Raw genomic sequence first — 144,179 nt, 5'->3', positions numbered from 1 at the left:
CAGTACCGGGAAGACCCATTGTGTCCTCGATAAGAAGCACCTTTGAGAACACTTCAAAATATATTGATTTTTACCTCCAGGAATTTGTAACAGCGTTACTGGCGTACATCAAGGATACAACTCAGTTTTTATATCTCTTGAATGATTGTGAATGGTCTGAAGACTTTTTGTTTTTAACCATGGCCATATCCACCCTTTACACCAGTATCGCCCATGCAGATGGCATGAGAGCAGGGAAATTCTATTTCGACAAAAGACCTATAGAAATGTACCGCCACAACCAGATGATAATCAAAATGATTGACAGATGTCTTCATAACAATGTGTTTATGTTTGACAACTCTGTCTTCAAACAATTAAGGGGTGTGGCTATGGGGGCATGTTTCTCCCCCAGCTACGCGGGGCTCCACGTCGGCTGGTGGGAGGAACATGTCCTCATGGTACAACACGCCACTGCATGGGTCACGTACATTGTGAAATACTGGCATTATATTGACGATGTGTTCATCATTTGGCGAGGTAACGGTGAACAAGCTATTGATTTCGTCAACAGCATCAATGAGAATGAGTTAAACCTCCATTTCACTGCCAATATCGATGCTAGAATGGCCAATTTCCTTGATGTACAAGTTCAAATACAGGATGGTAAGATTGAAACATGTCTTTACAGGAAGAGTACATCAGGAAACACCATATTGCATGCTGGCAGTTTTCACCCCCAACACACTATAGCTAGCATTCCATTTGGGGAATTCCTTAGAATCCATAGGGCATGTAGCACTCCTGAAGCAAGACAACACCATCAACAGGAGGCTAAGAACAAACTAATGGCGAGAGGTTACAATTCTAGTCGCCTAGATCTAGCCATAGAAAAAGCTAATGCTCTCAGTCGCCCTTCCCTTTTGTACCCAAATAGGGATTCACCCGCAATGGATAACAATTTAGCTAGCATGGGGGAGATTAGATTGATTACTGGTTACAGTAGACAGGCCAGACAAATCAAAAAAATTGTGAAAAAGGAATGGCCTATTATTCTAACTGACCAGGTACTCAAGGAGGTAGTTCCAATGACCCCTGCAGTCACGTTCAGAAGAGCATATTCTAGGCGTAATGAACTAGTGACTAGCAGTCCAGAGACTAGACAAACAGGCAATTGGTTGTCCCCTCGCAAGGGCTTCTTTAAATGTAGCTCTTGCGGAGCTTGTAAATTCGGTGTCAATACCACATCCTATTTGACCCCCTTTTCCAGCATTCCAGTAGCTCTCAAAGACCATTACACCTGCCGCACAGAATTTGCTGTGTACGTTTTAAAATGCAGCTGCAACATGATTTATGTAGGCAGTACCAAGCTACAAGTTCATGTGCGGATATTGCAGCATTTGAGAGCGATAGTGAACTCTGATCCGGCATATCCGGTCGCTCGGCATTTTAAGACCACCCATGACAATGATTTAAATCATTTACAATATTTTGTCATTGATGCAGTGGCTTTGAACAAGAGAGGGGGCAATAGGGAAAAATGCCTAAGATAACTCGTATCTAGGTATATAGTCAATTTCAACTGCAAAGCACCAACAGGTTTGAATTTAGGGGAAGATCTTTACAATTTTTTGTAAATGAAAATTTTTTGCAAATTAAATCACCGTCATTTTGTCCAGATCTTTTTGATGCTGTTATATGACATATATTCACAGTTCCCTGTACTAATCTAAGGTCTGACCATTCACTATGAAGTTAATTATTTGCACACAGTCCCCTCCCCTTTTTTCCGATAGTTACATTCCCTCTTCTCTGCTCCAGCGTAGGCAATTAGTTATATACATTTTTTTATCACTTTGTTTTTTTTTATATTTGGGCTCTACTTTTTGACAGTTTAGACCACAGCACCACACATCACAATTAGTTGATTCACAGGGTTGCGCCATAAGGGTATCAAGGCAGTGACAAGTAGGAGAGTATGATTTGAGCCATCTAGCCATGCATTTGTACATCAGATGACATACATTCTCCCCTGTATTTTCTTTATTTAGACCATGAAATCCCATGTCTCTCCATGTATTTGTACAGACATGTTTACAGATGTGGGAAATTACAATTTAGCCTATTTGCAGACTTTGATTGTTGAATCAATAATTCAACATGTTTAAACATTAACGAATGAGGGGACATCCATCATGTATGTCTATCGGCGTATTTGTACGAGTACAGGGGCAGCAACATGTCTGTCCAACATCGCTATTTTTGCACTATCTTGCACTACATTTTGCACTACTAATGGTATTATTTATTGTTATTTGCCCGTTAATCAAAAGTTTTTTAGTACATCATTAACATTTTAGAGGGCTAGCAGTTGCCTTTTTAACATTCGTGTATTTTATGTAAATTGTAAATTGTAAATTGATACTTGTATAGCGCACTACTCACCCGCAAGGGTCTCAAGGCGCTTGTACGAATACCGCTGTGGAACCCATCCTGGCTTTCCCTGTGAGGTGTCCACTCCTGGGCACCCTCAAGGTGGAGGCCAGGCATCCTTAGCGTTGTGGGGGCCGTTGTGGAGATTAAGCAAGCTATTGCCCAGAGTTGCAGAGTGGGACTCCATGATTGGAATAGGCACCGAGGCGAGAATTATCAGGTCCGTGGAATTTTGAGCCCAAGACCCGCCGAGGCGGGGAATTGAATCCTGGTCCCGGGCTAGACTTCTGCATCAGGGTCTGCCGCTTCAACTATTGAGCCACACTTCTCACTTTTATATGAAATGTGTTTATATATTCAGTTATATTTTTATCATTGAGTAAATGCACTGTATTTCATATACATGTAAGCACTTTGCACTTTAATACCATCTATGTATATAACTATTTGGGTTAAAATGTATTGTATACAGTGCTGTTTAAATCATTGTTATAAAGGGCAAATCACGATACTTCCCATTTAACATCTGAGGACTGCATAATTGTATAAAATGCGTATCAGGTTACGTTTAAAGAGGATAAGGACAGGCGTTATAAGATGGCCGCACCTAACTGTAAAACAGTACAACAAGTTTTGTCTGCTTTTTATGTCTATACCCTACTGTGTATTGGCGCCAAATGGGTGTTTTAAATTCACTGTTTAGCCTCCTCGTTTGTTTAGTGAGCAAGGACACAGCCTCGTGTCCGAAACGCGTCTGAGGCATGCACCGTTCCACTTATATAATATAAATAAAGAAATCTGATTCCGGCTAATTCTTGAGTCCGTGTTCCTGTTTTGTGCACCAACGCACTGGCGAAGTGTGGAGTCGATATATATATATATATATATATATATATATATATTACCTACTGGCGGTCGCCAGTAGGTATATATAGTTAGGATTTTTTCTCTATGGGTTTTTTGAAAATTCTATGTCTAATAACTTTGGCGTTTGTGGACGGAATCGGCTGAAATTTTCAGGAAAATGGCACATTTTGTTTCTGAGCAGCCCTTGAAAATTTGGGGGGGGTTCGTCCAGTGGGGGCCGAGAAAAAAGGGGGGTCCCAAAACGTGTTTTTAACATTGAGTTTTCCATAGGGCGGTTGGCCTCACTTTTAGCCCGAACGGCTGAATGGATTTGCACGAAACTTGGCAAAATTGTAGGGACTGGTAGCCCGATGTGCCTTTTGTAGGTCTCAATATATGTGCTCCAGTGGATTTTGAGAAATTAACGTTTAAAAAAAGATATATATCTGTAACAGCGGACCGGTTAGCGCTCTGGTTCGCGGACTTTTCGCGCAACGGAGCTTTGTGAAGCGAAGCTGATTGGTTCTCCGGCGTCTGTCAACATTCCAAACAGTCCGTAGCGGCCGCCATCTTGTCTCTCGGTAGGATCGAGAGACAAGAGGAGGTCAAAACAAAGGGGGAAATAACTATAAGGGGGCATAGTAGATCCTCGCTGACCCCCTAGGTTTGATGTGGAGGTTTTAAAAGGGCCCCGCGGGGCAAAAAACAAACAAAATAATAATAATCGAACGGCTGAATGGATTTGCACGAAACTTGGCAAAATATTAGGGACTGGTAGCCCGATGTGCCTTTGCTAGGTCTCAATATATGTGCTCCAGTGGATTTTGAGAAATTAACGTTGAAAAAAAGATATATATCTGTAACAGCGCTCCGCTTCGCGTACTTTTCGCGTTACGGAGCTTTGCGAAGCTGATTGGTTCTCCGGCGTCTGTCAACATTCCAAACAGTCCGTAGCGGCCGCCATCTTGTCCCTCGGTAGGATTGAGAGACAAGAGGAGGCCAAAGCGAAGGGGGAAATGACCATAAGGGGGCATAGTAGATCCTTCCTGACCTCTTAGGTTTGATGTACCATTTTGCCAAGTTTGGTGTAATTCCGTTCAGCCATTCAGGCTGTAGACGTATGTAAATGTCCTATGGAAAATTGCATGGGGAAAACACATTTGAAAGTGTTGAAATTTAGAACCAATTAAAATGTTACTTTGGTTTTGTATTTGTGTGTGATGAAAGTTAATTGGTTATGTATATATGTCAAATGAGAGGAAACCACAGCCATTTTGTGATACTACTGTCTGAGGTACATTTGTGAGGAATTTTTGGTGGTGAATTTCTGGTGTTTGATTTACACAGTACTAACACTTCTGCTACTTTTAAAAAGGTGAGTTGTTAATTTGTAAGGGGAACTATGTTGTACACTTGAAGATAATTTGAAAAATGTTTTCTGTTATTTATTTGCAGTCCTTCTGTTATACTAAATACTTGATGAAGTTAGTTTTATATTATGTATTACTAAAAACGATAAATGAAAGTGATTATTTTTTTCTGCAATTTACAGCAAGCAATTTCAAAATAAAATGGCTCACAATGAAGAGACCGTGTTAATTTCTTTTGAATTGTCCACTACATTGATTGAAATTGAGAGCACCAATAATGAAATATTGTCACAAGGAGGACATGACTTGTATGATTCCATTAGATTGATTGAAATGGACAGCACCAAGAATGAAATATTGTCACAAGGAGATGACTTGAATGATTCCACTACATTGATTGAAATTGAGAGCACCAATAATGAAATATTGTCACAAGGAGGAGATGGCTTGTATGATTCCATTAGATTGATTGAAATGGACAGCACCAATAATGAAATATTGTCACAAGGAGGAGATGACTTGAATGATTCCACTACATTGATTGAAATTGAGAGCACCAATAATGAAATATTGTCACGAGGAGATGACTTGAATGATTCCACTACATTGATTGAAATGGACAGCACCAATAATGAAATATTGTCAGAAGGAGGAGATGACTTGAATGATTTTTTTGATCAATCTCTTGATGGCGAATTTATCGAGTGTTTGGAGACCATAGAGTTACAAGAATCATCATTGCAGACTTTTAATGAGGAGATTCCAGATGAGATGATTGAAGAGGAAATTACTGATGAGGACATGTTACTAGTTGTTTCAAATTTAGAAAATTCTGAAGAATAAATTTATATTTAGAAATCAAAAATTGTTTGAGACATTATTTATTTTTATTTTTAATTTATGAGGTTGTAGCGAAGTGATTGTAGTATAAAATGAGACTTATAGTATAGAGTGCAACATTTTTATGTTACATGGTAAGTTTACTCATATTTACTTCCCTTCTGCCACTATATTATCTCCAATGTGTATTTGACATGTCTTCTTCATCTCCGGCCTCCTTTCTCTCACTGTGTGTCTCCGATGCATCTTATCGCTGGTATTTTGTGTAATTACAGAAGAGAGTAAAATAAAATAGTTCGGAACGTGAAAAGGGGGCAAAGTAGAGTACTCCTCACCCCCTAGGCCTTTTTAGGCGGTCCTAAAAGGATCAGTTTCTGCTTTCCTGAGAGATTATGGTATGAGTTCCATATACCACAATAACTTGCATTACAACATGCAAGATATCTATCTCCTATTACCAACTTTTGGAGATATTCGCGCTAAGCGCGAATATCTCCAAAAAGTAACACCTGCCCTGAGCAGTTCTTAGCCATGTTATCCAATGGGAGGTGGATAACATGGCTAAGAGTATTAGCTCGGTAATGCATGAATATCGCTGAGTTTTTAGCGATATTCATGCATTGCGGCCGTTTATTATCGCATTTGCGATAAACCTTGATAATAGTAAGGTTTATCTTCGATAATTTCTGACGATGCTTAGTGGTAAAAAATTGGTTGGTAAGCATCGTTAGCGATAAATATCGCTTAACTTTGGTAATATGCCCCAACGTCTGTTAACGTTCGATTCGAAGGAAATGAGGAAGTGTTGAAAAACATTGTCTGCGCCATCTTGCCTTTTTTGAAATGCCACACTTTTGTCGTGCACGGCAGCCATTTTAGATGTCTTGACCAGACCCACTCTCTGCACGCTGTCGATTCGTAGCATGGCTCCTCACCCTCGTAAGCATCTCCCCCAGGCACTGGTCACCACCGCTCTCTGTCTTATGCATGGGCAATAAACCTTCCCCCATCTGCGCTGCTCTTCCCTGAGAATCACACTCTGTGCCCGCCCGACACCTCCCTTTCGCCCTATTCACTACCGCACCCTCTGACACTCCTCTTCCTCTGTGTCCGAATGTCCAGGCCGGTCCTAGGCTATCAGCTAGCCCTGCAGATGTAGTTTATGGCCCCAGCTGTAAAGAATCACCCCTCTTCAAAGGAGTTATAGTAGATCAAGGCCCACACCCGATGTGATCCGTCACAGCACACGCGTTCCTACTATCTGAAAACCATCCTGTATTGTGATTGGGGAGGGGACCGAGCCTGAAGCGGAAGATTCCAGGAATGACTCTTTGTACATCAAAGTTTTTACAATTATGTGTCACATTAAAAATATATAGCACTCCAACAAAGTAGTAGGAATATAAAACTTTAATAACATATAAATATATACAACAAAACAAAAACAGTAAAAACATTTAAACAACGAAGAGACCGTGGCAATTTCTTTTTAATTATCCAATAGATTTATTGAAATTGACAGCACCAATAATGAAATATTCTTGTCAGTAGCGGTCTGTTGTGCGAATAGTTCCAAGGCAGCAGAACGCGCTGAAATCTAGATGGCACGAAAGTGATGTCTAGTAAGTTGCCGCCCAGCAAAAAACGGCGTGGGGCGCCGCGGGGGTGAGTGAGTCCAGTAGGCACCACAGCTATTCTTACCGGCATTGCAGAATTACTGCTGGGGACAATGCCTGTGCTGTAGCAGGGTCACAGCAGAAACAAAAAGGATTCTGTTGAAGATGTTGTTGGTTTTCAATTTGAAAACAGTTCTGGTGTCAACTGCTATGCTAATGTAGTGGTTAATGTTTTGTTTTCTCTAGAAAATGTAAAAGAGGGGGAGGCAGTCCAAAGTTCCGTTAAAAGGGCAAAGGAAAGGATCGGTGGTTTGAACTATCAGTCAAAAAGGGGAGGGGGTGCAATAATTTTTCCTACCGGGTCACACTGTGCTTTCACCGGAAGTAAGGTCTGCAGGATTGTAGTAATTCAAAGTGAGGCTGGCGCCAGCATGGGAGCGCCGACGTCCCGCGGATACAGTTTCGTCACTCCACGGGCGATCATGTCAGTCATTCCCCATCGGGGGTCGGAGACTCCCGCGGCTCCTCTAGAATCTTCAAGGTCGTGGAGGACTACGGTGGTGGAGTCAACCAGTGACCGGGCCATTTCTTTATGTTGGGCCCGCTCTTGCCAGGTCGACCGCCATTTTGAGAGTTCGGCAGCTACCGGCGATCGCGGGGTCACATGAGCGGACGGGCTCCACCCTGCCGGGCGAGACGTTGCAGCATGGCCACAGTGGAAGAACCGTTATCTAGGTCGTTCCGAAACTGTGCAGCACTGTAGTTGTTAGGATGCCACCGCCTGGAGCGCTGAGGGTGCAGCTGGGAAGCCTCCACCTGGGGAGGCGGGAGAGGCCTGTTCGCACCGTCTCTCCCTCCCAGTGCACCCCACGGCGTCTCGCTTGAGATTTGTTATGGCCGGACCAGGCGATGAGGACGAGGGGGGGGTCGGAGGCATGTGCAAGACATCCCCCTCCAGTGTTGTCGCAGCCATTATAAAAGAAAGAAGTGTCCCGTCCGTCTTCGGGCCGGGCTTCCGGTGGATGTCGGCCGGACGCCCCTGGCTCTGGCCCCATGAACGGGTTTCTTGGTTTATCGGCTGCAGCCGGATCCCGTCGGCCTCGGCCCCCCGACCGTTGGTGGTCGGACCGGAAGAGCATGTGGCGGGACTACCTGCAACTCTCAAGGGCCACCGCGGCCGGACTGGGAGAGAGAGGGGAGGGTCGAGGAGACATTCCCCCCCCCCTGCAACTGTTCAGCGTTGTAAAGGCAATCCCCTGGCCGGGTCCCGCTGGTCTCGGCCTCTCCTCCGGCTACACCCTACGTTAGGATCTCCTGGCCGAGGCGTGGCAGCAGGACCTGCCTTATATGGGCTGCTCCCGGCTGGGCGTAGCCGGAACCCTGCCCCACCTTGGAAGTTTCCAGAGTGGGGGTGGATGTTCTACTGACTTGCATTTTCCCTAGTCTATCGATTTTTTTGGCGTGGCAGGCGGTGGGACAGCGAGGGGTGATTTGGTTTCTCTTACTGTTTTTCTGGTCTCTCACCACTGGCATAGTTTTAACGTTTTCTTGTTTCTAGGACATTAATAGGTTTTATCATTACGTTATGTTATCGTTTCTTTGTTCGTTGTTTAATAAAAGTTCATGTTCATCAGTGGCCTACTGATTTTCGTTTTCCTATTTTTTTCTTTCCAGGTTGTTTCATGGTAAAGTTTCTGTTAACAGGATACAGTGATCACTTCGTTATTATTGCATATGTCCTTTTCACTAGGGGTGCTCTCTGGTCGGGCCAGATGACGTATCTCTAGTAAATGGTCCGGGTGAAAAAGGTGCATCAATCAGTGGGGAGTAGATAGGCATGACAGATTACAACGGGGGAGAACGGTCCGCATTACGTACCCTTTCACTACTTGCAAAGATTTTCCTACGTTTATTTGCAAACAGGGAATACCTCCAAAAAGAACTAATTCCCAAACAGTCAATGTTCGGACAATCAATCAATCAATGAGGAATGAAATAGGTACGACGTGTTAAAGGCTTGCGTTACCTACCCTTCACTATCTGCAAAGGGAGATAGAATATTCCTATTCTTCCTCGTTTGCAGGTAGAGAAGATCGTTAAGAGAATTAACTTCGAACAATTCAATGCTCGATTGAAACAATCAACAAGGGGTACTGTGAACACAAATGAACGCCGCTTATATACATACGCATTGCTATTTTCAACAGGTTGTTCCTAATGTTTCTATTTTAGCGAGGTCAAAAGAGATTCCATTAGTGGCCTACTGATTTTGCTCGATTCCTTTTGTTTTTTTACACGATTTTTCGCTATCTGCAAAGACTAAACAGAGTATTGCGACTCTGTGCTTGTTTGTAAATAGAGAATGAACCAAAGAGAACAATCAATCAAATGGAGAGAGAAGCAGGCACGACGGATTACAAAGGGGGAAAGGGCTGCGTTAACTACCCTTCACTATCTGCAAAGAGAGAGTACTCCTAATAGAAATGAGGGGTGGGGGGCAGCAATCAAAGCAGATCAGTGTGCATAAACACGAAAAAAAAAATTCTTACCACGTACTTGACATTCGACAGCTTATGATATTTGCTATTAAAAAACCATTGAAATTCACTGAAAAAACCATAGGTTATAGACCATATATAGTTAGGAATTAGCATTTACAAAACCTTGAAAATTCACTGAAAAAACCATAGGTTATAGACCATATATAGTTAGGAATTAGCATTTACAAAACCTTATTTTACTCACACAAAACCATTGAAATTCCATATATAGTTAGTTGCACTAACTATATATTGCGCACCCGCAATCCACTGCTGATGATGTCACATATTACATCATTCATGACATGGTCAGTGACATCACTGATGACATCACTGATGACATCTCAAATGACATCACTGATGACATCTCACTTGACATCAATGATCACATCACTGATGATATCATTCATGTGACAATACAATGCATCTCCTCACATTTTAATATAACCTCTGTTTCACCCAGTGTTAAAAACAGAGTATAATTTTTGAAACCATTGACACACCAATACTAGTTACTACATACGTACTCACTGATTCCTACGTCTACACACACATTCACTCATTCACCCATACAATCATTCATACATACAATCACTCATGTTTACAACACAATCATATGCACTCATACACCTATACAGACACTCACACTCTGCCACTCATCCATGGAGTTACTCACACACCTAGTCAGTCCTGTAAAGAATCAATCACACTTCCATTTTCTACTCTATACAGTTAAACATAGAGCACCTTACGTTTTCAACCATATACTAACACATACTTACTCTCTTATACAATCATTGATACAAGTACACATTGATCTGTACAGAGTCACACACCTCCCATCCAGCCACACACACACTCAGTCTCCCATGCAAATACTTGGGCAATCAATCAATAACCCATATAGTTACTCATATAGCTACTGATCAACACATGCAGCAGTTTACAGAACAACAGACATAATGATGCACAAATTAAGACAGTTTAGTCACTAACCCATGCACTCAGTGAGACACATTTAATCACTCACTCATACATTCAGTCATGCACCTACTAAATCCTTCGTCCAGACACTTATACATCCACTCATTCTTCAATATGTAAGACATATTTTAACTTTACAGAAACATAGTCACTGGATGTTGTCATCAGTGATGTCATCAGTGATGTCATTTGAGATGTCATCAGTGATGTCATCAGTGATGTCACTGACCATGTCATGAATGATGTAATATGTGACATCATCAGCAGTGGATTGCGGGTGCGCAATATATAGTTAGTGCAACTAACTATATATGGAATTTCAATGGTTTTGTGTGAGTAAAATAAGGTTTTGTAAATGCTAATTCCTAACTATATATGGTCTATAACCTATGGTTTTTTCAGTGAATATATATATATATATATATATATATATATATATATATATATATATATATATATATATAATTCGATATTTTGTCCAACTATGTTTTTTACATCAATATTTTTTTCTCTCAATATTTTTGTACTTACCTGTTTAAGTATAGGGAGTCGATATTTTTACCTTCTATATTTTTTCATCGATATTTTTACATTCTAATTTTTTTAATCTATATTTTTTACTTTTATATTTTTACATCAATATTTTGTCAGTCAACCAGTGTAAGCATCTGGCCACCATCAATCCAAGCTGTTGACGACTCAAGAAAGAATGCCTTCAACCATGAGGGCAAGTCATTGTCCTAAATCGTACAGGTTCCCCTCATGTCTAGCACCTACAACATGCCCGTTCCGTTCTAATGGGCCATCACTCCCACCAATGCAGTATCGATTAGCTAGAGTGGAGTCTAACACTGTTGCCATGCCTACAGATAAGAAGCAGGAGTGAAACTTTGAAGAGTCAGTCAAACAGAGACTATCTGCTCACCTGGCCTGCATCTTGATCCTGGTGGCGGGAGCGAGTCTTGGCCATTGCCCATTTACCCCAGGGGTTGCACAAGTGACTAAGCAGTGGCTCCTCAGCGGTCTTCAGTGGTTCAGACATGGCACACATGCTGCCACAGCGCACAACACACGCAGTCCCATGGCACCCCATCCTAGGGGCGTCCGCAAGAGATGGACTTGACACTGCCCCATCTAGGAATTCCAGGAGGGAGTCAGGCCCTGCAGAGTACACTCCAAAAGAGTGCAGACAACATGACTGCCTTTAACAAGCCAAACAACATCACCAAAGTATGTTTTTGGATTAACTATTTACGGTGGACACTAAAATCGCTTGTGACATATCATGTTTTGAAACATTGACGCCAACCACAGGTCATCCCCTGATTGTCAGCAGAGTGAAACAAGTCCTGACTATGGGACATTATTCCATCCGGTATGATACCATAAGGTCCCTGACGTCTCTGAACCAGTGTTTGTGTCCTGAACCGCTCAGGTTAAATTATAAAGGCGAGAGGATATGTCCTGGATCAGACAGCTTCATCATACCATGTGTCCACTGCTATCCTGCTGATTTAGCTCCAGAGAATGATGAACCATGTGTTTCCAGTTTTACTTTTGTTTGTTTACCAAGGTTGGGCTTTGTTTGTTTTTCTTTTGAATTTCGAGAGGAATGTAGTGTCCTGATAGGTACAGGAGCCCCCATCCCTGGGGGCAGTACTAATACCCACCCCACAACTATCCAACACAGACGTCACGAGTCAGGTGACACTGCTAATAAAAGGGCACGGGGACACATGTTTGATTCGAGTTTTAGTTACCACATAAGCAGTGTCTGTGTACTTATTTATCACTCATGTGGGCCCAGAGCCCACAACATCACATATCTGCAAAACACCAAATCAAGCAAAACAAACGTTGGCATCCGCTAGGAACTGATGATTCAAGAAGCCTTAAAGACTTCTTCCTGTGCTTCTCTGCAATTTTTGAGGCTCTCTTATAATCCTTTCATACCTCTCCTTTAGTGCCTATATTTTGCACCAGTTCTTGCCGTAAAAGTTTTAAACTTGCAGACTGACTCATGTCACACAGCCCACATGAAGGAATTATTCCTGATAATTGTTGTTGGCATTTAAACATATCATTCTTCAAGGCAACTTACTGGAGAAAGTCTAATCAACTACAAAAATAGGGGAATCATAAACATCTTCATAATCTGCAACCAGGCCTCAGGCCCTTGTGGGCTACACAGACAGCGCTTGCAAACACTGGGTCCTGGCATCACACCGAAGGAAGGAAAGCACTGTACCCTCACACTCTATGATCAATATGCAACCTACAAGCCTGTGAATCACACAACCTCCTCTTCAAAACTCTGATCAAATCAACAGTGGTATCTGGTATGGCCTTGAAGCGGATCTACTTTTTTCTCAATAATCAGGTGATTATTGTTTTGGGATGATTATCAGTAAGAAACATGCCATGAGTTTTATATAGCGTGGACTAGACCCGAGACATCGGGTGTCAAAGCGCTTTACATGATCACCAGTTTCGTTACAGAAGGACACATTCATTTTTGTTAGGCACGGGAGATTAACTGATTTGCCCAGAATCACAGGATGTTGAGCGTTGTTGCCGAGATTCGTACCTGGTTCAGCAGCTTTGAGGTCAACCGCTATAGCCGTAAGGCAACATCCACTCCCCATGAAGGGACCAGCGCATCACAGCACTCAGATTAGAGGTATGCAACTTTGCCCCATGAAAGGACCAGCACATCAAAGCACTGAGGTCTGTTCCAAAGGTCACCAGTATGCAAGATCATCCAATGATGGGACCAGTACAATAAAGCACAGAGAGGTCAACTATGTAGGTCAGCAGTATGCAAAGGCTCCCCATGAAGGGACCAGCACATCAAAGTATTGCAATGTCAGTTGCATAGATCAGCATTATATAAGTTTGCCCCATGAAGGGACCAGTGCATCAAAGCACCGAGAGGTTAGTGGGATGCAAGTTTGCCCCATGAAGGGACCAGTACATCAAAGTACTGAGAAGTCAACTATGTAGGTCAGCAGTATGCAAAAGCGCCCCATGAAGGGACCATCACCTCAAAGTACTGCAATGTCACTTGCATAGATCAGCATTATACAAGTTTTCCCCATGAAGTGACCAGTACATCAAAGTACTGAGAAGTCAACTATGTAGGTCAGCAGTATGCAAAAGCGCCCCATGAAGGGACCAGCACATCAAAGTACTGCAATGTCACTTGCATAGATCAGCAATATACAAGTTTGCCCCATGAAGTGACCAGTGCATCAAAGCACTGAGAGGTTAGTGGTATGCAAGATCATACCACGAAGGGACCAGCGTATCAGAGCGCTGAGAGGTCTATTGCACAAGTCAGCAGTATGCAAGATCATCCCATGAAAGGACCAGCGCATCACAGCACTCAGATTAGAGGTATGCAAGTTTGCCCCATGAAGGGACCAGCGCAAAGCACGGAGAGGTTAGAGGTATGCATGTTTGCTTCATGTAGGGACCAGCATACAGCACGGAGGTCTGTTTCGAAGGTCAGTGGAATGCAAGATCATTCCATGAAGGGAACAGTAAATCAAAGCACTGAGAGGTCAACTATGCAGGTCAGTGGTATGCAAAAGCGCCCCATTAAGGAACCAGCACCTAAAAGTAATGATAGGTCAGTTGCATAGATCAGCATTATACAAGTTTGTCCCATGAAGGGACCAGCATATCAAAGCATTGAGAGATTAGTGGTATGCAAGTTTGCCCCATGAAAGGACCAGTGCATCAAAGCACTGAGAGATTAGCGGTATGCAAGTTTGCCCCATGAAGGGACCAGTGCATTAAAGCACTGAGAGGTTAGTAGTATGCAAGTTTGCCCCATGAAGGGACCAGAGAATAAAAGCACTGAGAGAGTAGCAGTATGCAAATTTGCCCCACAAAGGGATTGCTCTCACTAAGGCACCTAATGCAATTTGATCAGGTACGCTTGCAGATCTACTCTTGTGACACTCAAATCCATATCTGATTGTACAGTAGTTCTGGGAGCCATAATACCCCAAGGAATGCTTAGATAGACCATGATTTCACTGGATGAAAGAAAACCTCTTCTGCCTGAATGTAGCCAAAACAGAGGACATAACCCTTAATAAAAAAAACTGTCATCACTTTAGAAGCCTAGGGCCATATAGATTGGATGGCCGGACTACAGTCAAATAGTTTACTGTCATATAGTTTATAAAAGTCTCCCAAAAAGCTCAGAGACAGATTGAAAAAAGTTCAAAAACTAACACTATGCAAAACCGAAGGCTCACTGGTGGTTCCCACTGAAACCAAGAGTCGAATTCAAAACTCTGTATATCATCCTCAAATGCAATTGGAGCTAAATAACTGGATATATAAAATGCAATTCTCTTCTACACCGCCCACGAATCTTCGATCAGTTAATATAGACATTATCCAGGAAGAGACCTGCAAATGGCAGATACATGTAGACAGATTTGGGGAAGTCTGGTGCTCTAAGTTCTGTCAAAAAAATTGTATTATTTGAATTCAATTGCTTTATTTTAATTGCTTTATAAAAATTCCTAAATAAATATTGATTTGTAAGAGACAATCTGTAACTGTAAAGCCTTCATTACAAGTTAGGCGGAATAGGTGATATTTTTACCACAAATATGTGTTGTTATCCCGCAAGACATTACCCCCGATACAATCACCCCATATTTTTTACAACGCAAGTTCAATTACTACGCAATATCACCACCCCCCAAACTTTCACTCGGCATATGACTTTACCACACATGCCATTACAACGCAAAGGCATGCGTGGTGAAGGCATAAACTGTGTGAAAGTGCTTTACCTAAATAAATATATATCCTGTATAGTGGAACCATCTCCAGTTTTTTTCTATGTATTCACTGTTATGGTGGTACCTTTTCATCAAGCATTTATGCGGTGATATGGAATATTGTTTAAAAATTCAATTCAATTTCTTATATATTAGCAAATTATTTGCATTACAGAAAATGAAAATCTTTTTACTGATCAAATGAAAAACTTTATTCATCATAGTATATCTTCTATGGTTATGATCAGGTGATTGCTGTAACCAATGCACTGAGTGGGCGTGGTGTTTTGCACAAGCATTTAAAAAAAGACAAAAAATTGTAACAACTTTACATGTGACCAAGGGCCCAGGGGCCCGAAACGCGTTGTGCTGTTGTTGCCTCACCTGCACATTAAAATCTTTTGAAGTCAGATCCTGTGGTCCGTTTCTCCTTTTGCTTCGCCGATCTGGACGATTGGAAGTGGCCTGTGGAGTCTTCGTTTGCATATGATGACAGCAGTCGGTTTGCTGCTGCTCACGGACCCCCTTTCCTTTCAAGTCGGTGTTTTCTTCAAACCACCTTTGCCTTTGTGTCCTGTTGGGAACTACGGAAAATGCCCCCTCACAAAGCCGAGTAACAGTCTTCGCCGCCAGAAGGGGGAAACGAGCTGCACCTGGGTCGGAAGACGTAGGTGGGGTCGAAGTATACACCACAACGCGGTGAGGCTGTAGGGCAGAGTGGAGGTGGAAAGGTTAAGCGAGATCGGCAATTTCATCGAAGCGGTAGCTGTCAGAGGAGAGTTGACGCTACATTTGTTTCAAGCGAATAGGTGCAGGTGGGACGCAACATGTCAACAGAAGCTGTCCGTGTTCGAGCAGCGGAGGCGGAAGAACTATTTGGGAACATCACGGCGGCTGCTGCTGGTTCCACAAACGCTACAGGTCGAAAAGAAACACATGAGGAATCCAATATCAAAACTTTATTCAGAGAATTAGAGAAGAACAAGAAACTCGAAGTAACTAAATGGTGGGAGCATTATTCGCTTTCAAAATATGCCGATGTGGGGAGAGTACCAAGAGGATTAAGAATCATGCTGGCTCCCAGCTTCGATAAGCCAAATCCCCTAATGTTAAAAGAATGGGGACACAGCAACCTTGCAGCTTCAATGAACTTAGTAAAGATATTAATCAAGTATGCTGCCATCAACAGAGAGGAGGTTTTGAAAGAGATAGAATGGCTGAATGACGAAACTGGTAAAATCGGGGATACAGATGGTGTAAATAAACTCAATGACGCCATGATTGAACGCCTGAAAAAACACGAGGACAAAATCAAGACCCGAAACGTACACAAATTTGCCAGGGATCAGGCCGACTATGAACACGGCCAAATGTTTACATTTGCGCGTAAATTCAGCGCAGCAAAACGGCAACAGTACAGTACCAAAGGAGCCATCACTGTAAATCCCTCCAACACCATGGCAGTACCTAATATCAGCGAAGAAGAACCCTCCAGTTTAGATACTATTTCTCTCACGAGTGGCTCCAGCAGGGCATCGAATACGGACTTGACTATACAGGCAGCACCAATTTTGGATCTTGGAGAAGAATTAGATTTTTTAGTCAAGGAAAGACTGGATACTCTAAGGCCACGACTAAAGAATCAAACAGGAACCGCCGCAATAAAAGGAGACGGGAAAGGAAACGCATATGTCGCCAAAAAGCCGCAGCAAAAAAAGAAACCACAGGCGAAGTGGCAGCAGAAGCAAAAGTAAGTGACAATTCTGTCATTAATTTATCGGATGTTACACTCACTTTGGCAGAGCAACAACTTCTCTCACTTGGTTTAAACTACTGCCCCAAACAGCCTTTTAAATATGCTGCCACCAGAATAGACATTTTCCGGTTTATCCGAAAATTAAAACTAAAAAAGTTCTTTGGGGTCCAAAAATAAAAACCAACCCCTGAGTCTGAAATCTTACCGTCTGGGGCCGGGGGTGATGTCACTAAGACCACTGCGGGGGATGTTCCTCTCCTTATAGCACTTCATGACCTGCACGATGCCACAGATTCCCAGCCCTGTGGCCCAGACATCAATTCTAGCACACAAGCGAGATTGAAAAAAATTGATAAACCACAAAAGGGAGCAGGGTTGTCTCCATTCAGAAGTAAATCCAGTTTTGTACCCTTGGCTGTTAAAGATTCTGTGGACACTTTCCATGACTGCTTAATAAATGAGATCAATCAACTACACAGGTCCACTGTTAGCAAGGGAATAAAATACAACCAGAAACAAAAAGATTATGCCACCCTAATGAAAAAATTAAGCAATAATATTGACATTGTCATTAAAACATCTGACAAGGGTGGCAACATTGTTCTATGGCCTGCCAAGGAGTACAACGTGGAAGCTTATCGACAGTTAAACGACAGTGCCTTTTATGAGAAAACCACCCATAAAGAATATGATAAGGCCAAAGAAACTCTTCTGAAACTATTGTATAAATGGCGGAGGGAGGGCCTAATCTCTTTGGAGGAATTTAAATTCATGCACACTGATTTTACAGTCCTCCCTGTATTTTATCTCATACCTAAGGTTCACAAATGTTTACACCCTACTCCCGGCAGACCTATCATCTCTGCTATCAAAAGTGCTAGTGAACAGGTGGGAAGATACATTGACTTTTTTTTTGCAGGACTTGGTGAAGGAGCTGCCGAGTTGTGTCAGAGATACCAGCGATTTTTTGTTGAAACTTAAGGATCTTGAGTGGAATAATGACATGTTACTGATTACTTTAGATGTAGAGTCCCTCTACACCAGCATTGCCCACAGTACTGGTCTAAAGGCTATTGAGTACTTTTTGAATAAGCGCCCTGTAGAGTACTACCAACATAACAAGGTAATTCTCAGTCTTATAGACTGGTGTCTCCACAATAACTTTTTCATGTATGGAAGGGATGTATGGAGACAACTCAGAGGAGTCGCGATGGGATCCTGTTTCTCCCCCAGCTATGCGTGTTTACACGTTGGCTGGTGGGAGGAGCAGGTCCTGCTTATCCTACATCGTCCCTGGGTTAATGAAAAGATAGTGAAGTACCTACGCTATATAGATGATGTGTTCATCTTATGGCAAGGCGATGCACAGGAAGCGGCTCTTTTTGTTCAAGAAATCAACAATAATTCCTTGAATTTACACTTCACGTCCAAAATAAGTCAACAAGAAATTGAGTTCTTGGACGTGAAAGTGTATGTTAAGGATGACAGAATGGTGACCACCCTCTTTAGGAAGCCCACTGCTGGGAATACTACTCTGCACGCTACCAGCCTGCATCCCAAACATACTATCGCTAGTATCCCGCTGGGTGAAATACTGCGTCTTAAACGCATATGCAGTACTTCCATCGAGTTTGATCGGTGCCTTGCTCAGATGAATACCAGACTTAAAGCACGGGGATATTCTGATACCATTCTAAAATAAGCACTCTCGAAGGCAGAAATTCGCTCGAGGGATAGTTTGTTTGTATCCAATGAAACCAACACTCTTAATATAGAGTGTGTTGAGTCCATCCCTGAATGCAACAGTTGCCCAAGATTGATTACGCCTTCAGTAACGAAGAAACCAAAATCAGGAGTATTGTTACAAGAAATTGGCCTATTCTCCTCACTGATCCTGTACTAGGTGCTTTGCTTCCCGATAGACCATTGGTCACCTTTAGTAGGGCAAGAACTATGGGGTCGGTGCTTGATGTTAGTAGCCCTGAAATTAGACAACAAACCACATGGCTTAAAGCCACAGGCTTTCACAGATGTTCCTCCTGCAGGGCCTCCAAATTCGGGACTAATAAAACCCACTATCAAACTGCCTTTGGTAAAGATATGTTCCCTATTTCCGCTTGCTACAATTGTAAGCCTGACTTCGCTGTGTATGTCCTGACGTGCACCTGTGGCCTTAACTATATAGGCAGTACCAAACTACAGGTGCACGTCAGGATAATCCAATATCTGAGAGCTATTTTACACAGCGACCCCGCCTACCCGGTGGCACGGCACTTTAAGAGTAAACACAACAATGACTTAAATTGTCTGTCGTATTATGTGGTGGGTGCCGTCCCCAAACTGCGGCGAGGAGGTAACAGAGAACATCTACTTAGGCAGCTCGATACTACTATGATTTTACAGTTTGACAGTAGATGGCCTAATGGGCTGAACAATTCTGAAGATATGTACACTCATTTGTAAAATTGCAGTAGCAATTTGTCTCTGTCATTAACATTAGATGTACCACCCCCTCTCTAAAGATCTAGATCCATTTTTTTGCTCGCTAATTGAGAGAAATTTTGTTTAGAGACAATCAGGTTCCCTGTGGTCTATTGTTTGTGGCATATTTCCTCTTCAACTGTTTGTTCACTCTGGTGCACTTATCCTGTATCAGCAAATATATCTATATTCCGCATAGAGGTATTCAGATTCCCTGTTGCCTCTATATATGTTTCCTCCACCTTTTGTAATCATTTAAAGCCTCTAATATTGCTCACTGTTTTTTATTGGGTGCTCACTATTTATGATATATGATGTGATGGGATGTTTTAACATTTGTATAAAATAATTTTTTATGTGATGCCTATTATAACATTTTGGCTAAATACCGAATTTTTATTGTATCGACATATTTATACATATAGTTTTTAATTACTCATTGGCATCAGTTATGTGGCACTTTCCACACTACAATCTTTGCACTAATTGGGATAGCTATGTTTGCACAAATTAGATAAGTTGTTACCTGTTATTTTACAGGTTCTTTATTTATCCTATTTATATTCTATTTTTGCTTTTGTCATCCGAGAATAGTTTCTTTTGTTCTACTTGCTAGTTTTGGTATCAGCTCCCTTTTTAAGAAATTGTTTTATGGTATTTTACAGGAAGAATGCAAATCAATAGGGATTTATCCCGGAAGACTTCGACATCCTGTATAGTGGAACCATCGACAGTTTTTTTCTATGTATTCACTGTTATGGTGGTACCTTTTCATCAAGCATTTATGCAGTGATATGGAATATTGTTTAAAAATTCAATTCAATTTCTTATCTATTTATTATTCTGTTTTTATAAGCAAATTATTTGCATTACAGAAAATGAAAATCTTTTTACTGATCAAATGAAAAACTTTATTTATCATAGTATATCTTCTATGGTTATGATCAGGTGATTGCTGTAACCAATGCACTGAGTGGGCGTGGTGTTTTGCACAAGCATTTAAAAAAAGAAAAAAATTGTAACAACTTTACATGTGACCAAGGGCCCACGGGCCCGAAACGCGTCGTGCTGTTGTTGCCTCACCTGCACATTAAAATCTTTTGAAGTCAGATCCTGTGGTCCGTTTCTCCTTTTGCTTCGCCGATCTGGACGATTGGAAGTGGCGTGTGGAGTCTTCGTTTGTATATATATATATATATATATGTATACAATATATATTATATTTTTATAAATATATATCACTGATTTATTTATAAAAATATTGTATATGTTTATATGTATAAAAAAATATTTTAAAATACCCACTAAAATTCATATAATTCTAAATTACCCATACCACCCCAATACCCATACCCACTTAAATCTTAAACTACCCTTGGCACCCCAAAAACACCCTTTACCCTAATATTACCCTGCACACCCCAAATCCCAAAATCACCCTGATTCCTAAAAATACCCCCTGCACCCCAAAACCCTGCCCACCCTGACCCCTAAAAATACCCCAGCACTCCAAAACCTAAACGCACCCTGAACCCCAAAAATACCCCTGCACCCCAAAACCTAAACGCACCCTGAACCCTAAAAATACTCCCTACACCCCAAAATCATATCCCACCCTGACCCCTAAAAATACCCCAGCACCTCAAAACCTAAACATACACTGAACCCCAAAAATACCCCAGCACCCCTAAACCTAAACGCACCCTGAACCCTAAAAATACCCTCTACACCCCAAAACCCTACCCCACCCTGAACCCTAAAAATACCCCAGCACCCCAAAACCTAAACCCTAAAATTACCCCTGAACCCCTAAAACATATACCCTTACACCCCAAACCCAAAACCCTTTACTCACCTTATACTTACATATAAAAAACATATGCATTTACCATTCATGCATTTACAAAGAATTTCGTTGTAAAAACATGCGTGGTAAAAGCATATAAAATGTAATGCCATGCGTTGTAATGGGATTGCGGAGTAATAGTATTTGCGTTGCCATGGTATGCGGGGTGATGGTATGTGGGGTAAAATATTTGTTGTGATGGTTGTTTACCTTTTACCACACGTGGTAAATAACATTACCACGGAGTGAGGTATTTTCTACGTGTAGCAAATACCTCTGATCGATTCTGATGTTTTAACTTGCAAATGAGGCTTGACATGAATGGGTATTTAACACGCAGAATTCCACGTTTTCCCTTTTTTATTGAACTTTTCCCATGAAAAATTGTGGCAGATTTGACCTACTGGAGTTTATCAGGGGAAAATTGTGAAGTTGTGATAATTATCACATAACTCGAAATTTGAATGTTTGTGCAATCACATTGTCACGATCCAGTTTCCCTACCAAGGAACAATACAAGCTATATACCGGTGAAGGAATGTGGACCGCCCACTTTGATTCCGGCGTTTTCCTCTCTCTGCAGCAGGATGAGTGGGCTACTATGTCAGAGACGATGGAGGAGGATGAGACAGCTTTTTCCGTTCCTGGCCCCTTTAACTGGAAAATGGCTTGCAAAGACGCCTCCTATCACAGTGACGTCATGTGCCCTGACCCATTCAGGGAAGCCCTGACGTGGCGGAGCGAGTTGCAAAAACCCGGAAGCTGCCGAGAGAGTTTGTTCGCTGGGACCTCGAGGGAAAAGACCGAGACGCCAGCAGCCGACCCGTAGCCGCTGAGGAGTCCGGAAGAAAAGAGAATCCCAGAAGTGCTAGGAGGCGAATGCACCGGTGCTGGGCCCAGCTATGCTCCAGGAGGAGCGTGGCTAAAACAGGTTCAAGACTTCGTTGTGATGGGTCGTGAGGAGAGAGAGGGCCGACGATTAGGGCTCTACTGGTGATATCCCCTACTCCCACACATATTCACAGACAGTCCGCAGAGCACTTGTGATCCCTCACACCCTTCCCCAATGCACCAAGCCTTAAAAGTATACTGATGCCTGCCATATATTTCTCTTCTTTCTCCAAGGGACTGACTTACGACCCCTGACTGAGTGAGAAGACCTACGAAGCAATAAGGAAGATTCCAAGAAGAGCCAGGATAAGACGGATTATACTTTATACTCTTGCTTTGAACTCTGGCTTCACTACGCAGACGCGTATACAACAAAATAAAACCAAGTTTGTTTCAACCTTGTCCCAGCCACGATCCATGCTCTACGTCACACACATATTTGCACAAGGTTCGGAAGTTAAGGGGTATATTTACAAGAACGTGTGATAACTACTGCAAGAGTAGCGTAACTGAACTTTCAACATTGCTGCCTATCGTGGGAAAACAACCCTATGTCAACGTGGAATTCACAACAAGGCAGTAGCATGCGATAGACACCAGATAACGTGGCAAATGTCTGCGTGAAAATCAATGCCACGCTGCAAAAATGAGATACGCAAATGCAAGAAAACATGTGATGAGGCCAACGGTGGGTCAAAAAGTAGCGAAAACCAGCAACAGGCCTGGTAATCCCACACGTCTGGTGGGACAATGCACCATAAACCCCCCGTGAAAAATACATCAGAAACAAGCCAAAGCACGCAGCAACATGAATGCACCCTGACCAAGGCGCAGAGGCCTACTCGAACCCGAACAACCCCCACAGACCGCCTGTAAGGAACAATGGGGTCGGGGAAGGCCAAGGAGAAGAGGGAGATGAAGATGGGGTGCAGACCACAGGAAAACAAGACCAGGGTCACGGAGATGGCAGAACACTACCAGCAACTGACCCACTAGCAGAGGTATCCAGTACCCCCCAAACAGTCACAATGTACACTGCCATACAGTCTGCATGCAAACTAGCACAATGCGCCAACATAAAGCCAACACGCACCTCCCCTTCACATTGCGGAGGGGCGCAGAACACCTGCAACAGAGCACATAATACAACGCATCAGTGATGCCATGGAGGAACACCACACTGTCGACACCGACGCCCTACAACATCCCATGGATATCCCACGTAACTCCCCTCCAGGACCCGGACAGCTAAGCTATTCAGAGGAGAACACCAAGCCTGCAACAGACCACACAGCAGGAAGCACCCACAGGCACAGCTAGCTCACAACACTTCACCCACCCACACCTGGCACCCCAATGGCATGTGTCAGCACACCAAAAGGAGGTGGCCCAACAGGTGTGGGTGTGGGCCGAACCCATGGAATACGAACCAGGACACATACGTAGGGGTCTATCACCCTACAGGACCCACCCACACCCCACTAAGGAGACCGACGCTGCCATTGAGACAAATGCAGATGCACATGCACAGCACAGAACCACGGCCAGGAGCTCACAATTAGCAGTCACACACCCATGTTGGCTGTGCGTACGACGGCCCTGGCCACTCCCCTCACGAATGGATTGGGTGACGACGAAGCTACATGTCCAAGCCCCAACCTGCTGCCTCCGGTGACATGTTTGCATCCGTAGTACACCGCACAATGTAAAGTCGTAGGGCCCAGGGACCACATGCATACTAAAATACCACATGGACACACGCAGAGATCATGTTGAACTGGCTACGGGCACACGCACCCGGCCCCTTTATTGGTGGGGCCACATGACACCTGTGCTGGATGTGTGTGGGGTGAGTGTAGGCCAACCCGCATGGAATGTCTGGTGTTGGCAACCACTTGGACATTGGACACCAGTGCAACTCAAACAGATATCACATGCAAAACAGAGTCAACTGATGAGCAACATGGGGTGAGCCATATAAAGTCCAGAGGACAGCCAGCATGCAAACAGAAGTGTCCGTGAGTCGCTGTGCACTGGGCTGTGGACACTAGAGATGAGCGTGCTCATGTGCAGAAAAAGTCTCGGATTGTGTCCCTTAGATATATTCCTGATGCAGATGCAGTGGGGTGTGTCAGACTTGCATCATCTTCACCATCAATGTCTCAGGTCCCCCACACTGATTGAGGTGACATACCTGCGCAACCACTCCACAGCACAAAACACAATCAGCAATGGACAATGACCTTCAGTGCACTGAGTCACTGGCACCTGGAGTGCTGAGCAGGGTAACAGGCCAATGATGGCATCCACGACAGGCCTGAGCAACCACAAAGTCTGTCAGCACCACCGCTACAACTCTGGCAGATGGCCTTTTCATATCTTGGACCCTCCCTCTGGAACACTCTTCCACTGACCTTTAGGCAGGAAACAAATCACTTGAAATTCAGGAAGGCCTTAAAAACCTGGCTGTTCAACATCTAAAAAAAAAAAAAAAAAAAAAATCTGAATATCTCAATGCACTGAATCATCAGCGCCGGGAAACCCTTTGTTGGGTAGCTGTAGCGCTATAGAAGTGAAATAAATAATAATAATAAATAATAAATAATAATAATTTGGAGGTGGTCCTTGTGGTGGTGATGTGTGCCTCCTGCGGTGGTGCGTCATCCCCGCCGGTCTGGACTCGCTTTAGTGTGTGAGCCCTTGTGGGATGCATTTGGGCCCGGAAGCTGCATACAGCGCAAGGCCACACAGTCATGGCATTGATGAGCCCAAGGCCCACGCCTCAGGGGCCAGATTTTTGTCTCCGGAGAAAAGGTCCCGGACTTAACCAGCACAGAGTTAGTGGCCCCGGATGCACTGCAGCCGACACAGGCACCCAGCCACGGGACAGTGACTTGCGGTGCAGTCAGATGGGCAATGCGACCTAAGCGCGTATCCATCATTGTCTGAGGTGTATGTTTCAGAGTGTTTCATGGGACAGTGGAAGGTGTCCTCTAGGGCAAGACACCGAAAGGTTTGATTTTATCAGTAAGCAGCAAGTGTAGGAGTGGAATACGATAGCCTGTTGTCACCATCAATTCCGTATCAGCGACATGGGGGTGAAAACTGCCCCTTAGTCCATAGGCTCAGACGCCAACACCGTTCGACCAAAAAGTGTCCATGAATGTCGGGGAACAGACTTAGTGGCACCGGGGCTGAGTGGGGATGCAGACTGCGATGATGCCGGTACACTGAAATGGACTCCGCCATTGCTGAATCATGACTCTGTGACCTACTGGACCACAGTGTAGGCCATAGGCAGCGGTCAGCAGTAGCCTACAGCTACGTGTCTTTGGCTAGCGATGCACAGCTCTAGTGACACCAGGGAAGTTGTTGGTAGTGTACAAACACCTCCGTAACTATGATCCTTTTCTCTCCGCCAAGTTGCAAGGCGACATCCTCTTAGGCCTCTCCTTGTGTGCAATTATGTGTAATCTACCTTTGCATACTCGATGTTCAGTTCCAAATCTATGGCCTACTCAAGCACAGCCTAGGCCGAGAGCAGTGTAGGCCGGACGCAGCGGACAGCAAAGGCCCTTCACCGAGTGTTGCCGGCATAGGTTGGTGGCCCCACCAGCCTGCGTAGTTTAGGTTCAGTGGCACCACATGTTCGGTCACCTCCATGACTATGACCCGGCTTTCGTCCGGACTGAGTCGCATCTTCCTCTTACTTGTCTACGTGTATCCACTGGGGTAGACTCAGCCATTCGTGATTCGCAACTAGGTGCTGGATGTGAGATATACTGGTCCACAGGGTTGTGCTGGTCCCTCATCCACGGCTCGACGGCTGGCGTTGGATAGGGTTTGTGGCAGCACGGCTCGCCGGATGGCTTTGGACAAGGTTTGTGGCAGCACGGCTCGCCGGATAGCGCTGGACAGGGTTTGTGGCAGCACGGCTCGCCGGATGGCATTGGACAGGGATGTGGCAGGATGTGTCGCAAGATGCGCATATGGAACTAAGCCTCACTGATTGAAGGGAGTCTGGTGCTGTGGCTGCTGTCCTGGATTTGGGGTCACTGCCATTCAGGAGCTAGGACACAGTCTCACATATGGGACCCACTGGGGCGCAGAGGTCGCCGGTAGAATATGTTAATGTGAAAGGAGTAATGTGGGTCAGCGTCGGGGGGACAGCGGTGGTCTGAAAGGCTGGTCAGGTCGCGGGCCTTGGGCTTGGGGCTTACACTAGCATGTGGTGGGCTCTCCATGACACACGCCGGTGTCCGAAGCTGATTAGCGTGGCCTGGCTGCATAGGGTCGGCCCTGAAGGGTTTGTGGTCCAGCGGGCCGGGGTATGGCAGGCGCACAGGACCTCAGGCAACTCCACTAATGAGGACGGCGTCAGCGGGTTGGGATGCGCCGCCCTGGCAGAGACGGGCTTTCCGGAAGAGGACCACGTCCAGTGCTCCGTGCTTTTTATTCACACCCGTACGCTGGCCTGGCATACGCCGGCCTATCCCACTCTGCTCATGCTTACGGGTGGGGCATAACAGGTAACATTTCCGCAAGGACGCATGTCCCACTAGCACATTTTATTAATACAGTTATACTATAAATAAGATTAATTTTGAAATGTAATTGCGATAGCCAATAGAATTGTGGAGTCATTTGTACAACCTGAAGAATCCTGTCAATGCCAACTAAGATTGTGATCCTTCTAAGACTATCAAAATGAGCAACACTTTTTGAGTAATAGTAAAACCTGTAACATATGGTGGTAGGATATAGCTAACTTTGGTGCTGAAATCCTTAATACATCTACATTTTGTATTATTCCTGGTCACATTAACACTTCTGAGTTTCTATTAATGACCCATTTTCTGCCCTAGATAATTGTAAGAATAGGTGGCTAAACCTGTAACATAAGCACTTTCATTATTATTATTATTATTCTGATGATTGAAACCGAATAACCTAGTTTTCATAAGTATATCTTGTCTAGCATGTGCGCCTGTACAAAAGACCCTGACCTTGCACTTTTTATGCGCAAAACAATAAACCATTGCTGTGATTGTTCCTGTACTTCCATTACAGCGAGCAATGAAAAGCAAAAACAGGCTTTAAAATGACCTTCACTGCGTGGGAGAAATGATTCACTCTGCTTGCTTTGTAACACTGATAATGTGCTTGAGAAAACATCAATCTAGACGTTATTACTTTCCTGCAGTCTACCCTCTGTAATTCTGTTTGTTCGAACGGATGCTTCTCCAGCCTAGCCTAGCTGAGGCTCCCTAATTCCTGTTGGTATTTCGGGGAGCAGGGGTGTGCCAGTGATAGAAAGCTGAAAGCCCTTTAACTAGGAAGGGCAGAATTTCCAGGGGTGGCATTTGTTTTTCTGTGTATGAGCAGGTCTAAGGTTATGTTTTTTTTGTACCCTACTGTTTGCATTAGAAATGTAAATGTTTACCAAATAAAATAAATAATAGTACACATATTTTCAGGTTAAATATTAATCTAAATTCATTTGCTATCTTTATTAACCCCTTCGTTGCTAGGTCTTCCGCCCCCCCCCCCCCGCCACCTGTGCTAAGCCTTTTTTGGGCTATTTGGAGTAGTTCGCGCTTAGGCCCCTGTAACTTTTTGACCACATAAGGTATCCACATCAAACTTTTGTCAGAAAAACAAAATTATTTACACAGTTTTGGCATTTTTCTGGGACATAGCCTATTTTTGCTATATTTTGTGCTTTCAACCTCCTTCTTGTTAATGGTACAAATGGGTATGAAAGCAATGATGGATCCTGGAAAGCTATACATTTCTGAAAAGTAGACAACATTTTGAATTCAGCAAGGAGTAATTTGTGTAGATCAATCAAGGTTTTTGTACAGAAACTAGCAGTTGAAAATAGAAAAAATGAAAATGAGTTAAAAAAAAACAGCCATTTGTGCTACCATTTTGACCTGTAACTTCTACTAAGTATGACAGATGCTTGAAAGCAATACACTGTTACATCCACTGGACCTTTCTGGTTGTGGGGATATATAAAACTTGTATGTTCACCAAGAACCCGAGGAACCCAGAGCCAATAACTGAGCAGCATCTTGCAATGGTTTTTTATTGTGTACCGGGTATATGGCAATTCATTTGGGAAAATATAAACAGGGAAAATCGTTATGAAAGTCACCTATGTATTTTTGAAATGGGAACAAAATATAGAGTTTAGAAACAGTAGCTATTTGCACATCTCCAAAATTGTGGGTGTACCCATACCAGCATGTGAATTATAGGTCATTTTTCAAAGTGACTTCTTTTTTACACATTGTCTTACATTTGGAAGGCAGAAATGCATTGAAAGTCAATAGGTAATAACAGTTGCTCTACAATTTTATATTTCCCTAAGTCTCCTGATACAAATGGTACCTCACTTGTGTGGGTAGGTATAGTGCCCGTGAAAGGAAACAGCCCAAACGCAACGTGGACTCACCACATTTTCACAGTTAAAACTGACCTTTGTTTGCAAGTGCCTAGCTGTAGATTTTGAACCCTAGCTCCGCCGGCACCTAGGGAAACCTAGCAAACCTTTATATTTGTGAAAACTAGACACCCAGGGGAATCCAGGATGGGGTGACTTGTCTGGCTTTCACCAGGTTCTGTTACCCAGAATCTCTTGCAAACCTCAAACTTTGTAAAAATAAAACAAATTTTCCTCACATTTCTGTGGTGGAAGTTCAGGACTCTGCATGGATCCCCAAAATTGCACACACACCGCATTTCCCAAAGTCTTCCAAGAAAAATGGTACCTCACTTGTGTGGGTAGGCCTAGGGCCAGCAACAGGAAACGGACCAAAACGCTATGTGGACACACCACATTTTCATAGTGAAAACTGACCCTTTTTTCGCAAAGTGCCTAGCTGTAGATTTTGAACCCTAGCTCTGCCGGCACCTAGGGAAACCTAGCAAACCTATACATTTCTTAAAACAAGACACCAAGGGGAATCCAGGATGGGGTGACTTACCTGGCTCTCACCAGGTTTTGTTACCCAGAATCCCTAGCAAACCTCAAAATGTGTCAAAAACCCCATATTTTCATCACATTTCTGTGGTGGAAAGTTCTGCAATCTGCGTGGGTCTACAAAATTCCACCCACCCCGCATTCCCCAAAGTCTTCTGAGAAAAATGGTACCTCACTTATGTGGGTAGCCTGGTGCCCACGACAGGAAATGGCCCAAAACGCAATGTGAACATACCACATTTTCACAGTGAAAGCAGACCCTTTTTTTGCAAAGTGCCTAGCTATAGATTTTGAACTCTAGCTCTGCCGGCACCTAGGGAAACCTAGCAAACCTATACATTGTTTAAACCTAGACACCCAGGGGAATCCAGGATGGGGTGACTTGTCTTGCTTTCACCAGGTTGAGCGTATGGTTTGCAGACCATTCTTCCTTGCCTGAACCCATTCTTATATATTGTTTTGTTTAATGTGGTAGTAGGACACAGATTGTGTCCCACTTGAATTTTTGTAAAAACTTGTTGCTAATTTGCTTATTGGATATTAAATTCTGTCCGGCTGTACAAAGAATATAGAAACTATTTAGTCTATATTTACTCCACACCTTATCTGGAACTGTCTAGGGACCCCTGTCTTTAGAAATCATATATGTACCCAAGGTCCCTGACCAATCGCTAAATTGGGTTTCCCTTGTTTTTTTGAAACAGTAATTCACTATTAGGACATGCCACACACATCAGGGCTTGTCCCACCTAATACTTACAATGCACCCCACTCTTTCACTCTTTCCCACACAGAAGTTTGTGTAAAAATTTATTTTTCAGCTAAATTTGAGGATTGCATGGGATTCTGGGTAGGAAAACATTGGGGGGCCCACGCAAGCTATACCTGGCTCGACTCCCTCGGGTGTCTAGATTTCAGAAATGTGAGGGTTTGGTAAGTTTCCCCAAGATGGCCACCAAGCCCAGGGCCAAAATCCCAGGTGACCCCCCTTGCAAAACAAGCAATACCCCTAGCATATAGGTATCGTGAGCCTGGCACAACATGCCTTGCATATCCTGTTCTATTTCTACGCTTTGTGATAGGTAATTCTGATGTCTCCTCAATATGTTTTGGGCCCTTGCCTGTCAACAGTACTTGACCTATCCACCCAAGTGAGGTACCACCTTTATCAGGAGGCCTGGGGGAACGCTGGGTGGTAGGAAATGTGTGGATCCAAGCAGATTCCAGAACTTTCCATCACAGAAATGTGAGGAAAATGTGTTTTTGTTTTTTACAAAGTTTGAGGTTTGCAAGGGATTCATGGGTAAAAGAACTTGGTGAGAGCCAGACAAGTCACATCATACTGGAATCCCATGGCTGTCTAGTTTTAAAAAATGTATAGGTTTGCTAGGTTTCCCTAGGTGCTGGGAGAGGTAGGGTTCAAAATCTACAGCTAGGCACTTTGCAAAAAAAGGGTCATTTTTCACTGTAAAAATGTGTGTGTGTCCACATTGCGTTTTGGGCCATTTCCTGTCACCGGCACTAGGCCTACCCACACAAATGAGGTACCATTTTTATCGGAAGACTTTGGAAAATCGCAGTGGTTGGAATTTTGTGGATCCATGCAGATCCCAGAACTTTCCATCACAGAAATGCGGGGAAAATTTGTTTTTTGTAAACTAAGTTTGAGGTTTGCAAGGGTTTCTGGGTAACAGAACCTGGCGAGAGGCACACAAGTCATCTCATCCTGGATTCCTCTTGGTGTCTAGTTTTAAAAAATGAACAGGTTTGCTAGGCTTCCCTATTTGCCGGCTGCGCTAGGGCCCAAAATCCACAGGTAAGCACATTGCTAAATACAAGTCTGTGCCTAGTGGGCTTTCTGCCGCCCTAGGGGGGGAGTCGTGGTGGGAGTTTGCCCCGCTATGCCTCCAAGAGGGGCAGAACGATTGTGGCTATTTGTTTGGGGTGGTGGGGCAGTGGAATGCCCATTCTGGGTAGCCCCCACCACCATGCATAAAAAAAGCCAGTGCAATTGCTGGCTCTTAGTGGGCTCTGTGACACCCCCTGGGGGGCAGATCAGGGGATACTGACCCCATCTGTCTCCTGAGGGGGCAGAAAGACTGAGGAATTTCTTAGGGGCGTGGTGGGGGCATTGGCATGCCCATTCTGGGCAGCCCACATCTCTGAGTATAAAAAATAAATATTCCCTGATACCTATTGGGCTTTCTGGCCCCCCCCCCCCCGGCAGGAAGATAAGAGGCTTTTGCCCCAGTCTGCCTCCCGGGAGGGGCAGAAAGATTGTGGCAACATTTTTTGGGGTGGGGGCATGTGGCATGCTCATTCTGGGCAGCCCCCACCCCTACATACATTAAAAGAATCCCTAGTGCCTTGTGGGCCTTCTGCCCTGCCTGGGGGGCAGATAAGGAGCTACTTCCCACATCTGCTTCTGGGGGGGTCAGAAAATTAGTGGCATTTTTTTTGGGGGGGGGGTGTGGGGTCATTGGCAGGCCCATTCTGGGCAGCCCCCACCCTGAACTTTGGAAAAAGAAAAATCCCTGGTGCCCAGTGGGTTTTCCGCCAAGCCAAGGGGGCAGATAAGCGGCTATTTTCCCATCTGCCTCCTGGGGGGGGGGGCATAAAGTCTTTTTTCTTATTTGCAGGGCTATGGTGGGGTCACTGGGATGCCAATTCTGGGCAGCCACCTCCCCGAACCTTGGAAAAAGAAAAATCCCTGGTGCCTAGTGGGCTTTCTGCCCCCCGGGGGCAGATCAGGTGCTATTGCCCCCATCTGCCTCCTTGGGGGCAGAAAGTCTTTTGCCTTCTTTATGGGTTTAGGGCAGGGGCATTCCGATGCCCATTCTGGGCAGCCCCCACCCCTGGCCAATAAAAAAAGAATCCCTGGCATCTATGGTGCTTTCTGCCCCCCGGGGGGGCAGAAAGACTGTCTATGGCAAAAGTCTATGGGGGAGAAAAGGCCCTTGTCCAAGGGGCCGCTCCCCCTCCCTGGTGCTAGTGAGTGAATCCCTGCTTGGGGATCGCCCTCCTGGGGTGAACCCCAATCATGGGACCACTATGGAAGGGTACCATTGGAAAGGGGAGATTGGAAAGGGGAGATTCTCCCCTTTCCAACGAAACCTCCCCCATGTGTTTCGGTGCTTGGAAGGGGGGGGGGGGCTGAGATAGCCCCACAAGAACCGAAACTGTGAAACTGAAACTAAGTTTCAGTTTTGTTTTCATTGTAAAGATGACAGCACGCCATGCACGCCATCGTCATTACAATGAAAACCCCTAACAGGCCTCTGGAGGTTGGGGAAGCTCTTCCCCTCCTCCCAAGGCAAAAAAAAAAGCTAAATCCCTATGCTGTCTGCAGCAGAGGGATTTTCCTTGCCTGTACTCATGACAGAATGATTCCATCATGAGCACACTTGAACTTGTGCTCATGACGGAACCATGGAAGAGGTTGAGAACCTAAAGCTTGCAGCATTTATACTTTCATTTAAAATTAAAATATAATTATTCTGAATATATTAATTTAAATTTCTGAAGTTTAAATTTTTAGAAATTCCCTCCTAATATTAATGATTAAAAGTGATGTATAGAATTATGTAAAAGAATGTAAATTATATTGTAATGAAAAATAATGGTACTTTAATTTTCCAAAAAGTTTAATATGTTATCATAGAATAATATTTATATTGAATTACATTTACAATGTTTTCATAATATATAGAATGCTTTGAGCCAAAACGCATAGACCATTCATCTGTGTGTTTGCACTATGGTGTGATCAATGAACACATGTATGTGTATATATATATATATATATATATATATATATATATATATATATACATACATACATACACAGAAGAGACGTTTTCACACGGGTCGCGAGGAAGAGCGACGAGAAAAACGTGAGTCGTTCCATTGTATATACATAAGACTGCGAGCTGAGCAGGGCGAGGGGGCATAGTTCGTCTGAACGCGGTTCACTGTTCCGCAACGGCTAATAAATCGAAGTTAATCCTTTTTCCAACTGATGTGTGATGAAACGGATCGCCGCGAGGCGGCGTTAGACATCTTTAAAAAACGAGTTCCCACTGCGCAGGCAATGCCCATGAGGGGAAGAGCTGGGTCAAAATCGTTGGATGCCCTGACTGTCTTACTAAACAAGCTAGAACGCAGCAGTGAGAAGGAGATCATAAAATGGTGGGAGGCCACTTCCCTCCAAAATTATATGGATGTTGATAGGGTTCCACGGGGGCTCCGGATTTATATTGTGCCGGCATATGAAAATCCAGACCCCATGTTATTGGAACAATGGGCTGAATTGATGGCTGCGTCCTGTAAGGCAATGTTGGACTTATTAGTCAAATTCGCCTGGAGTGACCGAAAGAAAGCCCTAGAAGAAATCGCATCCTTGGAGAATGACCTCTCCAAAGAGGAGGACCAAACAAAAATACAGCAACTGAGGGATGAAATGAAGAAGAGACTTATGAAATATGAACTCAAAATAAGATCTAGAAAACAAGAAAAGTTCGAAAGGGACGAACGTGATTATAGCCAAGGGAGAGTACTAACGTTTTCGAAGAAATACGATGGTGCCAGAGCAGCCATGAAGGATAAAAGCAAAAAGCAAATGGCGGAACCAGTGGTGGAACTAGTCACTTCAGAGTCGAGTGCCACAGATGAGGAGCCCTCTGGGGAAGAAAATCTGGGAACAACGAGCCAAGTGCGGAAGAATCCTTTTCACTTGGAATTCAACCTAATCAAAAAAACGTGGCTGAGAGGGGGAAAGAGCAAACCCCCAGACGACGACGATGTACAAGAAGGGGCGGCTGGCAGAGGAAGAGGAAGAGGCAGAACGACAAGTTCCAATACCCGCAAGAAAGGCAACAGGTGGTAGACGGTGATGATAATTTGACAATAATAAATCTCACTGATAAAGATCTATCGAATGTTGAGAAAGACACTTTACAATTGGGCCTCACTTTCTGCCCGAGTGAAAGACTGGAATTCACACAAACAAGAATCGACCTTTTCAAACTCGTAAGAAAAATGAAGTTACATAAATTCCACAAAATGAAACCTAGTGATGGCGAATTTCATCACAAGAGCAAGAAGAAAAAGAAAACTGCCATACAATCCACTGACATTCTAACGGTAAGAGATTTACGCTCTGTTCAGATATTACAAGACCTAAGAGAGGAACAAACACAAACAACTGAGACAACAATAGGTATTGAGCAGGAATCACCGCAAACTCATTTTAGAGCTGTCTCACAGTTTATCCCTCAGATGCCTTTTGATGCAATAGATACTTTTTCAGAGGCAGTTACACAGGATCTTGTGCACTACAGAATGAACACTAGCAATAAGTGGAATGTGAAACAGAAACATAATTTAACTATAGAACAACAATCCGCCTTGGATAACATCAAGAAAAACGAGAAAATGGTATTGAAGCCATCTGATAAGGGCGGTAATATCGTCCTATTACCAAGAGAGCAGTACTGCAAGGAATCCCTCCGCCAACTACATAATCCAGAAACCTACATTATCACTGATGTGAGGGAGTATGAAAGCAGTATCAAGATGTACCATGATCTCCTAACGAAATGGCGGAACAAGTCCATGTTGGACATGGATGAGTTTCTATTTCTGCGAAATCCTGAACCAATCACTCCCACGTTCTACCAACTCCCAAAAGTACACAAAGACATAATCAATCCGCCAGGACGACCCATCGTCTCATCCAAAGGTGGACTTACGGAGAATTTATCCATTTATATTGACTACTTCTTGGCTGAGTTTGTGGTGAACTTAAAATCATACGTGAGGGATACGAAACATTTTATTGAACAGATCGAACACATCACTTGGGACAAATCTTTTCTGCTCATCACTCTTGATATCACGAGCCTTTACACCTGCATAAGGCACGATCTGGGGGTGAAGGCTGTTGAGTATTTTCTTGATAAGAGACCCGGCAAATACAGAGAGCATGGTATAATGCTGATTGAAATGCTGGAATTTTGTTTGCAAAATAATATATTTTTATTTCAGGATACCCTGTTTAAACAAATCTCTGGGACCGCCATGGGAACCTGCTTCGCCCCCAGCTACGCGAATCTTTTCGTGGGCTGGTGGGAGGAGCAGGTGGCCATTGCCGGGGTCAACAGTAAATGGGCAGATAACATTGTGGTGTGGCGTCGTTATATTGACGACTTGTTCGTGGTGTGGAGGGGCTCCTCCACAGAAGCCAACAATTTTATCAGGGATCTGAATAATAATGATCTGCATCTGATATTTACTGCCGATGTAAGTAGTCAGGAAGTTCACTACTTAGACCTTAGAGTTTTTGTAGAGAATGAAAAGTTACAAACTACCCTCTACAGAAAACCCACGGCAGGGAATAGTATCCTCCACGCCAAGAGTAGTCATCCACCCAGCCTAGTAAAAAGTATTCCATACGGTGAGCTACTAAGGCTGAGACGTAATTGTTCCCGTGAGGAGGACTTTACAATAGTTGCCAATGAGTGCATACGGAGATTCTGCATGAGAGGGTATGATCCGGAATTGTTAGACCTAATCTTGAATAAAGTGTCCAGGATCCCCAGACGACAACTCTTATCATGCGAGTCTAGAAACAAGGAAAGAAAGGGAGATAGCGAAAACATCAATAAATTTAGAATGATAACTACTTTCTCAGATGGAGCGAATGCCCTCAGAGGGATGCTCAACAAGAGTTGGCATATATTGCGAACTGATCCAGTAATTGGGAGCGATGTGCCGGAGAGACCACTGATCACTTTCCGAAAATCACGTTCTATCAAGGATATGGTGGTACAGAGTCATCTAACACCCATGAAAAGTTCTGGACAGGGTACACTGCGAGATATGGCTGGATTTTTTCCCTGTGGGAAATGCCGCGCATGTGAAAATAGCCGGAGAATTCTCTCTTATTCTGTCCCGGGCCTGAAACAACCAAAGAAGATTAAGCATTTTATAACATGTACAACACCATATGTGGTGTACTGCCTGTTGTGTCCCTGCGGGCACAAGTATATAGGGAGTACAATAAATGGGGTTAAAATGCGGGTTTTAGAACACCAACGGGCCATTATGAATAAGGACATAACATACCCGGTGGCGAGACATTTCGCCCAATCACACCAGAACAACCGTGAACTTCTCCAATATTTTGGAATAGATCATGTCCCCCTGAACCCTAGAGGTGGAGATAGACTTACGCGTCTACGCAGATTAGAATCACGTCATATAATTGACATGCAGACGAAACAGCCTGGGGGCTTGAATATTGGAGAGGAATTAGGTGTCCATCTGGGTAAATAGCCTGAAGTCGTAGACTCTAGGCTCTCCTCCCCGTCTTTTGGAGCATAGCCAGTATATACATGCAGAAGGTATAGGATGAAATGTGAACTTTGGAACCTGCAGTTACATTTGCTGATGATTATTTGCTCCATGTTGTCTTTCTTACACATGCAACAGACATGTGTCACCTGTAGCGCGAGTTGGCTGGTTTCTTTGAGTACTCTGAACATGTATATGAATTGTTTCTCAATCTCTTCTTGTGTTTCTCTTCTCCCACTTGCTTAATCTATTAATCAATTCTAATTCTTTCTTTTCCCCCCACCGTTCCTATCCCCTTTTTATCCCTCTTCCCCCATATATTTCTTTAATATTTTTCTAATAATTTCTTAATTTCCTTGTTCCCCTTTAAATCGCATAAAAAGTTGCAATGTGTAATGATGATTACAAGGGATGAACTTGGTTATACTGTATATACTGTATATATTGTACATAGAGCTAATCTGGCTTGTCTAAGATTTTCTGAAGTTTTGGCTTTGCCATAGTCGGTGACATGCCGATACACGGCGAGATTTTTGTGATTTACCACCGACTTGGGTTTGTTTTTGTAGGAAATGCAAATAATGATGATTCACAAACAACCCACGGCGCAATGGGACTGTGATCATAAATTGATCTGGTATGTTGTAATTTGTAAATACTTTGTAAATAGGATCTGCAGGATTCCATGATTTGCCGATCCACGGCAAGATTATTGTATTCACTGCCACCTAAGTGAATGTAGGAATCAGTATAAATCCGGGGCCAAACTTGCATGGTGTTAATAGAACCATGCACGAGAATTACCCACTTACAAATGGCCGCTCCATTTACACAGTACATAATGGTGTCTGTTTTTTTCCCCTCACATGTGACAGGAAGTGAGGTTTGCTTATAATGTGCTGGATAACATTGCATGCATTGACACTGACGAAGGACTTACAGTCCGAAACGCGTTTGTCTGTTTGTTGGAGAAAGCCGGTAATAAAATCAATTGAGAACTATAACCCCGTGAGTGCGTGATCGTTTCCTTGGATTCAGGGACGGTTGGAGCTGGAATATATATATATATATATATATATTTGCTTTCTTTACCAAAGTTCGTAAAGCACGCTCTCAGGACAAAAACCAAGCTATCACACAATCTCCATAGTGCTGTTTATTCATACATGTATATGTATATATATATATATATATATATATATATATATATATATATATATATATATATATATCCTATTAGTGGTTGCCAGTAGCTAGTTAAAGTTAGGAACCAATTTCCAAAGGGAACTGGGTTTTTTGATTTGCTGATAACTTTGGCGCAGTTTGGTGAATCTTCATAAACTTTTTGCAACTAGTTTTCTGCTCATTTCAGCTGCTGTTCGGAAAGATAAGGGGTGATTTGCACGTAGGGTCCGGAAAAAAGAGGGGGTCCAAAACACATTTCTACATGCAATTTTTCATGGGGATTATAGATACAACTACAGCCTGAACTGCTGAACGGAATTGCACCAAATTTGGCAGGAAGCTAGTTCTTGGACCAGAAAGAGTGCTTTTTATAATTTGGTGGAAATCTGTTCTGTAATTTAGAAGTTATGAAAGTAAAAAGATGTATGTGTATTTAGGGACACAGATCCACGTGATTGGCTGGCCACAACCTGAGAGAAAAGTTGTGGCCACCATTTTGTCAATAGGGACACTGTACTAAAGTAGAAATAGGATATAAGGGGTCACGATAGAGGTATCCTGATTCCATGAGATTGAAAATAGAGGTCTATCAGGGATCGCTCATGGGTAAGAAATTGTAACAAAATGTTTTTTGTACCTGCAAGGAATCTAAGGTTACAGGGACGTCATAGTTAGGAAATAGTTTTAAAAAACCTTAGACATTCACAAAAAAACCAAGGTTACAGGGACATTACAGTTTGGTTTAGATTTTGAACACTTAAAACCATAGAAATTTGGCAGTTATTGTTATCTCAAGTAATTATAATTTGAGCCCTAGGGTAAGTATAACTTATACCCTCACATGCACTTCGAATTGCCCCACATATTACATATTTCATGAAATCTTCTATGACATTATTGATAATATGACTGCAATATTTGCTGTGAAATTATTGATGAGAAAACTTTGCATGCTGGGGGGCGTGAGTTATAGTTAACTTAGGGCATGAGTTATAGTTACTTGAGATATAGAGAGGAAGAGGTGTGGCGCCGCGGCCAGGGCGACTGACGCTGGAATCTGGGGACCACGGTTCGATCCCCGGCTCCGGCGGCAGGTTAGCCCAGCACCATGTGACTGTGGGCAATAGCTCGCTTAATCTTCCCGACGGCCCCCAGCGCCTAGAGACCCTTACGGGTGATTGTGCGCTTTACAAATGTGGACTTTACCTTTACCTTTACCATATAACTGCCAAATGTCTATTGTTTTGCGTATGTAAAATCTGAACCTAGCTATAATGTCCCTGGAACCATTGGTGTTTTTAGTGAATTTATAAGTTTTTTAAATTCTATTCCTAACTATAACGTCATTGTAACCTTTTTTTGCCGGTGAAGTTCTACCATTTATTAATGTAGTTTACTAACTATAAGCTCGCTGTAACCTTTGTTTTTTTCAGTGAATATTCAGTTTGTGACTATGCCCCTGAAGTACACAGTAGTAAACCTCATTCAAGGGGTGAGTAACATCCATAAAAGTGTGGATTTGCAACCATTCACAGACTCTTATCTGTTCTTTTCCCATATGTAATGGTTGGCATTTTTTTCAGTCAAGAGTTTGGGTTAATCATCTTTCAGGGCGGGAAGGGGAATGGACCACCCCACAAACTTGGTTGGGGTGTAGAGGAGCAAGGAAAGGGTTTCTTCATGAAAACATATTCATTGTGGAGCAAAAGAAAGAAAAATATTGATTTAAACATTGTGCTGCTTTTCAGAAGTTTGAAATTGTACACTGTTCACTGGGGATAGAACAGCTTTTACAAGGGGTCGTAGTCTTCAGGGTTCAGCTGCTGTGGTATAGGGGTGACCTGGTGAAAGGGATCCACGCCAGAGACTATTGTGGAGAATCTGATTTGGGTGACTATGCACCCATAATCCATTGTTTCTAATGACTCGAGGCAGGCGGTCAGACCGCAATGGTTGGGTCATCGGAAAGCCACATTGTAATCCAGACAGCAGTCAGAGATCCCTGTACTGCCCTATGAATGCTGTTTTTCTCCCACCGCCAGCTCGGCAGCTGGAGAAAGCTGTCAGAGTCGGCAGTCTTTCTGCAGCCGGTCAGAGTACCCGAAGTCTGCATCGTAATCCGGTGGTCAGACTGACCTTCCTGACGAGACCGCTGCAGTAGGACCACCCCTGACAGGACTGCAGAAGCCGGTCCGACCGGCATTGTAATCAGGCCCTATATACTTGGTCTAATTGCTTGTGGATAATTTTAGAATTTGGGGAGTTTGGGAATCGATTCTGATTGTTCTTATATTGGTCAGTGATATAGCATTACAGTCAAGGGAGTAGCCAGAAAGTTAATATACCCCCCACTTTGAACCACAGCTCATATGGCACCAAGCAAATGAAGCAAGTCATCACGGCCCACCCTAGAAACCTTGGTTGGCTCTTCCATCCAAGCATCTATCCATTCCTTCTCCCAACCACCTGCTGATAGCTACCATTTAACCTTTACATTCTGTCATCCATTCTTTGCTCCATCATTCAGTGTTGCACCCTCCATCCGCCCATCCATATGCAACCTATCCATCAATCTCTAGACCCATCCATCAAACCAATCCATCCATCTATCCATCCATCTATCTAGTCATCTGTCTGCCCTTTAATTCTACCATCTCTCCATCCACCCTTTCACCCATTCATCCTTTCAATCATTCATCAATCAATCCTTTCACTCAGCCATCCATCCTTTCACTCATCCATCCACCTTTCCAGCCATCCATCCATCCACTCATTCATCCAAGCATGTACCCTTTCACTATCCAGCCATCCTTACACTCACTCATTCGTCTATGCTTTCACTTATCTGTCTATTCATTCACTCTCCCTTTCACTCATCCATCTATCCACCCTTTCATAAATCCATCCATCCTCCCTTTCACTTATCCATCAATGCTTTCAGTCACCCACCCTTTCTCTCATCCATCCATCCTCTCACTGATCCATAATCCTTCGGTCATCCATCCACCACCTTTTTACTCCATCCATCCTTTTGCTCCATCATTCTGTCGATCCTCCCTTTCTCTCAGCCATTAATCCTTTCACTGTCATCCATCCATCCTTTCACTCATCCTCCATCCATCCACCTGTTTACTCTTCCACCCATCCACCAATCCACCCTTCCTTTCACCCATATATCCATTCTTTCACTCATTCAGCCATCCATCCTCTCATCCCTTTCACTCATAGACCCATTCTTACACACATCCATCCATCCTTTTATTCACTCACGCACTCACCTTTGTATGCCAAGTTGCAGACCGAAGTCACTTATCTAGAACTCCATCCCCTGCTGTAGCCTTTACAGGTGGGATGTTCATAAAGTTGCAACATCCTTCCCTTCATTGTTCCATCCATCCTTTTGCTGATCCTTCTATCCACCCATTCACTCCATCCATTAATCAATTCACCCATCCACTCAATCCATCCACCCAACCATTCACTCAGCCATCCACATTTTCACTCACTCATCCATCCATCTTTTCTCTTGTGATCCAAACCACACTTCCACTCATTCATCTACTCTTTCATCCATCCAGTCACCCTCCTTACATTCATCCATCCATTGTTTTACTCACTCATCTATCCATCCATCCATCCACCCTACCTTTCCCTCATCCATCCTCACATCCATTATTTCACTCATTCATCCATTCATCTACCCATCCACCCTTTCACTGACCCATCCATCCACCCTTTCACTAACACACCCATCAGGCCATCTTTCACTTTATTTATGAGCGTTCGTCTGCTGAGTTGCAGATAGAAGAGGCCATCAAGAACTCCGCCCCTGCTATAGCTGCTAAAGCAAGGGACTCACAAGTCACAACTCCCCTGATTACAGTACTAAAGAAGACATCTTGTTCAAGAGGATAATTGCCCTTGTGTATGGTGCCTTGAAGTTGCTTGTCAATTACAGTCATCCCTTTTGCTGAAAATAAAAAAATAGCCTTTCAACTGTTAAACGTTAAATTACAAATCACTTTTATTGCCGAGAATATACAAATGCTTAGTCATTGTAATTCTATTAAAAATACTTCTTATTTCATGACTATATTTCATGGCTAGCAATCAGTGAATATTTAATTTGGAAGAGCGATATCGAAGTCCATATGTAACCTGCTAACTTTTTCTCTTAATTCGCCTTTACACTTTCGAAAAATGTCTGAGAACATACGTAAATGTGTAAACGAGTAACATATACATCCCTAATGAGAGGCGGATCACTGGTAATTAGACTTGAAAATTAGAAGAGAAATGCTGTAGAATTCCTAAGGCCCTGATTATGAGTATATGTGATATTAATCGCACATCATAAATTACGATAACACAGGGTACATTATTTATTGAGTGCGACACATACCACCTATTACAAGTTGTTTTAGTATAACTTGCAGAGTCGGGTGTTTAACATACCAAAATTAGCATGGTGGGGTAAATACTATATGATTTTCCCTCGCTAAATTACGGCAGGTTTGACCTGCTGAAATTGAACAAAGGCTGAGTTACTTAATGCATCTGATAATTATCAAATGTGTCTAATACCTAACAACTCATAATTCCTCCCTGTTTGTAAACAGGGGTTTACTCACAAGTCGGAATATACCGGCCACCTCGGAATCAGGGACTTAGGCAATAATAACTCATGCAGACCTCAGCAAAGTCCAGCCTTCTCCTTCCAGGAGAATCAAGCCTAGGGCAGGGGACAGGTAGAACAGTGATGGACATCAATTTCGCATCACAAGAACCTTACTGACAATGTCCCTGATTTTCCTGGTGGGTCGACAGGGCGGAGGGGGGGGGGGGGATCATTGCTGGCAGACACCTCCTACTTTCCCTGGGGTGTACACGCCTAACCCAGCACAAAGAAATCTTCTGGAGTTCAATTATGCTTTCTCTGACCATGTGCACAGGCTTTATGGCTAAAGCCAGCTCAGTGTCAGTGACACCCCAGGCTACCCTTTCCAAGACTGTCCCTTTTGCTGCATGGCCATATCACATTTGTGAGGCAGCTACTGCATCCCCATTTTGCCATGGATAATGTTTGACTATTTCGTGCGAATTATTTGCCTAGAGTGGACTGAATTAAACTAATCTAGTATACTTGAATAACAGGAATGGTGGAATTGAAAACAGTAAAAAGGTTATTATGGGCATGTTTATTTTTTTATTGATATATGTATGTGGTTTGGGATAGCGTGAGCCAAGTCAGTGGTCATCAGAGGGCTGTATGCGAGTGTGTGGATGTCAAACTGATTTCGATGAACTGATTCACACTGTTTTAGTTATTATTCAGTACTTTAGCAGACAGAAAAACATTTTGGGGCCTATTATGATTGCGTTTTTTCCGCATCCTCCGGGCCGGCAGAAGCCACCGCCGGCCCTGGGGATGCCGAAAAACCGCAGCGGACCCACCAAAGACCCACCGCCACATTAGGATGGCTGGTGGGTCCTGGTTTCCTTCCGCAGCTTTTCCGCCGCGGTTGGCTTACAACCGCAGCGGAAAAGCTCTAATATGGTGGCGGTGTCTCTCAGACACCGTCCGCCATATTAGGGAGGGCTTTAAAAAATGCTTTTCCGCGGCGGGTTTTCCGCCGTGGAAAAGCATGTGTAACTTCACTGCGGGGGCCCGTTGCGGGCCCCCTAGGTGAAGGCGGGGGTGGGGGATGCACATGGGGGATACCTATGGTACCCCCCTGCATTTGTATACGGAAATCGGCAGGCACCGCACGGTGCCTGCCGCTTTCTGCATACAAATGCAATGTATGCATTTGTACCATTGCGGCGGATGCAGCTTGAAGCCGCACCCGCCGCAATGGTAAAAATAGAGGATGTGACCGCCAGGGTGGCGGTCACATCCTAATTGCACAGGAGGGAACTCCGCAGGCAATGCGGAGGTTCCCTCCTGCTCTATGGTGGCGGACGGACTCAGGTCCGTCCGCCATCATAATCGGCCCCTAGGTTCGTTTATTGCTTTGACCCCATGTGACAAATCTGAATCTAAATTCAAAAGCAGCTATACTCATGCGCTTGAGTTTCATCCTGAACAGTTTTGTGCAGCTTGCTTAAATGGTGCAAAGGTTATAGGACTTGCGCCTAAAAATTGCACATCCAGTTATCATTTCCATAGGAACCTTTGTGCAACTCTACAAAAAAATGCGGGATGGAGTGGTATCAGACTTGAAGCAGAAAGCAACACGAGTACAACTCGAATATCGACCTTCATTTAGTGTTACTCTGTCTAGTGTTTTTTTAAATAACACTATACATAAAGGTTACATTACACTGGTGGATGGGTTTGAGAACTGTTTGTACACTGAAGTTTGATTCTTAGCTCAGTGTCTGATTGGCTATAAAGGAATGATCATTTCACCTCCTTTGATCAACTCCTGGCTGGAGAAGCAACCCACCTGGTCCATAAACCCTGTTGTCAACCATTTTGGTTCTGGCCATGTATCAGCAAAGTGAGACAGTTGTAACCCAGGGGACAGGGCAAATCCCAAAGAATACTTTGCTTCCTTTTCCCTGTCAATAGTCAAAACGAGGTTGCAAGACCCTTGAACCACCTCGCAAGCCAGTTTGTTAACTGATATGTACGTTTTTAGGTCTGGATTTTAACTGCACTGATGTCAACCAGATATCTTGCATACAATAAACACCAAGTGGCCTTTAGATTTACCACCTTCAGTCAATAGCTGTTTTGGCCTGCCTCTTTCGGCTATTGGCTGAGACTTTATGAAACACATATTCTCTGTCACGTTGTGGTGCTGGCTTATAGGTGCCGCCCTCCAACCCAAAGGGAGTTCTTGCATATTACCAACCTCTCCCAGTTTTTTCTCGTTAACGGCATGTCTCTTTGATTTTATGCTTGTGTGTCTGCTCCTCCTTGCTCCTTCCAATGACCCTCTTTTCCATGTGTGCCACCTCTATGTTGCTACAACGCCATCCATCAACATAGGTCATCTTAGTTCCCCAAACCTTCTCGCCATCTTGTGTGGCCAAACAGAAATGAGAAGCAGAAACGCATTAGTCTTCAAACAACCTAGGTACAAAACCTCCTTAGCTTTTGACCAAACTTTCAGTGGCACAGCCAGACCCTGTGGAATTCTCTCCATACAAAGATCTAAATTCAAACCCACCACCCTGACTTTCAGGAAACAACTAAAACTTTTCTGTCTTCACCGGAATGTCCTGTTATCCAGCTGTTTGTCAGAAGAAAAGCCCCAAACACAAGGTGATGTGCTACTTGTGACATACTGTGTTTTGCCTTGTGCCCTCTGACTTCTCTCTCCCCTCTCTTTTACTTTCTTTTACCTTGTATCTCTTGGTTATTTGTAAAGTTCCTTTATGCATTATAGTAACCAAGCTCTGTATGAATCTGAAAAATAAATAAAGAAATAAATAGAGGTGAATTGCTGCAATTCAACCGAGCATTTAGCTTTGTAAAGGTTGAGTGGGTACTAAAGGCTGCAATGCCCTTTCAGCGACCACAAGCAATCTTAACATTTACAAACGCTGCTCTATATTTCTATAAATTGTTCTTCTTTTCACAGGTAATAAAGATCCTCTCATGAACATTAAGGACAAATGCGATCCTGCAATAGACCCTGTGTGCAACAAGATATTCTTGCAGAGATTATACATTTGCAAAAGTTCAGTACCCCTGTTAATACCTCTGGGCCAAATTAAGAGGACAGCAAATACATAAGTATATATGTAAACTAATTTTAATGGACATTTAAATATTTATATCACCTAAAACTATAATTTAAAATAACTTAAAATATCACTGTAAAATGTACAGATATAATGGCAGAAAGAGCCACTTACATCACCTCCAAAAATGGAAAACTGTTATTGTCGCACATGGGATGTACTTACAGTAAAGAGAGCACAAGAATAGAAAATATACATTGGAAATGTAAAAGATATTATGCTAATACTTGTTATGAAAGGGCTACTACTAGAAATGATGCAGTATTTAACAGTATTTAACAATAAAGAGCATGTTCACCCTGCATAGGTGATTGAAATAGAAGTGAGAAAATTTTGCAAGATCTTAGAAAAGCACACATTAATTCCTAAGAATGCACAGGAATGAGTTAAAAAAAAATCTTACAAAAAATTCTGGACTGAACTACAGAGCAGCTAACACGTATCCCAAATCTAAAAAGACTGATAACATACCACAGAAAGGTTACAACTGAAACCCCTGCTTCTCTTAAAAGGTTCCATAACACTAACAATGACAGTAGATTATTTATTTATGCTGCAAAAGCTAACCTGCTGCGAGTAACACAAAGACAGATATTAATGATGAATGGCACTTTTAAATCCTGCCCTCCACTATTCATGCAGATGTATACCGTACATGGTAAACACCACAACACAAACATACTTTTAGTTTATACACTGGTTCCTAAAACACATAGTACTTCATACTATGAATTACTAACTCAAACCAAAGCACAAACAGCTACTTTGCCCACAGAATTATTATTGATTTTGAACTAGCAATTATTAGCACAGCATTAAACATCTGCACGTCTTTATTTCGAAGGCACACATGCAGAGAAATACAATTGGTGATTACAAATGTCCAACTAGTCCGTGTTCCCACAGGTCTCCAGGTAAAAACTGGACCCTACTTTTGTAACTGGACATAGCACCCGTGACACAATAAACCCCAAAACATGGCCTGGAGACTGCATAATTTTACCTAGCTGAATCTTTTTTTTTTTTTACAATGTAGGTAGTTGTGGATTTTGGGCCCTAGCTCAGCCGCCACCATGAAAAACCTACCATACCTAGACAATTTTTTAAATTAGACACCCAGGGGATGTCCACTGTGGTGTGACTTCTGTGGTTCTAATGAGGTCTTTTTACCCAGAAGACCTCAAACTGTTCATAAAAACACACATTTTCTACACATTTCTGTGAGGGAAAGTTCTGGAATCTGCACAGATCCACACATTTTCTACCACTCAGCTACCACCCATGTCTCCGGATAAAAATGATGTCTCACGTGTGTGAGCTGGCAGCGCGTCCCCCACGACAGGGAAAGGTCCAAAATGGCAACACAGACAGATCACATTTTTCCACCTCAAAATGTACCATTTTCTGCAATGCTGGTTTCTGGCCCTACCTCACCCAAAGAAACCTTCCAAAACTGCATATTTCTGGAAACTATACACCTGGAGGGTCCATGACTTGTGTGACTTCCACCAGGTGTTTTACCCAGAAGCCCTTGCAAATCTCAAACTTTGGTTAAAAACATATATTTTCCTCATATTTCAGTGAAGGAAAGTTCTGGAATCTGTGGGGAGCTACCACTTTCCTACCACCCAGAGTTCCCCCAATGCTCCTGATTAAAATGGCATCTCATTTGTGTGGGTGGGCGAAGCCCTGCGACATGAAAGGGCCAAAAACACAATATGGACACGTAACATTTCCATTGAAAACTCACACTTTATTTGCAATTTGGGTAGCTGTGGATTTTGGTTCCTAGCACAGCTGGAACCCATGGATTACTGAGAGGGTGCCATGTGCAATTTTACTAAAGACTCACCTTCAAAGTGTGATTAGGCTCAGAAAGACTTTTCTATCATGCGCCTTTAGGGAATCATATTTTACATTTGTTACTTTATACCCACAAACTAAAAAAACAATAATTGGGTCAATACTATTTCACAATTTTTCTTTTTGTATACCTATGCATTTATTCCTTTAAAAATGATGCCCATTCATTCTTACTATCGTTGTTACCTGGCGATATAGTCCTCTCCTAAATTCTGCAGTGTCGGAACTGTGTGATCACATGAGCTACCGCCCGCCTTTAAATTGACTGCTGGTAGCTGAGGAGTTGTGGCCTGTTTTCTTCCATGGAACACCATACTGACGCTATGAGCAGCGTGCTTGAGGTAGGGGTGGCATCTTTCACTATGCATTGCAGTTCCCTTACTCTATCTAGGACAGGAATGGGGGGCTAGATCACCTCAGGTTATTTTCCATGGGGATAATAATTGCGACATATCTACTGCGTTCCTCGGACTATGTTGCTTTATACACTTACATACTAGGGAACCTTGTTGGTACCTTTATGGCTATCTTAGATCTGATACTGTGGGGACCATTTGATTTTATTCATCGCAATTTCCTCAGTCTGTCCATGGTATTAAGGGTGACTGGACTGCCCCAAGATATTTCCCATGAGGCTAATTATCGCGGCATATCACCCGCGTTCGTTTGACCAAACTGCTTCACACTAATATATACCAGGGAGTCATAATGCTATCAACACGGTCATCTTAGGTCTGACATCGTGTTATTCTATTTTGACGTATATTATGCAACTGACTTCCTGTTGCCTACAGATTTATTCTAAGCTAGTTTACTAAACCTGTATTTGCTAGTATTTTGTCTGGGACACCTTGGCCATCGAGTTTAGAGTTTCCTTGCAATCTGCTTACTCTGTGTATGCAAAGCATATTAAGGCGCATACATTTTTGTGTCTTTTAGGACATCAGTTTTTGTAAATTCTGTTGCTTGTCCATCAGTTATTTAGAAGCCCTGCTTTTCGGGTTATTTCTAACGAGACAGGCAATAGTCTACACTTTATTTCTATCGGGCGATTCATGTCTTGCTGTAACATTGGACAATATATACTGAATAATGATAGTAGGGTATTGGCCTTCTTTCTTTTTAGTCAGTTAAGCTTTATATTTCATTTATCGTAGCCATACCTTCTGGATGAAGGGACACTTCTTTTTCTTTTCAGTAGTACTCACTCGGGGAGACAAGTGTAAGTTCTGCATACATAAATGGATGGAAAGGGAGCTAAAGTGTTATTTTGTGTTAATTTAATATTATTTGTATTAGTATTCTCTTATTTTCACATGCACACTTATTGACGGTGGAGGTCATTTGTGGTATTCGTCACATATTTATTGTCTTTTTGACACACTGGTGTTGGTACTGGAATGCTCTGTTATTGGTGAAGTATTGCCACATATATTCTTTCTCCGAGCACACGAGTAATATCTAATATGGGTTTCAATAGTATTTTAATCATTATTGTAGTATGAGCCTTATACTATTCATATATATTGCAGGAGGTATTTTTTCCAGGCTACTTTCCCTCTCTCCCCCTGTAGCCTTTATATTTTATTGTTGCGTCCTGAGGAAGGTGGTTTGCCGCATTTGGGTTGTGCATCAAAACTTGCGTCAGTTTTAAAAAAGTGGGGACATGAAGACTACGCTATCTAAAGAAAGAAAGTAAAAGAAGATCGAGAGAATTCTTTATTAGGACGTGTTGAATAAAAAAAGTAAAAGAAGATCAAGAGAATTCTTTATTATGAAGTGTTGAATAAAAAAAGTAAAAGAAGATCAAGAGAATTCTTTATTATGAAGTGTTGAATTCTAATTATCTCTATTGAATGGTTCAATCAGTTCAGTTATGAAATCAGAACATATTGATTTAACATTATTTGTATTAGTGTTCTCTTATTTTCACATGCACACTTATTGACGGTGGAGGTCATTTGTGGTTTTTGTCACATATTTATTGTATTTTTGACACACTGGTGTTGGTACTGGAATGCTCTGTTATTGGTGAAGGTTTGCCATATATATTCTTTCTCCGAGCACACGAGTAATATCTAATAAGGGTTTCAATAGTATTTTAAGAAAGTAAAAGAAGATCGAGAGAATTCTTTATTATTAAGTGTTGAATAAAAAAATAAAAGAAGATCAAGAGAATTCTTTATTATGAAGTGTTGAATTCTAATTATCTCTATTGAATGGTTCAATCAGTTAAGTTATGAAATCAGAACATATTGATTGTCTATAAGACAAATTTACATAATATGGTACATAATAGTATAAATGTTTGTATTTCATTCTTGAAGTAAGTGATCATTTCAGACATATGGGCATCTTGATGTGCATATTCTTATTGTGTTGCCCTACATAATTTTTAATGTCTTTGATATGCTGGTTGTAATTGAAGTATATGTGAGGAATGTTTGTGATATGAGTGAAGGCGTGTTGAGTTTTTAATAAGATTTGTGGAGAAAGGTTGGTATAGCCTTGCAGAGATAGGTTTGAGCATATTGTGGTTGATTATATTGAATTATGTTGTTTAATCACTATTGTCCACAAAAGATGAAAAGTTGTGTGGACAAAAGAGAAAAAAATGTTGAAAGAAAAATAATGAATAAAAGTACTGAGAAAAATATATAAGTGTCAGTATACTATGTTCCTGGCTCAACACGTGTTTTGAATAATGAGGTATTACCTGACGTATGCAGATTTAATAGCATGAGTTAAGCGTTATTGCTCTTAGTCTTGATTTAGATTTTAGAATAGATTTAAATTCCCCTACTTCCCCTCCCCCAATATATTTACTCATCAATGGCCCTCTTTTGTCTCTACATTTAAAAAAAATGGCAGCCGGATTTTTCCTTCCTGCACAGGGAAGGGAACACTTAAATATACAAAAATTACCGTTAAAGGGGAAGTTGACCATGTCTGGGGAGGACACAAAACAAAAGAAGTCCCTGGGAACCAGTGGAATCCTTGCTTGTAGATCATGGTCCAGTCTCGATACACAAGTCAGGATCTGTTTCAGCAAAGCAGCACTGGAACCGGGAAGCTCTCCCCTTCCCACTGCCTTTACATATTTTTTGCTGCCCTGGGCTGTTTGAAAGGCCCAGTTTTAGGGGCCCCATTCAAGGGGACGATCGCCCCTCTAGTGAAGGGAAATATATAGGCCACCAGTAGGTGGCTATAGTTAGGATGTAATTTCCATAGGAAGGGCATTTTTTTGCCAATAAGTGTGTAGTTGTTTGATGAATCCCAGTGAAAGTTTCAAAACTAGTTCGACTCTTACGTCAGCTGCTGTCTTGAAAGTTTCAGGTGATCCGTCAAGCAGGGGCAGAGATAAAGGGGAGTCCCAAAGGGCCTTTTCCCATGTTAATTTCCATAGGAACATTAGACACGGCTAAAGCCCGAACCACTGACTGGAATTACACCAAATTTGGCAGAAAGGTAGATGTTGGTCTAGGGAAGTGCCTTTTTATTATTTGCTGTAGTTCACTAGTTGTGGAGTAATTTAAAGAAATGTCCTATTTTATATATATGGGCCTGGAGGATCTGCGACCCGTTCCTATCTCGTGCTGAGATCTGATTGGCTGCCAACATTTCAAACCAGGAAATATTGGCATCCATCTTGGGAATTGGCTTAAGCCAAGTCCTAGAAAAAACATAAAAAAGAAAAGGGGGCAGAGTAGAAATACCTTGACCACCTGGGCCTCATGGGTGGGGGGGAGGGGTCCCAAAAGGGCGCTGCAGGACCCTAAAAGCAATTAAAAAAATGTATTTAATTATTGGCATCCATCTTGGGAATTGGCTTAAACCAAGTCCCAGAAAAAACATAAAAAAGAAAAGGGGGCAGAGTAGAAATACCTTGACTACCTGGGCCTCATGGGTGGGGGGTCCCAAAAGGGTGCTGCAGGTCCCTAAAATTAATTTTAAAAAATGATTTGGCGGAATTTAAAAAACAAATAATGCCCGGGCTCCTATACTTCCTTATTTATCGACCCAGGGTGGGCCAGGTCCTGGGGGCATTTCTGTAATAAGTAAGGAGGGTTCATGGGCCCCCTCCTGGGACTTTTTATTGCCCTGGGGACCACCACCTCCCTGGGCTTAGGATTGATAAATGGAGGTCTCTCAGACCCCCAGGCCCTGGGGACCACCATCACTCTGTGGCCACCTATCAAAAAGTAATTGTAGGAGCCTCTTGGACCCTGTGCCCCGGGTACACCTACCTCCCTGGAGTTAAAATATTATTAGGGGGCTTCTCGGACCCCCCGGGGACAACCACCTCCCCGGGGCCATCTTTTTTAAATTGGAAGGGGCTGCATGACCCCCCTCCCGGGCCGACCCACCTCTCTAGGGCAGGCATTAAAATTAGAAAGGATGGGGACCGCCACCCCCCAGGGCCAGCTCCTGCTATGTCCCTGGGTGTCCACCCCTGAGACATACCTGTTGTGCTATGGCTTGGCCGTAACTTTACTGCTCCAGCGAAGCCAGAGCAAATTCTCTCCTTCTAGCAAGCAAGAGCATAAAGAATGCTCTTGCTTGCTAGAAGCAGAGCACTTTCACAGAGAGGGAGCTGCATGTTCAGCATATCCCTCTCTGTAAAAGCAATGCTGTGTGCCGTAGGAGGTGGGGGGCTGGTAGGGACCACAGGGGCCTTCAGTCTCCAACCGATGTAAGTGGGTGGCCTGGGTAGGACCAGGGCATCCACAAAAGAGGCCAGGTCCTGGTCCCCGGGGCGGAAAATGTCAAGGGAAGGGGACTGTGTGGCCCCCTCACCATATTTGTTATAACAAATATAACAAATATAAATCAACCCGGGAAGGCGGCCCCCTGCCCTTATATGTTTTTTAAAAAAAAGTATGGGGTCTCCAGGGCTTAAATCAGCAAGGGAGGGGCACCACATGCCCCCCTCCATATTTGTTATAAAAAATATAAAATATATAAATAAAAAGGCCAGGCCCACGGGGATGAGGTCCCCAGGGCTGAATTGTCCCACGAGGGTGCCCCCCCTTATTTATTTTTAAAAAACATTTATAAAAAAGGCCGGGCGCCAGGGGATGGGGTCCACTTGGCTGAAATCACCCTACTCCACTAATACTTTTTTTTTTAAATGCCGGACTGCATGTCACCTGAACCTCCAGTAAGTTCCACACAGTGAGAGGTTATTGACAGCCATGCCCCTTTCTCCACCACTCTGTAAATGTACCTCCTGGGGAACTACTAGTTGGGGGATGAAGTCCCCTTGGTTCTTGAGGGTCCTTGGGGGCCAACTACCCCTCCTGTTACCTACAATAAGTCCCACATAGCTGGGTTCCTGAGAGGTTATCGGCGGCCACGCCCACTTTCTCCACCACTCTGTAAATGCACCTCCTGGTGCACAACTGGTTGGGGGCTGAACTCCCCTTGGCTGCTGAGGGTCCTTGGGGGTCAACTACCCCTCCTGTTACCTCCAGTAAGTCCCACACAGTGGGATTGCTGAGAGGCCTTCGGAGGTCATTCCCCATTTCTCCACCGCACTACCTCCTTGGTGCACTACTGGTTGGTGGATGAAATCCTTTTGGATGCTCAGAGACCTTGGGGGCCAAGAACAAGAAGCTCTCCTGTTAAATCAGTAAGTCCCATACAGCTGGATTCCTGAAAGCTGGTAGGAGGCCCACACTCTTTATCCACCACTCTGCAAATGCAACTACTAGTTAAAAAACCATATACCTTAATTTAAAAAGCCAAGGTTGCAGGGAAGTTATAGTTCGGAAATAGTATTTGAAAAACCATAGATATTACTTAAAAACCCAAAGATTACAGGGACATAATAGATAGGAAGCAGAATTTAAAAACTTTAGAAATTCACTGGGCTCAGATTTAACTCATACAAAATCAGTGAAATTGAGCAGTTATTGTTAAGTGAGCTAAATATAAATTATACTAGTAATGCATAGCTTATGACCTCACATATTACATCACTCATGACATGGTTGATGATGTCACTGATGACATCTCAAATTACATCATCCACAGAACCACTCACAAACCCACTCACACTCCATACAACCTCTTGTTTGCCCACTCACACACCCACACAACCACTCACACACCCATTTACAGACCCATGCCAGTACTCAAACACCCACTCACTCCTCCATAGAGGCACTCACACACCCACTCATGCACTCATACAGCCACTCACACGCCATTCACTCACCCACATAGCCTCTCATACAACCAGTCTCTCACCCATACAGCCACTCACATAGCCACACACTCACCCATACAGCTACTCACACACCCCCTTATTTACCTAAACAACAGCTACTCACACATCCTTTATTTACCTAAACAGTCACTCACACACCCACTGACTGACCCATACAGCCTCTCAACACATCCACTCACTCACACACCCACACAACCACTTACATAACCATTCACACATCCATACAATCACTCACTTATCCCCTCACTCACCCATACAGCCATTCACACAGACATGTATTCACCAATATAGCCACTCACACACCAACTCACTTAACCAAACACTCACTAAAACAGCCGCATACTCACCCATATAGCCACTGACACACACTCTCACTCACCAATACTGCCAATACTGGCATTTCACTCACCCACTAAGCTGTTCACACACCCACCTATACACCCATGCCACCACTTACACACCATGCTCATAAGGATACATACAGTAATGCAGCCACTCACATAATATATGTTAGAAGTAATATCCCTCAGTAGTAGTGCACCTACTACACTAATTTAACTTTTGTAGTAGGTTGGTTTATATGTTTAACGCCAATAAAGTCTTCATGATGTCCTCAGTGATGCCATTTGAGATGTCATCAGTGATGTCACTGACCATGTCTTGAATGATGTAATATGTGAGGTCATAAGCAGTGCATTGCGGGGGAGTAAGTTATAGTTAGCTGGGGTAACTATAATTGCTGAATTTCACTGGATTTGTATGAGTGAAATCTGAGCCTAACTATAACATCCCTGTAAACGTTGGGCTTTTTCTGTGAATTTCTAAGGTTTTTTAAAACTCTATTTACTAACTATAACGTCCCTGTAACCTTTGATTTTTAAGTGAATATAATATATATTATGTATAACATATAATGTATATAATATATTGACCAAGTGATTTTTATTACACCACTAACACCAACGCGTTTCAACTTTGCAGTCTTGGCCATGGTTGGGTGAGTCCTCTTTCACTTACACTTTTATACCAATGCCCATATTGCCTATTATGAGGCATTCTGGGACATGTCGTTTTTTAACATTTTTTCTTTAAAAAAACTTTATGTAGAAACAATTTTTGTAAAAGCATTGATTTCAAGAGGTATTTTTAAGCCATCAGCAACCACATTAGTCATGCTTTTCTCTGTTTTCCTTATTTGTCTTAGTCTTTGCTTATTTTCGATAAAGACTACATATGTATGTATCTATTCTAAGTGTCATTTTGACAACACTACCAACAGTTGGTATTGTGATGGTTAAGTGCCATCATTCATTGGTATTCTTGTGGACATACATACATGTGTCTTACATTTCTTCTCAGGTATTGCATGTGATATTTTTCTACTTACTCCCCATCTTGGCTAAGTGCCCTGGCATTTTTAAAACAAAACCAAGTCCCAGTGGTTCATACTTTATACCAAGTGGTATTACTGTTCTCAAAGTTGTGATTCTTTTTCTATTAATTAATTTGTTGAACTGAGTGTCCCACTTGTGGCATCTGTCTTTGGTCCTTAAGTATTTGGCTAAGTGCCATATGCCTTTACGTAGGTGATTGTAAGATGCATGCCTTTCCGATTTACAGATGGACATATAACCCCTCATCTACATTCAAGCCTTGTGGATACTTGGTTCTGAAACATATTATCATGCGAGACTCCAGACGTCTTAGTTTCAGTGTCCTGTCTCCAACCCTTTCTTGTTGGGGAACATGTGCTAAGCCAAAATGTTTAATGTTCTGTACAGCCTTATTGTGTTTCCAAATGTTTTGCCATAGCGTAGTTTGTATCTTTATTTTGTACTGCTCTCAGATGTTCTAATATTCTTTTCTTCAAGGGACAGACAATGCTGCCAATGTATCGTAGACCACAGTCACATTCGATCACATACACACAAATCTGGTTACGCATGTAATTTTGTAGTTGATGTTAAAGAATTTTCCTCTAAAATCTACAAGCGCCATTTTTTATGCCACGATCTCATGGAAGTCCCGTGGGATCACAGCCAAAATTGCCAATTTTTGTTTTTATATTTGGCACTGGGGTATCACTCTGGGTCCCCACCTTGGGGCCTCGGGAACAGGGTATCCCTACCCTGACCCCTAATTTCTTTTACTTCAGGACCGGGGACTAATCAAAGCACTTGCTGACTCCTACAGGAGCAAGATGACCTATGTTTAAATTGGAATTCTCAAGGGACTCCTGGCACCCAACCTTCCAAACATAAAAATATTTTGAAACCTTAATTTCTCAAAAACCTCCGAATGGATTTACACCAAATTACAAAAAGCACAATCTGGGGAGCAAGATCTATCTATCTATCTATCTATCTATCTATCTATCTATCTATCTATCTATCTATCTATCTATCTATCTATCTATCTATCTATCTATCTATCTATCTATCTATCTATCTATCTATCTATCTATCTATCTATCTATCTATCTATCTATCTATCTATCTATCTATCTATCTATCTATCTATCTATCTATCTATCTATCTATCTATCTATCTATCTATCTATCTATCTATCTATCTATCTATCTATCTATCTATCTATCTATCCATTCTTCCATCCATCTATCTATATATATATAGATATAGATATAGATATAGATATACATACCCCTGGGGGGTCTATCATGCCTGGAGGGCTGCCCCCCACTTCCAAAATTGAATCCTTGCTGTCTAGTGGATCCTTGCCCATGGATTGCAGTGTTTCTGTGATCCATAAGCAAGGATCAGTTTACGAAAGACATTGCTGGAAAGGGATGAGTCTCTTCCTTCCAACGATGTCTCCTTCAAACATTGAGGCTCAGGCTGGTGGGAGAAAAACCACTGGACATGCAGGGAGCCGCCTAACCTGCTCCTGTTTTCACTGTATGGTAGGATCAGTAACGTCAGCACACCATGCAGTGTACTGACATCGCTGATGTGCTGGGAAGGGAAGTAACCTGAAGTGAACGTAATTTCAAGTCAGCTCCCACAGAAACACTTGTTGACCAGGAAAGCACATGTTGACCTTCTCTACTTTGTGGATGCAGCACAGAGGATGTAAATAGGGCATCCGATATATACTCCAATTTAAACTACAGTAGGGAAAGCCTTCGGCATTGAAGAGGTGACATTTACTATTCCCAAATCGATGAAAGCTACTTTGGGGAAGGCTTTAGACATATATAGGAATCAATTTACTATTCATATTCCATTCTAAGCTACATTGGGGAAGGTGTTGGACATTGGAATGATTACATTTGTTACGCCTACTCCGATCTAATCTACATTAGTGAAGGTGTTGACTTTAAAGGGGTTACATTTACTATTTCCACTCAAATATAAGATGTATTGGAGAAGGTGCTGGATATTGAATGGGTTAGAATTACTTTTCCTACTCCAATCTTAGCTACATTGGGGAAGGTGTTTTTCATTAAAGGGGTTATGTTTACTATTCAAATTCTAATGTAAGGCACTTTGGGTAAGATTTGGGGGCTTATTTACAAGTCCCCTGCGCCACTGGTACGCCACTTTTTCCGAAGTTAAAAGTGCTGCACTGACAGCACAACGGGGTTGTAAATGAGTCCCTTGGGATTTAAAGGACTTAAATGTACTATTCCTACTCCAATTAAATGTATGTTTATTAAAAGATGATACTTTAATATTTATATAATATTCATTCATCAAAATAAAATGTAATATATATTTTTTTAAATAATACACTTACATTATTTTCTTTAATATATGCAAATAAAAAAAAAGAAATACAAATAAATTTATTTGAACATTAGACAAATTTGTATTTAACATATATTTATTTACAAAATATAAAAAATATTCATCATTTAATACTGTAATACCTACTAATATCTTTACTAGCTAAGAATATCAAAAAAGTAAAACTTTATTTATAATGAAAACATTTGTAAAAATGAATAATTGAAAAACATGATTATTAAAAATCAAAAATGACTAAATAATCTGTTTAACAAATCAAAATTAAGCATCAATTAAAAAGTATTTTATATATTTTTATATTAAAAGGTAATAATTGTATATATTATACTTAAAAGTGACAGGTGCAATAAAAATATGTATTACTTACATAAATTCAATATTAAATAAATTAATATTTACATTACACTAAAAATAACTCCGTAAATTTGTATGCATATAAAAACATAATTGTTTTATTGATTAACCGTCTCACCCTTTTTTCATATAATTCCTGTATCTTGCTACATTAAAGAACCACTAAATTTAAATAATTAAGTCACTCTAAAACATAAAAATTATAAATTAATTAGTATCTTTTGATATTTTATTATAAATATAAATCAATATCTTTAAAAAAAACACTTTTTTAATACTACCTACACAATTCCTTAATAAATGAAAACCTATTCATCCAACACATTTAATTAACGTATAACTCCTATAGTACTACAATAATATTGAAAAACTAATATTTTTAACAACAATAGTTTCTCAACAATATTTCAAATAACACAAGAAAGATATTCTTACCTGCGATATTCCTGTCCATGATATTTTTGAAGTCATGATATGAATGCAACAATATTATGGTTACACCATATTTCCAACTCAATATTTTTGTCAAACACAATACTCAAAGGTCTCGATTCACAGAAGTAATCTGAGATAAAATCCTAAACGTACTACAAAACTGAGACAAAATCCTAACTTTACGACTTTCGGTATTCACAAAAGGCATTTAGGAGTAGTAAAGTTAGGAGTCCTAACTTTGCTACTATTAAATGCCTTCTGTGAATACCAAAAGTAGTACATTAAGGATTTTATCTCAGATTAGTTCTGTAAATTGCCCCAACATTACTACATATATATCAGAGATACTCTCCTATTGTTTACATGTTTATACCATACTAGTATTGCATGTTTTTCAGCATACTGCTTAAACATGACTCTTAAAAGTTCAAAACTAAACCTTTGTGCACACAAGCTGTATTGGCACAATTGTTCCTTATGTGTTAATCTACTGAGATCTCTTTCAGAATGTGTTTTATCAATCCAAGACTTATGGTAATAGGATTTATTTTGTGTAAGAAACGGGCTTAAAGGGGTATCATCATTAGTATGTGATACAAATTGTCATCCTTGTAATATCTAGATATAGGTTGCACAGCTCTTGAAGGGGACCCGAGAAAATCAGTAAATTAACATATCACAAAAAAAGGAAATAAATTATTATGTACCTACCTTCTCTGAGGAGGCTTTTCTGGTATAAAGCTGAGATCTACGCTACACAGAAAGCGGTTCTTTAATCTGTAAATAGACTATGGGGCTGATTACAATGTTGGGCGGAATTGCTTCCGCCTGACACGTCTCATAAACGGGACCGACCAACCTCCGGTCGGCGGTGCCGATGCCTGATTTGGATGCAACTGAACACTGTTCAGTCGCATTCCAAAATTTGAAATGGGAGGTAGTGTAAATCCCTGCACCCTGTGGTGCCAGCCACGGGGTGCAGTGTTTAACAGAGGGGTACCATAGTTGCCCCCAGCCGGAGGCTGTGCACAAGAGGCTATTTTGCAGTCTCAACTATAAACAAGCACTGTTATCGCCTACAGAGCTAAGGCCTCATACAGACCTGTTGGATCATTTAATCTGTTGTCAAGTTAAGTAAATCATTAATCTCATTTAACCCATTCCAAGATGTTTGAAATTTCTCAATGTATCTGACTTATAGTCTACACAATCTTTGTTCAATATGACTGCTTCAATGGCCAAGATCTATCTTAGCTAAAACTGCCCATTGTATCATCATAAGTGAGGTTATATTATGTGTAGTGATTAATCAAAGGGACACCTGTCTTCTGACATTTAATTATTGATCTATGCTTGATAATTTTTATATGGACTTCCTGTGTTGTCATGTCTATATATTTTTTTATTTTCATTACGGGCTATGGAGGGGTTTAAAGACGGACAGACACTCACTCACAAAAGAGCGAGCACGTTGCTATTCACTAACTGACTTCTAAGGTTACTACAGCCACAAACTACCAATTCAGCAGAAAATGTACTCCATTAAGGTGTTCCAGCTCAGACCTGCAGTCCAGCACAACATATAGCTTACCACTTGTATTGCAAAACCTTCCCACGGAAAATAATGAAGGCATGCACCTAAAATAGAAGAACCCCATAGAAAATATTGTTCAAATAAATTAATGTATTTCCAATTTTTAAAACTATATACACATTTTATTTCATGTTAAAAATTATACAATAGCAAAACGAAATATTATTTTCTGTTAAAATATTCTAATAACCCTTTTTTTTTTCTTCTTCTTTTTGTCCTCATTTGCCTTTCCCTCAATATAGGAGATACCAACCACCTCACGAGTCCTTCACTTTGGAGCGGAACAACACAACATATCCTTCCCTCTCTCCTGTGCCAGGACTCGAGTTGTTTTAATGGTGGCAGAGAAGTCCCAAAAACTTGAGGGGTTTAAGCTGACTCCAACTAGGTATATTTCAACCTGTAGGACCAATATCATAACGAGGCTAGACCCGGTCTAAGGAGTGTTAATGGCATAATCATAGGACCCGGGGAAAGAAAAAAAAAAACCCGGAGTACTATCTCCACTTGGTCAACAGATCCCAAAAAGCCAGGTTACGTTTACTGCATGATCTGTTGAGGTCAGCTTTAGATGTTTCATATAGGGACGTGAGCCACCCAGAATGTGATGGGGCTGTTTTCTCTACCCAATGCAAACAGATTTGCCTTCTGGCCAACAAAATAGCGTAGAAGAGGATGGACCTTGCCTTGCCAGTAATGCTATCTTCCAAACCAAAAATGATAAGTGGTAAAGTTATTAACAGTGATGTGTTTAGAATGGAGTTTAGGGTAGCCTTCACTTCTTCCCAGAACCGGCCTATGTCAGGGCAATCCATGAACATATGAATGTCAGATGCTCCCATAAGGTTGCATTTGTTACATTTTTTATCAGGGAGAAATTTGGAAAGTTTCAATGGTGTGATGTATGCACGGTGAACTGAGAAGAGATGGTTTTTCTTAGCCATGATGGTTTCACAATTCTATGAAGAAGAGCGAAGGAGTTTAGCCACATCTCCTCACAATGAAGGCCGGTTGCCTCCCCCCATAGCTCATCTGGAAGGCGCAAAAATAGCCCTTTTAATTTAAAAATAAATGTAATTTTATTTTTTGAATAATTAAACTCTTATTTCAATTAATTTTACATATGCTTTTTGTAATTTTTATCAAATATAAACATAAAAAATTAGCTTTAGGGGGATTTTTAAAACCAAAAATGAATAAATAAATCATTTTCATGCCAATTAATATTTTTAAAATATTAAATATATAATTAGGCTAATAGTGCTGTAGCTTTTTTATTTCTTCTCCATTTTAAACAAATATATACCATTGATTTAGATTAATATTTACACATAAAATATATTTACAATTTTTTTAAGCTTAACACTACACTTTATTAGATTTTATTTCGAGTAATGTCATAAAAGCAAATATAACAAAAGGTGAAACAATTAACTCAAAAAATTATTACAATTATTAAAATCATGGCATATAAAATAGTTAGGAAGACACATAAGAATATGAGGGAGACATCAATTCAAAAGGATAAAATCAAAGTCCATTTCAAAGCTCCTAGACATATTTTTCACTGTAACATGCACAAAAAGTCCATTATTCAAAAGGAGTATAGAATTATTATACCATGGGAAACTGCAGGACACAACATAAAAACACATAAGTTCCGGGCGCTAGCCACCAAGCAGTATCAGGGCGACCCTTTGCTGTTTGCTTCCCCACATATATGTGAGAAAATGAGAAACAGCAAATTCACTTGGTTGAGTGGTGTCTGCCTTAAGTATCCTAGTTGCAATTTTTCAGTCTCTGATGCCCAGATTGCGGCACAACAGCAAAATCCATTTCCTCCTATGTGCATAATATTGCAGGCAGAAATACAGGACATGATCTACAGTCCTACTTAACCACAGGACAAAAAGGACAGCTCTGGTCAGGTTCAGCATCAGCATGGAGATGTTGTCAATAAATGATGGAAGCGGCATGGTCCGGACACAGAACTTAATATAAAGAGATCTGGCAGCCAGGGCCTCAATTGCATCTATATACTCTTCCAGATAGTAGATTTCTTGAATTCCAGAAAACTCAAGGTCAGGGTACCTACCCACCCACCCACCCCCAGTCCTGAGGGATCTACCATCTGCATGTCTCCAATACAGTTCCTTAAGCATGGACTTGGAAACGCCACACAATGTTCCCATATGGTCCCACATATATCTGCACCCAATCTCTTCAAGACAGTGCCTAATGTACCCCAACTGCTTGATCCTTGTAGCCCCAGGGAGTTTTATGATTTCTTCCAGGCCCAGCTATAAGGCTAATAAGTCCGCTGAGGACCAAATCCCCCTACAATACAATAAGAGTCTAAGTTTTACTCTGAGGGCAAGATGTTAAATTCCAAGATCTAGTTGTAGTGGCACTAATGGAGAGCTGGCAAGGAGATTGGTGAGGTATTGAGAAATGTATTTTCCGTCAATTCCATATCATTGACATTTAGGTGCACCTAAAGTTCCTCAGCATATAGAAACCCCCCCAGAGATTGCAAGTTATAAATCTGCAGAGCATGTGTTATCGGAGGAAAGCTCAACGCCTTCAGGGCTCTCAGGACACCACCAGTGCAATGTTCTAATCTGCGTTTACTCTTTTGGATGTGGGGTAACCAGCCAAAATGCTCATTGAGGGTGAGCCCTCGGCATTCAAAGGTACAAACTCTCTCCAGTGGAGAGCCAGTAAAGACTGGGTGCAATCTAGCCATCTCGCAGGTTTTCAGTACCATATATTTGGTTTTATTGACGTGGATCTTCATCCTTCTATGCTTGCAGAACACTCCAAACTGATCCAGCAACTTTTGGATACCTATTGGGGATTTCGAGACCAGTAAGGTGTTGTCCGCGAAGAGGAGCCCCAGGACCTTCCTGATTGCAGACGCGGGGAATCATGCTTACACTCCTCTAATGAGGTTACCAGGTCATTAATATTGAACAAGAACAAGTTGGGGGCTAAGACACTCCCCTGTCTTACCCCTTGGGAAACTGGAACGAGCGCTGTCAAGTCCCCAGCAGAACCTCACTTAACCTGCGCATAGTTATCCAGGTGAAGCCTCCTGAACACATCAGTTAGATATTTTGGAACCCGCATTTTCGTTAACACTGTCCACAAGCCCTACCTGGGAACAAGATCAAAAGCTGACTGAAGGTTGACAAAGATGACATAGAGGCGCCCATCCTCCAATGTGACATACTTTCAATAGATGAGTTGTAATTGGAGCACTTGATCGATAGTGCTTGTCCCCAGCCCTGAATCTTGCTTGAAGATGAGTCAGCACTCCTGTGTCCTCAATCCAAGCTTGTAGTCTGCTCAACAGAATATGACTAAAGAGCTTCTGGGAGCTGTCAATAAGACTGATAGGGCAGTCATTTGCTGAAACAGAGCTAAGGCCCTTTGTATAGATTGGGACAATTTCAGCCCCTGCCCAGAACTGTGGAACGGTGAACCCATTCATGATATTGAAAAAAAGGGGAAAAAAGGGCACCAAAACTCCTTCTCTGCTTTAAAGAAGTCGCCAGACACCTTATCTAGCCCTGGCACTTTCCCTGGTGTAATTCAATCAATTGCTGTGGCAACTTTACTCATGGTGAAAGGGATGGGGACACAATCAGCCTGATAGAATGGGACAGCTGCAGAGGAGACACTAGATAACTGACACTCATTTTTCCATTCCACTGGGGTAGCCAGGCCTTCTGCATGTATGGCCAAGGTCACACCTTCACATGCCCTGCTAACTGGATTCGGTATAGGACCAGCAGTTGACGACAAGGTTGGGTCATTCATCCTCATATCTTGGGCATACAGCCCTGAGAGTTTACAGAGTATAGACCCTTATTGGCCCGTATTTGCCAAAAGGAGTGATGGTCTTTCCCCTTAGATGCAGCCAATAATGTCTCCCATCTGGCCATCTCATGCCTAGTTTGGCCCTGTCCAAAACAGCTTTATAGGAAGCTCTGGCTTCCTGGATTGCAGCTCTGGGCACACTCTTGATAGCAGCCATCAAGTCCTGTTTGGCTAACCAACATGCCTTGGTAAACCATTTAGCCTCATGAGCCCTTTTTAGAAGTGTCCTAGATTGTACCAAAAAGAGCTTCTTTACAGAGCAGAACAAGGAAATACGGATGTTAGTAAGGCCCTCCCATGTGGACACTGCAAGTGAACTCCCTCCTAGGGCCAGGACTGCTTCCAGGGCTGTAGCAATAGCCTCGTACAGCTTGGCCGGAATAGTTGAAGTGGCAACAATAACACTCCATTTCAGCCTACGACGATTGCTGGTTGGCAAAAGCCTCCTATCAAAGGGTTCTAGGTCACGTGATGAGATACTGGAACCCAGTGAGCTCAAGGAGAGGTTCACAGCATTGTGGTGGCTGTCCTGCCTAGAAACCACCTCCATATTTATTACTTGCTACCACAGCCTCACATCCATCAAGATGTAGTCTATGCGACTAGACCCACCTTGCTGATTGAAAGTGGCCATCTCCTCTTTATCTGATGGTGTCCTTACAGGTTCGCAAGCCATTAGTGAGGGTAAAGGTGTTTAGTTGCAGTACTGCTGCAGACCGTTCTTGATCGGCTGGAGTGTAAGCTCTGGAATTGCCCATCCTTAATCGTTATCACCGCGAAGTGCATCAGTGGCACTACAAAGGGGTTCAAAATTACAACTAAAATCCCCAGTCACAGTTCTAAAAACACCACTTGGGAGAGATGAAAGGTACACATTGATTACACCAATAGTAGCTAGACGAGCGGTGTTACTTTATGCCTACAATAAACTAAGAGTGGGCGGTCAACTCCACTCTGCAAACGGAGTTTGTAGAGTTCCGCAAAAACTCCGCCCACCACAGCTCAACGGAGTTTACCGATACCCTCCCCTTTTAGCATTTTTTCCAATGGCAAGGACATTCTGCTCAGCATTCTGCGCAACCCCCCTTAAAAAAAACATGCTCCATAGCTGCCTGCAAGCACACTCTCTCCCTCGTGGAAACTAAAGTGCATCCTCTACCCTCCAATGACAAGCGTTCCTCGCCTCTAGCAAACACACTAACTACACCAAGCATGCCCACAATGGAACAGTGACAAATTGCAAGGAGCACCTGAGATCACAAAACTGCGCCTGAGGTCCTTGCTGGGATTCTGGGGCCAGACGTGAACTTGTGAAATGGTGTGAGCGATGGTGACAAAGTAACACAGTAACACTTCACCTTCTGCAACCCTGACAGCTGGATCTCTGTGTGAACTCCTCCAACGGGGACATCCGGGTATTCTAACAGGGCAGAGTTTCAAATGACAGCAGGGAAGAGTCATACTTTTATCATTTCAAGGTTGATGAAATGACAAATGGGTGCTGTGGAGGTGGATAGCAATATCAACTCACTTTTCTGCACTTAGGAGTGCATTCCGCTTGCGGTGTGGACTGTGTGAGCAATCAGTAAGAAATACCTGCCACACTGACAGCTGCATTATTCACGAATATTAATTAACTGGCAGATGCATAAAAAATCGGTATTCCAAGTCCTTATTAGCGGAAAATAAGGAATCGCTAATAAGGACATGCAAACTGCGATGCATCAATAAATTCGCTAAATATTACCGAATCGGTAAAAATCAGTAAAAATAGCGAAAACATGGCTGCGAGAACCAAAATAAAGATTAGCAAATACCGAATTAGCAAATACCGAATCGGTATTTGCGAATTCGGTATTAGCGAAATCGCAAAAAGACGCGGCGCATCGGAAGTAGGCTGATGACATCACAACCAGGAATTAGCACAGCCCATGCTTCACTCGGTGCCCTGAGGAGCTCAGAGCACAGGATCAGAGGAGCAAAACATAGCCAGCAGTGACCAGGACCTGCACAGCAGTGCATTATGGAGAAAGAAGCACCCAAGGGAAAGGACACCCCCAGGTAGAGAAAACGAAAGTTCTCTGACAAGGAACTTGAGATCCTAATAGAGAGTGTCAGCAGCAGGCATGAAAGGCTGTTTGGTAAGCTCTCCCTGAAGGTGCCAGAGGCGGAGAAGAGGAGGATGTGGCTGCGCATCAAGGACAGCGTGAATGCTGTCGGAGTCACCCACCGCAGCATCGACGACCTTAAAAAACGGTGGTACGACCTCCGCAAAAGGGCTAAGGAGAGGATTGCGGAAAGGGTGAAGGATGCGGCTGGCACAGGTGGTGAGTCCTTCAATGTGACACCGAACACAGCCCTCGAGGACCTTGTGGAGTCGACAATCGAACCAGAAGCTGTTGTGGGGGTCACCCAACTGGACACCTCGGGTGCTGCGGAAGGTGGACAATGTAAGATGCATGCCAGCGCAGATATGCAGCGTCTTGTCAACCCCTGCCCATTTCCCCATGCCAAACACAGTGCACATGTAGCCGTGCCTAAAGAACCATCCCTAAACAGAGTGTTGCATCATGGGAGTTGGAGTCATAACAGGAAAGAGTGCATGTCTGACCCCTTAGGTGTATGATATGAAAACAGCAGCAAAGGGCCAAATATCAGTCCCTATATGTCCTTTATGTAGATGACAAAAGCAAAAAATAACAATATCCACAAAATAATAACAATGCTCTGTTTCACACACAGATGCCTCCCCCATGGAATCAGATGACAGCAGCCGCCTAGTCATCTGTGAGACCCCAGTGGTGACGGATGCGGAGAACACGCTGGAACATGGAGGCAGTCCTTCCCCATCACCACCACCACAAACATCACCACCACCAACACCACCACCACCACCGCAGACAAGAACACCACCAACACCACCACCACCACCACCAACGCGGACAAGAACACCACCACCACCACCAACGTGGACAAGAACACCAACACCACCTCCACCAGTCCTGTCAACCACACATAGCCGCAGGGCAAATGTCCCCTCCCTGCAGGAGATGGAGATGGAGCAGAGGCCAGCAGCCACAAATGTACAGCAGCAGGCTGTCGTCACCCCAACCGCCCGAACAGCAGCACGTCTGCAAGCTAGACAGCGGGCCGGATCCCTGGGTAGGGCTGCAGCGACAACAGTTGATCCTGTAGATGTGTATGGAGTCGTGGAGACCCGGATGCTGCGTGTTCAGCGCCTGCAGGGGAGACACATGGGTGCAATGAACATGAGCATGACAAGAATGTCCAACAGATTTGCCTCAATGACTGACGCTGTGCGAGAGCTGACCACAGCCGTTGTAGAGGGCAACAATGACATTAAGGAATGCCTACAGGAACTCACACGTGCTGTTGTTGCAGGCCAACGGAGTGAGCGCCGGAGAGATAAGCAGTGCTCACTCAGTACCAATGCCACAATTAAGGCCATCAAGAAGCTGTGCAACAGCACAGCTGTGCTAGCCCACCGATCGGTGTCCCTGCAGGTTGGCTTGGGCCATTATTGTGGGGATGTGGCAAGGACCCTCGATAGAGTGACCACTGCAGTGGAGCATCTGCAGTCTGGAACTGCCAGTATCAGCAGTGTGGGAGGGGATGAGGTGAGTGAGGCAGCCTCAAGTGTGAGCAGCGTCACCATGCCTGAGACAAGTGGGAGGAGGCGCATCGCGCGCAGCGCACCAGCCACTGAAAGTCAGCAAGGAGATGTTGAGGAGTCATGGGACAGGAGGCTGGGTGTCCGTGGCAAACATAAATAGCCGTGATGCAAACATAAATAGCCGTGATGCAATGGCTCCCTGGCGATGGTGAGGTAACCATGGGCCAACTGTAGTGCCACATGCAGCACCTGTGTTGTCAATGGACATTTCCCTTTTGATTTAATTTACGCTGCATCATGTTTCTGTTACATTAATCAGCACCAGTCAGGTGTTTATGGACATTAAACCCTTCCAATGCATATCATCTTGTCATGGCTCTTTCTTACCTGCCTCAGAAGTGATGCCGTGTGATGTATGTCCGCCTCCTTTGCCCTTCTGCTGTGTTGGGCACATGTGCCTGTCGGTGTTGGGGGTGGGGGGTTGCTGTGCACGTAGCTCGTCCTCACCGTACACCTCTATGGGTATCCCCCTTCTTATTGCGATGTTATGCAGGATGGCACAGACAGCTATGATCTGGCAGCAGGTCACTGGGTCGTACTGCAAGGCACCTCCTGTCTTGTGCAATATTCTGAAGCGACTCTTGAGGATGCCCAATGTGCGCTCCACAACATTCCTTGTGCTGATGTGTGCTCTGTTGTAGCGCTGCTCTTGTGGTGTTGCTGGGTTGAGGTAGGGAGTGAGTAGATACTCACGCAAGGCGTAAGCACTGTCACCTGCAGGATGGGGAGAGAATGGTCAGCGGCATGAATGCAATGGTACATGCGGGGATGGATTAAATGGTGTTGCATCAATACGTGCCTAGTAGGTGTCCAACTCCAAAATCACCGTTGATCAGGCGCCTGTGGATGCCACTGTGACGGAAGATGTATGCGTCGTGTGTGCTCCCTGGGAATTGGGCTACGAGATCCGTTATGATGTGCTTGGCATTGCACACAACCTGCACATTAATGGAATGGTATGACTTCTGGTTGCGGAAGATGTATTCGGTGGCTGAGGGAGGACAGATGGGGACATGTGTGCAGTCGGCACACCCTATCACATGGGGGAATTGTGCCACCTGGTAGAACTCACGCTTGGTGCGGTTCAACTGCTGGGGGGTTGTGGGGAAGGTGATGTGGCGACGTATCGATGCTAGCATGGCATCCAGGAACCTGTGAAAGAAGCGTGATAGTGCACTTTGCGACACGCCTCCGGCTTCTGCAATTACCCCCTGGAAGCTTCCAGACGCCAGCAGGTGCAGGCTGCATAGGACCTGGACATGGGCTGGTATTGTGTGGGTCCTACGGGTCTGGGGCTGCAGTTGTGGTGCCAGATCTGATATTAGACGCATGATCATGGCAGGGCTGAGTCTGTACTTATCGTACACCTGCTCCTCTGTTTGCCCCAGCAATGTGATGCGCACCTTGAAGACTCTTTCCTGGATCATCCTCCTTTGCTGGACCTGGGCATTGATTCTCCTCCTCCGAGCAAGGACGTAGGGGGCAGCCATTTTGGTTGACTAACAGGGTTTCCATGGTCATTTTTGAAGGGTCACTGTTTGTCAGCACCTGTCTGAATTCTTTTTTTTTTTTTTTCTTCATTCGGATAACTTTACCTCCAGTTTGAGATTCCCCTTGTTTTGCTCATGCTAAATAGCGATTTTTGAGGTTTTCGGTATTTGCGAATTTTGATGCATTCCGTTGCGATTCTTTATTAGCGATTCGGTATTTCCGGGGCCTGCTTTGGTTTTCGTTATTTCCGATTGACTGGTTAGCGATTTGGTAATTTACCGAGGAGATTTTTTTAGTGATTCTTTAATATTTCCCGATTTGTGTTGATGCATTGCATTTGGGGGTTTTGCGGTCGGTATCGGCCTGTTTTACCGAATCGCTATTTTACCGGGAGGTATTTTGCTTGATGCATCTGCCTGTAAATCCTCTAGCAGTTCTCACAGCGGGCACTTGTTGGAAGCAGGCTGACGGGTTAATGCCCTGCCACCATGGGTGGTCCAGCCTGTAGTAATAAGACAGTCAATGCCTAGCCCGCTACTGCCAGGAAAACCAGAAGGACTGGACAGAGTCAATTATATGTGTGGAGAGCTGCAGTAAGAGACAGGATGTCCAAGGCATGGTGGGTGTCACATCCCTTCAGCATGAATCCAGCTATTCATTGAGTATACACCAGTTAGCTGGGAAGCAGGCCTGATGGGCAGTTTGCCCCACGCTGGGTCCCTGTGGGTAGGTGTATGAGATCCCTCCAGCCCCCACCTGCCCCCTGTCTGCCCACGATGACCCTTGATTTTTACTGCTCTTTGAAGCCTGGGGTTTATGGTACTTTGTCTCACAGGCAGGGGTGTCACCTCACCAGGCGGTCTTGAGTTTTTGCACTCTCAAAGTTGTTAGTGTTACCCTAATGGAAAAGTTTGTGCTGTAGCCATCACTCAGCATTCTAAGGCAGAGGCAAGACGCACATTACTTTAAGTAAAAACACCCTGGTGCTCTGGAAGTCATTTTTAGGTTGAGCCTAGCATGCGTGCTCTGCGAGGCTTCTTGTGTCTACTCCGTGTGGGTCTGACTCCTCCCACACATTGGATTGGCTTTTGCGTGTGTCTTTCAATAGTGAAAGCACACAAATGGCTAAAGGCGGGTGCATGTCCCACCTCTTTTGTAATGTTTACTCCCATGGCGTTTTGCTCTCGGAGCGAGCAGCGGCGGGCAGGGTGGCAGCTGCATTCTTCGTGGGTCAGGTTACTATTTACACACAACACGTTGTGCTTTCGCTTTAGCTTGTTTTCTGTCTGTTCTGGTTCAATCCAGTGCAGTCTCCCCGTCAAGCAGTTGTACTCCAGGATTAAGGTTATCTTGTTGTGCCAAGGCACAACCTTGCCCTGCTCTCCTCCTACAATACATGTTTAAGTGTGTAGCCATGTTTTCCTGTGTACCCATGTTTTCGTGGTCAGAAGGCAAAGACTAATCTTCAGTTTTCTGTATACCTTTTAACATCGCAATTTTATTTTCAAGTTTGTCTGTGTTTTTATTTTTTTTAGATTGCTTGTATCAGGTTTTATCTTTTCCTCTTATTGGTGTAATTTGACACAGCTACTAGTCAGCTATGTTAAAAAAAGTTTTTTTTGTTTGACAATTATTCTACCAGTATATGGAGCCCTTTCTAATTAATTCCATGCTTTAGTTTTACCGGTAAACATCCTATATCAGTTTGAAAAACGGAGTTCATTTATGAGGGTACTTGTATTGGTTCTCTATTAACAGATTGCCCCGTTAGATCGTTCCTCAGTAGGCAGTGACTCAAGAGAATAGCGTTGTAAATTCCCAGAATCCTCTTCATGTTGTTTGAGGGTGTCTCCCAGCCTTCATATTAAAGATACACTAGGTGTTGCATTTCTGAAACTCTAGTAAATGCGAGACCTATTGCATTGCAAATGCTTGTTTATTACTGCCACAGAAGGGTACTTTGTGGTGTTAGATGGCCGCAATTCCCTTCCATTGAGCATGACGCGCATTCCATGCAGGAGAATTCTGTAGGGGCTGCACCCTTTGTCTCATTTGTCCAGTGTCGGTCACTAGAGGATCTACCTGCGCTCTATGCGCACAGACTCAATGTGTAGGGCAGAATTCTAAACCGTCATGCTTTATTGGTGAGTAACAGTTTACTCCAGACAGTGTAACAATATGTGCAGGTGTGACGTTCTGAGACTGTGTTTTGTCCCTATGAGCTATTGAATGTAACATTAATGTAAGGTGGACTCGGACTGCTATGTAATCATGCTGTTGATGAAGTGTGCACTGTGATGTCAAGAAGGTCGGGGAGCAGATGCCAAGAAGTTTAACAAAGAGCGGTAAAAGCAGTGTTTTTCCTAAGAGCTGGAAGATCATTCACCTTCCTCCTTAATAATGAAAGATGTTGACACATCAAGCATCACGTGTACGCCGAACCAGAAGGAATTCTGCAGCTCACAGAACTCCGTAGAATTTCACAGAGTTTTTAGGTAACTCCGCAGAATTTCACAGAGTTTTTAGGTAACTCCGCAGAATTTCACAGAGTTTTTAGGTAACTCTGCAGAATTTCGCAGAGTAGAACTCCGCGAGCTCCGCCCACCCCTACAATAAACATTATACAAACATAATGCAAACCCATGAGGAAATTTCAAGAGTATTCATAGCACGTCAGGTGACCCAAGTTCAATAACTTTAGAAGTACAAGCCAAAGTGGTTCTCAAACAAATTGAAAGGCCCGAAGACGTCCTGCCCTTCCCCGGTGGCGGAGAACTCTGCCTACATCTGAGAAGTTAGTAGTAGTAACTTCACACTCATACGTTTGGTTGCATACCCTATTTAAGGAGGGAGTTGTGTAAGGTTAAACTTAGTAGTAAATTTAGATTCAAAATTACTAAAAGTAGTAAATCTACTATAAAGAGTAAACTTACACACGTATATTTACGCCTGTGCAAATTTACCTTCGTGAATAGGCCCCTTTATGTCCTTAGCTTATAATTTATAAATAAGAAATGCTGTATTTTCCATGAATGCAAGTTGAAAAGAGCAATGCTATGTAACTTTAATGGTGCCATTGGTGATGTCATATGTGAATAGTTTGAGTGATGACATCAATTGGTATGTCAGTGAGGTCATGTATGAGTTCATAAGCAGTGAACTGGGTGTGTTATGGCGATATTCTAGCCATAACCGGAGACTTTCTCTAATTTTTTAGATTTTGGACTGTAACCATAACAAGTTTTATCGTGAAATTGTTTCGTTTTTTATACCACTGATTAGTAGCTGACCTTAGTAGTCAAATTTAATATTCTTTAACAAAATGTTTTTTAGAAAGTTTGGTAACTGGTTGATGTTTTAGAAATTTAAAATATACAGTTTCTTCTACGCAGGTATGTTTTTCATTCATAATCTACGTCAGTGTCCGATGCACTAGGCAGAACCTGACTAGTAGATGAAGGTTCGAGAAATCTGGAGAAAGTTAGATTTCCAGAAACATGTGAATTAATCAGATGAGTTGAATTTTGTTTAGAAATCAATAGGCTCCATTTGCAGTGTAAAAATAACATGTGTTACAGAAAATAACATACGCTTGAAAATTGTAATTAGCATCCTTGAATTTCAAACGCATGGCCTGGAATCTTCATTATTGTCTTCTTTCACAAGAAATGGCAGCCTGTAGAAGAACATATTAGCCCTCAAACAGTAGGTCAAGCTCCAAATGGCAGCCCAGTCTTCCAGAATCAGGTCTATTTTTATCTACCTCAAAGTGGAAGCTGGCCACTACATATACACATTTTCATTCAACCCCTGACAATGTTTTACAGCACATTGCAGCCTGCTATTCAAAGATTAATTGTCTCTTTGGGCGGGAGAAACCATACACACATTGAGCTTTATGGTGGAGAGGGAAAAGCTGAGCAAAATAGGTTGAGAATTTATACCAACAAATCGTGTCACACAATTATGCTTTATATTTTTTGTGTCACAAATTCAAATAGATATCATGGACAAAGAAGCTGAATTAATAAAACAATCAGAGATCCACAAAACAAAAAGTAAAGCACATAATACAAATTCCCCTTCTTGTTATGATTGATATGCAAGTGGCATCATTATGGAAACATAGAAAAACGGATTAGACTATCAGTTAATGAATCATTGGACAAATGTAGCCTGTTATCCCAGTGCTTGTCCTCATATTGCCCACTCACTGCACCAAAGATTTGATCATAGATGCATATATAAACTGAATTTAATCTTTAGTACACTACTGCTCCCTATAGAACTGCGGGAAACGCCCCCTGGGGTTTAGAAGTATACCTTTTGGTGAACGCCATAGATACGAGATATTTCACATTGCTGTAAAGCCAGTGACATTAGCAATTACAGCTCATCAGTGCTACTTAAATGGGAGAAACCATCTGATTTGTAAATGACCCAAAATTCAGTCCCCAGAAAACTGCGGGGCATATTATCAAGGACCAGTGTTAAAATTATCGCCGTTTTATCGGCAGGAAACTGCCGATAAAACGGCGATAATGGGCTTGATAATAAGCCCTTGTTAACTCCCATAGAAGCCCATGTTCTGGTGTTAACATGGGCTTCTATGGGAATTAACAAGGGCGTATTATCAAGCCCATTATCGGCGTTTTATCGGCAGTTTCCTGCTGATAAAACGGCGTTAATTTTAACACCGGTCCTTGATAATATGCCCCTGCGTTCCTTAATAGTTTTCATTGGCGCCTCTTCAGAAGATGAACATGTGCAGCAACTTGGGTGGAAAATGACTTGGGTATTAAATAGCTGCACAATTAACAAAGTACAACAATTGCAATGTAGAGAACCTAATGGTCTGAACAAGGTCGATTAATATGAGAAAAACGCTTTGAAAAAAGTGGGAAGAAAGGAATGATGGGAACATACGTTAAGCTAAATCTAAATTTATCAAATAAAAATTAGGAACAATTTCGGACAGGCAAAGCAATAACGCAACAACAAATGATCTTATCCGAAGCATCCGCTAGGAAGCAGCAGTACTTTAAAGGGGAATTAGGCAACCACAAAGATTCTTCACAAAGGCCAGAAAGACGGGGACACAATCTGCAGTCTTCATTATGTGCAGTAGTCTACTATTGGGGACACTGCTGAAAAGTTACAAAGAGTTTTCAAAGTTGTAGAAACCTTCAGTGCTTCAGCGTGAACTCTGCAGTGATAGGGTCACTTGACAAAATGGATGTGGGACAGGCATACTGATTTGTCTTTTCCTTCACTGAACTTCACAGGTTCACATGGAACTGGATAGAAGGCTTCCTTTTAAATTCACTCGACCCTTTAGATCTAGCCTCAAAGGCATTGAGGACTGGCTTTTTTTGCAGTGAGGATTCTGTAAGATCTGCCTCTGGGTGGCAGATCTTTATAGCTTTTCATTATACATCTCTTTGAAGAAGTCTTCGGGAGGTAGTTGTACCAGCAGAGACAAGTCCAAGCAACCTTGCAGACAAGTTTCCAGAGTTCTGAAACAGATCCTGGACGCATAGATCAAGATATGACTGGAATGTAATACTCTTCTGTTCCTGTAGCATAAAGGTCCTCTTGCCACAGGCTGTGAGGTACCCTGAGATTTTGGGGTCACGTTTGGAAGATTACCTGACCTCCAAAGGGAAATGATGACCTTTTCAGAGAGGGGAAAACCAGAAGGAATCTCTTGCACCTCCCACTGTGTATGCATATATGAAGATAGTTTTTAGGGGGTCAGACAAACCTGTCAGAGGTCCTCTTATATCTACAGGTGGATTTGTAGAGAACCAATTGAATCCCAGAACTATTAAACACAGAAATAATGGAGTTACCTAAAACACAGGTATCTGACATTTTATATATGAAGAGCTACTACTGATAAATATAAATCAACATAGTCATAAAGATTACTACTGGTAATTCTGTCTGATGTTTGTAGCTACAAGCACACATTACCAGTGTTATAAGAGAGTAGGCACATCGGTGGCCACTAAGGCAGGATTACCATTAGTGAATATCCCAGCATCAGGCAGAATTAGCAGTAGTCATCATTATGACTAGTAGCCTGTTTATGGCTTATAATTAAACCCTATAAACATTACACATTTTATATCGCACACAATAAATACATACACAATACAGGAAATTGGGTGCTATTTTACATTGTAGGTATTTCTCTGCAGTACAAATATCATAAAAAAATGTTACATCTTAATAAAGAAAAAATATTTTCAATTGAACACATTTTTAAAGAAAATCTACAATACATTCAATATTAGCAGCAATGAATGAGGAAAGTGTCCAAAACTAGCAGTGAATGGCGAAATTGTCAACATTGGATGCCTTTAGATGAACTAATTGATTAATTAAATAAAAATTATAACAGCAAATGACAATTTGCATCAAGGAAATAACATCTTAAGTCTTGAAAACAGAGCATAAACTATAATTCAGCTATTGCCACTGAATATATTCCTGAACACAATCATCTTGTCTCAGAGCACCAACTAAACATTTTCTGACTCATTTTCTTATCATATTCATTCTTTTTATTTTGATAGACATAGACAATTCCTTCCTTCAAACAAAACCTGTCATTTTCGGAAGACAACCCCACATTTCTGTCCCATAATGCCAATGCTGGCTTTAAACAAATGCCCAGTTGATCCCCAAACATCAGCTTTTATTAATACTAACATTTGAAAAAGCTTCAGCTGGAGAGATCGTGCCTCACTAGGCCGATAATTACCATCATATCACAGGGATGGCCTTCATAAATTAAAGGACGCCCACAATAAATGAAGGATGACCACTATTATGCCATGGAAGGACACCCTAATGTCAGGATACCAGAGTATGGCAAGGATGGCCTTCATTATACCCTGCCCATCAGTGTTATAGGGATGGCACAGGTAGGCAGTGATGGTCGCAGTATATCAATGATGCCCATATCATGCTAAGGGTCACCATGAATAGGGCAAGGAAGCCCACAATGGAGCAAGAATTGCCACCATTTTGCTAGGGGCGTAATTATGCCGTAGCTAGACACCACAATTCTGAAGACGCTCACGATATGTCAAGGAAGGACATCATTAAGCAGAAATAAATATCAAGATGCCAGAGATAGGTAACAGTTTCAGCACAGTAGGGTAAAGCTAGGCTAAGGAGATAAAAAAATGTTTAAAAGGATAACCATTATGCCAGGACAACCATTATGCAAGGACAGCCACCATTCTGACAGGAAGGTATTCCATTGAGCAACAAATGGACTCTCCCTTCCTAGGGTGCAGGTCACATGGTGGTCATAGGCCACTCATGGTTTCAGTGGCCTGAGAATGCCAATGGCGAGGACAACTATCTGTGCGGGACAACCCCATACCATGCACATAAACACATTTTCATATGTGCACATCCCACATCGATCACCCTCATCCAGCGAGGAGCATGCATGTCTACAGCCGCTATTCTCTTTGGCTCTTAGGCTGCTTTCTCAACTAGTTAACGTCGTTACACTCTGGCTTCAGCAGTCACGCTGCACCAGCTATTGCTCGCATTCTTCACTAATATCATGATCAACACACACACAGTGTAGATGGCAACAGGCGTACAGTAACATGACTGATAACAATGAACCTGGGCCCATGCTCAGTTGCCATTACTCTGGCCCTCACACTGTCAGTTGCACAGTTGTGGGTCCCTGCCATTGACTTGGTTGGCTGCCACTCAGCGAGAAGTGCTGTTTCTTTCATGTTGTGTCTGGGGTTGAGCAGTGCTCAACTCCAGCCCCTATTATTGCGGTACTGGTCTGGACCCCTGGTCAGTGAGCTGCTTACTAGCACCTTTCAAGCTACTAGTAGCTCTGAAGCTATTCGATGACAAACCCCCTAGTCGAATTTAATAGATTTTATTGTGTGCTATTTTGCATAAATCTTGTGAAAAAGAATTATCATTATAATGACATACATTTCAGCAACTAATAATAAAATAAGGGTGAATGGTAGACACACCCCAAATGTTGTTCTTCACACTTCCTTCACCAATTAGTATACATCTCAAACCCTATTGTATTTAACTGGGTCACAGCCTGATGTATTAGTTTAACATATTAATTGCTGAATCTCATAAGTTCTCCAACAGAGTATGCATTTCATTAAGCAAATGAAACACAATATTGCATGTCTCAAAAAACAAATAGCTAAATTGATATCTCAAATATCATTAACATGTGAGTGAATCAGGCCAATCCACATTCAGGATATACCTTTTTGTTGAATTTCTGAAACCTGTGATTCAAACTAATTACACAGGAACATTTCATTTTAAAGCTAAATGCTGCCAGGCAATAAAATGGGAAGGCTGAAGAAATATTGCATCAACCACCACCGCTTTTATAACTCTCCCACTCTTCAACAGGCGGATTTCTGTAGTTATGAAGTCCAGTAGCCGAGATGTAGTTTAGGTGGATTTATTAAGTCTTGGTTACAAGTTGTAAAGTTCATGTGAAGCAGCCCTACCAGGAGAAGTCTGCCTGCTACTCACCTCATACCTCAACTGTCACATGTTAGTTCCCAGGCACCCAAACATTCCATCTATCATCACCACACCAACATTCCACGCAGCACATTCACACTGGCTGAGCAGCTAGGGAGAAAGTAAGAAGATAATTACAATACAGGTTACTACAACTTCCCACAATAAAGAATCTCACTTACAATAAACAAGTTATTAATAGTTTGATAAGTCTATTGTGTAACCTAGTACTTTCAAACATCAATGCATGGCTACACAATGGTGGATGTACTGAAAACGCAAACAAATGCTGTTTCTGGATAGCACCTTCACCATGCCAATGCACAGCGTAATTCAAACATCTAAAGCTCCTAATGAAAATATTTAAAGGGAAAGACACAAAGTAGATAGATTCTTTAACATGTAAATATTGTTGTTGCAACTTTAACACATACACACATTCCCTGCTACCGTCTCTCACTTTGTATTGTTGGTACTTTACACCTTGAAATGCATCCCCTTACTGTACCTCAATAATATTCTTGCTAACCCTTGACTAATAATAAATGATGTTTATTTTCATATGTATTTACCTGAGCTGAGGTATAGTCACTAACACAAACACAATGATCCAAAGTTTCCCTATGATAAAATATGATAAACTTTTAATTGATTTGAGGACCTCGGACCTAAGGTTGGAGTATGTTGGGGGCGGGAGGGGGGGGGGTACTTGTGAAAAGCCAGAATTGATCTGAGGGGATCGCTGACAGAATATCAGAACCAGAAATATTGTGGGGATAGAATATCATGTCAAAAATATTGAGGAAGAAAATATTGAGAAGTTAAGTGCAAATAGGTAAGTATTGAATTACTGTTCTTAACTCCACATCTACGTACCTTGAAGATATATATATATATATATATATATATATATATATATATATATACATATATATATATATATATATATATATATATATATATATATATAGTTAGGACCAAGTTACAATAGGAAATCCGCAACATTCTATTGGGAATAACTTTGGCGTTGATTGAGGAAATTGCGTGCAATTTTCCAAAATTTTGGCCAGCTCAGTTCTGCTCCTTCCCTGAAAGTTTTGGGGGATTCGTCAAGCCGGGGCCGAGAAAAAAGGGGGGTCCCAAAACGTGTTTTCCCCATGTTAATTTCCATAGGACGTTTAGACACGGCTACAGCCCGAACCGCTGAATGGAATTACACCAAACTCTGCAAAATTGTAGGGACTGGTACGCAGAAGTGCCTTTTCTATATTTGGTGAAAATTGCTCCAGTGGTTTTTATGAAAATTAACTTAAAAAACACACGTATATCTATATGCGCTCTTCGAGCGCTTACTGGTACGCGTACCGGGGAGCGCACCCGGCGCGCCACGGAAGATCGCGAGCGGAAAGCTGATTGGCTCTTGGGTGTCTGTCAACATTCCAAATGGTCCGGAGAGTCCGCCATCTTGTGTCTCGGTAGAAAAGAGACACAAGAGGTGAAAAACAAAAGGGGAAAACTCTAAAAGGGGGCAGGGTAGAGACCCCCTAGGTTTTCGCAGGGGGGCCTAGGAGGACCCCAAAGGGCAAAAAAACTATTTTTTTTGTTGAAAATTTCGCGGAGTACGCTCTGGGTGCGATGCCATGTACGCTTACAGGTACGCGTACCCTGAGTGTACCACGGGGAAAAACAGAAAATAAATTATTTTTGGGCCTGGGGGGTCCTTGTGGGACCCCCTGAGCAGGCCTAGGGGGTCAGGGGGCTTCTACCCTGCCCCCTTTGCGTGTTTTGCACCTTTGTTTCACTGCTTTCTTGTGCCTTGGTTCTACCGAGGCAAAAGATGGCTGCCAACACTTCCTGGTTTGGAGTGTTGACAGACAGTGACAGCTAATCAGCATACCTTTCACAGGAAAGCAGCATGCTCATTGGCTGTCAATACTTCTAACCAGGAAGTGTTGGCATTCATCTTGTGCTAGGTAGACCGAGGCACAAAAGAAGCAGAAAAACAAACGTGTAGGATGCAAAAAGGGGGCAGGGTAGAAACAACCTGACCCCCTAGGGCTGCTCAGGTGGTCCCACAAGGATATTAACATATTTAAACGTTATCCGCTAATAGAATTAGCATTTAAAAAACCTTGCGAATTCACTGAAAAAAACATAGTTTTCAGGCCTTATATAGTTAGGAATTAGCATATAAAAAACCTTTGAAATTCAATGAAAAAACCATAGGTTTCAGGCCTTATATAGTTAGGAATTAGCATTTAAAAAACCATCGAATTTGCTCCTATATAGTTAGTTGTACTAACTATATTTCGCGCACCCGCAATCCACTGCTGATGATGTGACATATTACATCATTAATGACATGGTCAGTGACATCACTGATGACATCTCAAATGACATCACGGATGACATCATCCACGTGACAATCACATACACCTTTTCATACACTAGTAAAATCTTTCATCACTCTTTGTAAAATACAGAGTATCATATTTGAATCCATTGACACAGCAATACAAGTATCTAAAAACCCACTCAGTGATTCCTAGATGTATACACACATCTAATCACTTACCTGTAGATTCACTCATACATGCTGTCAATGAACAATAGAACACTATCAAAAATACTTATACAGCTATATCGACATTACACATCAGCACACAACCTATTCACATGTGAAGTCATCCTACTCACTTATGCAAACAATGGATCATGCTTACATACTTACTTAGCTACACACTTATACAAACACAACTTCATCTATTCATTTAGATAGTAAGTCATACTTAGTGAATTATAAAATCATTATTACTAGTATAAAGTTTTCCATACAGTCACTCACACAATCATTGAGTCTTATGTATACTTATTTATATACAACAACTAACACATACACTGCCTTTTATTTTTCTAGTTTGTTGGACATGTACCATTGAGAAATATATTTGCTCATCACCCCACCCATAAAGATATTCACTCACCCAAACAACTGTTAGAACATGTAGTTATAACTTCATACATCTAGTGAATCAACTATTCACACATCTTTGGGCAGTCACACCCCCCCCACCGAACCACACACACATTCACTCTCCCATACAAATACTCAGTTAACTAATCAATAACTAATATAGACTTTCACATAGCTAGTAACCAACTGGAGAACCAGTTTACACAACAACTGACAAAGTGATACAGATATTCACGCAGTTTAGTCACTATCCACTATATTTAGTGAGACACTATAAATTGGTAAAGTAAACAGTCAATTACACTGCTACTAAATCCTCCATCCAAATATTTATTTTTATATATCCACTCATTCTTTAATGCAAATTGCTATATATATAATGCATATTTAAATAACGAAGCAAACCACATTCACTGGATGATGTCATCACTGATGTCATCAGTGATGTCATTTGAGATGTCATCAGTGATGTCACTGACCATGTCATGAATGATGTAATATGTGATATCATCAGCAGTGGATTGCGGGTGCGCGAAATATAGTTAGTACAACTAACTATATAGGAGCAATTTCAATGTTTTTTTAATGCTAATTCCTAACTATATAAGGCCTGAAACCTATGTTTTTTTCAGTGAATAAATATATATATATATATATATATATATATATATATATATATATATATATATATATATCTACCATACCACTTCTGCTCGATTCCCTGCCACTGGAATCAGAAAAGGAACTGACACCTCTTGACTGCATGCGATTTCTTTATTTGAAAACTTACCCAGCCGCCATGACGCGTTTCAGCCCCTAGAGGCCTTGATCACATGACATACCCATACTTCCACCACAATTTAAAGTGCCAGTGCAATAACAATGGAAAACAGACTGCCTGTTTGTTTCCTCATCAGCCTTATCACTGTTACCTTTCAAGTTTACATGTAATTAGATATGTTAATAATGTGCTCCAGCGCTTTCAGAAGGGCTCACCACAGCATCCAAGCCATCCGGCCTTCAATTGGCTCCCGAGCAAATCCACAGGCTCCCTCCAACATTTTAAAATAGTCCGACGCGTTTCGGGGCCAGAACGCCCCTTCCTCATGGACAAGCAGAGAGACACACCCAGCTCACCTTTGCAATTCAAATGCGTTTTATTTGAATCAAGTCCACCCTCTGTGGGTGTGGTTCATCAAGGTTAAGTCGCCAGGAATCCTGGGAACTGGAGTCCTTCGGGTGAGTTCATTAATAACCTTAAGTAGGTGGCGTGTCTTTGTGCATAATATTGGATCTTTTGTTATCCTTTAGTAGGAAGTGGGGGGGTGGGCTTCGAAGTTGCAAACTTCTCCGGAATGTCGCGCTGATCGGCAAGAAGCTGTCTTCTCGCCTCAGTCTTCACCAGCGCAGCATTTCTGGAGGCTCGATGAAGAGGAGCTCCTTCCCACGGCCCGAGCCAGCCGTGTAAATAAATAAATTAACAATGCGCTCCAGCGCTTTTAGAAGGGCTCACCATGGCATCCAAACCATCCGGCCTTCAATTGGCTCCCGAGCAAATCCACAGCCTCCCTCCAACATTTTAAAAGAGTCCGACATGTTTCGGGGCCAGAACACCCCTTCCTCATGGACAAGCAGAGAGACACACCCAGCTCACCTTTGCAATTCAAATGCATTTTATTTGAATCAAGTCTGCATTGTTAACTTATGTAATTAGATATAAAGTACTTTTTTGCGTGTGCAAATTGGCGCAGTGCGTAATTCAAGTATTACAGATAATCTGATATGCAGTACTCCTTTGTATTTCAAATTAGCGCAATGTGCAATTCATGTAATTTCACATTAAAATTCATGTGCAATTGTTAACCTTAATTCCGGCAAGATGTGCAAAAATCACAATACTGTCTGTTTAATACATACCATCTATACAATTTACCCATCTTTAATCAGGACCATTGTAATCATTTTATACAAACTGTGCAAAAGTATTGGTATAAATACCTTGGCCCTATTTTAGTCATCCTGTGCAAAGATCGCAATACTATCAGAATAAATACCTAATATTCACAAATTTTACTAATTACATGTAAAAAACTGTAAACAATTAATACGATGTGCAAATATCACTCCTGAATGGTCTACTGTGTTATGTTGTCTTGCATCTCTCTCATGAGGTGCTTACATCACTTGTTTAGAATAGGAATGCTCGTAATGTTCTGAGTGTAAGAATGTACTGAATATTCCAGGTCAGTTGGGACCTGAAGCTGGTTGTGGATGAGGCGATTAAACTGGACTACTTACTTACATTGGCTACATCATTTAATTCATACAAAATACACTACATTTATTTGGCGACGATCCTCCCTCAGGAAGCCTCAACACACAGCTGTCCTCAACTCTTTCTGCCTCCCCAGCTGCTGCACTTCAAAGGAAGGAAGCGAAGTCTTCCCAGCGGCTGATATCCTTGATTCGACATGAAGGAAAGAAACTCCGTAGAGCGGTGAGGAGTACGGCGGGAGGTTATTTAAAAAAAAATAAGGAAGGGGACACAAAAGAAAGTAAATAGACATCGCGGCGCGTTAGGCAGAGAGCCGGTAAATGCGCTCGCGCTGCTCGCGTGTCATTGAAAGGAGCTCGCGCTAAACAGCGCGTGTCATTGGAAGGCGCTCGCGCTTAACAGCGCGCGTCACAAGAAGGCTTTGTGTACATCACGTGGTAAGAGCAGGAAGTTCTACTGCGTTCCAAGCCTCGCTGCGCAGCAGAGATAAAGCGCATTCGAAAGAGACTCAGAGAATGTCCATTGTTTGAGGCCACAATTGTAAGGAATGGAAAGAGACTGAATAATCTTTTGAAAAGATTAGAAGGTGGCATTGTTAAAAAGACTAAAGGAGGATTGTGCTTATAATACAAAATAATTCTTACTGAAACTAAAGTTTAAAAAAAAAAAAAAAAAAAAAAAAAAAGAAAGGTTGACAGAACACAGCAATACACAAGTGTGTATAATATAAAAGAAAGAAGAAGACAAAGATAATAAACATGCAGAATGTGACCCAGCCAGCATTTTTTTTGATAAGCCCAGGTGAACCAAGTGTGAAATGGCAAAAATGGAAGAAAATTTTCGCAAATTATGCGAGAGTTTGCGGCACGAACTTAAGTGCAGAGAGAAAACATTCTTTGCTATTACACTGTTTGGGAGGAGAAGGGCAAGATGTATTAGAACATTTACCAGAGCTCACAGCGGCAGAACAAAGGAACTTGAATGAGTATGATATAGCCATAGAACAATTAGATCGACATTATCTCCCAAGATTGAGCACAATAATGGAGAGATATCATTTTGGGCTAAGAGGACAGAAGAGAGATGAGTCGGTTGAAGAATATGTATCTGCTCTAAGAAAACTGGCTTCTTCGTGTAAATTTGGACAAACGTTAGAGGAAAGAATAAGAGATCAGTTTGTTTTAAAATGTGCTCATGATAGCATTCGAAAGGAGTTATGGCTAAAAGATGAACCACCCTTAGAGGAAGTACTAGTAATAGCGAAACAAGTGGAACACATGACTAAATGTGTAGATGAACTGAAAGGAGAAAAAGAGAAGACGGTGGAGCCTGAGAAGAAAACTGAGCCCAAAGTAGAAGAAGTTGTTTATCAAGTTCAAAAAGAGAGAAAAGAAGACAATGAAAGAAATGATACGGGGATGAATAGATTTAATCCGAGCTTTAATATGTCCAACAGATTTTCTTGTTTCAGATGTGGCAACCCCGGTCATTTAGCTAATTCTTCAAATTGTCCTGCACTGAAATCCATTTGCAATGAGTGTGGGAGAAGGGGTCACTTTTCAAAATGTTGTAGGACAAAAGGTAATAAAAGAGACAATATGTACAAAAAATGGACACAACCACAAGTAAAGACAGTTACGTTTCAGATTAGTAGTGGGGTATTAGAACATCCCACACATCTGGTTAAGGTAGATAATGCCATGATAGAATTTAAATTTGATTCATGTTCCCAAATCACCATGATAGATGAAGAGTTGTTACACAAAACTTTTGGGAAAAATGTAAAATTGTTCAAGAGTGATATCTTACCCTTAGGATATGGCAGTAAACCCATTAAGATTTTAGGTTATTTTATGGCCAGCATGGAATTGGGATGCAGAATTATTCCAGGCAAAATTTATGTTACCAATTTTGGGGATGCTCTAATTAGTTGGAGGGATCAACGTGATCTAGGGGTTACACTTGATCCGAATGCCACACCCCAGGTGAGAATTCATGAGGTAGAAAACCTGTCTGAAATGTTTGCAGAAAAGTTTCCCTCTGTGTTTAAAGATAAGTTAGGATGTTTGATTGGCTATAAACACTGTATTAAGCTTAAGAAAAATGCAATTCCCACAGTGGCAAAGGTTAGAAGGATACCACTTGCGGAACAAGTAAAGGTACAAGAAGAAATAGAGAAATTGATTATAAATAACATAATAGAACCCGTAGAGGCCACAGAATGGTTAGCTCCAATTGTAGTAGCGAAAAAGCCAACTGGAGAGATTCGTTTGTGCATTGATCTAAGGGCATTAAACAAAGAGGTGGTGGTAGACAGATTTCCGTTACCCAATATAGATGAAATTGTAGGTACATTAGAGGGAGCGAAGTACTTTACCACATTAGATCTGGCATCCGCCTACCACCAAGTTGAGCTAGATATTTCTTGTCAGGACCTAACTGCTTTTGTCACACCAATGGGTACGTTTAAATTCCGAAGAATGCCCTTTGGATTGATATCGGCTGCTTCGGTGTTTCAACGAATCATGACACACATACTGAAAGGTCTTCAAGGAGTAAAATGTTACCAGGACGATCTTCTAATATATGGGTCCGACTTACAAGAACACAATGTACGTGTGTGTCACGTGTTGAGAAGATTGACTGATTCTGGTTTGACTCTCAAAAGGGAGAAATGTAAATTTGGCTTAGAAGAAGTAAACTACCTGGGTCACTGTATCAAGAGTCAAGGTGTGTTTCCAAAATCTGATCTAGTTGCTTCCATTGGTAAAGTGGCAGAACCTGTTAATAGAGAGGAGTTGTTATCCTTTCTTGGGATGGTAGAATTTTATGGGAAATTTATCATACATTTTGCGGACAAGACAAAAAACATGAGGAGACTCACTGGGAAAAGTGTCACTTTTGTCTGGTCGGATGACTGTAAAAGGGAATTTGAGAGTATAAAAGAGGAATTGAAGAAAGCTCCGTGTCTACAAGCATTTGTTCCTGGCTTACCAACATTCATATTCACTGATGCAAGTGATAAAGGCTTAGGAGCAGTGTTAGTACAAAATAAACACAACTATGACTCTTTAATTGCATGTGCATCCAGGTGTCTTCGTGGTCCTGAATTAAACTATTCAGTAATTGAAAAAGAGTCATTAGCGATATATTGGGCTCTAAAAAAGTTCAAAAATTTAGTTTGGGGGACTAAATTTGTTGTCAAATCCGATCATAAGCCATTAAAGGAAGTTTTTTGTAAGAAGGGGTTGGATTCTATCTCTTCTCGGATTAGAAGGTGGATCATATCCCTACAGGAATTTGACTTTGAGGTACAATATTTACCTGGTGTATCAAACAAGGCAGCTGATTGTTTTTCCAGATTGGTAAAAAGTGATGATATAGGGTGTGAAGATGATTATGTTGATGAAGATGATTATCTCAATGTTTGTGAGGTTACAGAGGGTGTAGTAGGTAAAGAAGAGTGGAAAGAGGAATTGTTAAAAGATGAGGAGTTAGTTAAGGTAATGTCGTTATTAAAAGATAACAAAGGACTGGATAAACCTTGGTCCTTAGTTTCTCAGGAGCTATCAATTTCTGATGACATGCTAACTCGTGGGTTGAGGCTTATACCTCCTTTCTCTTTAAGGAAAAAGTTATTGTCACATGCACACTCTGGACATTTGGGAATAGTAAAAACCAAAGAGATGGTTCGTACTCAGTTTTGGTGGCCAGGAATGGACTTAGAAATAGAACGCATGGTTAGAGAATGCGTTGAATGCTGTGCAAGTGACAAGATCCTAAAAGTCAGGCAAATGCCGATGGTGTGTAGAGAGTTGCCTAATCATCCTTGGGATGAAATAGCCATTGACATCTTAGGGCCTCTTCCTGGAGTTGCTGACACTCCCTATCTGATAGTTTTAATTGATTTATATTCACGGTGGATTGAGGTTTGCGCTGTTAGTGAGATTACGTCAACCTCTGTCATCAAGTTTTTATCTGAAATATTTGTGTGAGAGAGTTTCCCGAATAGCATTTTATCAGATAACGGTCCACAATTCTGTTCTAATTTCTTTGAGGATTATCTAAAAAAATGTGGAATATTACACAAAAGAGCATCTTTATATCACCCTGAAACGAATGGTGCTGTTGAGAGGGTCAATCGTACATTGAAAGAATGCATACAACTCGCAAGAGCTAGTGGCTTAAATTGGAAAGAGAAAAAGTGACAGTGTCCCGAGAAGACAGAATGTCAGTGGAGAAGAAATACCTTTGAGTTCAGGTTCTTCCTCTGCGAGTTCTATTACTGGACACAACCACTAAGTATCACAACCAATGCTTTAGTCGGGTACATATTAAGAACACCATACAGTAACGCTGATATCTATAGTGAAAATGAATTAAAAAGTTTTTGTGACAGGAAAAAGAATACAAAAGTTTTATTTAAAAAGGTAAACACAAATTTATTGCACATGTTCAGGAGACTGAAGACACAAACTATAAACAGATTAAAAATACATTGTAATATACCAAAATTCCATACAATATTAAAAATGTTCTTGAGAACACGGGTCGACGCAGCGTTTCGGTTTAAAAAACCTTCCTCAGGACAGTGTCTACAAGGAAACATAGTGTTACTAAAACATAATACAAAGCGTGTACATCCAAAACATGTGTCTAGCTGTCACATACTTAACAAAACTAATTTATTTTCTTTTTACAACGTTAGGGCAGTGTTCCAGCATTGGACAATTACAAAGGTCTGACATTTAATTGGCATGCTAAACATATAGTACTTGTGGTTGTACCAATGAACTCGTGGAGTTGAAAGTTTGATCATGTCTCTACAGGGCCTTAAAGTAGAGGGACTAGATCACTTATTAAAGGTGAGTTTTTACATTACCCAACCAATGATGTGGAGGTATCTTACCTCGGGATATTCGTTGTGGTATGCCTCCCAATTTATGATTTTGAGGGCTGGTATCTGATAGACAGTGATATTTGTGTCCTGTTTTTGGTCCACATCCACAAGTGCTGTGGTCCCACTTGTTCGGGAGATAATTTAATATGCCTTAATCTATAGAAGCAAGATTGAGAATAATGTATAGTTTGAATTTGAGCTATAGATTGTTCTATAAGTGAACAAGAAGGCATAAATTGAATTCCTACCGTAAATCTAAGGCCAAATAATTTCTCGCTGTATCGGAGGGGCCACCAGTTAGGATAAGTGCATCAATGAATTCGCATGCACTGAAAAGAAAATAAACGGGTGGTTCCAGTAAATATTGCAAGGTCTTATTAAGTCTACCAAAGATTTACCCATTGGAGGATGAAACTTACCAATAGTGTTGCTTTACTAGTTTCTGTAGCCGCGTGCTGAATAAGCTTCAACGGCCCGCTTTTGGTCGTTTCAATTGCAAAAGCATCTGGAAGTCAATGGAGACCAGTTCTATGTTCGATTACTTTGATAAAAATCTACATCCGATATTTACAAATGAATTCACCTATTCCGTATTATTTAATAAACTCCGCTGTTTATAGTTAATTTACAAACTTCACTGTCTTAATTTCATGTCGCGGCTTCACTCGAGATTGCATTATTTGTGCCTCAACGTTTCTCGTTATCTACAACTGCCTATATACTTTTCATTGGCTGACCTAGTGTTTTAGCAATGGTAAACATCGCATTCACGAGTGGCTTATGCTATTTCCTTTAATTCTAAATATTTACATTATCTAAACCAGAGACATCCCATCTCTATCTATTCTTGACCGGGCACTCGCCAATTGCTTGCCATACGGTGATTATGGGGCCGGAGTCGGACTTTAGATATTTTCGTACGACCCGTTTTTTACCAAAGATTTACTAAACCGGGTCTGTGGATATACCAAGATATATATCCCTTTGTTTAAACATATCCCAGGAAAAGACATGGCGCATACACTTACAATACAAATTCGTAGTCGCCAGTAGTTCTGGTTAATACAGTCTGATTACCTATAATACTGGCGCAGCGCGAGTTATGCTCTACACATGAAATTCACTTAGCTAATTTCTGACTGGCAGGTTATCTAATTTTTGTCCGGGTCTAGTCTAAAATTCCTACTCTTTTACTTACTTGGATAGAGACTGCTGGCCTCCCTGCTCCTCCGTATACAGCGTCTGGGGGTTCCGTATTTCCAGTGAAAGACAAGGCTGCCATGTTTTTAGAGCCTTAAATAGCAGCCGGCTTTCTATTGGTCAATGATAGAGACCGGTCTATTGGTTAAGGTTTCGTCACATGATCGCTATAGCTTCATGTAATGATCGATGTAGCAAGCTTTATTGTTTTTTTGTTAACCTGTTTTATACCGCGATCCCAGATCACTTAGTTCGATAATACGGAAGATTATACGGCGTAATTTAATTTATCAACGTTGATAAATGCCGTTCTATTATTAATATAATTATAAAATTCGCCGATTTTAAATTTATCAAAAAAAAAAAAAAAAAAAAATTTTTTATAGTCCCTTTTTTGAGCCTGTCTGTAGGGCGTTTAATTACTGCGTGATCAGGCAAATAATATCGAAGGATGTTACGAAAGGAAGAGGAGTGTGTAACTAACACAATTATGCTAGTGTCTATTTCGCTCATGAAGTCTCTCTAGTGATTGATAACAAGGACTATTATACTGACTAGAAATTTAATCGCATGGTCGCAGGTTCCTTGTTGGTGTTTAGCTATATGATGGAAATATATACAGATAACTGCCATACAAAGAGTGATGTAATCGTTCTATGGCTCTTTATCAACCCCATAGGAATCACAGTGTTATTGGATAGAGAGGGATGTCTATTAAGTTCAATTAATGAATGATCCGTTCCCAGTCTTCACGACTGTTTAGGCCCGATCTCACACTGTTGAACCTCGACATATAATATTGCTCACGTTTTTTACGTTTCTGATTCATATCACCTCCTCTGTTATTAAGGGTCACAGCCTCTAAGCAACACCATTGGAAATCATTGATGGTATGGCCCAATGTGTGCCAGTGGTCCGTGAGTGGGGCACCCTTCTTTTTGTTCCTTATCGCTGATTTGTGCTCGTTTATCCTGATGCGAGCTTCACGTGATGTTTCCCCAATATATATGAGGTCACACGGGCAACGGATCATGTAAATAATATTTTTTGAACGGCAATTCATGAAGCTTTTAATTTTGACCGAATTGCTCTTGATATTGATGGGGTTACCTTTAATAATGTCTTTACAGTTGGTGCATCCTGAGCAGGCAAATGTGCCAGTCGGTAATGGTGCTTTATTTATACTGGGTTGGGTACAGGTGTTACTATCTCTATACGTATGCACTATACTATTCCGGATGGTTCGGTTTCTGCGGTAAGAGAACATTGGTTTTGGGTAGTTCATTTGTTGTTTATTGTTAATGAGGTGCCAGTTTCTATTGATAATGTTTTTTAACTTGTTGCTCACAGAATTATAGTTAGTGACAAATACAAGTGGTTGGGGGTCAGTAGTTGAGTTTTGTTTTCCATTAAGCAGGCTATCACGATTATAATATTTGGCCCTTTTGTATGCATGTCTTATCATACGTTTAGGGTATCCTCTTTCAATAAATTTTTGTTGCAAAAGATCGGCATGTTTATTAAAATCTTGAATTGTGGTGCAATTGCGTTTTAACCTAAGAAATTGACCAAAAGGGATGTTGTTGATTTGGCTTGGAGGGTGGTTGCTAGTGAAATGGAGCATAGTATTTTTATCGGTAGGTTTGGTGAAAAGTTCTACATTAATATGTCCTTCCACATGTTTGATAATGATGTCTAGGAATTCGCACTGTTGTTTATTAGTGTGAGAGGTAAACTTAAGATTAACGTCACCTAAATTGAGCCAGTTGATAAATTCATCTAACAGCTCTGAAGGCCCCGTCCATATGAAAAAAACATCATCGATGTAACGGGACCATTCAGAGATGTTTTCAGCAAAGGGTGCAAGTTCATTATAGATATGATGTTCCTCAAATTTAGAGACGTAGAGGCATGCCAGGCTAGGAGCACAGGTGGCTCCCATGCTGGTACCCTTGGTCTGTTTATACAGGTCCTTATTAAAGATAAAAATGTTGTTTTTAAGCACCATGGATACACAATCTATGATGAAGGTTTCATGTGCATTGGGGTCTCTATCGTCACTACTAAACAATGATCTGATCATCTCAATCGTGGCGTCTTGAGGGATATTGGTATAAAGCGCCTCGATATCGAGTGTTACCAAGACTTGTGTTTCAGGATTAAAATCAATGCCTTCCAGTTTCTGGATTATAGATGTTGTGTCTTTTAAATATGCTTTTTGGGAAGTAACAAGTGGTTGTAAAAATACATCCACGTATTTACTAAGTGGTTCAGTCAGAGAACCAATGCTGGAAACAATTGGTCTCATTGGGGGATCTGTGGTGCTCTTGTGGACTTTGGGCAGTCCATACAACGCTGGCATGGTGGGATTAGTGTTGTTTAAATAATGATATTCCTCTTCACAGATAACATCATCATCCTTTGCTTGAATCAAAAGGGTCTGTATAGATTTCTTTAAATCAGTCCATTCGCTCAGATTAGACGATTTATAATGTTGTTTATTAACAAGTAATGAGAGCATTCTATTGTTGTAGTCAGCAGTGTCCATTACAACAATGCCCCCGCCTTTATCGGCTGGCTTGATGGTCAAGTTGGTATTATTTTCTAATGATTGGAGGGCAGTTTTCTCTTCTCTAGTAAGATTGTATTTTGGCCATTGTTTTTGTTGCAGAAGATCATCTACACTTTTGTCAACACTTCGTTCGAAGGCCTCGATATCTTTTGATACCATGCTAATATTAGGAGTCCAGGTTGATTTATTTTTTAGGCCAGATTTATTGGCGCTGACTTGTCTATCTTTCCCCTCAAAAAAGATAGCCAGGCGAATCTTCCTAAAGAAGCTCTGTAGATCTCTTTCTAGAGAGTATCTATCAACTGTCGCGGAGATCGCGAAACCTAAACCCTTCTCTAGCAGGGTAATTTCACTGTTTGTTAATGTGTGTTGTGATAGATTGATAATGGGGGCTTTTTTGGAGTTTGCTAGTCCCAGTTTTTCTGGCTCCTCGTGTGAGGACGTCGAAGGAATTGGGGGGTTTGGTTGAAGTTGCCACGGCCCCTTCCTTTCCCTCGTGGTTGATTGAAATTCTGTTGGCGTGATTCTAAAAAAGAGAGCCCTTCTTTGCTAGGACCTGCATGACATTCTTTTGAGGTTCTTCCCTCATCTTGGCAGTCAGCTTCAGAGTCTGAGCTGGTATAAGATGTGTCGAAAAATCGAACTCTCTTACTGCTATTATTACGTTGCTGATTGCGTGGTTGGTTCTGCCAATTTCTACGAGGGTGATACGTATCTCTCGGTCTGTCATAGAAATCTTGTTGGAGATAGGGATATACGTATTCTTGTTTGTAATTCTGTATATCTTTACGTAGTTTGTTCGTTTTTTTATTAGTTAAATAATCGCTATAGCTGGACACATCTTTTTGTATCTCTTCTAATTTTTGTTTGGCATCTGTAAGTGCCGTGTCCTCCATAAATTTCGCCTCCATTTCATCGATATCTTTACGTTCGATGACCAGAATTTCAAATGCTGTCTCAATTATGAGAAGCATCCAGTCGCGGCTACAGCGATTAGCAACAAGTGTCCAATTCTCAATAAATTTTCTGTTATCTATGAACACCCCTGGTTCATTGACCACTTGGAGCCCTTTTGGTATAATTCCTTGTTTACAGTACTGTACTAAAAAATCGGCATGTAGTTCAGCACGTACTACCTTTTTTTTGAGGTTCCACAGCACTCGCCATTGTTCCTCATCAGTCTTATCTATGCGTGTGCTTGATATATTCTTAGAAGAAGTACCATTTATAATCTTATTGAATTGGTCTTCAGAATAAGATAATGTTTTAATGCCTTCCATTTTCAATTTGGGAGGGAGCTCTTATCTTTAATAAATGGATAACTACTAAGTCAGAACGCCCCCTCGGCTAACAAGCCGGGTAAGTATCAGAAAAGGTATAGGGGGCCCCCTAAGGTGTGATCTGGGACCAAGGGGAGTAAGGAGAAAAAGTGACAGTGTCCCGAGAAGACAGAATGTCAGTGGAGAAGAAATACCTTTGAGTTCAGGTTCTTCCTCTGCGAGTTCTATTACTGGACACAACCACTAAGTATCACAACCAATGCTTTAGTCGGGTACATATTAAGAACACCATACAGTAACGCTGATATCTATAGTGAAAATGAATTAAAAAGTTTTTGTGACAGGAAAAAGAATACAAAAGTTTTATTTAAAAAGGTAAACACAAATTTATTGCACATGTTCAGGAGACTGAAGACACAAACTATAAACAGATTAAAAATACATTGTAATATACCAAAATTCCATACAATATTAAAAATGTTCTTGAGAACACGGGTCGACGCAGCGTTTCGGTTTAAAAAACCTTCCTCAGGACAGTGTCTACAAGGAAACATAGTGTTACTAAAACATAATACAAAGCGTGTACATCCAAAACATGTGTCTAGCTGTCACATACTTAACAAAACTAATTTATTTTCTTTTTACAACGTTAGGGCAGTGTTCCAGCATTGGACAATTACAAAGGTCTGACATTTAATTGGCATGCTAAACATATAGTACTTGTGGTTGTACCAATGAACTCGTGGAGTTGAAAGTTTGATCATGTCTCTACAGGGCCTTAAAGTAGAGGGACTAGATCACTTATTAAAGGTGAGTTTTTACATTACCCAACCAATGATGTGGAGGTATCTTACCTCGGGATATTCGTTGTGGTATGCCTCCCAATTTATGATTTTGAGGGCTGGTATCTGATAGACAGTGATATTTGTGTCCTGTTTTTGGTCCACATCCACAAGTGCTGTGGTCCCACTTGTTCGGGAGATAATTTAATATGCCTTAATCTATAGAAGCAAGATTGAGAATAATGTATAGTTTGAATTTGAGCTATAGATTGTTCTATAAGTGAACAAGAAGGCATAAATTGAATTCCTACCGTAAATCTAAGGCCAAATAATTTCTCGCTGTATCGGAGGGGCCACCAGTTAGGATAAGTGCATCAATGAATTCGCATGCACTGAAAAGAAAATAAACGGGTGGTTCCAGTAAATATTGCAAGGTCTTATTAAGTCTACCAAAGATTTACCCATTGGAGGATGAAACTTACCAATAGTGTTGCTTTACTAGTTTCTGTAGCCGCGTGCTGAATAAGCTTCAACGGCCCGCTTTTGGTCGTTTCAATTGCAAAAGCATCTGGAAGTCAATGGAGACCAGTTCTATGTTCGATTACTTTGATAAAAATCTACATCCGATATTTACAAATGAATTCACCTATTCCGTATTATTTAATAAACTCCGCTGTTTATAGTTAATTTACAAACTTCACTGTCTTAATTTCATGTCGCGGCTTCACTCGAGATTGCATTATTTGTGCCTCAACGTTTCTCGTTATCTACAACTGCCTATATACTTTTCATTGGCTGACCTAGTGTTTTAGCAATGGTAAACATCGCATTCACGAGTGGCTTATGCTATTTCCTTTAATTCTAAATATTTACATTATCTAAACCAGAGACATCCCATCTCTATCTATTCTTGACCGGGCACTCGCCAATTGCTTGCCATACGGTGATTATGGGGCCGGAGTCGGACTTTAGATATTTTCGTACGACCCGTTTTTTACCAAAGATTTACTAAACCGGGTCTGTGGATATACCAAGATATATATCCCTTTGTTTAAACATATCCCAGGAAAAGACATGGCGCATACACTTACAATACAAATTCGTAGTCGCCAGTAGTTCTGGTTAATACAGTCTGATTACCTATAATACTGGCGCAGCGCGAGTTATGCTCTACACATGAAATTCACTTAGCTAATTTCTGACTGGCAGGTTATCTAATTTTTGTCCGGGTCTAGTCTAAAATTCCTACTCTTTTACTTACTTGGATAGAGACTGCTGGCCTCCCTGCTCCTCCGTATACAGCGTCTGGGGGTTCCGTATTTCTGCGACCATGCGATTAAATTTCTAGTCAGTATAATAGTCCTTGTTATCAATCACTAGAGAGACTTCATGAGCGAAATAGACACTAGCATAATTGTGTTAGTTACACACTCCTCTTCCTTTCGTAACATCCTTCGATATTATTTGCCTGATCACGCAGTAATTAAACGCCCTACAGACAGGCTCAAAAAAGGGACTATAAAAAATTTTTTTTTTTTTTTTTTTTTGATAAATTTAAAATCGGCGAATTTTATAATTATATTAATAATAGAACGGCATTTATCAACGTTGATAAATTAAATTACGCCGTATAATCTTCCGTATTATCGAACTAAGTGATCTGGGATCGCGGTATAAAACAGGTTAACAAAAAAACAATAAAGCTTGCTACATCGATCATTACATGAAGCTATAGCGATCATGTGACGAAACCTTAACCAATAGACCGGTCTCTATCATTGACCAATAGAAAGCCGGCTGCTATTTAAGGCTCTAAAAACATGGCAGCCTTGTCTTTCACTGGAAATACGGAACCCCCAGACGCTGTATACGGAGGAGCAGGGAGGCCAGCAGTCTCTATCCAAGTAAGTAAAAGAGTAGGAATTTTAGACTAGACCCGGACAAAAATTAGATAACCTGCCAGTCAGAAATTAGCTAAGTGAATTTCATGTGTAGAGCATAACTCGCGCTGCGCCAGTATTATAGGTAATCAGACTGTATTAACCAGAACTACTGGCGACTACGAATTTGTATTGTAAGTGTATGCGCCATGTCTTTTCCTGGGATATGTTTAAACAAAGGGATATATATCTTGGTATATCCACAGACCCGGTTTAGTAAATCTTTGGTAAAAAACGGGTCGTACGAAAATATCTAAAGTCCGACTCCGGCCCCATAATCACCGTATGGCAAGCAATTGGCGAGTGCCCGGTCAAGAATAGATAGAGATGGGATGTCTCTGGTTTAGATAATGTAAATATTTAGAATTAAAGGAAATAGCATAAGCCACTCGTGAATGCGATGTTTACCATTGCTAAAACACTAGGTCAGCCAATGAAAAGTATATAGGCAGTTGTAGATAACGAGAAACGTTGAGGCACAAATAATGCAATCTCGAGTGAAGCCGCGACATGAAATTAAGACAGTGAAGTTTGTAAATTAACTATAAACAGCGGAGTTTATTAAATAATACGGAATAGGTGAATTCATTTGTAAATATCGGATGTAGATTTTTATCAAAGTAATCGAACATAGAACTGGTCTCCATTGACTTCCAGATGCTTTTGCAATTGAAACGACCAAAAGCGGGCCGTTGAAGCTTATTCAGCACGCGGCTACAGAAACTAGTAAAGCAACACTATTGGTAAGTTTCATCCTCCAATGGGTAAATCTTTGGTAGACTTAATAAGACCTTGCAATATTTACTGGAACCACCCGTTTATTTTCTTTTCAGTGCATGCGAATTCATTGATGCACTTATCCTAACTGGTGGCCCCTCCGATACAGCGAGAAATTATTTGGCCTTAGATTTACGGTAGGAATTCAATTTATGCCTTCTTGTTCACTTATAGAACAATCTATAGCTCAAATTCAAACTATACATTATTCTCAATCTTGCTTCTATAGATTAAGGCATATTAAATTATCTCCCGAACAAGTGGGACCACAGCACTTGTGGATGTGGACCAAAAACAGGACACAAATATCACTGTCTATCAGATACCAGCCCTCAAAATCATAAATTGGGAGGCATACCACAACGAATATCCCGAGGTAAGATACCTCCACATCATTGGTTGGGTAATGTAAAAACTCACCTTTAATAAGTGATCTAGTCCCTCTACTTTAAGGCCCTGTAGAGACATGATCAAACTTTCAACTCCACGAGTTCATTGGTACAACCACAAGTACTATATGTTTAGCATGCCAATTAAATGTCAGACCTTTGTAATTGTCCAATGCTGGAACACTGCCCTAACGTTGTAAAAAGAAAATAAATTAGTTTTGTTAAGTATGTGACAGCTAGACACATGTTTTGGATGTACACGCTTTGTATTATGTTTTAGTAACACTATGTTTCCTTGTAGACACTGTCCTGAGGAAGGTTTTTTAAACCGAAACGCTGCGTCGACCCGTGTTCTCAAGAACATTTTTAATATTGTATGGAATTTTGGTATATTACAATGTATTTTTAATCTGTTTATAGTTTGTGTCTTCAGTCTCCTGAACATGTGCAATAAATTTGTGTTTACCTTTTTAAATAAAACTTTTGTATTCTTTTTCCTGTCACAAAAACTTTTTAATTCATTTTCACTATAGATATCAGCGTTACTGTATGGTGTTCTTAATATGTACCCGACTAAAGCATTGGTTGTGATACTTAGTGGTTGTGTCCAGTAATAGAACTCGCAGAGGAAGAACCTGAACTCAAAGGTATTTCTTCTCCACTGACATTCTGTCTTCTCGGGACACTGTCACTTTTTCTCCTTACTCCCCTTGGTCCCAGATCACACCTTAGGGGGCCCCCTATACCTTTTCTGATACTTACCCGGCTTGTTAGCCGAGGGGGCGTTCTGACTTAGTAGTTATCCATTTATTAAAGATAAGAGCTCCCTCCCAAATTGAAAATGGAAGGCATTAAAACATTATCTTATTCTGAAGACCAATTCAATAAGATTATAAATGGTACTTCTTCTAAGAATATATCAAGCACACGCATAGATAAGACTGATGAGGAACAATGGCGAGTGCTGTGGAACCTCAAAAAAAAGGTAGTACGTGCTGAACTACATGCCGATTTTTTAGTACAGTACTGTAAACAAGGAATTATACCAAAAGGGCTCCAAGTGGTCAATGAACCAGGGGTGTTCATAGATAACAGAAAATTTATTGAGAATTGGACACTTGTTGCTAATCGCTGTAGCCGCGACTGGATGCTTCTCATAATTGAGACAGCATTTGAAATTCTGGTCATCGAACGTAAAGATATCGATGAAATGGAGGCGAAATTTATGGAGGACACGGCACTTACAGATGCCAAACAAAAATTAGAAGAGATACAAAAAGATGTGTCCAGCTATAGCGATTATTTAACTAATAAAAAAACGAACAAACTACGTAAAGATATACAGAATTACAAACAAGAATACGTATATCCCTATCTCCAACAAGATTTCTATGACAGACCGAGAGATACGTATCACCCTCGTAGAAATTGGCAGAACCAACCACGCAATCAGCAACGTAATAATAGCAGTAAGAGAGTTCGATTTTTCGACACATCTTATACCAGCTCAGACTCTGAAGCTGACTGCCAAGATGAGGGAAGAACCTCAAAAGAATGTCATGCAGGTCCTAGCAAAGAAGGGCTCTCTTTTTTAGAATCACGCCAACAGAATTTCAATCAACCACGAGGGAAAGGAAGGGGCCGTGGCAACTTCAACCAAACCCCCCAATTCCTTCGACGTCCTCACACGAGGAGCCAGAAAAACTGGGACTAGCAAACTCCAAAAAAGCCCCCATTATCAATCTATCACAACACACATTAACAAACAGTGAAATTACCCTGCTAGAGAAGGGTTTAGGTTTCGCGATCTCCGCGACAGTTGATAGATACTCTCTAGAAAGAGATCTACAGAGCTTCTTTAGGAAGATTCGCCTGGCTATCTTTTTTGAGGGGAAAGATAGACAAGTCAGCGCCAATAAATCTGGCCTAAAAAATAAATCAACCTGGACTCCTAATATTAGCATGGTATCAAAAGATATCGAGGCCTTCGAACGAAGTGTTGACAAAAGTGTAGATGATCTTCTGCAACAAAAACAATGGCCAAAATACAATCTTACTAGAGAAGAGAAAACTGCCCTCCAATCATTAGAAAATAATACCAACTTGACCATCAAGCCAGCCGATAAAGGCGGGGGCATTGTTGTAATGGACACTGCTGACTACAACAATAGAATGCTCTCATTACTTGTTAATAAACAACATTATAAATCGTCTAATCTGAGCGAATGGACTGATTTAAAGAAATCTATACAGACCCTTTTGATTCAAGCAAAGGATGATGATGTTATCTGTGAAGAGGAATATCATTATTTAAACAACACTAATCCCACCATGCCAGCGTTGTATGGACTGCCCAAAGTCCACAAGAGCACCACAGATCCCCCAATGAGACCAATTGTTTCCAGCATTGGTTCTCTGACTGAACCACTTAGTAAATACGTGGATGTATTTTTACAACCACTTGTTACTTCCCAAAAAGCATATTTAAAAGACACAACATCTATAATCCAGAAACTGGAAGGCATTGATTTTAATCCTGAAACACAAGTCTTGGTAACACTCGATATCGAGGCGCTTTATACCAATATCCCTCAAGACGCCACGATTGAGATGATCAGATCATTGTTTAGTAGTGACGATAGAGACCCCAATGCACATGAAACCTTCATCATAGATTGTGTATCCATGGTGCTTAAAAACAACATTTTTATCTTTAATAAGGACCTGTATAAACAGACCAAGGGTACCAGCATGGGAGCCACCTGTGCTCCTAGCCTGGCATGCCTCTACGTCTCTAAATTTGAGGAACATCATATCTATAATGAACTTGCACCCTTTGCTGAAAACATCTCTGAATGGTCCCGTTACATCGATGATGTTTTTTTCATATGGACGGGGCCTTCAGAGCTGTTAGATGAATTTATCAACTGGCTCAATTTAGGTGACGTTAATCTTAAGTTTACCTCTCACACTAATAAACAACAGTGCGAATTCCTAGACATCATTATCAAACATGTGGAAGGACATATTAATGTAGAACTTTTCACCAAACCTACCGATAAAAATACTATGCTCCATTTCACTAGCAACCACCCTCCAAGCCAAATCAACAACATCCCTTTTGGTCAATTTCTTAGGTTAAAACGCAATTGCACCACAATTCAAGATTTTAATAAACATGCCGATCTTTTGCAACAAAAATTTATTGAAAGAGGATACCCTAAACGTATGATAAGACATGCATACAAAAGGGCCAAATATTATAATCGTGATAGCCTGCTTAATGGAAAACAAAACTCAACTACTGACCCCCAACCACTTGTATTTGTCACTAACTATAATTCTGTGAGCAACAAGTTAAAAAACATTATCAATAGAAACTGGCACCTCATTAACAATAAACAACAAATGAACTACCCAAAACCAATGTTCTCTTACCGCAGAAACCGAACCATCCGGAATAGTATAGTGCATACGTATAGAGATAGTAACACCTGTACCCAACCCAGTATAAATAAAGCACCATTACCGACTGGCACATTTGCCTGCTCAGGATGCACCAACTGTAAAGACATTATTAAAGGTAACCCCATCAATATCAAGAGCAATTCGGTCAAAATTAAAAGCTTCATGAATTGCCGTTCAAAAAATATTATTTACATGATCCGTTGCCCGTGTGACCTCATATATATTGGGGAAACATCACGTGAAGCTCGCATCAGGATAAACGAGCACAAATCAGCGATAAGGAACAAAAAGAAGGGTGCCCCACTCACGGACCACTGGCACACATTGGGCCATACCATCAATGATTTCCAATGGTGTTGCTTAGAGGCTGTGACCCTTAATAACAGAGGAGGTGATATGAATCAGAAACGTAAAAAACGTGAGCAATATTATATGTCGAGGTTCAACAGTGTGAGATCGGGCCTAAACAGTCGTGAAGACTGGGAACGGATCATTCATTAATTGAACTTAATAGACATCCCTCTCTATCCAATAACACTGTGATTCCTATGGGGTTGATAAAGAGCCATAGAACGATTACATCACTCTTTGTATGGCAGTTATCTGTATATATTTCCATCATATAGCTAAACACCAACAAGGAACCTGCGACCATGCGATTAAATTTCTAGTCAGTATAATAGTCCTTGTTATCAATCACTAGAGAGACTTCATGAGCGAAATAGACACTAGCATAATTGTGTTAGTTACACACTCCTCTTCCTTTCGTAACATCCTTCGATATTATTTGCCTGATCACGCAGTAATTAAACGCCCTACAGACAGGCTCAAAAAAGGGACTATAAAAAATTTTTTTTTTTTTTTTTTTTGATAAATTTAAAATCGGCGAATTTTATAATTATATTAATAATAGAACGGCATTTATCAACGTTGATAAATTAAATTACGCCGTATAATCTTCCGTATTATCGAACTAAGTGATCTGGGATCGCGGTATAAAACAGGTTAACAAAAAAACAATAAAGCTTGCTACATCGATCATTACATGAAGCTATAGCGATCATGTGACGAAACCTTAACCAATAGACCGGTCTCTATCATTGACCAATAGAAAGCCGGCTGCTATTTAAGGCTCTAAAAACATGGCAGCCTTGTCTTTCACTGGAAATACGGAACCCCCAGACGCTGTATACGGAGGAGCAGGGAGGCCAGCAGTCTCTATCCAAGTAAGTAAAAGAGTAGGAATTTTAGACTAGACCCGGACAAAAATTAGATAACCTGCCAGTCAGAAATTAGCTAAGTGAATTTCATGTGTAGAGCATAACTCGCGCTGCGCCAGTATTATAGGTAATCAGACTGTATTAACCAGAACTACTGGCGACTACGAATTTGTATTGTAAGTGTATGCGCCATGTCTTTTCCTGGGATATGTTTAAACAAAGGGATATATATCTTGGTATATCCACAGACCCGGTTTAGTAAATCTTTGGTAAAAAACGGGTCGTACGAAAATATCTAAAGTCCGACTCCGGCCCCATAATCACCGTATGGCAAGCAATTGGCGAGTGCCCGGTCAAGAATAGATAGAGATGGGATGTCTCTGGTTTAGATAATGTAAATATTTAGAATTAAAGGAAATAGCATAAGCCACTCGTGAATGCGATGTTTACCATTGCTAAAACACTAGGTCAGCCAATGAAAAGTATATAGGCAGTTGTAGATAACGAGAAACGTTGAGGCACAAATAATGCAATCTCGAGTGAAGCCGCGACATGAAATTAAGACAGTGAAGTTTGTAAATTAACTATAAACAGCGGAGTTTATTAAATAATACGGAATAGGTGAATTCATTTGTAAATATCGGATGTAGATTTTTATCAAAGTAATCGAACATAGAACTGGTCTCCATTGACTTCCAGATGCTTTTGCAATTGAAACGACCAAAAGCGGGCCGTTGAAGCTTATTCAGCACGCGGCTACAGAAACTAGTAAAGCAACACTATTGGTAAGTTTCATCCTCCAATGGGTAAATCTTTGGTAGACTTAATAAGACCTTGCAATATTTACTGGAACCACCCGTTTATTTTCTTTTCAGTGCATGCGAATTCATTGATGCACTTATCCTAACTGGTGGCCCCTCCGATACAGCGAGAAATTATTTGGCCTTAGATTTACGGTAGGAATTCAATTTATGCCTTCTTGTTCACTTATAGAACAATCTATAGCTCAAATTCAAACTATACATTATTCTCAATCTTGCTTCTATAGATTAAGGCATATTAAATTATCTCCCGAACAAGTGGGACCACAGCACTTGTGGATGTGGACCAAAAACAGGACACAAATATCACTGTCTATCAGATACCAGCCCTCAAAATCATAAATTGGGAGGCATACCACAACGAATATCCCGAGGTAAGATACCTCCACATCATTGGTTGGGTAATGTAAAAACTCACCTTTAATAAGTGATCTAGTCCCTCTACTTTAAGGCCCTGTAGAGACATGATCAAACTTTCAACTCCACGAGTTCATTGGTACAACCACAAGTACTATATGTTTAGCATGCCAATTAAATGTCAGACCTTTGTAATTGTCCAATGCTGGAACACTGCCCTAACGTTGTAAAAAGAAAATAAATTAGTTTTGTTAAGTATGTGACAGCTAGACACATGTTTTGGATGTACACGCTTTGTATTATGTTTTAGTAACACTATGTTTCCTTGTAGACACTGTCCTGAGGAAGGTTTTTTAAACCGAAACGCTGCGTCGACCCGTGTTCTCAAGAACATTTTTAATATTGTATGGAATTTTGGTATATTACAATGTATTTTTAATCTGTTTATAGTTTGTGTCTTCAGTCTCCTGAACATGTGCAATAAATTTGTGTTTACCTTTTTAAATAAAACTTTTGTATTCTTTTTCCTGTCACAAAAACTTTTTAATTCATTTTCACTATAGATATCAGCGTTACTGTATGGTGTTCTTAATATGTACCCGACTAAAGCATTGGTTGTGATACTTAGTGGTTGTGTCCAGTAATAGAACTCGCAGAGGAAGAACCTGAACTCAAAGGTATTTCTTCTCCACTGACATTCTGTCTTCTCGGGACACTGTCACTTTTTCTCCTTACTCCCCTTGGTCCCAGATCACACCTTAGGGGGCCCCCTATACCTTTTCTTAAATTGGAAAGATACACTAAGGGAAAGAATAGATGCTTATCGTTGCTCTCCTCACTCAACCACTGGAAAATCTCCTTTTGAGTTATTCAGAGGTAGAGTTCCAAACACAATGTGGTGTCCGGGTTGGATGAATTTGAAGAAGGGGTTTGTAGACAATCATATTGGTGCTTGGAGAGAAAGAGAATTGGAAAAACAGGCTTGCAGGAAAGCACATTTTGACAAAGTTAAGTGTGTTAAATTTCAGGAGATAAAAGTAGGTGACCTTATAAGAATAAAGGCACCTGTAGGGAGAAGGCCTTGGTCAAAATATACTAATGTTAGGCCTGTCATTAAAGTTTTTGGGAATGCTATCAAAACACAAGATGGGAGGATTTGGAATAAGAGTCGTGTGGTAGTTGTTAAATCAAAAAACATTACTCAGTCTGACTCTGATATCAAATCTAATCTCTTTGGTATAAGAAATCCTTCTCGCCCAAGTGTTGACTCTTCTCTCAACACTCGTGTGAGGAGTCAAAGGTTACGCAGTGCTCCAATGTACATGAAAGATTATGTGTAAATGATGTTCGATTATTCTTCTGATTAACTAACTTTTTTATCTCTCTTTTAGGTTCATTATTTATGTTATTGCTTATTGTAAAGAAGGGAGATGTGTTATGTTGTCTTGCATCTCTCTCATGAGGTGCTTACATCACTTGTTTAGAATAGGAATGCTCGTAATGTTCTGAGTGTAAGAATGTACTGAATATTCCAGGTCAGTTGGGACCTGAAGCTGGTTGTGGATGAGGCGATTAAACTGGACTACTTACTTACATTGGCTACATCATTTAATTCATACAAAATACACTACATACTGCACCTGTGCAAACTACGCCTATGATCACCATATTTATTCTACATCTGCCCTGTATCTTAACAATTACTACAGTGATAACATTTGCTGTTCTCACAATCTGTTAAAATATTTTGTTTAAACGTGCTAAGAACTACAACAAAAGGTTGTACTCCCTTTGTAGTGTTTAACTAACCCTATACATGAAGTGCATGAAAGTGAAAAAACGTTTTATATATATATATATATATATATATATATATATATATATTAGAAACTACATGAGTTATTTTCTCTGAGTTACTCATTTGCTGGACCGCTAGAATAAGTACCATACTGATTTCCCCTTATTCTCTAACTGTTCTATGAAAGAATGAACTGTTCTCATGTAATCCAAATAATGTTAGTCACAATTGATTAACTGTATATATGATCTTCTCTTATATATTGATACTGCTGGTATAGTTTTATGCAAACAGTGACTTCAATGTTGCAGTATTTCTGTTCTTTTCTGATTTAAATCGCTATGTATTTTGTTTCCACTTATGATATATTTTTGTCAATAGCTGATATTTCTTGACATTTTGTCAAATGTAAATATATCAATACTCTCTCTCCCATATTCTTGACAACGGATAGGTATGAATTAGTCGGATGTGTGATTTTCTCCGGTACGCAATATCTATTGTGTCGCCGGAGCATTGCCGATACACGGCTAGATTGAATTTCACCTCTGGTTTATGATATGCCGCGAAAGGTCCTTAATTTATGGTGTTTGTATTTATATTGGGGATTTAGCCAGAAACGTGCCGATCCACGGCGAAATTGAATTCTTTTTTTTTGCGCATTAATTTGCATCTGGCAGTGGTTGTTAGTCCATATTGTTTGAAACATTTAGGAAATACATATGAATCTAATCATTTAAGCTTTGTTATTTACATTATGGCCGCCACGTTCCACCAAGCGTTGTAAAACAAACATCTTTGCATGTAAATTAAGTCCGCTCTCACTTGCAGTGAGGGCGTGTACTAAAATGAGCCACGCACAGCGCATCACTGACACTGAGGAAGGACTTTGTGTTTGAAACGCGTCTGTCACCTTTTCGCCTACTGTAAGCGTTAATAAAATCTTATCGCTATACCCGGAGTGCTTGAGTTTTCCTTGGATTTTAGGAGGACCACGGAGCTTCAATATATATATATATAAATATATATTTGTCAAGGTAAATATATGTGGTGTTGTATATAGTAACACTTTGCTTAGCTTTACAATATTGTAGTCCTCGATACTTTTTTTTTCAGAACAAAATGGGTAGTCCTCGATACTTTTGACACAATATTTTGTCCACAAAATATTTTTTTCTACAGTATTTTATCTAAATACCAGCCGAGGCGGCCACCAGGCTTGGACCAAGTGGACATAAGCAAACATCACACTTTATACAGTGCTGTGTTTTTTAATGAAAGAAAATAGAGTGGCCTTTAGCCTCTCCATAATGGGCCATCAGATTTTTTTTTCTCATTTATATCCCGGCTGAAAGTAGGTGTCAAAGTAGGGGTCTTTGGTGGATGGGAGGCTCCAAATAGCCCTCAAAGTCCCTTCCTCCATTTCTGATTAGTGATAACATTGTTGAAACGTGTACACTCTTAGGGAGTCAAAGCTGCCACTAGCACGTGTGCAACCATGTAATTGGTTGAATTTTTAAAATGAATACCTGAACATAATGATGAAGTATCTTATAATGTAGACGCATTTTTAAAGGCTGCCACACGGGCACAAAGCTTTGATGCACTGATGACATATGCTGCTGCAATTTGGTACTGTATGATATATTTCATCTTTTTAGCTGAGCATTTTGTGTACCGGTCATATTTTAATTTTAATTGTTATGATGTAACATGTTTTTATCTTTTTCTTTTTGTGAATATATTTTATGGCTGCCACAATGCTGCTAAATAAAGTTTTGAATTCAATTGAATAACTGAACATCTCCGCAATATTTGAATTACTAAATACGTACTGAGCTGCAAGGTTATAGGACAATTATAAGAAAATATGTTTCACATTCTGGGGAAAGATAATTTTTTCACATCAGCGATGTGTGTTTGAAGACCATTTCTATATCCTATGGTTGATTTACTTCAACAGTTCATCTGCAACTGGAGCGGAAAACATTTTCGTCTCTATCCTTAATTAATAGCAAAGTGGGCAGAGATATTTGTAGATCAAATGTGAAGGTAAAGAACACTCCTACTTAACTGTTAGATATTAAACAACCACCATGATAGAGGATAAGCTTACATTTCGTTGACCAGCTTAAGGCTTGCTTTGCGGGGGAATCTTTCTGGATCTTCCATATATCAACCTTTGAACGACACTGAGTACAATACATACTCAAAGGTTGGCCAATTACACACACACATGATTATTTGGAGCTCAGCAAAAGTGGTCCCAATACAATGATGCTAATGTTAATGGTATGCTTAAGGACAGGAATGGCAGAAAAGGCACACATTTTGATCCAGCACAGTAGAATACACAGCACCAACATTCTTAACTTGTGACAGAAACACTAGAGCATAAACAAGCAAAGGCCAACAAATGCCTGTAGCGAATGTGTAGCCATTTAAGAAAGACAGCAGTGGCTAAATGTCACTGCAGGCCACTTTCAAAATAACCATGAGACGAGCCACGGTTCACATTTCACACCTATGCCATTCTGAATTGTTGAACAGCCACAAGCAGTAAGTTAAGCAGGCACAGAACAGATGACTTGGAGGGTGGACCTGTGCTCTTCTTGGCCACCTGGCAGTTTACTCCAAGCTGAGAAAAAGCCCAACAACCAAGAGACGGTGGAGGCCAGGAAAAGTGTGAGGAAACAAAGAAGGCACAAGAAAGTGTTTGGCCCTTCAACGACTGTTTGGTTTTGGAATTGAGACAATGAGTGAATTAACAAATGTGGAATGTAGTCTGTAAGTGCATGTGTGTTCCACCACAACACACTCAAATCAAACATGTTGGTCATATAACAACCCAGTCACGGAGGTTTAGTAACAGCAACCAGTCACAGATGTGCACCCTTTTATGGCAATCCAGATAAATTGAAAGCCACTACTAATGCCATCTCATTCTGCTAATTCAAGCTGTGCTTGCAAATCATCCAAGTACTTAGTAAAGCAACAACTGTGCACTCAACTGCAAGATCAGTGAGGATAAGAATGAGTTATTGCATGAAAAGCCACATAGTCATGTTGGCCTGGATGTGTAGAGGTCAGAGAGCTGAGTGATTAGTTCTTGAAAAATATCACAATTATGGAGCTTACAAAAGCGTGTCAATCTGATAAGCACAATAGATACGTATCTCTGAATCTGGTAAATGGGTTAAAGAATGGCGGTAGGACTGCAGTGGCTCTAAATAAAAAAAGAGAACATAGGCAAAGCAGAAAATGAAAATATTCAATGGGGATGATTTTTACAGACAAGCAACATGCACAGCAGTTGCAGCAGGCAGTAAGATTGGTAAATTTATAATGATACAGTTAAATTACAACTCCCACGCTCGCATTAGAATGAAAATCGTATATTACTGAAATAAGTATATTTTGGTTTCATATCACAGAATCCATAAGCAAGCAGAAGACCGCCATCATATGGTCTGAAACAGCCAGATCCCAATAAGATTCTTTAATAAACGGGTCGATTCCGATGTCGTCGGAAGAGCTCCGAATTTAATTTGAGTTTGATGGATCCGATCTGGAGCCCTTGTTTCCGACCAACTCTTTCCCAGTTCCGAACGACCAAGTACGATAACTGGAAACTGTTAAGGCTGACCGAACTGGTTCCGAAAGGCATTTGGACAGGTCGAGCCTTTCCGGAGCCGATTCATACAGCTCTATGGACTTGCTTTCTGAACGAGCGAGTACGATGACCGATTTGGACAGCCTTTCTGATTCGGTTTGCCGCCCGGAATGAAACGGCTGCTGGAATCAGTCTTTGGGAGCCCGTAGCAGGTCCCCCTTCACCCAGGGCCCTCTGAATCGGGCCCTTGGGGGTGCTCATGGGTCCCCTCATTTCAACTATGCACAGTGTGGCAGGCATCATTGGGTGCCGACCACAGGGTGCAAGGTTTTCCCCAGCCTCCCCTTTCTTCAATGGGAGCCTGTGTTCACGTTCGGAACACAGGCTCCCATTGAAGGCAATGAGAGTCCGACCGAATCGAATCTGGATGCATACGAATGCATCATACTCATTCGGTCGGACTCCTGTGATCCAAGTCATACGGAAAGCATTCCGAAACTACAAAAGAGGATCTCCACAGCGGACCAAACAATTAGCACCTCAAACTTCAATAGTACCTTAAAATGTTCAATGTCATGTGCTGTTAGACCTCCAAGACCTGCTGTGGTTCGGTCTCACTGGGTTCCCAGATAGAAGCTTGAAAAGACGTAGAGGCAGCACCAATTATAAAGTAATTTGCAGAAGCAAAATGTTGTGAAAATATATTCTTCTTTTTATTAATATTTTTGTTATGGAAGTGCACAGGACAGCCAACGCGTTTCGCTCCCCACCTTGAAAGCTTCGTCAGGGCAGAGTCAAAAAGTATTGCACAATCAGTAATGTACTAGTCCTGGCCAGGCAGGCGGTATATGGCTCAGTCAAAATCCATTGGGTAGAGTAGGAAGCGGTCCCCTGTCTTCTACTGCTGATGGCGCCTGGCACAAAGGAGAAGTGGTCCAACAGGGACATTTTCACCTTTAAGTATTGGCTTCCGCCACATTTTCCTAGTCAGTAACCTAATTAAATCAGCCGTTTAAGACCGCAACTGTGTGGTCACAAACTATTTATACATCTCATTGCCAATAGCAAACAAGGAGAAACGCCACTTTTATGCCCCTTTCTAATTGCATTTTGGAACGTATCTGTGGACCCATTTCAGAGTTTGGGAAAGGCTTTACCAAACCACAAAATGGGTTTAGTAGATAGCAAAACGCCATTTTGCGGTCACAAACTTTGTGATTTTGCGAATCCCAGGATTTGCAACTGCAAGGTGGATTTGAACATGATACATCAACTTCACCTTATTTGCATAAAGTGACATTTGTGTCGAGATGCTGCGAGAGTGTGTGGATGTTGACATTTTTTTATTGCAGACCCAAATGAGGAGGAAGTACTGACCACTCCCATCCACAAAAGCAAAGCAGACTGTCCTCCAGTGGATATGTTTGGAAATTCGTAGCTGAAAAGCGCTGTGATGCCACACTAATTGCAGGTTGTACGATATGCAAGTGCCAGTTAAGAATAACGAAGGTTTCAGTGGGGGTGATACAATGGATGTGTGTGGATATGGAAATAACCTCTCAAATGAGGGTAAGCTTAATAGGACAATGCAAAAAGAACAAAACTAGAATTTTAAAAATCTATTTTCTTAGCACCTTTCAAAACGCAGATTTTGGAACATTTAATGTCTATTTTAGATTTAAAATGAATCACCTACTTCAAGTGGTAGCAGTGCATTAATTGAAGTCTCTCAAAATGTATTTATTTTGCTTTAGGGAACAGCAGTTTAGCAGTGTACCACAAGAGGGCACTGCTTGCTTAGGAAAAATGCTTTTAAACTGTGATATTTTATGTAACAAATTGACATTGCATTACTAGGCAGATGTGCTTGCTGCAGGTGTTTACATAGATCTAGGAAACACTGCAGTCAGTAACCTGGTAATTGGCAAACGTACATACATGGAAAAACTCAATAAAAAAGATGTACATCTGAGAAATGGCCATTTCTGTGCTAGAGGCAAGAGAAATGAGCCGTGAACATTCTAATATTTATGGAGGCTTTGCATGAAAATTTACACCCGAGCACATCAAATAGCAATTTATTTAGAGCAAATGTAATAGTAAATGCACTTTCACACATTTTTTACTAGGACGCAATATTAAATTCCCTGTTACTACTATAGTACACGCAACTGATATGAAAAAAACAAAATTTTTCTGCTTCTCGTATTGCATGGAACAATGACTTCGTAAAGGGAGCATCTATCCTCATGTTAACAAGCCCTCTTTAATGTGATTTCACCCTCTGGACACATTTAAACCCTTGCATTCCTGTTTTTGGTTACATGCTTTAAAAAAATACACCTGAAAAAATGCTACAACATTATCCATATATACAGATGTGCGCAGTGCCATATGCTATTTACTGCCAATGTTAAGGGAGGCACATACTCACCTTTCGTGAGTCATGACCCCTTTCTACACTCAATAATGGTAGTATATATATGTATATACATATTTTGGTGCCTTCATTACACAAAATTAAGTGGTATAAAAGTCCACATTTTATAGGGAACCATGAAATATGGAAAGTATACGGTTTCCTGTGAAATACGGCTTTCATCATCATAAATTACAGCCTCCAGACTACACTGTAGATCATTACCATTGCCAAGGCTACTAGGATTATGTGGCATGGTGGACCAAGTCATATCTCGAGGTTATGTGGCAAGAAAGGGCAATTTTGTATTCTTATTACCCGTTACCTACTTGAACGAATCTTCACAAAACGTTCCAAAAAAAAGTTCATCCATTTTGACACAGCAAGTTTCATACATATTTCTTAATCAGGGACAAGGAAATGGGCACAGGAGTAAAGAATGCAACTTTTCACATTTTAACACCGATAGAATTCTTTGCTCTCGAATACAGAAAAACAGCTGACTGAAATGACACCAAACTTTGCATGGAAGATGAACTTTTATCAAGGAAGTGCATTTGCTTAGTTTGGTGCAAGTCTGTTTAGTAGTTCATGGGAAATTTCTGTTAGAAAACTATTTTAAAGATCTCAAATTAATGGTGCGGGTGGGGTGGGGGGGCGGTCTCCCGCTCCCTCTCTATCCAGCGGGGCACGCGCCAGGGCTACCCCCTCTCCCCTTATCTTTTTGCGCTCGCCATGGAGCCGCTGGGTGTGTATAGATGCCCAACTTCGGGGGTTTAGATGGGCGCTGGGTCTTACAGATAAAATAGCACTGTATGCGGATGACGTCCTATTTTATCTTACTGATTTGGACAGGCCGGTCCACGGTTGATGCGCATTCTTCAGATTTTTGGCGCGACCTCTGGGCTATATATGAATCCTCGTAAATCTACGCTGTGGGTGCTTGGGGTGGTCTGGGGGTGGGAGAATGGGCATCAACCCTTCAATTGGCAACAGGAGGGATGAAGTATCTCGGGGTCTTTTTGTCCAATGTCCTGGCAGTATCCAGAGACCGCAATCTGATCCCAGTGTGGGATCATACTAGGGAGTCTCTGAAGGTGTGGTCCGCATGCCATTAACGATTTACGGTTGGTCAGCCATCTTTAAAATGATACAAAAGGGGATGATGGACGGAGCGTTTGAGCAAATCAAACACTCACCCCCAGTCAACTGATCTGGGTTTAATCCATCACCATTCTTTAGCCCACTCAGCCACCCCAGTTCAGACATGGCTATATGCAAATCAGTCTGACCCTGTGCCTCATGATGAAGGCTGATAGCCAGAAACCGGTCCTTGGATGCTTGATTCCGGTCTGGGAAAGACATGGCTTGGTAGTTCGGACTGGACTGTTCCCATGAGGCACAGGGTCAGAGCTGATTTGCATATAGCCAGTGTCTAACCCAGGGTGGTGGGGAGTGCAAAAAAACGATGGATTTAGGCCCAGATCTTTGTACTGGGGTGAATGTATGACATTGTTCTACATTCTGTCCATCAACTGTGTTTTTTGCAATTTTCACCCCGAGTGGGCTGGATATGCTCAGACGTGAGTCCCAGGCTCTCCACACCACTGGAGTCAAGCTATCCAGGCTGATGAAGGCTGATAGCCAGAAACCGGTCCTTGGATGCTTGAGTCCTGTCGGGGAAAGACATGGCTTGGTAGTTCGGACTGGACTGTTCCCATGAGGCACAGGGTCAGAGCTGATTTGCATATAGCCAGTGTCTAACCCAGGGTGGTGTGGAGTGCAAAAAAACGATGGATTTAGGCCCAGATCTTGTACTGGGGTGAATGTATGATATTGTTCTACATTCTGTCCATCAACTGTGTTTTTTGCAATTTTCACCCCGAGCGGGCTGAGTATGCTCAGACGTGAGTCCCAGGCTCTCCACACCACTGGAGTCAAGCTATCCAGGCTGATGAAGGCTGATAGCCAGAAACCGGTCCTTGGATGCTTGATTCCGGTCTGGGAAAGACATGGCTTGGTAGTTCGGACTGGACTTTTCCCATGAGGCACAGGGTCAGAGCTGATTTGCATATAGCCAGTGTCTAACCCAGGGTGGTGTGGAGTGCAAAAAAACGATGGATTTAGGCCCAGATCTTAGTACTGGGGTGAATGTATGACATTGTTCTACATTCTGTCCATCAACTGTGTTTTTTGCAATTTTCACCCCGAGTGGGCTGGGTATGCTCAGACGTGAGTCCCAGGCTCTCCACACCACTGGAGTCAAGCTATCCAGGCTGATGAAGGCTGATAGCCAGAAACCGGTCCTTGGATGCTTGATTCCGGTCTGGGAAAGACATGGCTTGGTAGTTCGGACTGGACTGTTCCCATGAGGCACAGGGTCAGAGCTGATTTGCATATAGCCAGTGTCTAACCCAGGGTGGTGTGGAGTGCAAAAAAACGATGGATTTAGGCCCAGATCTTAGTACTGGGGTGAATGTATGACATTGTTCTACATTCTGTCCATCAACTGTGTTTTTTGCAATTTTCACCCCGAGTGGGCTGGGTATGCTCAGACGTGAGTCCCAGGCTCTCCACACCACTGGAGTCAAGCTATCCAGGCTGATGAAGGCTGATAGCCAGAAACCGGTCCTTGGATGCTTGATTCCGGTCTGGGAAAGACATGGCTTGGCAGTTCGGACTGGATTGTTCCCATGAGGCACAGGGTCAGAGCTGATTTGCATATACCCAGTGTCTAACCCAGGGTGGTGTGGAGTGCAAAAAAACGATGGATTTAGGCCCAGATCTTTGTACTGGGGTGAATGTATGACATTGTTCTACATTCTGTCCATCAACTGTGTTTTTTGCAATTTTCACCCGAGTGGGCTGGGTATGCTCAGACGTGAGTCTAAGGCTCTCCACACCACTGGAGTCAAGCTATCCAGGCTGATGAAGGCTAATAGCCAGAAACTGGTCCTTGGATGCTTGATTCCGGTCTGGGAAAGACATGGCTTGGTAGTTCGGACTGGACTGTTCCCATGAGGCACAGGGTCAGAGCTGATTTGCATATAGCCAGTGTCTAACCCAGGGTGGTGTGGAGTGCAAAAAAACGATGGATTTAGGCCCAGATCTTTGTACTGGGGTGAATGTATGACATTGTTCTACATTCTGTCCATCAACTGTGTTTTTTGCAATTTTCACCCCGAGTGGGCTGGATATGCTCAGACGTGAGTCCCAGGCTCTCCACACCACTGGAGTCAAGCTATCCAGGCTGATGAAGGCTGATAGCCAGAAACCGGTCCTTGGATGCTTGAGTCCGGTCTGGGAAAGACATGGCTTGGTAGTTCTGACTGGACTGTTCCCATGAGGCACAGGGTCAGAGCTGATTTGCATATAGCCAGTGTCTAACCCAGGGTGGTGTGGAGTGCAAAAAAACGATGGATTTAGGCCCAGATCTTTGTACTGGGGTGAATGTATGACATTGTTCTACATTCTGTCCATCAACTTTGTTTTTTGCAATTTTCACCCCGAGCGGGCTGAGTATGCTCAGACGTGAGTCCCAGGCTCTCCACACCACTGGAGTCAAGCTATCCAGGCTGATGAAGGCTGATAGCCAGAAACCGGTCCTTGGATGCTTGATTCCGGTCTGGGAAAGACATGGCTTGGTAGTTCGGACTGGACTTTTCCCATGAGGCACAGGGTCAGAGCTGATTTGCATATAGCCAGTGTCTAACCCAGGGTGGTGTGGAGTGCAAAAAAACGATGGATTTAGGCCCAGATCTTAGTACTGGGGTGAATGTATGACATTGTTCTACATTCTGTCCATCAACTGTGTTTTTTGCAATTTTCACCCCGAGTGGGCTGGGTATGCTCAGACGTGAGTCCCAGGCTCTCCACACCACTGGAGTCAAGCTATCCAGGCTGATGAAGGCTGATAGCCAGAAACCGGTCCTTGGATGCTTGATTCCGGTCTGGGAAAGACATGGCTTGGTAGTTCGGACTGGACTGTTCCCATGAGGCACAGGGTCAGAGCTGATTTGCATATAGCCAGTGTCTAACCCAGGGTGGTGTGGAGTGCAAAAAAACGATGGATTTAGGCCCAGATCTTAGTACTGGGGTGAATGTATGACATTGTTCTACATTCTGTCCATCAACTGTGTTTTTTGCAATTTTCACCCCGAGTGGGCTGGGTATGCTCAGACGTGAGTCCCAGGCTCTCCACACCACTGGAGTCAAGCTATCCAGGCTGATGAAGGCTGATAGCCAGAAACCGGTCCTTGGATGCTTGATTCCGGTCTGGGAAAGACATGGCTTGGTAGTTCGGACTGGATTGTTCCCATGAGGCACAGGGTCAGAGCTGATTTGCATATAGCCAGTGTCTAACCCAGGGTGGTGTGGAGTGCAAAAAAACGATGGATTTAGGCCCAGATCTTAGTACTGGGGTGAATGTATGACATTGTTCTACATTCTGTCCATCAACTGTGTTTTTTGCAATTTTCACCCCGAGTGGGCTGGGTATGCTCAGACGTGAGTCCCAGGCTCTCCACACCACTGGAGTCAAGCTATCCAGGCTGATGAAGGCTGATAGCCAGAAACCGGTCCTTGGATGCTTGATTCCGGTCTAGGAAAGACATGGCTTGGCAGTTCGGACTGGATTGTTCCCATGAGGCACAGGGTCAGAGCTGATTTGCATATACCCAGTGTCTAACCCAGGGTGGTGTGGAGTGCAAAAAAACGATGGATTTAGGCCCAGATCTTTGTACTGGGGTGAATGTATGACATTGTTCTACATTCTGTCCATCAACTGTGTTTTTTGCAATTTTCACCCGAGTGGGCTGGGTATGCTCAGACGTGAGTCTCAGGCTCTCCACACCACTGGAGTCAAGCTATCCAGGCTGATGAAGGCTGATAGCCAGAAACCGGTCCTTGGATGCTTGATTCCGGTCTGGGAAAGACATGGCTTGGTAGTTCGGACTGGACTGTTCCCATGAGGCACAGGGTCAGAGCTGATTTGCATATAGCCAGTGTCTAACCCAGGGTGGTGTGGAGTGCAAAAAAACGATGGATTTAGGCCCAGATCTTTGTACTGGGGTGAATGTATGACATTGTTCTACATTCTGTCCATCAACTGTGTTTTTTGCAATTTTCACCCCGAGTGGGCTGGGTATGCTCAGACGTGAGTCCCAGGCTCTCCACACCACTGGAGTCAAGCTATCCAGGCTGATGAAGGCTGATAGCCAGAAACCGGTCCTTGGATGCTTGATTCCGGTCTGGGAAAGACATGGCTTGGTAGTTCGGACTGGACTGTTCCCATGAGGCACAGGGTCAGAGCTGATTTGCATATAGCCAGTGTCTAACCCAGGGTGGTGTGGAGTGCAAAAAAAACGATGGATTTAGGCCCAGATCTTAGTACTGGGGTGAATGTATGACATTGTTCTACATTCTGTCCATCAACTGTGTTTTTTGCAATTTTCACCCCGAGTGGGCTGGGTATGCTCAGACGTGAGTCCCAGGCTCTCCACACCACTGGAGTCAAGCTATCCAGGCTGATGAAGGCTGATAGCCAGAAACCAGTCCTTGGATGCTTGATTCCGGTCTGGGAAAGACATGGCTTGGTAGTTCGGACTGGACTGTTCCCATGAGGCACAGGGTCAGAGCTGATTTGCATATAGCCAGTGTCTAACCCAGGGTGGTGTGGAGTGCAAAAAACCGATGGATTTAGGCCCAGATCTTTGTACTGGGGTGAATGTATGACATTGTTCTACATTCTGTCCATCAACTGTGTTTTTTGCAATTTTCACCCCGAGCGGGCTGGGTATGCTCAGACGTGAGTCCCAGGCTCTCCACACCACTGGAGTCAAGCTATCCAGGCTGATGAGGGCTGATAGCCAGAAACCAGTCCTTGGATGCTTGATTCCGGTCTGGGAAAGACATGGCTTGGTAGTTCGGACTGGACTTTTCCCATGAGGCACAGGGTCAGAGCTGATTTGCATATAGCCAGTGTCTAACCCAGGGTGGTGTGGAGTGCAAAAAAACGATGGATTTAGGCCCAGATCTTAGTACTGGGGTGAATGTATGACATTGTTCTACATTCTGTCCATCAACTGTGTTTTTTGCAATTTTCACCCCGAGTAGGCTGGGTATGCTCAGACGTGAGTCCCAGGCTCTCCACACCACTGGAGTCAAGCTATCCAGGCTGATGAAGGCTGATAGCCAGAAACCGGTCCTTGGATGCTTGATTCCGGTCTGGGAAAGACATGGCTTGGTAGTTCGGACTGGACTGTTCCCATGAGGCACAGGGTCAGAGCTGATTTGCATATAGCCAGTGTCTAACCCAGGGTGGTGTGGAGTGCAAAAAAACGATGGATTTAGGCCCAGATCTTAGTACTGGGGTGATTGTATGACATTGTTCTACATTCTGTCCATCAACTGTGTTTTTTGCAATTTTCACCCCGAGTGGGCTGGGTATGCTCAGACGTGAGTCCCAGGCTCTCCACACCACTGGAGTCAAGCTATCCAGGCTGATGAAGGCTGATAGCCAGAAACCGGTCCTTGGATGCTTGATTCCGGTCTGGGAAAGACATGGCTTGGTAGTTCGGACTGGACTGTTCCCATGAGGCACAGGGTCAGAGCTGATTTGCATATAGCCAGTGTCTAACCCAGGGTGGTGTGGAGTGCAAAAAAACGATGGATTTAGGCCCAGATCTTTGTACTGGGGTGAATGTATGACATTGTTCTACATTCTGTCCATCAACTGTGTTTTTTGCAATTTTCACCCCGAGTGGGCTGGATATGCTCAGACGTGAGTCCCAGGCTCTCCACACCACTGGAGTCAAGCTATCCAGGCTGATAGCCAGAAACCGGTCCTTGGATGCTTGAGTCCGGTCTGGGAAAGACATGGCTTGGTAGTTCGGACTGGACTGTTCCCATGAGGCACAGGGTCAGAGCTGATTTGCATATAGCCAGTGTCTAACCCAGGGTGGTGTGGAGTGCAAAAAAACGATGGATTTAGGCCCAGATCTTAGTACTGGGGTGAATGTATGACATTGTTCTACATTCTGTCCATCAACTGTGTTTTTTGCAATTTTCACCCCGAGTGGGCTGGGTATGCTCAGACGTGAGTCCCAGGCTCTCCACACCACTGGAGTCAAGCTATCCAGGCTGATGAAGGCTGATAGCCAGAAACCGGTCCTTGGATGCTTGATTCCGGTCTGGGAAAGACATGGCTTGGTAGTTCGGACTGGACTGTTCCCATGAGGCACAGGGTCAGAGCTGATTTGCATATAGCCAGTGTCTAACCCAGGGTGGTGTGGAGTGCAAAAAAACGATGGATTTAGGCCCAGATCTTAGTACTGGGGTGAATGTATGACATTGTTCTACATTCTGTCCATCAACTGTGTTTTTTGCAATTTTCACCCCGAGTGGGCTGGGTATGCTCAGACGTGAGTCCCAGGCTCTCCACACCACTGGAGTCAAGCTTTCCAGGCTGATGAAGGCTGATAGCCAGAAACCGGTCCTTGGATGCTCGATTCCGGTCTGGGAAAGACATGGCTTGGTAGTTCGGACTGGATTGTTCCCATGAGGCACAGGGTCAGAGCTGATTTGCATATACCCAGTGTCTAACCCAGGGTGGTGTGGAGTGCAAAAAAACGATGGATTTAGGCCCAGATCTTAGTACTGGGGTGAATGTATGACATTGTTCTACATTCTGTCCATCAACTGTGTTTTTTGCAATTTTCACCCGAGTGGGCTGGGTATGCTCAGACGTGAGTCTCAGGCTCTCCACACCACTGGAGTCAAGCTATCCAGGCTGATGAAGGCTGATAGCCAGAAATCAGTCCTTGGATGCTTGATTCCGGTCTGGGAAAGACATGGCTTGGTAGTTCGGACTGGACTGTTCCCATGAGGCACAGGGTCAGAGCTGATTTGCATATAGCCAGTGTCTAACCCAGGGTGGTGTGGAGTGCAAAAAAACGATGGATTTAGGCCCAGATCTTTGTACTGGGGTGAATGTATGACATTGTTCTACATTCTGTCCATCAACTGTGTTTTTTGCAATTTTCACCCCGAGTGGGCTGGGTATGCTCAGACGTGAGTCCCAGGCTCTCCACACCACTGGAGTCAAGCTATCCAGGCTGATGAAGGCTGATAGCCGGAAACCGGCCCTTGGATGCTTGATTCCGGTCTGGGAAAGACATGGCTTGGTAGTTCGGACTGGATTGTTCCCATGAGGCACAGGGTCAGAGCTGATTTGCATATACCCAGTGTCTAACCCAGGGTGGTGTGGAGTGCAAAAAAACGATGGATTTAGGCCCAGATCTTTGTACTGGGGTGAATGTATGACATTGTTCTACATTCTGTCCATCAACTGTGTTTTTTGCAATTTTCACCCCGAGTGGGCTGGGTATGCTCAGACGTGAGTCCCAGGCTCTCCACACCACTGGAGTCAAGCTATCCAGGCTGATGAAGGCTGATAGCCAGAAACCGGTCCTTGGATGCTTGATTCCGGTCTGGGAAAGACATGGCTTGGTAGTTCGGACTGGACTGTTCCCATGAGGCACAGGGTCAGAGCTGATTTGCATATAGCCAGTGTCTAACCCAGGGTGGTGTGGAGTGCAAAAAAACGATGGATTTAGGCCCAGATCTTAGTACTGGGGTGAATGTATGACATTGTTCTACATTCTGTCCATCAACTGTGTTTTTTGCAATTTTCACCCCGAGTGGGCTGGGTATGCTCAGACGTGAGTCCCAGGCTCTCCACACCACTGGAGTCAAGCTTTCCAGGCTGATGAAGGCTGATAGCCAGAAACCGGTCCTTGGATGCTTGATTCCGGTCTGGGAAAGACATGGCTTGGTAGTTCGGACTGGATTGTTCCCATGAGGCACAGGGTCAGAGCTGATTTGCATATACCCAGTGTCTAACCCAGGGTGGTGTGGAGTGCAAAAAAACGATGGATTTAGGCCCAGATCTTTGTACTGGGGTGAATGTATGACATTGTTCTACATTCTGTCCATCACCTGTGTTTTTTGCAATTTTCACCCGAGTGGGCTGGGTATGCTCAGACGTGAGTCTCAGGCTCTCCACACCACTGGAGTCAAGCTATCCAGGCTGATGAAGGCTGATAGCCAGAAACCAGTCCTTGGATGCTTGATTCCGGTCTGGGAAAGACATGGCTTGGTAGTTCGGACTGGACTGTTCCCATGAGGCACAGGGTCAGAGCTGATTTGCATATAGCCAGTGTCTAACCCAGGGTGGTGTGGAGTGCAAAAAAACGATGGATTTAGGCCCAGATCTTAATACTGGGGTGAATGTATGACATTGTTCTACATTCTGTCCATCAACTGTGTTTTTTGCAATTTTCACCCCAAGTGGGCTGGGTATGCTCAGACGTGAGTCCCAGGCTCTCCACACCACTGGAGTCAAGCTATCCAGGCTGATGAAGGCTGATAGCCAGAAACCGGTCCTTGGATGCTTGATTCCGGTCTGGGAAAGACATGGCTTGGTAGTTCGGACTGGATTGTTCCCATGAGGCACAGGGTCAGAGCTGATTTGCATATACCCAGTGTCTAACCCAGGGTGGTGTGGAGTGCAAAAAAACGATGGATTTAGGCCCAGATCTTAGTACTGGGGTGAATGTATGACATTGTTCTACATTCTGTCCATCAACTGTGTTTTTTGCAATTTTCACCCGAGTGGGCTGGGTATGCTCAGACGTGAGTCTCAGGCTCTCCACACCACTGGAGTCAAGCTATCCAGGCTGATGAAGGCTGATAGCCAGAAATCAGTCCTTGGATGCTTGATTCCGGTCTGGGAAAGACATGGCTTGGTAGTTCGGACTGGACTGTTCCCATGAGGCACAGGGTCAGAGCTGATTTGCATATAGCCAGTGTCTAACCCAGGGTGGTGTGGAGTGCAAAAAAACGATGGATTTAGGCCCAGATCTTTGTACTGGGGTGAATGTATGACATTGTTCTACATTCTGTCCATCAACTGTGTTTTTTGCAATTTTCACCCCGAGTGGGCTGGGTATGCTCAGACGTGAGTCCCAGGCTCTCCACACCACTGGAGTCAAGCTATCCAGGCTGATGAAGGCTGATAGCCGGAAACCGGCCCTTGGATGCTTGATTCCGGTCTGGGAAAGACATGGCTTGGTAGTTCGGACTGGATTGTTCCCATGAGGCACAGGGTCAGAGCTGATTTGCATATACCCAGTGTCTAACCCAGGGTGGTGTGGAGTGCAAAAAAACGATGGATTTAGGCCCAGATCTTTGTACTGGGGTGAATGTATGACATTGTTCTACATTCTGTCCATCAACTGTGTTTTTTGCAATTTTCACCCCGAGTGGGCTGGGTATGCTCAGACGTGAGTCCCAGGCTCTCCACACCACTGGAGTCAAGCTATCCAGGCTGATGAAGGCTGATAGCCAGAAACCGGTCCTTGGATGCTTGATTCCGGTCTGGGAAAGACATGGCTTGGTAGTTCGGACTGGACTGTTCCCATGAGGCACAGGGTCAGAGCTGATTTGCATATAGCCAGTGTCTAACCCAGGGTGGTGTGGAGTGCAAAAAAACGATGGATTTAGGCCCAGATCTTAGTACTGGGGTGAATGTATGACATTGTTCTACATTCTGTCCATCAACTGTGTTTTTTGCAATTTTCACCCCGAGTGGGCTGGGTATGCTCAGACGTGAGTCCCAGGCTCTCCACACCACTGGAGTCAAGCTTTCCAGGCTGATGAAGGCTGATAGCCAGAAACCGGTCCTTGGATGCTTGATTCCGGTCTGGGAAAGACATGGCTTGGTAGTTCGGACTGGATTGTTCCCATGAGGCACAGGGTCAGAGCTGATTTGCATATACCCAGTGTCTAACCCAGGGTGGTGTGGAGTGCAAAAAAACGATGGATTTAGGCCCAGATCTTTGTACTGGGGTGAATGTATGACATTGTTCTACATTCTGTCCATCACCTGTGTTTTTTGCAATTTTCACCCGAGTGGGCTGGGTATGCTCAGACGTGAGTCTCAGGCTCTCCACACCACTGGAGTCAAGCTATCCAGGCTGATGAAGGCTGATAGCCAGAAACCAGTCCTTGGATGCTTGATTCCGGTCTGGGAAAGACATGGCTTGGTAGTTCGGACTGGACTGTTCCCATGAGGCACAGGGTCAGAGCTGATTTGCATATAGCCAGTGTCTAACCCAGGGTGGTGTGGAGTGCAAAAAAACGATGGATTTAGGCCCAGATCTTTGTACTGGGGTGAATGTATGACATTGTTCCACATTCTGTCCATCAACTGTGTTTTTTGCCATCTTTAAAATGATGGCGCTCCCCCGTCGCCTTTACCAACTGCAAAATCATCCCTACCAGATTTCACCCTCATGGTTCCGGCAGGTCAATTCAGCGTTGGGAGGGTCCTTGTGGGAAGGGGGCACGGTCAGAGTGGCCCTGCGAACCTGTTTCTTATCCACATACACCGGTGGTCTAGCACATTTGGATGTCCTCTCCTACTACCAGGCCGCACACTTGTTGGTAATAAATGAATGGTGGTACGGGGATAGGAAGGACCCAGCCTATGCGGTTGAGCGGCAGCTAATGGGCAATAAATCTTTACACACACTATTGTATTCCGTGCCGCTTCGGAAGATTCTGCCCCCGGCCACGCGGGTGGTGTTTTATGTTTGGAGGCAGGCACAGAAAAGGATGGGGTGGTGGAATGTCCTGATTTGGGAGACTCCTCAATGGGGTAACAGGCGCTTGCCACAGCTGGCAGCCTTGCAGGGCTTTTAGAGATGGGATTCCATAGGCATCTCGGTCCTGGGAGACGTGATGACTGACCTGACGCTTAAATCATTCCAAGATCTATGGGATGAATATGAGATGCCACAATCCCAGTTTTTCAGGTACTTGCCGTTCCGACACGCACTGGCACCTAGTCTGGAGGGCCTGGAGTCTCTCCCTGATTTCAGCCCAATTGAAGCTAAGGTCTTCATGGGGGAACTACCAGACCGCAAGATTTCTCGTATATACCAGACATTGATCATTCATTGTTCCGCAACTTTGCAGCGGCTTAAGATGGCATGGGAGGAGGATGTAGGGGAACTGGAGGAGGAGGACTGGGCGGAGGCATTAGCAAGTCCACGGGGGGTGGCAATAGCCACGCGCCTGCGCCTGATTTAATTCAAATATTTACACAGTGTATTTTACCAGAGTGAGCTTGTGGAGGGTGGGAATGATTGTATCCCCCGAGTGCCTTCGATGTGGCTCAGAGGAGGGCGCCTTTTTGCACACAGTCTGGAGTTGTCTCTCATTACACAGATTTTGGAGAGGGGTGTTCACCTGCCTGTCAGAAGTGCTGGGATGGGAGCTTCCCCGCACGCCGCGCTTGGCCCTGTTACATGTCATGAGGGTGGTGGGGGCAATAGATATAAGCGACACATCTTATTGCTTGGTCTCACGTTGGCAAAAAGGGACATTGCCAGGGCTTGGAAGGCGCCCCGGGCGCCGTTGCTTGCTGTATGGAGAAACGAGATAGATTTTTGCATGGGACTTGAACAGCTGGTCTTCACTGCCAGGGGGTGTCCCCGTAAACATTTTAAGATTTGGAAGAGATGGGCCGACTACCGGGGACTGGATTGAGATCCGCCGCTGGAAGGGGATATTCACTTGACGGATTGATGGGTGTGTGGAAGCCGGGCATTGCTGGGTGGTCGGTGGGCTTTATCTATGGTTTCAGAGAAGTACTACGTTTTCTATTGGGGCGTGGGCGCAATCTGGAGGTGGAGGGAGGGGTTTGTTCTAATGTGGTTCTTCAAGTATATAAAAGTCAACATCATTTGTAATTGTATAGTTGATGTGTGCAGCAGTCTCCGGGTTGCGGAGGTATGCAGTGTATGTGAACAGTGACAAATAAAGCTTGTTTAAAAAAAAAAAAGATCTCAAATTAATCCAAGCCGCCACTGAAATTAGAGATATCTAGATAGTTAGTCCAAGTGTGATCCATGAAATCCATTTGGAGGAGACAGCTTTTTCTCCCATCATCAGTTTTGGGTCTGTGGCCCTCAAAAATGTGTTCACTGTCCTGAATATGATTGGCTGGCCGTAAGAGAACATTTTTTCTTGCGGTCATCTTTACAGTATATTGGACAAGGTTGAATTATCCTGAACATTTTTTGGGGAAAATCCACATAAGGGGGAAACCTGAGCCCAAAAAGCCTAAGCGGTGGCAGCCCAAAAAGTTCTGCCCACACAACCCCAAAAAAATAATTCTGTCTCTGTTGCAGTGTCCTCAAATCCAGTGAGGGCTCTGTGGGACCTAACACGTACTGACCTCAACGCACAAAGTCTGCGGCCCTTAATAAATACAAAGGATGCATGTTATGGAAGGGAACCCAACCAAACATGGGTCCATGAGTTTTACCTTTTACGGTTTTGTCACCAAGGCCACAGGCTAAAAGCACTATTTTACGTGTACTGAGTCCACTGCCTTAATGACAAGACCAAAGACTATATGGGCCGATGTTAGGCTCCATTATATAGTCCATGGTCCTAGTACCAAGAATGCAGGGTATTTGCTGTGGACGTGAGCGGTCCAGGCTGCTCTGGGTCCATAGCTCTGAGGTCACAAACTATGGGTGCCATTTGGAGTGTGCCTAGTCCTTGGCCTCAGAAAATAGTCGGTTGAACAATAACATATTTTGGGGCAAAACACAATTTAAAAAAGCAACTTTACCTACATAACGTGACCCATTTACATGTGCCCTGGCACTACATTTAATCTGTTCGGGTTCATTTATATTAAACAGAACCTTTTTTCTAATGCACTGGGTTTATACTCTTTCTTGTAAGTCCAAGGGGTTCACCTAGCAATGTAGTTTGTAGATTCTCCCTATAGCCAGTGGACTATTTTACATATTAAAAGGCTTTCAGAGCTCAATATTGATTGAAACCCCAGGGCTCCTACTACAACATAATAAAGTAGCTATACCTCAGCAAATTGAGCTACCACCATCATTTGGTGAGGCGAAATTGACCTGGATCCAGAATGACACAATCTAGAGAAGGAGCCCTTCCTGGGCCATCCTTGGAGAGTTTGGAGAGGTGGAGAAGTAGTCTGAGTTGTGGGAGTTCTTCATCCATCCAGCAATGCACAAGAAGCTGGAGCGACCTATGACCCTGCCCGCAGGCAGGTCGCTCCCCATGCTGCTGCACGGCTCTGTTTGCATTGTTTTTGCCTAATCTTGTATTTTTCCCCTGTGCCTAACTTGCTTTCTTCTCTAGACTTGTTTTTATTTCCCTGTGCCTGTACTTACTTTCTTGCCCAGACTTGTTTTTATTCCCCTGTGCCTGTACTTGCTTTCTTGCCCAGACTTGCTTTTATTCCCCTGTGCCTGTACTTGCTTTCTTGCCCAGACTTGTTTTTATTCCCCTGTGCCTAACTTGATTTCTTGCCCAGACTTATTTTTATTCCTCTGTGCCTGTACTTGTTTTCGTGCCTAAACTTGTTTTTCCTTCCTGTGCCTAGTTCTCCCGCGGCCCACACCCGTTTTTCCAGTCGCTGCGTCCCTGCAGCCCCGCACACCTGCAATCCCATTTGCCGCCCCGCTCCCGCCTCCCAGCTGCTCCTCCCTCCCACATACCTTCATATGGAGGCCGCTACTCAGCGGGCGCGCCGCTGACGCACCTAAGGCAAGCCCGTCTGTGCCAGGACCGCGCCCAGCACCTGGGCCCCTGGACACCATGAACACCACGACGCCCGACACCACTACGATGCCAGAACCCTCCACGCACTCAACACCGGACGATCACACACCTGCTTCCTGGCCGCCCCGAAGCGCACCCACGGAGCTTTATCCTGCCGGAACTGTAGCTTCACAAGCATCCGCCCCACCATGCTGCCCACCAGGAAAGAACCCTCAGATGCATCCTTCTCAACACCCACTCCGTCCGAAAACATGCAGTTGAACTCTGGGACCTACTCGACTCAACCTCCCCAGACGTTGCCTTCCTGACGGAGACCAGGCTGAACCCCGCCTCGGCACCCGACATAGCCATAGCCGTCCCGGAAGGCTACAAGATCACCCACAAGGACCGTACCAACAGAGCGGGAGGAGGAATCACCATCGTCCACAGGAACACTCTCAGAGTCTCGACCAACACCGACGACACCCTCAGCACCGCCGAACACCTGCACTTCCAGATCCACACCGACCCCAACACCACCCTCAGAGGAACCCTCATCTACAGACCGCCCGGACCCTGACCACAGTTCATTGACTCCATCGCCGACTTCGTCAGCACACACGCCCTCGCCTCCATGGACTACATCCTCCTCGGGGACCTGAACTTCCACCTCGAGAACAATGACGACACCAACTTCACCACCCTGATCGACAACCTAGCCAACCTCGGACTCAGACAACTCGTCAGAACACCCACCCACTCCGCCGGTCACACGCTTGACCCCATCTTCTCTGCAAGCCCCCACGTCTCCTTCAACCATACCACCGAACTCCACTGGACCGACCACCGCTGCATCCACTTCACCTTCAAGAAACCCACCACGCACCACCGCACCCAACAGATGCCTCACCGCTGCTGGAGCAAAGTCACCGAAGACCAGCTAACCACCACCCTCGCCCAGAGCCCACCCGCCGACTATACCGACCACGACACCGCCGCCCGCAACCTCAGACAGTGGATCAACGACTACGCCAACACCCTCCCCGGATCAAGAAACCCTCCAACAATCATACCAACAAGAAAGCCAGCTGGTTCACTGAAGACCTCCGGGTCTCCAATTAAACCTGCCGAAAGCTGGAGAAAATCTGGCTCCGTGAACAAACACTGGACAGCCACGCCGCCCACAAGAATGCCACCCGCAGACACCATCACCTCATCAGATCTGCCAGAAGGGCCTCCTTCAAAGACCGCCTAAACAACAACGCGCACAACAGCAAAGAGCTCTTCAATATCGTGAAGGAACTCTTCAACTCCAGCTCCAACACCAACGAGGTCCCACCCTCGCAAGACCTGTGTGACTCGCTGGCCACCTTCTTCTACCGCAAGTTCACAGACATCCACGACAGTTTCAACGCCACGACCGCCCCGACAACCACTGAGACCTCCGCCTCCACGACCACCATCCGCACCAATCGCCTGCTCTACTGAACCAATATTAACGACGATGACACCATCAAGATCATGAACACCATCCACTCCGGATCTCCGTCAGATCCATGCCCACACCACATCTTCAACAAAGCCAGCACATCCATTGCACCCCATCTCCGGAAAGTCATCAACACCTCCTTCGAGACAGCAACCTTCGCGGAGAGCTGGAAGCACGCCGAGATCAACGCCTTACTCAAGAAACCCAAGGCGGACCCCAGGGACCTCAAGAACTTCCGGCCCATTTCCCTGCTCCCGTTCCCGGCAAAGGTCATCGAGAAGACCGTCAACACACTACGAACACGCCTCCACAACACTGGGATCAAAGAGAAGGCCCTGGACTGGACCACTTCCATCCTCTACGGCAGAACACAGAGCGTCCGCCTTCCCCCCATCTGCTCCGAAGCCACCGAGATCATCTGCGGCGTACCCCAGGGCTCATCCCTCAGCCCAATCTAGTGCGGAGTCTCATACATTGCTATTGAGACTTCTTTAGCACCGTGTATGGATATAGTTTGCCTTGATGTTTTGAGAGTGTAAAAAGTGGTATGATTGCTGTTATGAGTGGTTGTGTGTGAGGTGATCCAGGGGGGTGTTGTGAGAAATGTTTTCTTATTTATATATTTTACATTGATCATGGTTGAAAAGAAATATATGTACTAATGATTATATGTATTATAGGATTGTGTCCTTTGTCTAAATGTTTGATGAATTCATGTGTTTAAGAAAAAGAAAAGATAAAAACATTTTTGATACAAATACAATGATACATTTTTAATACAATTAAAAAGATATTTTGAGATAAACTTATTTGCTCAGTGGTGTACTTTTTGAAATGTACTTGTTAAAAATGTGAATATTGTCATTTGGTAAAAGTATGATGGTCTATGAGGGAAACACTGATACAGTCATCCCTCCGCCCAACCCTGTTTAACATCTACATGGCACCGCTCGCCCACGTCACCCGTCGGCACGACCTCAACGACCTCTCCTATGCCTATGACACCCAGCTGATACTCTCCCTCACCAAGGACCCCCACACCACCAAAACCAACCTTCACGAAGGAATGAAGGCCGTTGCTGAATGGATGAGGAACAGCCGACTGAAGCTGAACTCGGACAAGACGGAGGTCCTCATCCTCGGATCCAACCCTTCGGCCTGGGATGACTCCTGGTGGTCGACCGCACTGGGAACCGTTCCAACACCCACCGACCATGCACGCAACCTAGGGGTCATCCTCGACTCCACCCTCTCCATGACTAAACAGGTCAACGCCGTCTCCTCCTTCTGCTTCAACACCCTCCGCATGCTCCGTAGGATCTACAAGTGGATCCCCACTGAAACGAGAAGAACAGTCACCCAGGCCCTTGTCAGCAGCAGGTTGGACTATGGAAATGCCCTCTACGCAGGAGCCTCGGCCAAACTCCTGAGACGGCTCCAACACATCCAGAACACCTCTGCAGTTTGCACGCCTGTTCCTCGACATTCCTCGCCGCAGCCACATCACACCCCACCTGAGAGACCTGCACTGCCACCCGGTCAACAAGAGGATAACCTTCAAGCTCCTCACCCAGGCACACAAGGCACTCCACAACACTGGACCAACGTACCTCAACTGACGACTCAGCTTCTACACCCCCACCCGCCAGCTCCGCTCCGCCGACCTCGCCCTCGCTACAGTCCCCCGCTTCCGAAGAGCGACCTCACGTGGCAGATTGTTCTCCCACCTTGCCGCCAAGACCTGGAACACCCTCCCCATCCACCTACGGCAGACCCAAGACCTGCTGACCATCAGAAAACTCCTCAAGACCTGGCTTTTCGAGCAGTAGCAGCATTCCCCACCCCAGCGCCCTGAGACCCTCACGGGTGAGTAGTGCGCTTTACAGATGATATGATATGATTGATTGATTGATTGAATGCAAGTTATCTGACTAACAGTTTAGCAGGGGGCTGATTGGTGACCACTCCTTTGGTATGTCAATCATGCACCAATACTTAAAGTCCAAGCATGAGAAGGAAAAACTGAAGTAGCAGTCAGTCAGTCAATATTCCTTTCTTTAGCTATATTTCACACAAAATGTGTTCTATGTTATATAAAGACTATATACACACAATAAGACCATGATTAAAAATAATATGATATAATATAATACTAAAATGCATGAAAAGTACAACAAAACCCTACAAAAAATTATAAAAAGAAAAAGTGCAAATGAGCTTCCCCAACCTCCCAAGGCCCTTTGACGATTGCCAATGTAATGACGATCGCATGCATGACTCGCTGTCGTCATTACATTGAAAACGAAACAGAACCTTAGTTTCAGTTTCAATGTTTCGGTGCTCGTAGGGTTATCACATCCCCCGAGCACGGAAACACTTGGGAGAGGTATCACTTGAAAGGGGAGAATCTTACCTTTCCAATGGTACACTTCCCTAGTGGATCCCTGCTTGGAGCTCGTCCCAGATGGGCGATCCCCAAGCAGGGATCCACCCACTAACCACCAGGGAGGAGTGAGTGGCCCCTTGGGCACGGGCCTTTGCTCTGCCCATTAAATTTTACCAGACAGCCTCTCTGCCCCTGGGGTGCAGATGGGGCAGTAGCCCCCAATCTGCCCCCCCGGGGGGGCGAAAGCACCCTATTAGCCAGAGATTTTTTTTATAAGCCATGGGTGGGGGCTGCCTAGAATGGGCATGCCAAAGCCCTCACCCTACCCCCCAAAGAAGGCATAAAACGTTTTGTCCACCCCAGGAGGCAGATGGGGGCAATAACCCCAGATCTATATATACGTAGAGGTGGGGGCTTCCCAGAAGGGGCAGACCGATGCCACCACCCAAAAAAAAAATGCTACAGTCTTTCTGTCCCCCTGGGAGGCAGAAGCGGCAATAGCCCCTTATCTGCCCCCGTGGGGGCACAAAGCCCACTAGGCACCAGGGATTTTTATTTTTCCAAAGTTTGGGGCCTAGGCTGCCTAGAATGGGCATGCCAATGCCCCCCCAAAAAATGCCACAGTCTTTCTGCCCTCCCAAGAGGCAGATGGGGCAGAAAGCCCACAAGGCACCAGGGATTTTATTTATGTACGTAAGGGTGGGGGCTGACCAGAATTATCATGCCAATGCCCCCCTCCCCAAAAAAATCCTACAGTCTTTCTGCCCTCCGGGAGCCAGATGGGGCAATAGCCCTTTTTCCGCCCCTCCAGAGGGCAGAAAGCCCCCTAGGCCTCAGGGTTTTCCCCCCTACGTTCGGGGTGGGGGCTGCCCAGAATGGGCATGCCAATGTCCCCAGCCCCCCCAAAAATGTGACAGTGTTTCTGCCCCTCCCGGGAAACAGATGGGGCAGTAGCCCCTGATCTGCCCCCGGGGTGGAAGAAAGCCTACTAGGCACCAGGGATTTGTTTTTTGTATATTTAGTAGTGGGGGCTGCCCATAATGGGCATGCCAATGCCCCCACCCCCCCAAAATTACTACAGTCTTTCTGCCCCCCTGTGGCCAGATGGGGCAAGAGCCCCTTATCTCCCCAGAAAGCCCACTAGGCACCAGGGGTAAAATAAAATTCAAAATTCAGGTGTGGGGGCTGCCCAGAATGGGTATGCCAATGCTTCTACCCCCCAAAAAAGATGCCACAGTCTTTATGCCCCCCACCCAGGACGCAGATGGGGGCAGTAGCCCCATATCTTCCCCGGGGGGGCAAAGAGCCCACGAGGCGCCAACGATTATGCTGACTATTCTATACATGGGGGTGGGGGCTGCCCAGAATCCCAATGTCCCCACCCACCCCCAAAAATTAGCCACTGTCTTTCTGCCCACCTTGGGAGCATATCGGGGCAATAGCCCCCGATTTCCCCCTCCCCAAGGTGGCAGAAAGCCCACTAGGCACAGACTTTTTTTCGGAATGTGCCTACTTGTGGATTTTGGGTCCTAGCGCAGCTAGCACCCAAGGAACCCTAGCAAACCTATATATTTTTGAAAACTAGACACCCAATGGAATCCACGATGTGGTGACTTGTGTGGCTCTCACTCGGTTCTCTTTCCCAGAATCCCTTGTAAACCTCAAACTTTGAAAAAAATAACACATTTTCCTCACATTTCTGTGATGGAAAGTTCTGGAATCTGTGCAGATCCACAAACTTCCACCCACCCGAATTCCCTGAAGTTTTCTGATAAAAATGATACCTCACTTGTGTGGGTAGGTATAGTGCCTGCGACAGGAAATGACCCAAACCGCAACGTGGACTCTCCACATTTTAACAGTGAAAACTGGCCCGTTTTGCAAATGCCTTGCTGTAGTTTTGAACCATAGCTCTGCCGGCACCCAGGGAAACCTAGCAAACCTATACATTTTTAAAAAGTAGACACCCAGGGGAATCCAGGATGGGGTGACTTATCTGGTTCTCTCCAGGTTCTGTTACCCAGAATCCCTTGCAAACCTCAAACTTTGTGAGAAAAAAACAAATTTTCCTCACATTTCTATGATGGAAAGTTCTGGAATCTGCATGGATCCACAAAATTCAACCCACCCCGCATTTCCAAAAGTCTTCTGATAAAAATGATACCTCACTCGCATGGGTGGGTCAAGTTCCCGCGACATGCAAAGGCCCAAAATGTATTGTGGAGACATCAAAATTACCTATCACAAAACAGCTTGCTTTTGCAAGGGTGGGGCACCTGTTTTTTTGGCCCCGGGCTCGCAGCCATCTAGGGAAACCTACCAAACCCACGCATTTCTGAAACCTTAACACCCTGGGGAGTCCAGGGAGGTATGGCGTGTCTGGATCCCCCAACGTTTCCCTATGCAGAATCCCCTGCAAACTTCAAATGTAGCTGAAAAAAAATCACTTTTTCCACACATTTTTGTGTGGGATCACTGTGCCAGCACAGATGTCCTACCATCTAGCCCTCCCCTTGATCTCCCAAGTAAAATGATACCTCACGTTGGGGATCCATGCAAGCCATACCTCGCTGGACTCCCCCGGGTTTCTAGTTTTTAGAAATGTGTGGGTTTGGTAGTTTTCCAAGATGGCCCCCGAGCTCAGGGCCAAACACCCAGGTGAACCCCCTTGCAAAACCAGGTTGTTTTGTGATAGGTCATTTTGATGTCTCCTCAATACGTTTTGGGCCCTTGCCTGTCATGGGTACTTGACCCACTCACACGAGTGAGGTACCATTTTTATCGGGAGACCTGGGGGAATGCTGGGTGGGTAGGACATTTGTGGATCCATGCGGATTGCAGAACTTTCCCACACAGAAATTTGAGAAAAATTAGATTTTTTCAGCTAAATTTGAGGTTTGCAGGGTATTTTGGGTAGGAAAACGTTGGGTAGCCCACACAAGCCATACCTCGCTGGACTCCCCTGGGTGTTTAGTTTTCAGAAATGTGTGGGTTTAGTAGGTTTCCCAAGATGGCTGCCGAGCCTGGGGCCAAAAACCCAGGTGACCCTCATTTGCAAAACCAGGTTGTTTTGTGATAGGTAATTTTGATGTCTCCTCAATATGTTTTGGGCCCTTGCCTCTTGCGGGTACTTGAACCACCCAAACAAGTGAGGTACCTTATTTATAGGGAGACCTGGAGGAACACTGGGTGGTAGGAAATGTGTGGAGCCACGCAGATTCCGAAACCTTCCACTATAGAAATGTGAGGAAAATGTGTTTTTATTTACAAAGTTTGAGGTTTGCAAGGGAGTCTGGGTAACAGAACCTGGTGAGAGCCAGACAAGTCACCGCATCCTGGATTTCCCTGGGTGTCTAGTTTTTAAAAATTTATAGGTTTGCTAGTTTTCCTTAGGTGCCGAGAGAGCTAGGGTTCAAAATTGACAGCTAGGAACTTTGCGAAAAAAAGGTCAGTTTTCTCTATGAAAATGAGGTGTGTCCACGTTGCGTTTTGGACCGTTTCCTGTCGCGGGCACTAGGCCTACCCACACAAGGGAGGTACCATTTTTCTCGGAAGACTTTGAGAAATGTGGGGTGGGTGGAATTTTGTGGATCCACGCAGATTCCAGAAATTTCCACCACAGAAATGTGATGAAAATTTGTTTGTTTTACAAAGTTTGAGGTTTGCGAGGGATTCTGGGTAACAGAACCTGGTGAGAGCCATTTTTATCGGGAGACTTAGGGTAACACAGAATTGTAGAGCAACTATTATTATCTATTGACTTTCAATGCATTTCGCCCTTCCAAATGAAAGACAATGTGGAAAAAAGAAGTCACTTTGAGAATGTCCTATAATTCTCATGCTAGTATGGGTACTCACAATTTTGTAAATGTGCAAACAGCTACTGTTTCTAAACTCAATATTTTGTTCCAATTTCAGAAATACATAGGTGTCTCATCCCGATTTTTCACTGTATATTTTTTCCCAAATAAATTGCTATATACCCGGTACATAATAAAAAACCATTGCAAGACCCTGCTCAGTTATTGGCTCTGGGTTCATCTGGTTCTTGGTGAACCTACAAGTCCTATATATCCCCACAACCAGAAACACCCAGTGGATGTAACAGTATATTTCGTTCAAACATCTGTCATAATTAGAAGAAGTTACAGTTGAAAACGTTGGCACAAATGTGTTTTATTGAACTCATTTTACATTTTTCCTATTTTCAACTGTTAGTTTCTATAAAGAAACCTTGAAGGATCTACACAGATGACCCCTTGCTGAATTCAGAATTTTGTCTACAATTCCAAAATGTATAGCTTCCAGGATCCATTATTGCTTTCATACCCATTTCTACCATTAACTGGAAGAAGGTTGAAAGCAAAAAGAATAGCAAAAATAGGCTATGTCCCAGTAAAATGCCAAAACTGTAAACAATTTTGGTTTTCTGTCAAATATCTGTCAGCCCCTTAAAGCTGGGAAAATGGTGAATTCATCCTCGCAAACCCTTTGATGATACCATTTGCAGGGAAAAAACAGAATCATTTGCAGCACTTTTTTTCCATTTTTCCCAAACGTTTCTGCTGTATTTTGGCTAATTTCTGGGTCCCCTCCAGGGGAAGCCTCAAACCCTGGGTACCTTTATAATGCATATGATGTTGGAGGAATAGGATGCAAATTTGGTGCAGATACCTTATGTGGTCAAAAAGTTACAGGGGCCTAAGTACAAACTACCCCAAATAGCCAAAAAAGGCTTAGCAGGGGGGAAGAGGCTTAGCAGCGAGGTAGTTATAAATAGGGATTATTATTGTTTTTTTTCCAGGAGACTGGTGGACTCAACTTGGCTATAACACTAAAAACATTAGTCAACAATGGTGCCCAAAGCTCTTGATTTTATAGCAAGACATTTATGGGGACCCCATCCGGGCCTGGGGCCACTGCATTACCCTAACCCATGCCTGACCTCTTCTAGGTCAAAAGCCATGTTACCTTTTGGCTCAGCCTTTGGGACACTAGATGGAGGTGCGCTCCCTCATCAAGTGCACCAAACATTTTTACAAAATGGACCACCCATGAACCCACTTCCACATGAAGGTCTGGTTTTAGATCACTTTCATCTTTAAGGAATGGCGCATTTATTACTCTCCAAAAATGCAAACTATTTTTCTAAACCATTACCTGTCGCAATTTCTCCCATGCGTTCTCCTTCAGGCCGCTTATTCTGGCCCGCCTTGCTTCTTTGTATTGGGAGCACAGATTCCTCACTAATTCCTTGTGTCTCAGGAGCATGCTCAGGGCTACATGTAGATTTTTTTTATATCTTTGAACAAGCAGAATCGAACTAGCGCATTGTTGATATTATGTTAGGAGGATCAGTCCAGGCCAAATTACTTTTAATTTCGCCAAGTATCTCATCAAAGGCTGTCATTACACCGATCGCATCTGGATTGGGATCTAAACAGATCATCACCCCCTTCAGCTTTTTAGCGAGAATCATTGGGACAAATTTCTCCTTGTTAATCTTATCCCATGTAACACAAAACCATTCTTTCCTGCTAATAATGGCTTTAATACATTAGCTACTGGGGACCTAAGCCTATCTCCCCAATTCATGTGTCATGAGATGGCTGCATGATCACTAAAACCTAGGAACTTCGGGGCATATTATCAAGGGATTTATCTCCGCTTTTTTGGCTGTAAAAGCCAAGAAAGCGGAGATTAAATTATCTCCCTATCAGCAACAGGGTACTAACACGCAAATTCGCATGTTAGCACCCTTTTTCACTACGCCTCCCCTTGCATCTCTAATGAGATGCAAAGGGGGCGTTCCAGAGAAAAATAATAGGAGAAATGTTGTTAAGCGACATTTCTCCTATTATCAAGGATTTCGCTAACCCTGTTAGTGATAAAAAAAGCAGCGCTAACCGCGGTTAGCACTGCTTTTTTTACACCTGGTATTTTCCTGACTTAGCCATGATATCCTATGGAAGGTGGATATCATGGCTAAGTTTGTGAGCCCCTATCATCAAGCTAACGTCAAACTTCGAGAGATTATCGTTGGTTTTCCAGCGATAATCTCTCATTTGGCAGTTAGCGCTAGGATTTTTATCACTTCTGAGATAAACCTTGCTAATAGCAAGTTATCTCTGCGATAATTTCCGGCGATGCTTAGCGTTAAAAAATTCGTTGCTAAGCATCGTTAGCGATAAATATCGCTAATCGTTGGTAATATGCCCCTTCGTTTCTAAGAGATTAATCTGCCCACAAAGGGCTTCAGAAACAACAATAAAATCAGTAGTTGATCTGTTAAACAAAGTGCCAAATGTTTTCCCTAATAGAACTGTATGAGGGTGAGCTTTATTAATTATCTCAAAATTCCTAGTTATTAACAGCCTATTGAGAGCACTACCATATTATTTGTGAATAAAATGTGGCATTAATACCCCCTCCCCATCAGTTAGCCCACACGCAGGTTTCTTTATCTTCTCACAACTGTGGGCATTAAAATCTCCTAAACGTAATATATTAAGACACTTATGGTGTGATATGTAAATGTTGGAAATCTCTTTCTCTAGTAATTTGACACCCAAAGCCATATTGCCACCAAAATTATTGTTATAATAATTAATTTGAATCGGTTGTATGATAGAGGTACGACTGGATAAAACATGCATGCCTCTACCACGCAGCCCAAACCACAAATGCGTCTTAACCACGCATTCCTTTACCATGCATGCCTTTACCACGTAATTTTGTGATAATGGCACAATGGTAAAGGGGTATGCATGGCTAAGGTCGCCACCCCCCTCTCCCCACCCTAAGCTACAAACTGCCCTCCACCCTTAGGTCTAAATACCCTGACACCCTCCAAACCCCTACACTGTCCTTTACCCTTAAACACTACCTCAACCCCCTACTACTCCTTGCGCTGTCATTACAACTACCCCAACCTCTTACACTGCCCTTAGAGAAACCCCTATTTTTAAAAAAATACCCCAACTCCCAGCCCTAAAAATAACCCCAACTACCCATTCCCCTTCCCCTGCCCTGAGGCCTATAACCTTGTCCCTTAACCCTGTCCCTTAACCTGACCCAGCCCAGCCCTGAACCAGCCCTAAAAACTACTCGCCCTCCCCTAAGCCCATAAAACTACCTTGACTACCCTTTTGAGAGAAAAGGGTAGTCAGGGTAGTTTTATGGGCTTAGGGGAGGCCCTGAGGCCAATACTTTTACCCCTAATAAAAAAAAACGACCCCAACCCTCCCCATACCTAAAAACTACTCCACCCCCAGCCCTAAACACTACCCCCTAATCCCCTCAGGCTTGACAACTACCCCTACCCCTTAGCCCTAAAAATTAGCCCCAAACCCCAAGCCCAAAAAACTACCTCCAACCCCAAGCCTGGAAAACTATCCTTGACCCCCAGCCCAGAAAACTACCCAAGACCCAGCCCCACAGCCCAGAAAACTACTCTAACCCAGCTCACGAAATTACCCCGACCCCCAGCCCAGAAATCTACCCCCAACCCACCCCCCAGCCCAGAAAACTACCCCTAACTCACCCCAGCCCAGAAACTTCTCCCAAGCCCTCCAGCCCATAAAACTACTGCCGACCCCCAGGCCAAAACAATACCTCGACCAACCTCCAGCCCAGAAAACTACCACAGACCCACCACAGCCCACAAAACTACCCGACCCCCAATCCCACAAAGCTACCCCAACCCCCCAGCCCAGAAACCTACCCGACCCCCAGCTCAGAAAACTACCCCCAGCCCAGAAAGCTACAGCCCAGCCCCACTTACCTCACTGCGGATCTCTTTCTGCAAGATCTGTTTCAGCCCCCAGCAGCTAGCAGCTAGACCGTGCATTGCCTTGACTACACATATGCGTGGTTAAGGCATATGCATGGTTAAGGCAAGCGTGGTTTAGCTTGCGGGGTTGGAACACTTGTGGTTAAGACTGCGGTGTTCTCACTATTTCCCATCAGAATCCAATCCTGACCCATATGACCTTCACATAGCACAATATGGTAATATGAGGACTTTTTTAGAAATGTTAAGACATTAAATCTTGCTGTGTTTGCTAGCAGGCTTATTATGCCACCTTTCGCTCTGCCGGCCCTAGAAGGAACAGCGGGGGTTTGAAATGATTGGTAACATCCATACGAATCAGACCTATTGCCCAGGTTTCCTGAAAACATAATATATCAAAATCCGCCACTAATCCTACCCAATCTGGGTCATCTAACTTCTGCATTGAGACCTGCTACATTCCAAGTAATTATTTTTAGCATATGCGTTCTCTGGACTCTTACTCTCATGTGGAACCATAACTTCTTTATCCAGTCAATCACAGGACTCCAGTCCTTCCAGTGGTGCGAATGGATTGCTTGTTCCTATTTCCAACTTTTCAAATTCGTTATTTGGCTGGCGAGAGGGGGGGGCAATAGGTTACAATTCTGCCCCAACCAGACTAAAGGGCCTTTGTTCTTAGGGATAAAAAAAAAGTAAGGGAAGTGCAAAAATTTGATTATCAGGTGTGGGAATTTTGGGGAGTGTACTCAACAAGTCCCTTACCATGTTACGATTGTTTAAATTAACAACTATACAATCTCCCCTTATTGTTTTAGGGGCGTGACCCATCCAGGCCTCTCACCTTGCCATGATGATAAGTCTAGTAAGATCGGGTGTCCCCCCATTACATTTTGACAGCCAATGTAGGACCTGTGTCATAAGCTGCTCCATGGTGTCTATCTGGGATCAACTCAGTTCAGGGGTATTTGCTTAAATTAGTACAGATGGCCGATCCGCAAGGGGGAGATCTAACTTTAAAGATGTTTATCTCCTAAACCCATGTGTATATTCCCACCCTCCCAGCTTACCCTCTCATTCAGCTCTCCCCCGCCAATTTTACCAACAGCATCGGGCGATTTGGAAGCCATTTTTCCCAGAGATGATATGCCATCTATATTCAAATTGTCCTGTCTTTGTAAAGGTTGAAATGCCTGGATGGACCTCGAAGACTCCCTTTGGGTATCCACTGGTAGTGGTTGTGGATTAAAGTATACCTCCCTCCTCTCATTATCCATTCATGTAGTGACCCTATGTTGCTGAATAGTAGAAGACTTTGCCAATCCCACACTATCGTCCTCTATTCTCAAAGTAGTGCAGGCGTGGTCTAGTATGGGTGTGATTATTAAATAATGTTTATTGCCTTTTGCCTGACCCTGTATGCTTTACATATTTGATTTTCCCTCAATATGAATACCAGCCCCACAATTCATAAGGGAAGCTAAGCGCCCTTCAATTTTGGTTAATCTGCACAATACCGGTTGCAACAAAAGTGAGAAGACCTGCTCCATTCTTTGACACAATTCATGATTGCTGCTTGATCAGTCAGTCCTTGCTGAAGCTTCTGTCTCCACAGTTTATTGGTTTTTGCTGCCTTATCCTTATTCCTCTAAACTGGGCGTTCTACTGGGGGGTGAAGTCCGCACCACAGGTGCTTGGGTGATTACTGTGCTATCTTGTAGGACAGCCCTCTCGCATAGTTAAGCTGGCAGAGTTTATTAAATCCACTAATTGGGGCATTGCATTAGCTTCCACACCATTTCTTACCTCCTCTATGGCGACGTGGTGACAGAAATGCAGGGCCCGTAGAGCACCAGCGACCCGCAGAGCCCGGGCCAGCAGGCTAGCAAGAACAACGCGACGCGCGGCCCACCAATTGCGCCCCTGCCCGAATAGGCCAGCAGCGGGACGCGACCTACCGTCTCCGTCGACAATGAAAAGGAGGCCATGCATGCAGAACTCCCCCGCATAACCCGCACTCACAGGGAAGCGCACCTAAGCAGAAAAAAGGGGGGGGGGCGTCAAGCAAGGTTCAGTGAGAGGCACCGGGGGCAAGGCTGCGTGCATGACTACATGGCCCCGGAGGAAACGGGACGCCACCCCCCCTCCCACGAGGAACACAACCAACACAACACCCGGCCAGGCGGAAGGCACGACATGGAAAGGGCTCGGAGGGCAAAGCCAAACTCACACGTCCCGCAAACCAAACCCCGCACTAGGGATCGCAACCAGCACTGGGCCCCCCGCCCGCGACCCACCTAACACCCAGATGGCAACCCCCTGAAATAAGGGAACCGAAGAGGGTCTGGCAGCGGAAAGGGGAACGGATAGAGAACCCTACCTAGAAACCCCAAAACATCGTCCGGGCAACACCTCTCGTCCGGGACAGGGGGGAAAGGGTCCGTTCATGGGGCCGATCGGGGTCAAAGAGGGTGCCAGGCCCGAGACCCCAGGCCATATATCCTAGGCTCCGCCCCCCCACCCCCGCCGGAAGTGACCTCATTGGAGACCCTCCGGGTCACCAACAGTAGACCGCTCTTTCGGGGTCTGTGCCATCCTGTGGCACTAAGGGTGGCCGCCCTCTTAGGTGGCCCCCTTCGGTGGTCCGGGGTAGCCTGGCAGTCTAAAGTGTTGATCATTTCATGTTCTATTTGTTTAGCTTACTCCTTGCCCATAATCTAGCAGGGAAGTTGCTGGTACCAGAAGCCAACAGCTCAGAAGGGGGTCCCGACCCGGCCTCTTCTGTGCACTAACGGGCATGAACTGGCCCGCCCTGCATTTTGCCCGGGCACAGCCTGTGTGCGCCCATGCACGCGTCCCGCGCCGCGGGTCAGTGTTGCGCCTAAATGCACGTGAAGGCCTCACAGGGTATGATGGGCAATGTAGTCTTCCTCCAGCAGTGCAGCAGTCCAGTGAAGCATGGCTTCTCCCCTCTCTTCAGGCTAAACAAAAGCAGCTACCTGAAGTAGCAGAACCAAGACCACAGAAGGGCGGTGTTGGCATTGCGGGAACAGGGCGTGCTGTTGCACAAGAAAAAGAGATACCCCACACACCAGGATATCTGAACCGTATGCACACTGGAAATACATTTGATTGTGACATAGTACAGAAATGGAATTTTTAAAGGGCACAGAAGACCTAAAGTTGTTCCTCAGTCAGGGGAGCTCAGCAGCACTTATTCTTCTTGATCTAAGGTCTCCAACGTCATGCTATTGCAAAGTATGGAAGAAATTGGCATAACGCGAAATGCCCTAAACTGGCTTGTTTCCTTTTTGGACAAGCGAGGCTTCCAAGTCAGTGAAAGATCTTTCTACTCTGCAATTTATCGGCTGAGGTGAGGAGTTCCTCAGGGCTCCTCACTGAGCCCTACACTTTTTAATATATATGTCTGCCTATTATCTGACATCATAGGGTTCTTTGGATTCTCAATGGTGTTGTATGTTGATGACACACAATTAGTTCTTTCGCTGTCTCCAGATATCAATACCATCTCACTTTGCCACCTGAACAGAGGTGGCAAAGTGAGATAAAGAACGATGATGGATTCATCCCAGATCTGTGGCTGGGGTGAGTGTCTAAAAAGTTTCAGTGTTCCATCCATCATCTCCTTGTGTTTGCTTTGTTCACCCTAATTAAAGGACTCCAGGCATGTACCTTTAAGTACTCTTTGGATTCTTGTCTCTCTGGCCAGTGACAGTAACCTACCATACCCTCTGGTGGACAGAAGAGGGTGAACTTGCTGGGGACCCTGTGGACCAAGTCTGGCTGGAGCTGCTTGAGGATGGAGTACAGCAGACTGATGCAAGGCCCACAGGTACCCTGTAAGTGGTTAGGAGGCTGTGGATCCTGAGGAGGGCAAACAGGCAGGCCTCTCTTGTGTGCCATGCTGTACTGCCCCCAGGCCAAGAAAGACTGCTGAGGAGCCAGGGCAGGAGAGCAGGTCACTGAGCTCTCCCTCACCTAAGAGGGCAGCATTTGGATGGCCTGAACCAAGCGTGACGTGCATGATCTGATAATCCATCAAGGAAAGGCAAAACTTGAACTGTAAACATGTCAGCTGTTAGGAAGGCAGAAATGAAACCCTTTCAATTGCAACTCTAAAGTGTGATGGAAACTAATATTTAACATGATAAAAAATACAAGTCAAGACACTTTTACCTGGCAATGCACAAATGATAAATATTCACTGAAACCCGATTCCTACACATCATCATTTGTGCGCTGTATAGTTTTATCATTCAAATGTAATGGTTTTGCCAATTTAGCATTAACTTGAAAAAAAGTGACAGGTCCTAAGTTGTAGAACATTATCTGGTTACGGGTCGTAGTCATGCTCAATGAGAATAACCGATCTATGGCAGGTATTTATGTTAATAATCCTCGGGTGACTGATTATAAGCTGCAGTGCGTGTGTTTTAAAGTGTAGAGCCTAGGAAACACGGCTTGATATAGTTCTTTTTTTTCTTTCTACCTCTGGCAGTCGGTATTATGCTGGGTACATTTTTGCATACTTTGTATTTTCCTATGGATAACTTTCAGAACTACTTCTGAAATTAACATTCAATAAAATAATTCTGCAGCAATTCAAAATTTTCATTACACTCTCACGCGCGCCTATATTTGTTGTGCAGCTTTGTTTTCTGATTGCAACGTCTTTTGTTCTCCTACAAGCAAACACATGCAAAGCAAAATACCCAGGGGGGACACTTGCTCAGAAATTCCAGCCTTCTGGCCACCTCTGAATGCCCACTTCCCCTTGCTCATCAGAAGGCACCTGGCTGTCACAGGAAGATTTGAGAGGCAGTCCCGCCCCTTTACAGCTGGTCCTTTGTAATTACTTTCCACATTTCTGGCCCTCCCCAGCGGCAGGCATGGACGCTAGGCGCTTTCAGCAGCCAACCTGCTTCTAATTTTGAACCACATACAACAGAGACAGCCTGTCTTCTTGGTTATAGTCAGCGCTCAGAATATCCATTTTGGAGTTTGTTTGCTGCCATATCATTGGAGGGTATTTTCTATGTCACTGTTGTTCGCACACGGCCCTGTATGACCACGTGTCCTTATTTTGCAAGGACAATCTAGTATTTAGGGGTTCAGTCCTGACATATTTTAGATCATCCGTAATTCGTTTTCAGAAGAGACCGAGAGTTGGTCAATCTTCATTGTAGCTCCAGACAAACTATTATCGTGTGTGCTGTGGCAGACTCGGGATAAATGTAATTTTGTGGGTTCTCTTAAAAACCTATTGCCTTTTCACTTATGTACTTGGATAATCGTGCTGCAAAATAAAACACAAAGCACTACAGGGGGATTCGGATACAGTGGGGCTATGGGGGCATGGTGGCCCATCCTGCTCTGAAAGCCCGCAGCCTACCGGGGGAATGCCCGGGTGGCGCAATGCCCAGTCCGGCCGAGGGCAACCCCTTTATAATTACAAATGGGGGTGGGGTCGCACACTACTCACACACCGGCGGTATCGCCCCTAAGGACTATGGTTAATGTAGTTACGTGTTCCGCGATGCATCTTCTTTCAATTCTCTGCTATCTTCGCTGTCTTCGCCATCCCTGGACACGTGTTTCGGGGTATTACCCCTCGTCAGCAGGGATAGGCCATGTTCTGGGGTTGCTGTGTGGCTGCCAAACATCTGCCAAGTTTATTACCACTCAGGCGCGCAGGTGCGGGGTCCCAGGCTCGTCAGCCAACTGCTCAAGGGAGCTTTAACATTACAAATGGGGGTGGGGTCGCACACTACTCACACACCGGCGGTATCGCCCCTAAGGACTATGGTTAATGTAGTTACGTGTTCCGCGATGCATCTTCTTTCGATTCTCTGTTATCTTCGCTGTCTTCGCCATCCCTGGACACGTGTTTCGGGGTATCACCCCACGTCAGCAGGGATAGGCTGTGTTCTGGGGTTGCCGGTGGCTGCCAAATATCTGCCAGGTTTAGTACCACTAAGACGCGAGGTCCCAGGCTCGTCAGCCAACTGCTCAAGGGAGCTTTAACATTACAAATGGGGGTGGGGTCGCACACTACTCACACACCGGCGGTATCGCCCCTAAGGACTATGGTTAATGTAGTTACGTGTTCCGCGATGCATCTTCTTTCGATTCTCTGCTATCTTCGCTGTCTTCGCCATCCCTGGACACGTGTTTCGGGGTATCACCCCTCGTCAGCAGGGATAGGCCGTGTTCTGGGGTTGCCAGTGGCTGGCAAATATCTGCCAGGTTTAGTACCACTCAGGCGCGCAGGTGCAGGGTCCCAGGCTCGTCAGCCAACTGCTCAAGGGAGCTTTAACATTACAAATGGGGGTGGGGTTGCACACTACTCACACACCGGCGGTATCGCCCCTTAGAACTATGGTTAAAGTAGTTACGTGTTCCGCGATGCATCTTCTTTCGATTCTCTGCTGTCTTCGCTGTCTTCGCCATCCCTGAACACTTGTTTCCGGGTATCACCCCTCGTCAGCAGGGATAGGCCGTGTTCTGGGGTTGCCGGTGGCTGCCAAATATCTGCCAGGTTTAGTACCACTCAGGCACACAGGTGCAGGGTCCCAGGCTCGTCAGCCAACTGCTCAAGGGAGCTTTAACATTACAAATGGGGGTCGGGTCGCACACTACTCACACACCAGCGGTATCGCCCCTAAGGACTATGATTAACGTAGTTACGTGTTCCGCGATGCATCCTCTTTCGATTCTCTGCTATCTTTGCTGTCTTCGCCATCCCTGGACACGTGTTTCGGGGTATCACCCCTCGTCAGCAGGGATAGGCCGTGTTCTGGGGTTGCCGGTGGCTGCCAAATATCTGCCAGGTTTAGTACCACTCAAGCGCGCAGGTGCGGGGTCCCAGGCTCGTCAGCCAACTGCTCAAGGGAGCTTTCACATTACAAATGGGGGCGGGGTCGCACACTACTCACACACCGGCGGTATCACCCCTAAGGACTATGGTTAATGTAGTTACGTGTTCCGCGATGCATCTTCTTTCGATTCTCTGCTATCTTCGCTGTCTTCGTCATCCCTGGACACGTGTTTCGGGGTATCACCCCTCGTCAGCAGGGATAGGCCGTGTTCTGGGGTTGCCGGTGGCTGCCAAATATCTGCCAGGTTTAGTACCACTCAGGCGCGCAGGTGCGGGGTCCCAGGCTCGTCAGCCAACTGCTCAAGGGAGCTTTAACATTACAAATGGGGGCGGGGTCGCACACTACTCACACACCGGCGGTATCGCCCCTAGGGACTATGGTTAATGTAGTTACGTGTTCCGCGATGCATCTTCTTTCGATTCTCTGCTATCTTCGCCATCCCTGGACACGTGTTTTGGGGTATCACCCCTCGTCAGCAGGGATAGGCCGTGTTCTGGGGTTGCCGGTGGCTGCCAAATATCTGCCAGGTTTAGTACCACTCAGGCGCTCAGGTGCGGGGTCCCAGGCTCGTCAGCCAACTGCTCAAGGGAGCTTTAACATTACAAATGGGGGTGGGGTCGCACACTATTTACACACCGGCGG

Source organism: Lissotriton helveticus, chromosome 2_1 (assembly GCF_964261635.1).
Source record: "Lissotriton helveticus chromosome 2_1, aLisHel1.1, whole genome shotgun sequence".
NCBI classification, from domain to species: Eukaryota; Metazoa; Chordata; class Amphibia; order Caudata; family Salamandridae; genus Lissotriton; species Lissotriton helveticus.
This window is presented reverse-complemented; position numbering follows the sequence as displayed.